The following is a 112320-nucleotide window of genomic DNA, read 5'->3' on the forward strand; positions in this document are numbered from 1 at the left end:
TCTTCACTTCTCTACCGAACACATCCAGAACCTCCAAACAATTCTTGTATGGCAAGGAACTCGGGCTTCTCGTCACTTTCATTGTTACTACCTACTAAAGTCTCGTTCTTTCCCCCAATACTACCACATTTCATTGAGAAAAAGGGCAAAAAGAATGGAGCAGCGGACTTCTTTTCCATGTTTGTACATGGCTCTTCCACTTGCTGTGAAACATCAATGTTCTGTGTCACCCCCTCCGAATGTAGTTAAGCTTTACAAGCCATACAACACTAGTGGCACATCAGTGATTACTATTTTTTAAATGCCCTTGAACTGAACACAGCACTCCAGATGTCGTCAGACAAGAATAGGGTCCAAGGCAATGGTCACTTCCCTTGTTCTGTACATGGCTACCTTTGTTGATGCAGTCAAAAAACTGCAGCAGACTTCTAGTCCAACAAAATCCAATCTACAGTTTAGCCATGTCCCCTATTCATCCATCAAGCACTCAGTCATTCAACAAGCATTTAGTAAAGAGACGGGAACAAGCATGTATTAATCACCTGTTATGTGACAGAGATTGTGCTAGGCACTTTATAAATATTCTCATTTTATCCTCACAAAAAACCTGGGAGGTAGGTGCCATTATTATTCTCATTTTAGAGATGAGGAAACTGCCACAAACAGGTTAAGTGACTTGTCCAAAATAACCAGGTGGTAGAGAAAGGTGTGCTTGGGTTCTTGATGACATTTATCTGGCCATGCCTCTTCATCCTCTCCAGTCTATAAACTCCAGATGCTCCTTAATTAAAAATCTTATGTTGGGCATTTAAATATTTTCATAAGCTATTCCCTTCCCACTGCTCTCTTCACTCTAGAGTTTTGTTGTTGAGTCATTTCAGTTGACTGTGACCCTATTTGGGGTTCTTCTAGGCTAAGATATTGAAATGATTTACTATTTCATTCTCCACCTTATTTTACAGGTGAGGAAATCGGCACACAGGGCCAAGTGATTTGCTCAGGGTCACAGTAAGTATCTGAGGCCAGATTTGAACTCATGAAGATGAATCTTCCTGGTTCTAAGGCCAGTACTCAATCCATGCACCTTGGATTACTCTGGGGCGGATTACAGGTATACGATCTGTTTAACATACCTGACTTTATGTCCTGTGAAGATTGGATTTATCCCTCCCCTGATTGTAACAATGAAGATACTTAGCTCTTCCTTTCTAGTGAAGCTAGAACTGTAAGCTACAATCTATTTTTCGATTTTAACTACAAAAAAGGTGTTAAGTAACTACAAAAGGTGAATTTAACAAAAGAGGTGTTAAGTAACCCCAAAATATATAATCTAACCAGAGAAGATGAGAACTAAAAAGTGGGCAGTCCTGGAGAAAAGCATCTCCTGTGATTGGTAGATGTGAAATTTAGGGGAGGTGACACAAGAGAAAAAGATCTTTAAATAGAGGACCAAAAGGCAGAAGGGGAATCACTGACTTGGAGGAGCGACTGGAAGATAGACTCTTGAGGAGCTACTGGAAGGCAGACACCCAGACTTCTTTTAGACTGTCACCACTGGTGAGTGAAAATCTGACTTAGTGACCCCACCTTTCTGGAGGCATGAAGCCTCCAGGTAAGGCCCATCTTCTTGAGATTCTCTTCCCCTGGCTGGGGCTTAGAAACTAGTATCAAGAAGAAGCCAGAGTTTCTGTTTCTCTCTCTCTCTCTCTCTCTCTCTCTCTCTCTCTCTCTCTCTCTCTCTCTCTCTCTCTCTCTCTCTCTCTCTCTCTCTCTCTCTCCTTAATATCATCCTTCTATTGTAAATATTGTAAATAAACTACCATAAATTCGATTTACTTTAGTAATTCATTTTGGGATTTAGAAATTAAATCCCTGGTGACAGCTATATAAATAATATATTTGAGTTGCACCACAATTAACTTAAATTTTTTTTTTTACAATTTTATCTTCATAATAAAGAAAGAGCTAAGTATCTTCATTGTTACAATCAGGGGAGAGCTAAATCCAATCTTCACAGTCCATATGGAGACTATTGAAAGAATTTAAATTTAGGTTTTATGCTAAATATGAGAATTCTAAAGTGATATTGTGGTCCTGATTTTAAAATATTATAGCTTAAGTCAAAATGACTTTTAGCAGTTTTATTTACAAAAAGGTGGAAAGAGTGAAAGTGGAAAAATGTAGATAAAGAGACAGAAAGTACTGCCTAGTGGAGTTTAATCCAGACCACAAATGTGAATCCAAAAGCAAATCTCACCAGAATCCAAAGCCCTAATTAGGAAGCTGAAATTCAGAGTCAGGAGATGCTGAAGAATCCACTGAAAGCCTTCAGTGCACACGAGGCTAAGACCTCCAAGAATATCACCAGAACTCATGCTGAAGGGAGTGTTCCACCGAAAGGCTGATGAGCAGAGAGGGTCTCCTCACCAAAGAACAAGGAAGGAATCACTCTACTCACCACTGCAAGCCAACACAGGATCCAGGGAAAGAGTCTCCTCCTCCAGTCCAGCTCACCAACACAGAGAGAAATCCTTGAATCCTCGAACTGGCCTTTTTAAAGCCGTTTTCTCCACATCACTTCTGTTGCTCCCCCACTTTACAGGAACCAATTGAAGTCTTTCTTCTAACATGGCCCAAGGGGGGAGCAGGGGCCTCTGGAATTGTCACCCATTCTAGCAAGTGATGTGAACTCTCATACTTAGTGACTGGACTGGTAAGGTACTAAGTAGGGGTACTTAAGTTTTTTTATTGATTAACTTAAAAGTTGCTGATTGATAAACAAAGAAAGCTTGATTTACTCTACTGAATCCATGTTACAATAGTACAAGGATGAGGATTCTAGTTTGCCAGCAGAATAATGTTCCTGCCAAACAGAACCCAGATGAGGTAGGAGGTCACTTTCTCTGAGAGCACATTTTGCTTCCATGAGCAAAATCCCCTCCCAAGAGGGCAGATATGTCATGTTCTAGGGTCAGTGAACATCTATATGGGGGGTGGGAGTGGAAAATGAACCCAAGATGAGATTGTATGGCCTTTGAAAAAGAGACCGGTCCCGTTAATTGGGGAATGGTGGACGAGTTGTGGAACATGACTTTAATGGAATATGATTGTGCTAAAAGAAGTGAAAAGAATGATTTAACAAAGAGCTGGAAAGACCTACATGAACTGATGCAAAGTGAAGTGAGCAGAACCAGAACGTTGTACACAGTAGTAGTAGTAGTCTCTCGGTAACCGAGGATGATGATTGTCTTTGTGCATTTTTGTGTACAAAGACACCTGTGCATGAAGATTTAAGTGGGAAAGTCAATGCGCAGAGACCGTCCCCCTCTCTCGGCGTTGGAAGCCTGGGTCCAGTGGCACGAAAAGTCGTTACACCTGGAGACTTCCTCAGCTGCATTGGATGGCCGTGTTGTCCTTTGTGCTCCAACATGCCCTGAGCACTCCCCAGTGCCTTGCTGCGTTGCCCTCTCAGCCGTTGAACCTTATTGGTTTCTTCCGTCTGTTCAGCCGAAGCAGTCTTCACATGCTGGGTGAGCAAAGCCCTGGTTCACCAGGGGTCGACGACCCGATGGCTACTCTCACAAGGTTTAGCCGGCCTGTCGAAGCCGTTGCCCGGGGTGTGGCCGCTGCTGCATGCTAGCAGCTACTGGGCGCCACACGTGAGAGCTGGGTGTCAGGGGGGGTCAGAGGCTGGAGAGCTGCCCTAGAAGGGCACGACAAGCCCTCCATACCAGAGATACTACCCCTCCCTGAGCACCCCATACACCCCTGTACACAGTAAGAGCTACATTATATGCTGTCTAGCAATACAGCCATCCCAGAAAATCCTCAAGGACTCATGATAAATGCCGTCTACCTCCAAAGAAATGGAGTCGAAATGCAGACCAAGACACACTGCATTTCGCCTTATTTCTTCACTTGTTTGTTCAAGTCCTCTTTCACGAAAGGACTGATGTAGAGAAGTTTTGCACTGCTACACAAGATTGCTATCTCAGGGAGAGATGAGAGGGAGTGGGAAAATGTGGTTCAAACTTTAAAAAATGGTGAAAAAATGTTTTGTTATGCAATCGAGAAGAAAATATTTGTTAAAAAAGAAATTGTTCATTGTGTGAATGATAGGAAGTTGGCGTGGGACACTGGGCAATCTCTACCAGAGAAGGGCAGTTTCCCTCATAAAGTTTTTCAAAACAATTAAAAAATATTTTGTTTTGACATTACCTACATTTCCCACTGAGCTTCTTGGCATATTCCCTCCCAGAGAACACATAATAAAGGGAGGGGGGAAAAGTTCAAACTAATCAACATATTGCAAAACAAAAAAAAAAAAGAAAGAAAAAACCCAACAAACCCATGTATATGCAATGTCCCACATGAATGATCTCTACTTCTGGAAAAAATAAAAGCAACATGAACAACAGGCACACAACTTAAATGACTGGACAACAAAACCTCAGGGTAGTTTTATTTGCATCTTTATTATTAGTGATTTGGAACATTCTTTCCTATGACTGCTAATAGCTAGCGATGCCTTTTTTTTAAAAAGAATTATTTCTAGTCTTTGACAACTATTGGAAATGGCTTTTGGTCTATGTATTTGTTACTGATATCTTGAATATCAAACATTTGTCAAGCAAGAGATACGTGGTACAAAGATTTCCAATCAGTTGACAGGTCTCTTATCCTTAAGATGTTAACTTTATTTATGCAAAAGCTTTTCAAATTCATGTAAGCAAAATGATCTAATGTAAATAATTGTCTGTGCTTTTTTTGGTTAGGAATCCAATTTTGGGTCATTGCTACGAAAGGCATATGAATTGCTCCTCCTTCTATGATCCTAAATATTCAGCTCATGAATATATTTCGAAATGATGAAATACAGTACAAAATGTTGGTCTAATTCCTGCCAGAATACTTCCTAATGTCCCCAGCAGTTAGGGAGGTCTTTCCTAGGTAATAGATTTCTGGATTTATTTATAGCCCAAGTTCTATTATTTGTTTCTTCCTTGTCTAGTCTGTTCCACTGATCTATTTATCTGCTTTGTTTCCATTTTTTAAAAAGATCTCCCTTATTCTAGTTATTTAAATTGTTTAAAAATTTTTACACCACTTAAACTTTCACCTGTACCTTCCTCACCACCCAACTCAATCACCCTTTCTAATAAAGAATTTTTTGAAGAAAAAGGCTTATATTCTTGGCTTCTTTCTTGAGTTTTATGTATTTCTATGAAAAATTACATTTTTCTGGCTCAACACCATTTCCAGTTCAGATGAAACTTGGGTCTGACCCTCCCTCTACCCTGTTTCTATCTTCTTCTGTAATCTCATTTAAACAACTAGTTTCCCCTTCTTCCTTATTTCTCTCCTAGTATATTTCTTTCCTTCATCTCTTAAAACTGTCAAAACAACAAAATAGAACAATACAAATCCCAAAGGGACCTTTATCTGTAGCCCTAGAAGGCTTCAAGATCCTGAAAGGTCCTTCTCTCTATCTGATTGTAAGCATTTCATCACCGTTTTGGAACTTCAGTTTTCAAGCACATTTATCTTACTTGGCTTATCTTGATTTCAGATACCTTCTATTCTATTAATGTTTGATGTCTTCTCTTATAGAACAATGTGAGTTTTTCAGGATAGTTACCATGATTGTAAATGTGTATCCTTAGGAACATCATAGCTCGTTATTTAATGGCAGTTTAGTTTAATCTGATGCTTCCCTCTGATACACAGATCTGGGCAGTTTTCTTGAAATAGTTTTCAGGATTTTTGTTTGGTCTTCAGAATATTGGATGATTCTTAAAGTCTTTCTTCTTAACCTATTTTCCAAGTCAGTTATCTCTGATAGTAGATACTCAACACGTTTATTTTCCCTCCCAGTCTTGAAACGTTGTTCTAATATATCTTGCCATCTTGTGAATTAAGATCTACTTCCTCCATTACGCTTTGTAGAGAACCTACAACTTGTTTTTTTGTTGTTGTTCTAAGCTAAACTCATTTCAAAGCACTTGTCTGAATTGTTCTTATCTTTCACTTCCAGTGCTTTGAGGGACAGCAAGGCAAGCCAGTTTTCCAGTGTAGTAATATCTGGTATCTGTTTCTCTCCAGTGATTCTGTTTTGATATGTAGGGCTGATTACTGCTGGCTTGAGACCTTTTAGAACTAGAAGTTCTTAAACTGACTTTTCCTCTGATGGGTCCATGTAGAGTATCCATAGGCTTCAGGCACTGGTATATAAGATCATGTTGGCTTCCTGGTGAATTTCTCTCATCACTCCTAGTCTTTTGGCCACATTTTAGTACAGGCTGAGCCAAGGAGGATGTTGCTGCTATTTCTCTTTGATTTTATCAATCATTGCATCTGGTGCCATTTTAAAATCACTGCTGCAGCATATGTGGGAGAACTGGGCTCCTCTATCTTTCAAATGGTCATCTTAATCTTAGGTCTTGTGGAAATATTTGCAAAAAAACAAACAAACAAAAAAAAAAACACCCTACAGAACAGAATTAAGAATCAAATGGAAAGAGAAAACAAGCCAAAGATATATGCAGAGATCACAACAGTATTATATAGCTTCAAGGACTTCCAGAGTGAAATAGATATTTGGAATCACAAAAATTCAAACAGTAGTTTTAAGAGAACAGGATGAATGTTGTCAAGTCATAAAAGTTTCAGTATTTTCTAATGCTTTATTAGTTTACTACCATTTGCATGTAGGATATTTTGTTTCAATCAATAAGTTTTGAAATGCAAAGGCCTATTAAATTTGAATTAAATCATTTGTAGTACATAATTTGAATACTGATAAATTCGAGAATAATATTTTACTTTTGAAGTTGGCATTGCTAAATTTTCAATGAGCAGATTTGATGAATGAAATGTCTCATCAAATCTTTAAGTTAAAGAAAGCAAGGAGGGAGACCCAAGACATGGGAACAGCAATGCCAAGATTCAAAAATGTCTTGTAAGCGTAGAAAACTGGGCAAAATCTACTAATGTGGAATTAAACTGACATAAATGTAAAGGCTTTGCTTAAATTAAAAGATTTTTTTCTCAAAAGCAAAATGGAGATGGCATGGCTGAATAGCAGTTTATGAAAAAAAAAAGGTCTGGGAATAGGAACAGACTATAAGCTCAAAATGAGTCAGTAGTGCGATTTAGAAGTTGCAAAATCATATTTTGTACCATATTAAGAGTAATATTTCAGAGAAATAAAAAATTAATAGTTCTGTTCTCAAGTCCTAGTTGAACCATACGTGGAAGACAGTTTGGATCTCAGTGCCATAGCTTCAGAAGGATAAGAGTCTCTAGAGGAGATAAAATTATAAGAGTAAAGAGCCTTTAACCAATGTTATATAAAGAAAGATAAAAAAACCTTAGGGCATTTATCCTGGAGAAGGTTCTGGGCTAATCTGCCACTTCAGTTAAAGTATTTGAAGGATATAATGTAGATAGTTGATTACTTGTTCCGGTCTGCAAGGACTGATTAAGAAGCAATGGGCTAATTTTATAAAGATGAGAATTTAACCTTAATGCCAGTAAAGGGACATCTTACAAAGAAATCTGTCCAAAAGTAGAATGGTAAACCACAAGTCATGAATTCCCCCCGGTAATTCGAAGTTATCAAAACACTATACAATATCAATATACAACCACTCTTCAGGTACGTTATAGTTATAGTGGTGAATCCTTTCAGATATAGGCCAGATGAGATGGCTGCTGAGATCCCCTCCAACTCTAAAATTTTCTAATCTGACTTCTGACATCATCTTCTTAAGCCATAACTTAGCAAGTTCCTTCTCCAGTATGAATTCTCTGATGTAAAAGAACTCAAACTCTCTTGTTCATTACATTTCTAATGTTTTCCTCCAGTAATGTTGATTAAAGATTATTCTCTGGTCAAAAGCCTTGCCATATTCATTTGCATGCATATTATTGCATCGATAAGGTTTTTTTCTTGACAACATTTCTCTGATATTCAGACTTAAGAACTTCCCATGTTTATTAAATTCGTAAGATTTTTCTCTCTAATATGAATTTTTTTATGTTGATTAAGCCCTGATTTCTGACAAAAGGTCTTGCCACATTCACTGCATTCATAAGGTTTTTCTCTAGTATGAACTCTTTGATGCTGAGTAAGTAGTCTTTTGCAACGGAAGGCTTTAGGACATTCACTGCATTCAAAAGGTCTTTCTCCAGTATGAATTCTCTGATGTTCAGTGAGGTATGTGCTCCGGCTGAAGTCTCTTCCACATTCATTGCATTCAAATGGTCTTTCTCCAGTATGAATTTTCTGATGTTCAGTGAGGTATGTGCTCCGGCTGAAGTCTCTTCCACATTCATTGCATTCAAATGGTTTTTCTCCAGTATGAATTCTTTGATGTTGAGAAAGTTGTATCCTATGGCAAAAGGCCTTTCCACATTCATTACATTCAAAAGGTTTCTCTCCAGTATGAATTGCCAGATGTCGAGTAAGTTGTTCTCCCCTGCGAAAGGCCTTTCCACATTCATTACATTCATAAGGTTTCTCTCCTGTATGAATTCTTTGATGCAGAATGAGGTGTATTTTCTGGTTGAACTTCTTCCCACATTCATTACATTCATAAGGTTTTTCTCCAGTATGAATTTTCTGATGTTGAGTAAGGTGTATTCTCTGGTTGAAGGCCTTTCCACATTCACCGCATTCATGAGGTTTTTCTCCCGTATGAATTCGTCGATGTAAAGCAAGTCTTGAATTCCAAGCAAAGACCTTCCCACATTCAATACATTCATAAAATGTCCCTTCAGAATGAACTCTCTGGCTTGGTGTATGTTCTGTTTCCTGATGGAAGGCTTTCCCATATTCGTTATATTGATAGGTTTTCTTTTCATCATCAATTGCTCGTTCATCAAATTCTGAAATACAGGGGAAGTTCTTATAGTCATTATGTTTGTGAATCTCTGTCGTATGAATCGTCTGAGGCACAGCAAGGGATGAACTCTGGTTTAAAGCTCCTTCACATTCCTTGTATTCATAAAGTTTCTCACCAGCATGTATTCTATCATACTCATTAAGGCCAGAATTGTGAGTGACAAACTTCTCACAATTATTAGGTTTCCAAAGTGTCTTCTTTGAGTCAATTTTATTACACATATTTGGGTCTGAACACACTCTGAAGATGTTTCTTTGAGTATCACATTGATTGGAACACTCTCCCAGAGAAACTCTTTGTTGAAAAAGGATGGATGATGGACTTAAGCTTCTGTCATGTTCGTAACATTCATGACTTCTCACGTTACTGGAAATTTTGCTCCTAGAGATTTTTATTGGCTTAACATATTCCTCCTTATTGTTGCGCTGTTTCCCTAAACTGGAAGAACATTGCCAAACTCTTCCAAACTTGGTGACACAGGAATAATGCTTTGTGATTCCTTCTGAGGATGATTCGTTTAAAGAAATATCCAGCTTTATAGCTGACACCTTTGTTTCAATCTCAGTCTCACAATCTGAAAGAGATAAAAAAGTGTCAGTATCCCTCAGTCATGCTGTTCCACACTTCATTTTACCATGTCTCTTCCATTAAGAAAAAAGGCAAATAAAGAAGAAACAATAGCCCTCTAAGACGATTATGTTTTATTTGGGGAAACAACATAATCACGTAAATATGGAGAATATTTTTTCAAAATTTAAGGGAATTTTCGTGTTGGGGAATTATCATTATGCGAGAGTCACTGGTTTGGCTAGAATTCATAAATGGGAAAGATAATCTTGGAATGGTATGTGGGAGCTAAGTTCACCCATACTTTGCTCTTTAGTTGTAGGTGTCCTTGGGAATGCTATCCTGGGCCTTCCTCTCTTCTCCCTCTAAAGTATTTCATTTGCCAATCCTCATCAGCTCCCATGGATTTAACTGTCATCTCTGTTGATGACTCTCAAATCTACCTATTTTATCCTAACTTCTCTACTGATCTTCAATCTTGCATCTCCATCTTCCTTTCAGACATCTTGACCTGAATGTTCACCAGACATCTTAAACTCAACATATCCAAAAGAGAACTTATTATCTTTCCCCCCAATTCTTTCTTCCATCTAACTTCCTTATTACTAGAGAGGGCACCACCATGCTCCCAGTACCTCAGGCTTGCAACAATGGTGTCATCTCTGACTCCTCACATCCAACATGTTGATATGCCTACTTAATTCACCTTTGCAACATCACCTGAACCCACCCCCTTCTCTCCTCTGACACTGCCACCACTTGGGACCCTCATCATCTCAAACCTGGACTATTACAATAGTCTGCCTTATTTAAAGTCTTTTCCCAGGCCAATTCCTCTTCCGTTCAGCTACCAAATTGAGCTTCTGAAACTGCAGGTCTAATATAATTAAATAAGATCTAGCAGCTTCCTATTATTACCTCTAGGATCAAAGGCATTCAGAGCCCTTCACAACCTCGCCCTTTTCCAGCTCTCTAGGCTTCTTACACCTGACTCTGCCACAGAGGCTTCTATCTAATCACACTGGCGTCCTGCCTGTTCTATGAGCAAGATATGCTTTCTTCTGGCTCCAGGAATTTTCTCTGGCTATTTCCCATCCCTGGAATACACTCTCTCCTCATTTCTGCTTACTGGCTTCCTTGAAGTTCCAACTAACATTCCATCTTTTAGAGGAAGTCTTTTGTTTCCGTATTGTGAAAAGTGTTGATGGCCATGTGAGAGGGGAAAAATCTGATGGAAATAAGAAATGTTGTGGAGGCAGAACAGACAAGACTCAGCAACTAACTGGTATGTGGACAGGAAAAAACACGAATTTTTAAGTCCCTACTATGTGCCAAGTACTGTGCTAAGAGCTTTACAAATAGTTTTTTATTTGATTATCTCAACAACCCTGTGAAATGGGCCCCATTATTATACCCATTTTACAGCAGAGGGAACTGAGACAACAGAGGTGACTTGCCCAGAGCTAAAAAAATATCTGAAGTAGGATTTGAACTCAGTTCTTCCTGACTTTATTCATTGCTAGGGACCTGCCTGCTAGGGACAAAGCTAAATGGAGTAAGGATAATTCTGCGGCTATGAATGTGGAAGATTACAAGGACAGTGACAGGTTCAAAAGAAAGCAAAAGGTTCAGAAGAATGGAGTTTGGGGGAAATACCACTAGGCCTCTCACTTAAATTTGAAAACACCTTTCACCCTGATATTCAAACACGATGTGCATAAATACTTCAATTTTCAAATGAGGAAACTGAGACTCCACAGTGATGCAGTGACTTGATGGAGACGAGGTGTCTGCTGAGACGAACAGCCACGGTCACTGGATGAAGAGTGTGTGTGTGCTTGGAGGGCAGGAGGGGGGCTTTGAAGGCCAAAAGGACCAAGGGAGCAGACTGGGGTGCTGAGACCTGCCCTTTAGGACAATCGCTCTGGCACTGGAAAGGGGGACAGACAGGCCTGCGAGACTCGGGAGAAGCAGAACTGTGGCAGGACACCTCGACTGGAGATACCAAAAGGAAGGTGCCAGCATTAGGGGGTACTGGAAAGGTTTCTACGAGAAAGTGGGCTTTTAGCTGGGACTTGAAAGAAGCCAGGAGGTAGGGATGAGGAGGGGAGAAATTCCAGATTAGAGAAAGTGCCTGGAACTGAGACATGGAGGATCTTGTGTGAGTCAGAAAGGAGGCCAGTGACACTGGATCGGAGAAAGGGTGGAACAGGGGATAAGAGCCTGGAAAGGCAGGATGGGGCCCGGAGAGCCAACCAGAACCTCCTGGAGGATAGTGACCACTCAAGTCAAAATACTGTGTAAAAGCTCAACTGAGCACTGGACTAGGCCATGATCCAGATCCTCCTACTGCCCAAGACGCCCTAAATGCAGCCCTGATCTAGAAACACAGAAGAGCACTGTTTGGAGCAGATTCTGTCCCACCAGACTCACCGCCCCCAAGCTGAGAAGACTAGAGTTGGTCCGGGGGCACTTTCTTATTGATCCTATGCACAAGTAGTTGATTTTGTCCTGTAACTGCTTAAGTCACGGTTATTTGTCTGAACATGGTTCACAATTCAGCCTTTCTGTGATAGCTTCAGCCTAGAAATCCAGCTCTCCTGCTAACTGCCGATCTCAATTTTCGGCCTCAGAATTTTTGCCGATCTTGGAGAATACACAGGAGTTGGGGCCAAGTATTTTTACCCAACTGTCCTTGAAGGATTTAGGATTATGGGCTGCCATCCTGCACTTAGACTCCCACAAGGAATACTTCTTGGTCTCATGCTCCCCATGTCTCAGCTCTGTGACCAGTCATTTTGTACCCAGTCCCGTTCGTTGTTCTGGTCTCTCCCAAAACCTGTCCTTTTTCCTTGGGTCTTTGGCATGAATCGAGCGAAGTCACTGGCCCATTCATTGCCAGGTAGCTTGCCCCTAAGTGTGATCTTGCTCGGAGCTCTGCTTCAGTTTATTCTTCTGTTCAAATTAAATTAAAACAAAGCCAGATGGAACGAAATGTGTTCCAAATCTACAGGCCCAGCAGAGGGGAACAAGAGGGTGGGAAATGGGGTGAGGTCCTTAGCATCCCTGTCTGGCATACAGAGGACCTATTCAATGAACCTACAAAGGGTGACCCTGTTTCTTAATTCTCACATTCAATTCCCAAAAGCCAGTATTTTATGTACTTTTAAGTCTGTAGAACATCAAATCTAAAAGGACAAAGTCAGCCCAAGATCATCTCCTCCTTGAACACCAAAGAAGCCAAAGATGAGCTAACCCCCCCCACCCCCCCCAAAAGAGAATGAAACGTGGTAACATAATGCCCGAGGATCCCAGGGCTGTAAAGGAGAACATGTGAGAATTACTGAGCACACCGACCACAATCCTGTGAGGGGCGCTAATCAATAAAGTTCTCACAGCTCTTTACAAAGATGGTGGGGAGAGCCTGGTGAACTTGTAGGTAAAATCTGTCGGTTAAATGAAGTCCCAATACAAGCCTTTGGTACCACGATACGATAGAACAAAATGGAGGAAGAAGCAGGGGCAAAGTGTTCCTAGAACGATGACTAAGAATAGCCAATAATTACACAGCAAATTAAGGTTTAAAAAGCACTTTACAAATAGCTTCCCAACGACCTTTCAAAGTGGATGCTAAAATTATCCCTAATTTGCTAATGAGGAAACTGAGTCTGAGAGGGTGTGAATTTTAATTTCCTCCATTTTTTATATAGTCTAGCACCCAGGAATGTATACACCCACACTTAAGGATTAAGTGTTGGGGAGGAAGGCCTATGACTGGCATGTGCTAGCAAGTGACAAATCAGAAAAAATTGACTGACCCCTGAGCTGTCCTAAGCCAAGCTGAAGCCACCATTGGCACCTGTGAGACAGAGGAAGTGATGTAAAGAACTGCCTTTGCATTTCACATCACTTCCTGTGGGGAGGGAGCCTTGGCGGAGTTGACCCTGGAAGAGCTCCTCAGACTGCTTCCTTGAGATGGTCATGTGGTGAGTGATGAGACTGACTCCCCTTTTCCCTTGGCTTTCTGGGGAGACCCCCTTGGCCAAGGCCTCTGAACGCCTGCCTGGCTCAGCCTGGGCTGGAGCAATTTAGATTCTTTTCTTCTCTCTCTCATTCTTAATTTCTTTCTTCTATTGTAAATAAACACCATAAAATTCCATTCTGACCTGAGTGTTTCATTGGGATTTAGAAATTAAATCCCTGGCGATCAACTCAATTTATATTTAGTCTCAACCCTAAATTTACTCCTAACAAGGGTCAGTGACTTTCCCCCAGGCCACAAAACTTCCCAGGAAGCGTCTGCCTCAGGGGTAGGGCATGACTGACTCTCCCACTACAGAACAAAGAACAGAACAAGACAGACTGCATGACAGGATTGGGTGTGTAGGTGTTTGAAAGTTTTGAGGGAGATGTGGCTAGCAATAGCCCCTCCCCATTCTCTCATGAGACTAAGTGCTCCTTGTTAGTTTAGGTCAGTGATGGTGAATCTAGGGCACAGGTGCCAAAACTGGCACACAAAGAGCTCTCTGTGGGTACACAGCTGCCCCCCTCCCTGACTTTATGTACAACTGAAAATCTGTTACCCTAAAAACTACATATCCCATGAGCCCAATGACTTCCTATCATTAAGTACTTCCTGTAGACAGAGGATAAAGGGAGTGGGCTTGAGGCTCTTCCTCCTCTTTGGGCATGATGCAGAAATCAGCAGTGATTGTGGTAAGGTGGGAATTTTGAAGATGGCTAACCAGCCAAGGGTTCATGGTTTTTATTTTGTATCCTCTTTATTCCTTGATTTCTAAGTGATCATTTAACAAACCTCCTTAAAATATATTTTTATTATTTGAGATTTAATTTAAAATTTTACAGTTATTAGAAAGTGTTAGAAGGAATTTATTTACTTATAACAAAGGGCAGACAAACTTGGGCAGAACTGTTCCCCTCCCCCTCTCCATTGTACCTCCAGCAATTCAATGGGGATGCACATGGGAAAGGTGAACAGCTCACAGGCAGCAGAGCTGGAGGGGAGCAGAGCACTGGGGGATGGGGTTAGGGCCTTGCACTTCATTTCTAAAAGGTTTGCCATCACTGGTCTAGGTACAAGACAGCAGCCCAGACATCCTCAAAGGACAGCTTGGTGGTGTAAAGATACTAGACCCAAAGTCCCTCACAAGTATGAGGTGAGACTGGACCACAAGGACAAAGGAGAGAACTTCTCTGAAGGATTTGAAAACAGGATTCGGCCTTTGTGTCCCAGGGATGAGAGAGGCCTTGGAGGGAATGAGAGCGTGGCATTTAAAGGTTTTCCAAAGAGGAGAATGGCTTAAGACAGGGTGATGACAAGCAGGCCACTGCAACAATCCAGGCGAGATGTAAAGAGGGCCTGCATAAGGTGGTGGGTCTCTGAGTACAGAGATGGGATCCAATGGACAAATGTAGATAGAGGCATGTCAAAATCTGGCCACTTACTGGACAGCAGTTGTGAGGGAGAGTGAGGAGGCTAGAATAATTCAGAAGCTGTGAACCTAGGAGGCTAGATGTAGGGTGTGAGAAGTCTGGAAGAGGGGCAGGTGTGAAGGGAAAGATATGAGCTCTGTTTAGGACACGTTGAGTTTGGAACATCCAATGGGTCCTCTGTCATAGAGGACCAAAACTCAGGAGAGAGCCACGGTCTTCATGTCTGAGTTGTTAGCCATCACTATGGCAGTCAGATGGCAAATATCCTGAATTCAAGTTTCCTTTCTAAGAGCTCCCAAATAGAACACCACCAGGAAGACATGCTTGAGTGCCCATTCTTACAAGTTTTTATGAAATTCAGTGTCTAGGGAATAAGGCCTAAATAGGGTAGGAGGAGAAATAGGACTTGACACGTCTTTGGCTTGTTTTTTTATCAAAGAATGCTGAAGATCTCCTTAGCCCTGACTACTCCTGAACTGGGAACCCCGAGGCCTGGGAAGCCCAGTTAGATGATGTCTCTTGACCTTGTGCAGCCCCACCTAGAGGATAACCATGAGTCATCACTGTGCACCTACAGACAGGATACAGACTTGCCCAAACAACATTGTAAAGCCATACCAGTCAAAGCCAACCTGTATACGTTCAGAACAAATGGATAGCAGTGCTCTCTTTTCTCAATAAATTCTGTGCCTCAGTGGGCCAATTACAAGAAATGCCACCATGTTTTCCACTATTATGCTAGAATTTCTCTATCAGCCTTTTGGTTTTCATTATCATTAGAAAATGAGGCTAGAGGCTATTTTTATCTGATTCCGTGAGGTTTTCTAAGATCCATTCATAGGTGCAAATAAAAATAGTCCATTCTTCATCCATGATTATTCCCCCAGTTAATTTCTTAATCCTGGGGCAGACCATATTGGGGAGACAGCACTGACTTAGCTCTAAAGTTAGAGAAAGATTTCAACGTCCTTTGGAAAATAGTCTAGATTTGGACAGACAAGAGGGCATGCATGGGCTCAACCCCCAGCTTGGCCATTTACTCCTTACATGATGCTGAGTAATTTCTTCACGAGGATCTGGCCTAGTCCAACCACATACTAGAAAGGAGACCCTTTAATAAAAGGGCCAAGAAGCTACCGTCCAGACTCTGTCCTGCAGCCAGGCCAGGCCACTGCATTCTGGACAGCTCTACTATTTAGGCACCCGGCCTCAGTTGGTCTCTTTGCAGCTTCTCTCTCATTGCTCCAGGTGAGGTTCCAAACAGGGGCCAAGGAGAACAATGTGCTTCGATGCCCCAAAGTGAAGAGCTAACTAACCTTCCTGGTCTGTTCCAGATCTGATCTGTGATGCGGATACTGTAAATACCACCAGCTTGCATGGAAATTTGGGATCAATTAGAGAAGGGCCTTGTTGTGTTCATGCCTTGAAGAGGTCACCACTACCTGCATTTAGGGTGAATACTGTCTAGCTGCCCTATTGGGACAAGGCCACCGAGACCAGGGAGCTTACGCAAATGAATGCAGACTATTTAGGCATATACCTGAAATGCTACCATGTGGACTATATATTTAGAAATGTATGAAATACTGGGACTAGTGGCAAGGAGAGGAGGGAGCAGCTAACCCCAAAAAACTGGGCAAGACTTCTTCAGGATGAAAGATGGGGAGGGTCCAGGGGACCCAAGAGATAGCAGTATCAGAGGCGAATAGTCCAGGCATGGGGGACAGACTGTACAAAAGCTTGGAGGCGGAGGGCCAGCACACAGGTCAGTTTTGCGTAATTAGAATCTGTTCCCAGGACTCCAGATCCCAGCATCCCACTTTCGCCCTTATGCTTTGGAGATAAAGTTTTGTGTGGCCCCGCCCCTCTCTCTCTTCCTGTGAATGTGGCAGGGAAAACTTTTTGTACTCAGGCTTTTGTTTTTTTATTTCTTCTACCTCAAGTGCTTATCAACAAGTCGTATAAAATAGAATACTTGGGAGTTCCTGGATACTAATTTTTAATCTTACAGTTTGGAAGGCAAAGAGAGTTCCTGAGGAGGAAGACAGTCAATAGCCTAGACAGACAGAAAACAGGTTAAAGGACCCCAATCCTGGGCTGGTAGAGGCCAGGCAAGTCTAATCCACTGGCTCATTCTGCTAAGAAAGAAACTGATTCCAGGTGGCGTGCCCAACGCCACTGAGAAGGAAAGGCCCGGCATACCAAAGGGAGCCCCTGAAGCTTCTTGCTCAGGGAAAGAATGAGGCTCGAGGGCTGGAGGTCAGACGATGAATCTAGCAAGGTCTGGCCTTGCCCATCAGGCAGACATAACTGCAGCATCTTCCTGCTGTCCTGCCTCCCCTCCTCCCTGCCACATCACCATTTCTACCTGTGGTTCAGGAATGCTAATCCTGCCCCATTTGAAAGGATCCTGGCCACTGATAAAATCATCGGGGGAACAGATTTCGGTAGCCTCTGAGGCGCTGGGCCAATATTCACCCACAACACCAATCTGCTTTCTTTCTGGTTTCCTCCTTTCAGGGCTGCTGGTCCCTTCCTATTTTTCTTAAGAAAGAGGGAAGGTAGAGCTTCCTCTCTACTACGGAGGACACATTTTCTGACAGAGGTGGGGATTGTTAAGCGTTTGTCTTCTCTTTCCCACACGGGCAGCCCCTTACAGCTGGCCTAATGCATCCTACGCTCTTCTTCAGGGCCTCTTCCTGCTCGGTGCAGGTGGGCATTTCATTTAAACTTCTGTGCCCAGGCAGCACTTCCTCTGGCTGTGTACAGCCTATCATTTCACTTTTTCCTGGCTATTTCATGACGTTAAATGTTCGAAATCGAGTACCAAGTGAACCATTCCCAGCAGAGAGTCGATAACACTGCCTTGGGGCAACTCTAGAGTCTGCAGACTGTGTAATACTTCTCCTAGGCTGGCTATGATTAAGTGAGCCCCTGAGTTCTGGACTGTTTCTGTAGGACACTTGAAATCATAGCTGCCCCGTGCCTGGGGAATGCCTGCGCAAACACAGAGGAACGCAGTGGAAAATTACTGTGCCAGAAGAAGTCGTAAACAGGAAGACATCAAAGAAATATGGAAAGATATGGATGAACAGGTGAAAAAGCAGACCTGGTCTGCAATGGCCTCAAAACTGGGCCTTGGTTTCAGGCTTTTCTCTCCTCCAAACTAGCCTCTACGAGACGACGGAGGGACTCACCGAAATCGCTGCCGCAGCCAACTCCAAACCCCCTTCCCATTTGGGATCCAGTGAACTCCTGTCTTAGCTCTCCCAAGCGAGGCTCTAAGCTGACTCTCCAGGTTCTCTATTATGCCCCTTTCTACCCTCTCTGGCCTGTCCACACTGACCTTGCTCCATCTCCTGCCTCTGGGCCTTGTGGCCAGCCCAGCCCTGATACCCTCAACGTACTTGGTCCTCCCCTCCACCCTTCCGAGCTCAGATCAAGGAGCGTCTTCACCAGGAAACGTCCCTGGTCCCCTCGGCACCGGGGCCTCTTTTCCCACTCCATCTCTGCTTCTACCCGCCCGTGCTCCATGAGAGAGCCTAAAGCTCCCTGGGCCATGGGCCGTCAACGTCCTGCTTCGGAGGCCCACGGCAGCCCCTCGCTCACAGATGAACAGAGCTGGCGACAAGGGGGTCCCCAAGACGGAAGGGAATGCTTCCCCTCTTTTGAGCCCTCTGAGTCCACAAGACGAGCGAGGGGAGGCCAAGATAAGGTCCACAAGCGGCTTAAAGCCAGAGCCCAGATGCCCGGGGTCAGAGGGAGTTGGGGAATGATCCCCGTCTCCCATCCTACTGGCGTTTTCTCCCGCTGCAGATGCCCCCCCAGGCGGCCTTTCCCGTCCGCCCTCACTCACCTGGCCACAGGCCCGCCTGGAGGTGCTTCTTGGCTGCCCAGGGTGCTTTCCCTTGCTTCAGACGGGAGATCAGGGCTGGTCTGGAGGCTGCGAGTCCTGGTCATTGGAAATGGGAAAAGGAAAGCGACAAAGAGCCACCTCAGAATCCATTCGTCCTCGGCCCTGGGCAGTCGAGCTGAGCCCCACAAGGTGGTCCAGAGGGTGCCTGACAGACGCTCTGTGCCGTGTGGGGGACAAAAGGGAATTGGGGATAAAAGGGAAGCAGCCCCCGTGGCACCGTCCCACCCAAGAGGGCCTTCCAGACCTTCAGGGATCGGCAGAGATTCTAGCGGACAGTCTCAGACCCGGGGGGTGGGTGGGGGTTCTAATGAGGCAGCTGTACAGGGCGAACCCCTTCTTCCGGAAATGACGGGCTGAAAACGAGAACCCAAAGCTCCGGTGACTTCCGTCCCCCCGAGGATGGGGGTCGCCGGCCTTTCTGGGCCAGGCAGTAACTACACCCCGAGAGTCCTGGAGGAAGCTGACCTTACCCAGGCACACCAGGTTGCTGTAGTTCTCGAGCATCACCTCTCGGTACAGCTCCTTCTGGGAGGCGTCCAGGCGTCTCCACTCTTCCGGGGTGAAGTCGATGGCCACGTCCTTGAAGGTCACGGACGCCTGAAACACCAAAGACCCGTGAGCTGGCCCGGGGACGGGCGGCCTCGCAGGGGGCTCCGGGGTGCTCTGCAGGCCGTGGGGGCCCTGCGGCACTAGAGCTGGGCCCCACGACAGGAAGGGCGGCTCATGGGCGCACACACAGCGCACCCACGCGTTGGTCTGCAGGTCGGAGTAGAGCCCGAAGGAAGGCCGAGACGCCCCGACGGTTCAGCCAGAACTCACAGGAGACCCTCTGAACGTCGGGCCGAAGCTCCCTCCACACCGAGCTCCGGAGCTCAAGCACGCCCTCCTGCAGCACAGCCAACGGAGTCGAAGGGCTCCAAGCACGGCTGGGCGCGATGGAGGTTGGCCACAGAACTCCACACGGCTCTCCGCCATTTCATGGGGCCAACAAGAGCACAAGCCAGCCTGCCGTTAGCGCCATGTTATGGGCGGGAGCCGAGCCCCCTTTCCTAGAGTCGGCAGCCTTCCCTGCAGCCCCCCATTTAGAGCTGCTGCAGGGCAGGTGACAGACAGGAAAGAACGTGTGACAAGAAGCCCCGAGAGGCGGTGGAGAGTCGGGGGACTCGCTGGCAGCGACATGGCAGCAGGCCGTCTTCTCAGGGGAGCCGGGGGCTCCCGACAGACCCTCTGCCCCCCCCCCCCAGGCTAATGGATACAAACTAGGGAAGACGTGGGGAAGGCCCGAGAAGGAGCCGTTACAGGGGAGGAAGAACTCCAGGAGCGAGCCGGGATCCAGCCCCATCCAGCACACGCTGTAGGCTGCCGCCTCCTCTCGTGTCTAGCTGAGAAGAGGAAAGGAATGAAGACCGGACGTGGGCCAGGGAGGAGGTTAAAGGATGGGGTGACACCGAAGCTTCTAGGGGAGGCGGGAGGAGACGAGACGGGGGGGGGGGGGGGGGGGGCGGCTCCTGGGCTGGAGAAGAGGAGGGGCCTGGGGCCACCCGAGCAGGAGGGCGTCTGGGGAGGGTTGGAGGAGGAAGAGGGGAAAAGAGTAGACGGGAGGCTCTTGTTGGCTGTGTGTGAAGCTGGGGGAGCCCGGAGGGAGGGTTGGAATGGAGGGATTCTGGGGCTGCAGCGAGGGCTGAGCTGGGATCATTTCAAACACCCGTAGAGGGTCCAGTCCGCGTGGTCTGGTGAGCGTTGGGGAGCCCGTGGTAGGAATGAAGGAGCCGCCCCAACGCGAGGACAGAAGCCGGGAGAGCAGGTGAGGACGGTCACAGCCATCCCCAGTGCGGGAGGCAGGAACAGAGGGCGGGAACGCGTGGGAACAGGGGAGGATGGAGAGCAAAGACGCTGTGGCTGGACGACGTGGGCCGGGGAAGGCTTGGGGTGACCCGAAATCAAAGGCCCAACAAGTGTCTCTGTCGAGCGGAGGCGATGGTGGGAGCAAGTGCAGACCGAGATGGCGGGAGCAGAACGGAAGGAGCAAGTGTAGACCGAGATGGCGAGAGCAGCCGAGAGGCAGGCAAAGTGCCTTCGGAAGGGCCCCAGCTCAGCGGCCCCTCCGAACCAGCCCGCTTGACCGAGAAGGAAGCAGCTCTGAACGCGGCCTTCCGGGCTCCCCGCCCAGCTCTAGTTCCTCCTCCCGTGGGAGGGCAGAAGGAGGGAATCAGCCCTCATTGGGCACCTGCTGTGTGCCGGGCTCATTGGATCCACCCGACAAGCCCGTCACTGCCCCTCCCCCGCTACAGCTGGGGAAAGCGAGGCAGGCAGAGCGGAAGTGAGGGGCCTCCGGCCTGTCCAGGGCAGCCCCGCGGCTCGGTTCACTCAGTGAAAGGGGGGTCCCCGGGCCCTGCCCCAGCTCACACAGCCACAGGACAGACACGTGGGGGGGGGGCAGCGCGCTCACCTGGCAGGTTCCGGCGGCCGGGACCCCGGGGCCCATGCTGAGCTCCGCCAGTCTCCTCCCGGGGGAAGAGCCAAGCCTTCGGGAGGCGGAGCTGGAGAGAGAAAAGAGCCCCTTCAGGCCAGACGCCGCGGGGGCTCCGGAGCCACTTCCCGCGGGCCTGGGACCGGAACGCAGGATTCGCAGTCTGGTGCCGGCTGCGGAAGGCGAAACGGAGCCCAGACGGCCCAAGACTGGAGCAAGAGGCGCCTACGGGACGCGAGAGACGCGCACAAGTGACGCATGACCCGATGGACAGGAAGTGACCGCGAATCCAGTAACCGGAAATGGCGTTTCTAAGGCTGGCCGTGACTGCCTGTCACGTGGCCTGCGGAGGCGCCGGGGGGCGGGCTTCTTTCCCTCCTCCGGGCCGCTTAAAGGTCTTAAGACCCGAGCTTTTGCGGCTAGGAGAGGAGGTCCCAGAAGGAGCCCGTCGTAGGGAAGGCGAGCTTTGCTCTGGAAATGAATGACTCCCGGAGACGAACGCCCGAGGCCGGGAGTGCGCCCCCTGCCGCCCGGAGGAATGCCAGGCCTCCTGAAATCCCATCTCCGGGGAGTGGAAGGGCGAGCTCTTGGGATGAGGCAAAATGGAGCGACCGAGACAGACGGACAGAAAAAGAGCAGATTCTGCCTACTGCGAGCCCCCGAGTTGGGCATCGATTCCGGGAAGAATTCCAGATAGATCCCGAAAGGAGTGGTTTTCTACACAAATTTTCATTGGTAAAGAGGGGGCCGCTGGGTGGCTCAGTGGATGGAGAGCCAGGCCTAGAGATGGGAGGTCCTGGGTTCAAATATGGCCTCAGACCCTTCCCAGCTGTGTGACCCTGGGCAAGTCATTTAACCCCCATTGCCTAGCCCTTACCACTCTTCTGCCTTGGAGCAGCATTGACTCCAAAAGGTCAAGAAATGATTGTAAAGAACTACCAGGACTTCAGGAAAACGGAGGCATGTGAGGAGAGAGCCTGCTGGCCTCAAAGCACCCATGTGACCTTTCCAAGAACAGTCAGTGTTGTGTGAAAGTTAAATCTGTGGAAGTTTCAGAATCTGTGATAGAAAATGGAGAGACGATGATGTTCTCAGAAAAGCCAAGAACACGAAGACCCCAGTAAGCAGAACCAGGAAGTGGCTCTAGCAGATGGAGAACCTGAAAAATCAATAGAGGAGGGACAAGAAATATCTAATCTCTCCTATCACTGCTAGTTATTCCTAATAAAGAACACGTTGATGGAGAATTCATTGGGCAGTAGATTGTGAAAGGTACGTTATTGAAAGAAAATGATTGTATTTGACCAAAACAATTGAGTAAAACTACAGCGAAAGAGAGAAATTTTGTATGTGTCATAGCATTAGGGATAGATCCAGAAGACAAAAGCAAAACAATACAAGTGGACCTGCCTTCTTGGAAACAGAAAAGAAGTACTTCACCATTCTAGGTGCTAACTAATGGGGACAAGAGTTTTGTCCCTTATATGTTTGGTGGTGCTTCTCAAGTTATTCTGACTGTGCTAGTGGTCTGATGAGAAAGAAGAGTTTAAAAATGGGTTTGAAAAAGGGCAGACAAAAGAATATGAGAAGACCAGCAGATGTAAAGTGCTTAATAGTGCTTATTAATTATGCATAACCCCAAAATAAATTGGAATAACAGAACATATGAAGAATGTTTTTTAAGTTGTTTTCACTCCCCAAAAAGACATTCATCTCATAGCCAACTCAGGATGGACTAGTATAAACCTCAAAGAGAAACCAAGTTTTTGTGTTTAACATTTATTTACATTTTTTTTTTTTACAGATATTCCATATCTGGAGAATTTGCAAAAGTTCAACAGATTAATTGATGGACCAATCAGTGTGCCAAATGTGGATGAATGCAAGGAATGCACTGGGGTCCTGGGAAAGCTGAAATTACTTTCAGGCTTAAACTTACACTTAGCTAAACAAAAGACTTTAGAAGGACACAATTCACCAGATATAATCTGATCAAGGCTGTGTACAGAAAGACTATCTTCTTATTTCTGGTGTGTAAAGTGTGTCTTTTTACTCCTTCAAATATTTGTTATATTAAAGTTACCAAGTATTTCCCTTCCTTCCCCTCCCTGAATTAGAGAGCATAATTTGACTATTTGTATGTGAATGTATATTGTGAAGATTGGATTTAGCTATCTCCTGATTGTAACAATGAAGATGTTTAATCTAACAAAATGAGGAATGTCTTGTGATCTTTACATTACTGCACCGTACTTAGTCTAATAAAATCAGGACTGTCTACACCCATACTTAAGGAGTAAGTATTTAGGAGGATGGCCTTTGATAGACATGTGCTAGCTTGACAAATCAGAAACAGTTGACAGACCCCTGGGCTGTCCCAAGTCAAGCTTAAGCTACCATTGGTAATGATGAGACGCAGGAAAGTGATGTAAAACCATCTATATATTTTGCGTCACTTCCTCTCTTCATCTCTTTCCCCAGAGAGGTGGCCCTGGCTGGCAGCGTGCTAAGCGTTCCAACACCTTGGCATGGTGGCAGCTATTGTCTGGATTGGCAGTGATTCTATTCTGGGAGAAGCTGAGTAGCTAGTTCAGGTTCAGGCATCTTAGCTGAGCCCTCTTGGAGTTTAGGCTGATTCCTTTCTCCTTTACCTTCTAACACTATCCTCTTAAAAGCCACTAATTTGAACTCCCCCGGCACAGGCCAGGCGGGAAAAATCCTACACCTTTTCCCTCTCCCTTCTCCTTAATTTCTTTTTCCTCTAATTAAAATCATCATAAATTTCAATCTGACTTGGGTATTTTTATTTGGGATATCCCCCGATGACCAAAATTAATTTAATTTAGGTCACAACCCTAAAATTATCCTTTCAATATATGTGTACAAACATACAGAAACTCTTGCTTGTTTCTATTTCTCAGTTCTCTGTAGGTAGACACACAAATTGTTCTTCAAACACTATTTCTGTTGTGTATAAAGTTCTCTTGGTTCTACTCATCTCACTCTTCATAAGTCTTAAATAGGTCTTTCTTTCTAGTTAAAAAAAATTAACTTGCTTATCATTTCTTGTTGTCCAGTAGTGTTCCATCACAACCATGCTGCAACTTGTTTTGCCATTCCTCAACTGATGGGCATCCCCTTCATTTCCAGTTTTTTGAAAGCTGCTTTAAACATTTTAGGATATATAGATTCTTTTCCTTTTTCCTTGATCACCTTAGGAAACAAACTTAATAATAATGATTTTGCAGTCAAGTGGTATAAACAGTTTTATGAGTCTTTGAGCACAATTCCAGATTGCTCTCCAAAATGGATGGATCAGTTCACAGTTCCACCAACAGTGTATTAGTGTCCCCCATTTTTCCACATCCTCTCCAATATTTGTCATTTCCTCCTTTTATCATTTTAGTCTTGATGTAGCTCTAGAGAGTATCTTTTCTGGCTGCCACATCACACTGCTGATTCCTACTTATTTTGCAATCCACTAAAACCTCCAGATCTTTTAGAGATACACTGTTGATTAACCATGCTTGGATAAGCTAAATAGCAAAGTGGATGGAATGCCTGGTCCAGAGTGAGGAAGATTCATCTTCTTGAATTCAAATCTGGCCTCAGAAATGAGCTGTGTGACCCTGAAGAAGTCACTTAGCTCTGGTTACCTCAGTTTCCTTACATTTACAATGAGTTAGAGAAAGAAAGAAACCACCATTATTTCTTCCAAGAAAACCCCAAATGGGGGTACAAAGAGTCAGACACAACAGAAAGATTACTGAAAAACAAACTATGCCCTCCTTGTCCTATTCTTCTAAAGACTTTTAACTTAGGTAAAAAAAAAACAAACAACTATATGTATTCCTTTTATATTTCATTTTGAGTCACTTTTATCTTCTAGACAGTCGATATCTTTTTAGATCATGGCTGTGTTTTCCATTGTCTTGACTCTCCTTCCCAACCAACATTGTGCCATTTGTAAATTTGATAAGCCTGCCATTTTTGCATTTATGACTATTTTTGAGTCCAACCATGTAATTCATTCCAATTCTTTCTAACTGAATCATTGTCTAGGAAATTGGAGCATTTTCTTCATCTTTTCAGTGGAAATAGTATGAGATGCCTCTTCAAATATGTTTCTGAAACCCAGATAAACTATGCTCAGCATCTCCCTGACCTCAGTTTAGTAACCTTCTCAAAAGGGGAAACAGTTCAGCTGTCCTGACCTTTTGTTGATTTGGCACTACAGAGGCTCTTTGGAACCAATGTTTCTGTTTCTGGATGACCACTTACCGTCTCTCTGATGCTCAGCCTTGGATTTCGCCAGCTTTAACTTGATCTTGCTGGTATCTAGTGTTCAGCCTCCTTTCTTTTTTGAAATTGGGACAGTATTATTCCGTCTCCAGTGCTGTGGTGCATTTTTCACTCATTTCCTACATCTCTGGTCACTCAGGAATCACATCTACCAGGTGTTTTCAGGACATGATTCAGAAACTAATCTCAGCTAAGTGACTTAACTTCATCAAGGGTAACTGGCTGAATGAAGCATTGCAAATATATTTATGAAGGAGTTATTATATATCAAATATTCTGTTAGATAGACATGAAACAGCAGTCCTTCTAAAGACCTTGTATTCTAATAACGCAGAGGGGTTTTTAAGTTCACAGATATCTTTTCTTTAAATTAAATGAAATCTTTTTTTCAAATTTTAATTATATGCTTAGTAACCACCACCACCAAAAAAGAAAATTGTATTGGCAGATGCAAAAAAAGATGTACAAAACAATTTGTTTAAAATATGTAAGTTATACATGTATAGTAATATATATATATATGTGTGTGTGTCCTCTGCTTTTGAGTTCTCTTTGCATTTGTTTTACTTTGATGCTTTCATCTCTTGATTTTTGTGGCTATTCTTTTTTAATGTAATCCTAGCATGTATTATTCTTTTTTGTCTCTTCATATAGTTCTCATTTTCCTTTATATTTCCAACATTTGTCATTTCCAATAATAATACGATCCATTACATTCACATATTATCTATTCAGCCATTTCTCCAATCACTGCAATCATATTCCTTCCAGTTATTTTGTCATTAAAAATAAAGCTTTCAAGAATATATTCATGCACACACAGCTTTTTATCCTCTCAGTCATGCCCTTAGTGTCTAATCCTGGTAAAGGGGTCCCCGGTTAATAAGTGTGAACAACTTTACAACTCTTAATGTCTATTTCCTTCTTAGTTTATAAAAAAATATGCTGCTCTAGCAACGTATTATTAGGTCCATTTCTTCATATTCTTTTCAGCATTTAATCTGACCAACTTACCCTATGTGGTTCTTAGCTAACATACATTACCAGGACCACATTTAACTAGATTGGTTCTTGGGCAGCAGATGCAATCGGTTGTCAGGGCCATACTGCTTCCAAAACCACGGTCATACCCAGTGGAATTTTTGTTCCAATTCTACAAGCCCTCAGGAAAGCAATACCTCCGCTGTGTGATGAGTGTTCAAGTAAGACTTTTACAACATTGCCTGACTAGAAATTATGTTTGGATTATGTGTGCGATCAGGCTCCGAGCTATTGTTAGTCTCATGTAAGTCTGTGGGGCTCTATGTCGCATTTAACATATCTAATATTCAATTTATCCCTTTTAACTTCTTTCTCATTTTTCAGTTAGATTTATTTAGTTCTGAGAAGGGAAAATTGAAGGCCCCCCCATTATCATTTTGTTATCTATTTCTGTCTCTATGTCCTTTCGTTTTTCTTTTAGAATTCTGGATGCTATAACACTTGGTGCATACAGATCCAATATCGATAATGCTTCATTATCCATAGTACGCCCAACATTCCCTCCTATAACTAAGAAGTGTGCTTAATCTGCAGGTTAGAAGATAGTGGGACAGATTGATTTGGACAGCAAACTAGACATTCTTGAAGGATTGCTTTAGGCCAGACTGTAATTTCTTCATGCACCCTCAAGGAGAGCAGAATTCCTTGAGGCAAGAAGAGGACAGTGATCATCAGAAGAATTGGATTTTACTCATTGCATTCTGAATTTACGTGCGAAGTTTAGAGAAAAAGAACCATGAGAAGCGACCTCAGCAAGACAGTATACGATAAACCCAAAGATCCCAGCTTTTGGGACAAAAATCCACTATTCGATAAAAACTGCTGGGAAAATTGGAAGACAGTGTGGGAGAGACTAGGAATAGATCAACACCTCACACCCTACACCAAGATAAATTCAAAATGGGTGAGTGACTTAAACATAAAGAAGGAAACCATAAGTAAATTGGGTAAACACAGAATAGTATACATGTCAGACCTTTGGGAGGGGAAAGGCTTTAAAACCAAGCAAGATATAGAAAGAATCACAAAATGTAAAATAAATAATTTTGACTACATCAAACTAAAAAGCTTTTGTACAAACAAAACCAATATAACTAAAATCAGAAGGGAAACAACAAATTGGGAAAAAATCTTCATAGAAACCTCTGACAAAGGTTTAATTACTCATATTTATAAAGAGCTAAATCAATTGTACACAAAATCAAGCCATTCTCCAATTGATAAATGGGCAAGGGAAATGGATAGGCAGTTCTCAGATAAAGAAATCAAAACTATTAACAAGCACATGAAGAAGTGTTCTACATCTCTTATAATCAGAGAGATGCAAATCAAAACAACTCTGAGGTATCACCTCACACCTAGCAGATTGGCTAACATAACAGCAAAGGAAAGTAATGAATGCTGGAGGGGATGTGGCAAAATAGGGACATTAATTCATTGCTGGTGGAGCTGTGAATTGATCCAACCATTCTGGAGGACAATTTGGAACTATGCCCAAAGGGCGACAAAAGAATGTCTACCCTTTGACCCAGCCATAGCACTGCTGGGTCTGTACCCCAAAGAGATAATGGACACAAAGACATGTACAAGAATATTCATAGCTGTGCTCTATGTGGTGGCCCAAAACTGGAAAATGAGGGGATGCCCTTCGATTGGGGAATGGCTGAACAAACTGTGGTATATGTTGGTGATGGAATACTATTGTGCTCAAAGGAATAATAAAGTGGAGGAATTCCATGGAGTCTGGAACAACCTCCAGGAAGTGATGCAGAGCGAGAGGAGCAGAACCAGGAGAACATTGTACACAGAGACTAATACACTGTGGTATCATCGAACGTAATGGACTTCTCCATTAGGGGCGGTGTAATGTCCCTGAACAACTTGCAGGGACCCAGGAGAAAAAAACACCATTCATAAGCAAAGGATAAACTATGGAAGTGGAAACACCGAGAAAAAGCAACTGCCTGAATACAGAGGTTGAGGGGACATGACAGAGGATAGACTCTAAATGAACACTCTAATGCAAATACTATCAACAAAGCAATGGGTTCAAATCAAGAAAACATCTAATGCCCAGTGGACTTACGCGTCGGCTATGGGGGGTGGGGGGGAGGAAAAGAAAATGATCTATGTCTTTAACGAATAATGCTTGGAAATGATCAAATAAAATATATTAAAAAAAATTAAAAAAAAATACAAAAAAAAAAGAAAACCACAAATTAAAAAAAAAAAAAGAACCATGAGAAGCAGATATGGATCCACTCCACTCACTGTAAATAGGATGAATAAAAAACAATGCAAAATCAATCATGATCATTTCTCAACCAAGATGTCAGTCCCTCGTGCTCACAATGTGGGTTTCCTTCTCTATTCCTATCACCCCCAGATGAATTAGGTGATGGGGGCACATGGCAGAAGGTGTAGCCAGTAAGTACTGCAAAGTGTGATAAAGAAGTTTGTTTGTTTGTTTTCTGGAGAGATGCAGGTCTCAAGGTGTGAATGAGCATGAAAGGAGTGAGAAGAGATAAAGATGAAAGGAAGTTCAGTAATTATGCACCAGGTACTCAAAAAAACAGTGGAAGGGGAGCATCAAATATTTAATTGTAGGACACTGACAGGAGTTTTCAACTGGATGGAAATGAGGAAGGGGGGACCTTCTATTGGTACTGGTAAGGGAAATCTGTTTGAGAGCTAGGAGTTCAGTATAACATTGTGAGAAGAGTTTGGAGACGTCCAAAACAGTTTATTGTTAGTCAAGGCAGCACATTTGTGAAGGTCAAGATGTCTGCTGAAGGACTTAGGTGATTAAAAAGGGCAACGTTATTCTTCAATCCTGACTTTGTGGTAATGTGTGTTTCCTTGTCTTAGGGAGGCTCAAGAAATTCATTTTGTGGTAGGCAAAAACAGAAGGAAGTATGGTGTGGAATTCTGTGGTCCTAGACAGGAGGCAAGAAGTTGAATGTCCCAGAGTCCCTTCCATATTGATCTACATGTCCTTAAATTTTATTATTGTAACAGTTAAAATTAGTTTCTCTCTTAGAAGTATTGTATTTTTAGAGTTTTATTTAAGATTAAGAACTTAAGAAAATACAAGTAAGAAAAGCACGTGTCTAGGTGGGCCGAGAGGCCCATTCAACCTCACCTACATCATGAAAGACCCGTCTGCTTGTAAGCGGAAACAGGAAAAAAAGTCAGTAGGCTTTTACAACCAGTTAAATAGAACTTTTGATCCTTCCTGGGGGGGAGGATCTCAGTGAGATTACAAAGCATTCTGGGAGCCAGAGCAGGGACTTCTGGGGTTTGGAGTCCAGGGTTCAAGTCTCCAATTTTACATTTCCCCGTGTGATCATTTGGGAAGAAGGGCTTCCCCAAAGGATCATAAAAACATAATCAATTTAAAGATTATATAATAATATATAATAATAAAGATTAGCCTTGGAAGCTGAAGTGGAGGTCAGGAATCAGAGGAAGCTACTGGGTCTCTCTGAACACTAGAGTTTTGCTTGGGACAATCTTGTGGTGAGTGATTAAAGACTGACTTAGTTTTCTCTCTTAAAAGAAAGGCCTAAGCCATTGGCCTAGGCCCTAGCCCTTTTCCTATGATTTCCTCTTACTCTGTTTCTCTCCATTTATTTAATTCCTTCATTTATATTAATTAAAATCTCCATAAATCGCAGCTGACTTGGGTATTTCATATTTTGGAAATTTTTCCCATGGCAACCACTTATTTTTTATATAAAATCAAGACGCTAAAAATTATCTTTACAGTTTGGGCAATTCAAAGTCTTGAAACGCATATTTTCGCGGTCACAGTTTATGGCAACCACTCTTTTGTCAATAACATTATAACTCTAATAGGAATTATCAGTAAATGATCCTTCATGATTCCTGCCTCTGGAATTTGCGTTATTCTTTATCCTTTGCTGGGGGCTTCTCTCTGGCTTCAACAAGATCAAGGAACATTTGGGAATAAAGGATGCCAGGATGAAGAAGATCACCACCACCATGGCCTTCCCCTTGGCACTCTGATATGTTGGGAGGAAGGTGACCCACACACTGCAGAACACCAGCATGCTGAAGGGGATGAGCTTCGCCTCATTGAAGGTGTCAGGGAGGTTCCTGGCCAGGAAAGCCACCGTGAAGCTGCCCAAGGCCAGGAAGCCCATGTAGCCTGGAACAGAGTAGAAGGCAACGACAGAACCCTCATTGCATCCAATGATGATCTGACCTGGTTCAGAGTGTGTGTCTGTATCAGGGAAAGGGGGAGCGATTCCCAACCAGAAGCCACAGAGAGTCACTTGAATCCCAGAACAGATGACGACAGAGGTGGACACTCTGGATTGGACCCACATTCTGCCCCTGCTCCCTGGTATTGTGAGCCTGAAAGCCAGGACGACCATGATGGTTTTGGCCAAAATGGAGGCCACAGCTACAGTGAACACAATCCCAAACATTGTTTGTCGGAGGAGGCAAGTGGCGGCAGTGGGGCGGCCAATGAAGAGCAGGGAGCAGAGGAAACAGAAGCTGAGGGAGATGAGGAGAGTGTAGCTGAGAGCCCGGTTATTGGCCTTGACTATGGGGGTGTCTTGAAACTTCACAAACACCCAGAGAATCAGGGCTGTCAGGAGAGGAGGAAATAGCCATGCAGGTCAGAGTTACCCCTAAAGGTTCTGAAACATTCAGGAAAGTCACAACCTTAGCGAGGCATTGATTTCTTTCCTTATTTGGATACTCATCTTCTGGGCACGTCACACAATATTTCATATCTGCAAGGCACAAATACGTTCTTAGGATTTTAGTTTCAAAACTTCCCTATCCCCTTTCACAGAGAATAGGTACAATTGTTCAAGGTACCATTACTGACTGCATAAGACATAAGTATCTCCTCCTGTTTTGGGAGATAGTCTTCGATGGATAACACCATGCCTAGTCCAAGCTCATGTTACCTCTCCTTGTTATTTTATAATTTTCGTTTTTTTCAATATTCAGCTTTCCGAACTGAAAACACTTTCTATTACTCTATTGTCATAGTAAAAGGAATGCAGAAAGTAGAGCCCTTTCAGACTGTTCTCTCAATCCTTTCTGATTCCATCCTATGGCAGCAATAACTGCTGATTTATGATAGTTTCAGAAGATGCTAGATATTAAACAAGAAATCTGCAAACAATTATCTAAGTAAGATCCTTGAGTGGCAAACCCCAAGAATGAAGCGATACGGGTGTTCTACTAGGACACAGTTCACGTTAAGGTTGTCTTTTTGTAATGGTCTTTGGTAATGTCTAATAAATTTAGAGACTTTCATATTCTTTGTATAAATTTTGGGGTCAAATTTCCAGCCTTAAGAAATTAAGTGCTAATGGGTTGTGCCTTGATTCCTTCGTGTGGTGATAACACAAGTCCTCTGTGCATTAGGTATAAGCTGTGGGTGACCATATCTCTTAATGTGACAGAAAACTGGATTAGAATAGATCAGAGTTTGGCCCCATTTTCAGGAGCCTATAGAATTATGCCTTCCTGGGGCCGAGTTAAAATGTAGAAAAGAAATTGTGAGTATTTTTACCATTCCACGAACCATCTACCTCCTCCGTGGAAAACTCCAAGTCAAGCAAAACAGATGGGAAGAAAACTGCCATTGTTTGATCTCAGTTGAAGGGAGCTGGCAACTCAGCCAATATATTTAACCTGATGAACTGTAGTAGGGCTCAAGGCCAATCATAAGATTCATGCTGAGAGAATACGGAATCGCTCAAATTTTCCTTAGTACAATCTTCTCAAGGACTTACAAATTTCCCTATTTATCCATTAACCATCTCCAGAAGATTCACTTCCATCCATGGTGGAGGATCCTCCCAACTCTCAAAACCTTTCACTACATTAGGAGTTTATAGTGCAAAGTCATTTGTGTTCAGAGGCAAAGAAGGATTCCAATAGAAATCTACCACTCAGATGTTGTTGACATCATTCTAAGTCAGATATTTGTACTCTGGGAATGAGACTCTTGCCTAGTCTATAAGTATAATAGGATGTCACTTTAGTGAGGTTGCATAGTCAGTGATCTGAACTTGCAGAGCTGGATGTGTCCTGAGGGCAAAACCTTGGGAAGGGTGGGACAATATGGAGTGTCTCTGCTGCTGCAACTAGGCTCCAGGTATGGAGTAGCACCCTTGGAGCTGACAGAATAGCAGCTCTGGAACTAATGGAATAGCCTGGAAACTGGTAGAGTAGAAAGGGAACTACCTGGTAGAGCAGCTCCCTGCTAATGGTGTAGCTGAGGACCTGGTGGAGCAGCTTCACTGTGTAATTCAGGGTTTGCACATTTGTTGAGGGTCCTAAACTGTCAGACCATTTGTTGGGCATTTCTCATGTTTCCTCCCTATCATCCTCCAGCCATTCTTACCACCCTTCTGGAATGCTTTTGTAGTGGTGAATCCTTAACTCTCCCCTTTAGGGATCTCCTTGTACTCTAAGGTCTGGCTTTGCAAGGCTGACACACCCAGAAGCTTACTACAAATAGGATGACCACTACCCAACCTCCCCTTCCCCTTCCCCTGTAGCTGTTGGAACGTCAGAACAAAGCAAGTGGTTCTATGTCACAGGGCACTTACTTCCCATGCTGTGACCTGACAAATCCATGATGGAATGCTGCAACAGGAGGCAGGGTTGCTCCCCTTTTTCCTTCAGTCATGTAACCTCCCATATTTTTATGTGTCCAATCACATGTGTTGAATCATGTAACCTGAGTGTATAAAATAACAAGAATATCTTTTCTTGGGGCCCAGACCTGAGGAATGATCCTGTCTAGGTTTGCATGTAATAAATCTCCTTCCTTCCTTACTCTGAAATGACACTGTGGTTTCCTCCTGCTTGGCTAAACCAAAAATCCCACATCACCTTCATCAAAGGTAGGAACAAAACTAGGGCAAATATAGAACAATATGGACAGTTATTATAGTAGCCTAATAATCCAGAACTAAGGCCAATATAGACATGAAGCTGTGGCACAGAGCAGCCTGACAGTTCTGAATGATAGTACAGGACAGTATAAAACCATTATGAATGATTAACAATACAATATGGTTTGACTGATTGATAATATAAATTTTGCTTAGCTGGTGCTAACTGGCAAGAGGGAAAATTTGAGATTCCCTTATCTCGTATGATTTTACTAACTATTTTGTCTAACTTTTCCTTTAAGAATCTGGATGCCATGTTATTGGTCACATGTGTATTTTGTATTGATATTACTTTATTGCCTATGGTACATTTTAGCAAAAGTTTCCTGTTTATCTCTTTGAATTATACCTATTTTTTGCTTTTGCTTTGATATCATGATTGCTGCCTCCCCCTTTCTTTTCACTTCAGTTTGAGCATTTGTAGATTCTTCTCACTACAGCCCTCTCTGTTTCAAGTGTGCTTTTTGTAAACAACATATTGTTGGATCCTGGTTTTTAATCGATTCTGCTATCTGATTCTATTTTATGGGTGAGTTCATCCCATTCATATTCAGTTATTATTATTAACTGTGTAGTGTCCATTGTCCCATTTTCCTGTTTGTCCTTTTCTCTCTTTTTACCTTTTCCCTCTTCAAGTCTCTTGGTTCTGACCTCCGTTAACCCATACTTCTAGGAGCCCCTCTGCCATCCTCTTATCCTCTCTCCTTTTTACTTCCCTGTAGGGTCATACAGGTTCCTATACTTTCCTGAATGTATATGTAATTCTGACGAAAGTAGGTTTGAGGTGTTGCCTACCATCCCCAGCCCTCCGTCTTTCCTTCCGGTGGGCCTGGGGAAACAGAAGAAGAAATAGGCTCTGACATCCAGTGGAGGCCAGTGAAATGGGAAGAGGCTGGAGGGAGCTTTGAGGGTGGCCCCTGGTGAACCTGTAAGGGAGGAGCCAGAAGAACAAAAGGAGAAAAGATGCCAGTGATCCCCATTCTGCGGAGGCCAGAACTCCGTGAAAGGCCTTGAACACGCGGGTAGACCAGCATGCTGCTCGAAGAAGTGAATGTGACCTCCAGGTCAATGACGCAGGGTACTTAGGGACCGTTACTGCAATCTGACAAGGAAGCTGAATGAGCTCGTGGCGAGGCAGGAGAGGAGAGCAAGCCGGCCAGGAAGGGCAGAGGCCGCTCCTCAGTGGATTTCAGGCCTTTTCCGAGCACGAGGAATTGGGCTGCCCTGGGTTTGGCCCGACTCCGGCTTTCAGTTTGGAAGCAAACGAGGCATTCCGGCGTCTCTCCACACTGACATCCGGAGATTTACTTCCCAAACCCCAAAGAGAGCAGCAGGGGCCCTCTTGAGCCAATCAAAGATGACAAACATTCCCCACGGCTTCTGCTAGTCTCTCCTAGGCGCAGCTTGCTTCCACTCCCTCGGAGACTCCTTTGAGCTGCCTGGGTGGTGGAGGCGGGGAAAAAAAGGCACCAAGGGCGGCCGGATCTTCACCGGTGCCAGCCCCAGCCCCCAGCCCCGAGGCTCCCCACCAGTCAGCCAGCCTCAACAGATAGTCGTTGGCATCGATCGCATGCCGCTCGCCTTTTCATGGCGGCTCCTGTTGAAGTCTCTCTGGGCTTATTCTTGGCCAGTTTTTCGCCGCCCTGCAAAGCGTCCACTTCTAGAACGATGAGGACGACGGAGGATCCTTCTGCAGGTTCTTTACGAGCTTCAAGAACCTCGGCAGCTCAGTCTTTCCTCCATCACAGCCTCCGGCCACAACCTGCTGGGAAAAGTGGACAACCTGTCAAGGCAGCTCCCTGCAGCTCCCCTCACGGCCTGGACTACATTTCCCAGACGGCCCCGCGCCGCCCGCCGCCCAGCGAGAGGGAGGAAGGACGAGACCCGGATACGCGTCACTTCTGCTGACTGCCGCCTCCTGGGCTCGGCTGTAGCCGTCAGGCTGAGCCCCGCGTTTCAGGCCGGGGTGAGTGGAGAAGGCGAGGGGCCGCTGGGTGCTGGCTCTGGAGCCTCGGGGCAGGGAAGGCAGCGTCGGCGCAGGTAGGATGGCGCGTGCGTAATCGGCCCGGGCCCGCCCTTGGGGCGTGGCTCGGCAGCCAATCGGTGGCGCCCTCTTGGGGGCGGGTCAGCCCGGCCTTCCCGAGTCCCCGCCTCCCAGGGTCAGCTCCCCAGTGGCCCAGGCTTCCAAGCGGGACGCGGCATCTCCGCCCCCACCTGCACCCGTCCTCTCCGGGCCAAAGCCTACCTTTGTAGGGGCCCAGCGCGGGCCCCTTCGCCCTCCACCTGCGGGGACTCGGGCAGCTTCGGCTCTGACGGGGGCAGGGCCGCGGGGGATGAAGTGCTCCCTCTTCCCGCCCTCCTCCACCGGGCAGCCCCCCGGGTCTTTTGTGTGTCTCCAGGCGCGAGCTGCCGAAGGAGTGGGGGAGTGCTGCCTGGGGTCTGGGGCAGCCCGGAGAGAATGGCGCCCGGGGCCCGGTCTGGGGCCCTTCCGGGAGGCCCCGAGCCCAGCCCCGTCCCTGACGGGGGGGGGCGCTGGGCGAAGATGGTGGTTCTGGAGGGCCCGGAGGACCCTGATTACGAGGAGAATTCCGACTAATAGTCGTTGGATTCTTCCGTCCCCCGTCGGGCCCGCGGAGCCTCCCCGCCCGATGAGTCCTGGAGCGGCCCTGAGCGGGCGCCCAGGGGCCCCAATGAACTAACCAATGGGCTGCTTCCTGCCCAGGGCCCGGGACGCCGGGTCTGCAGACAGAACTGCGCGCTGTTGTTGGAAGGGCGTCCGAGGGCCGGAAGACTCGGCCCTCTGCCGGTCCGATCTGCCTGGGACTTGGGCCTTTAGGGTCCAGCTTGCTTGCTTATCTCGGGGCTGGCTTAGTTCGGACTGCTGACAGCCGGGGGGCCCGGAGGAGGAGGCAGCTGCAGCTGAGGGGGCGGAGCGTCGGCTTGGGCCCCGGCCAGGAGGAGGCCGGCCCTCCCCCTCCCTTCAGGCCCCGCCTTTCTTTGCCTTGCGACCCGCGCTGGCGGCCCCCTCGGACATTGCGGGACGTGGCGTCCCCTTTACTGCGCAGGAGTGGGGCGGCTGGCCCCTGCCCAGAAGGGATTATGCGAGGACGGGATGCTGGAGCCCTACCGGAACCTGGTGTGCCTGGGTAAGGCCGCCTCTGGGCGAGCACTGCGGGCAGCCCATGGCCTCTCCCCGCCAGCAGGCCAGCAGGCCAGCCGCTTCTCCTTCAGACGCCCCTGGCTCGGCCCCAAAGGGCAAAGGGCTGGGCCTGACCGCGGGGCCAGCTCAGGGCCTCAGCAGGGCCCATTTCCACCAAGCGGGGCTTGCTACATCCAGCCCGCATGTGATTGGCCAGCTGGAGCGAGGAGAAGGGCCTGCGAGAGTCAGCTGAAGCAGACCTTGGGGGCAGCCAGGAGGCAGAGGTGTCCGTCCGTCCGTCCTTCCTTCCTCCCTTCCTTCCTTCCTTCCTCCCTTCCTACCCTCCTTCCTACCCTCCTCCCTCCCTCCCTTCCTCCCTCCCTCCCTCCCTTCCTCCCTTCCTTCCTTCCTTCCTCCCTCCCTTCCTCCCTCCCTCCCTCCCTTCCTCCCTTCCTTCCTTCCTTCCTTCCTTCCTTCCTTCCTTCCTTCCTTCCTTCCTTCCTTCCTTCCTTCCTTCCTTCCTTCCTTCCTTCCTTCCTTCCTTCCTTCCTTCTCTCCCTCTATCTCTCCATTCTTTCTTCTCTTCCTCCCTCCATCTGGCTGTCCATCCTTCCTTTCCTCCCTCCCCCTCCCCTTCATCTCTTTTTTGCCTCTTCTGAGAATTTGAAGAAAACAGGCATGAGGATGTCCCTGGGGCTTCTAGATCTTCTTTTGTTCTTTGCTGACTTTTACCAATCTTCCCAGCCCCCTCCTCTCCTCTGCCCTGCCCTTGCCACCTCCAATGTGGTAGTGACTGCTGGGGGTCTGCCTGCCCTCATCCCCCTTCTCTGGTCTGTTTTCCATTCAGGTGCCAAGTGTCCCACTTCCTCTGTAGACTCCAGGGGCTCCCTGCCCCCCAGGGCACTCCCCACTCCCCAAATTATCTTCTCTTTGTTCTGTCCAGAGCCTGCCTCTGTACATCATCTCTCATGGCAGTGTGAGCACTCCTGGAGGGCAGAGCCTCGGCTTTTTGCTGTTTTTTTTTTGCTTTTTTTTAAGAATTTAAATTTAGGTTTTTTGCTAAATAGGAGAGTTCTAAAGTGATATTGTGGATCCGATTTTAAAACATTATAGCTTAAGTCAAAATGACTTGTAGTAGCTTCATTTACAAAGAGGTGGAAAGAGTGGAAGTGGAAATGCAGATCAAGAGACAGAAAGTGCTGCCTAGCTACAAATACCCTAAGTTTAATCCTAATGTCTTCAGACTGCAAATGCAAATGTGAAAGCGAATCTCACCAGAATCCAAAGTTCTAATTAGCAAGACTGAAGAGCCAGGAGATGCTGAAGAATCCACTGAGAACCTTCAGTACACAGGAGGCTAAGACAGCCAAGAATCCAACCAGAACTCACGCTGAAGGGAGTGGCCCACTCACCGCAGCACCATCACGCAGAGAAGGTCTCCTCACTGAAGAACCAAGGAAGGAACCACTACAATCACCACCTCGAGGCAATGCAGGATTCAGGGAAAGAGTCTCCTCCTTCAGGCTGGCTCAACAATGCAGAGAGTGACTGAATCCTTGAGTTGGCCTTTTAAAGCAGTTTTCTTGAGGTCACTTCCTGTCACTCCCCCACTTTACAGGAAGTAATCACAGTCTTTCAATTTGCCCAGCACTGTCCAAGGGGGATTGCAGTAGCCTTACTTTGTGTCAAGTAGGGGTACTTTAAGTTCTTGCTTTGTTTAGCTAAAAATAGACAAGAGGAGAGTTAATCCTATATTCATATCCTGTCACTCACTACCCAACCCAAGGTAGACCCTAGTGGTGCTTGTTGATTGGCCTTTAAGGAAAACTAGCAGAGCCAAGGGCCTTGTCTGGGGGAGGTTCCTCCATCCTGGCGGGTCATCGTTGCCCTTTAGCATCACCCTTGTGAGGCTTTCCACTTCTGTGCTTGGTATTCTGGGTGCTCTGACTCATCAGTGTCTTCCCATTTTTCTGACACCTCATCCCTTTCTGAGCACTCATGCAGAGGAGACACTCCATCCCATTCTCAGCCCTGCAGAGGTTCTGGAATCTCCCCGATTTGCTGTTGCCTGAGGTGGGGGAACCCATGGCTACCAACCCTGCCCACCCCAGAGGAGGCCCCACTTCAGGGCTGTCCCACTTCCGTCAGACTCTGAGAGGAGGCTGGGGGCCAGTTAGGGCCCGTCCTGCCGTCCTGCCTTCTGGGGATGAACTGCTTGTCCTCATGTTTGCTTGTGTTTCCCTCACGATAATCCCAGCTCTCTGAAGTCCTGTTTTGTCATCGGCCAATGCCTGCCAGCTCTTCTGCTGCTGGGTCCCCTTCCTCCATCATGGCTCAGTGTGGTGCCCCCTCACTGGATACTCGCTTAGTTTTGAGAGAGAGCATTTGCTAGCAAGGGGCTCTTCCTCTTTAGCCTCTGGGGGGGGGGGCGTGGACCATTGAGTAACTTCCCTCTTATAGTCCTATGTTTTTTCAGAACTGTTGAGTCATTTTATGGCTTTGGCCCCCCCCTCGGCTGGGGCCATCTTCCCTCGGGACCCCAGCACCCACCACATCCATCTTAGAAGTGTTGCAGGTCACTGGCACCGTGAAACGCTGGCCTCAGCACTGCTCTGATGGGGGGCAGCTTTGCTTAGGCTGATGATTCTTTCAGAAAACATTCATGTCCTTTGAATACTATGGTGGAATGGCACTTGGCCTTGTCAGGGGGTGTCTTTTACTTATGTATCTTGGGAAATAGACGCCACTTATCAGGGGCTCAGAAAGAAAGTATTTTTCCCCTTTGCCTTGTTTCCAGCAACATTGACTTGCTGCAAAAGCCTTTACATTGAGGTGATCATTCTATCATTTATGATCCTTGTTTGTCCCTTATTTGGTGACAACTAACCAAAGTTGTGGGTGCCATTTTTCTCTTGTTGGCCTGTTGGGTTTTGATTGGGTCACTTTCTGGCTTATTATGTTGCAATCATAATACCCATTATGGTTTTCAGGTGTTCTACAAATATTATTAGATCCTAACCACAAACCTAGTAGATAGAGGCTGTTAGTACATATGGGGAAACTAAGGTAGACAGCAGTGAAGTGACTTGCCTAAAGTCACACAGCTAGGAAATGTCTGAGGCAGGTTTTGAACCTAGTACTTCCTGATGCTAACAGGCTTGCTAGGTCCTCAAGCAGCCTTTAAGTTATATGGTATAGTAAGCTGGTTTAAACCCATTTTTCACCAAATTGCCTCTCAGTTCCCCAGAAGTTCTTTTGAGCCCTTTGTTCAGTCAACAAGCACTTATTAAGACCAAGCACCATGGTAAGATCTGGGGATACCAAGAAAGACACAATGGTGCTGCCTGCTCTCAGGGAGCTGCCAGTCTAACAGGAGATTATGAGAATGCATATCTTGCAGATACATTGGGAGATAGACAACATTCTAGTGGGGTCACTCATAAAGTCCTTACAAAGAAAGTGGGATTTCAGCTGGATCTTGAAGCCCAAGGGCAGAGGACAAGAGGGAGAGCACTCCAGGCATGAGGGCCAGGCAGGGCAAAGGCAGGAGAGGGGGAAGATACAGACTTTTTAGAGGCCTGGATACGGAAGGAGGCAGAAATGGCCAGCTTGCAAAGAGGTTTAAGTGCCAAGCAGGGAATCTTAGATTTGATCCAGAGTTTTTGTGAAGTAGTGACATGGCCAGACCTACACCGTAGGGGGTAGGACCAAGATGGTGGAGTGGTAGAAAGATGTACACCCAGCTCCTTCAAGATGATTTCTCCACAGAGACATATAAAATGTACCAGATTAAGTCCCATTGAGGCAATCCAAGGGGAATAGTCCCTGGGAGGTGTTTTCTAGGTCATCTCGGTATAAAGAGTGAAATTATGGCTGAGACTGAATGTATAATTTAGGTCACCAAGGGTTTTATTTATAAAAATCCTAATGAAAAACCCAAATAATAAAATATCCAAGTCAGTTGCCAAATTTTATGGTGATTTAATTGATATAGTGGAGAAGATTAAGAAGAAAGGAGAAGGAAAGGGTGAAGGATTTCTCCCTCCCCCTGACTGATACTGGACGGGAAGATTAGAAGATCTGGAAAGTAAGGGTTTGGAGTGTGAAAGAGGAAGGAATCAACCTGAACTCCAAAAGGAGCTCAGCTGAGATGCCTGAATCAGGTCAAGGATAAAACTCACTGCCAAAACCCAGACAAATAACTGCCACCACTCCCAAGATGTTGGAACGCCTAGCACACTGCCAACCAGAGTTGCCTCTCCAGAGAAAGAGAAAGAGAAAGAGGCAGGAAGTGATGTGCCTCATATGGACGTTTTTACATTACTTTTCTGTGTCTCATCTGTACCAATGAGGACTTAGCTTGACTTGGGACAGCCCAGAGGTCTGTCCTTTTTTTGCACATATCTGTTGAAGGCCATCTCCTCAGATAATTAAATCTTGAGTTTGATGCAGACCTTCAAAATCTTATTAAACTGAGTGGGGTGGAGAATGTAGAGTATCCAAGACCTGATTCTGTTATTCCAAGTATCTCCATTGTTATTGATCAGGAAATAGCTAAATCAGATCTTCTAAAGAATGATCTGATTAGGGTGGAATAGTTTTAAAATTCACACTGGAGAGACAGGAGATGTCTAGGGACATAAAGTGTAGAGTCTGGACCAGAGCCTACCAATGAGGTGTTCCAGTAGTCAGAGCTAGAGAGGAGACAAGGCTTTACCCAAGGGCAAGCTGTCCCAGGTGGGTTGTGATCCAACTTTGCCCCCAATCACATCATTTTGGGAGCCCCAAAAGCTCAAGGATTCCTGAGATCATGGACTCTACAGCACTCAGTACCCCCAAGGCGGTAGCAGAAGAACCTGATGGGACAAGATTTTAGCCTGGACACCCCCCCCCCAGGAAGTGTGCAGAGCCCAGCCCTAACCCAATTCTAAAGTTGAAGTAGGCTGGAAAAATGAAAATACACTACAAAAAAAGAATCTCGTAGGGATCTATTACAGTGAGAAAGAGACTCCAGACAAGCCCAGAAGAGAATGGCTCTAAAGACATGTAGAGGCATAGCCTCAAGCAAAGAAAAAATAAAACTGCCTGTGCACAAGTTCAATCAAAATTCCCAGAAGAGATGAAGTGGATTAAAGTAAGAGTTAATGTTTAAGTTAAAAACCAAATGAGAGTGCTAGAGGGAAAACTGGAAAAAGAAATGAAAGCTGTGGGAGAAAGATTTGAAAAGAAAAATGATCAGCTTGGAATAAAAGGAATAAAATATTGCTTAAGAAAAAACCCCCATGAAAAAATCTTCATAAAAACCTCTGACAAAGGTTTAATTACTCAAATTTACAAAGAACTAAATCAATTGTACAAAAAAACCAAGCCATTCTCCAATTGATAAATGGGCAAGGGACATGGACAGGCAGTTCTCAGCCAAAGAAATCAAAACTATTAATAAGCACATGAAGAAGTGTTCTAAATCTCTTATAATCAGAGAGATGCAAATCAAAACAACTCTGAGGTATCACCTCACACCTAGCAGATTGGCTAACATGACAGCAAAGGAAAGTAATGAATGCTGGAGGGGATGTGGAAAAAAGGACACTAATTCATTGCTGGTGGAGTTGTGAATTGATCCAACCATTCTGGAGGGCAATTTGGAACTATGCCCAAAGGGTGATAAAAGACTATCTGCCCTTTGATCCAGCCATAGCACTGCTGGGCTTGTACCCCAAAGATATAATAAGGGAAAAGACTTGTACAAGAATATTCATAGCTGCGCTCTTTGTGGTGGCAAAAAATTGGAAAATGAGGGGATGCCCTTCAATTGGGGAATGGCTGAACACATTGTGGTATATGTTGGTGATGGAATACTATTGTGCTAAAAGGAATAATAAAGTGGAGGAGTTCCATGGAGACTGGAACAACCTCCAGGAAGTGATGCAGAGCGAGAGGAGCAGAACCAGGAAAACATTGTACACAGAGACTGACACACTGTGGTATAATCGAACGTAATGGACTTCTCCATTAGTGGCAATGCAGTGATGCTGAACAATGTGCAGACTTCTAGGAGAAAAACACTATCCACAAGCAGAGGACAAATGGTGGGAATAAAAACATGGAGGAAAAGCAACTGCTTGACTACAGGGGTTGAGGGGATATGACTGAGGAGAGATGCTAAATGAACACTCTAGTGCAAATACCAACAACATGGAAATGGGTTTGGATTGAGGACACATGTGATACCCAGTGGAATCACGCATCGCCAATGGGAGGGGTGGGGGGAGGGGGGAGGAAAAGAAAATGATCTTTGTCTCTAATGAATAATGTTTGGAAATGATCAAATAAAATATTGTTAGAAAAAAAAGAACCCCCCCCAATAATGAGAAATGAACAAATTGGGGACTTGGAAGAGTTGCAGAGGGACTGGACCCACTGCTAGGCTCTCTCCCCGGACAGAGGTCTCAGTTCTGATGTAGCTGTTCCACATGGCCTCCAAAGAATTTTGGGGATTCAGGCTGGTGCCCCACACATTATGGGCACTTCTTAAATGCTCTTGCTAGCCATACATGGTAAATTGTCTATCTTTGGCATCTATACTTACTCTGAGTTGGGGCCTCTTTAAAAGATATGAAAAAGGGGACAGCTCAGTAGCTCTGTGGATTGAGAGCCAGGCCTAGAGACAGGAGGTCCTAGGTTCAAATCTGGCCTCAGACACTTCCCAGCTGTATGACCCTGGACAAGTCACTTAACCCCCATTGCCTAGCCCTTACCACTCTTTTGCCTTGGAAGTGATACACAGAATTGATTCCAAGGTAAGGTTTTTTTTTGTTTTTTAAAAGACCTGAAAAAATTCTGATCTCCTGTGGTAAGCCCACAGGTGGGGGGCACAAGCCAATAGTGAGTGATTAGTCCTCTGGTGTAATATTCGAGGCTATTCCAGATACCCTTCCTTTTGTTCTTTCTAGCCTGAAAACTGATGATTCTAGGCAATCTCATTGATTTTCTAAGACTTAATATCCTGGGAAATAGTTTATGGTTTCTTCCCATTTCCTTTTCTTCTTAGTTTTATTTTTATTAACCATCCTCATTGCTCTGTTCTCTAGATATTTCACTTCTTTTTTTTTTAAAATAAACCCTTACCTTCCATTTTGGAGTCAATACTGTGTATTGGCTTCAAAGCAGAAGAGTGGTAAGGGCTAGGCAATGGGGGTCAAGTGACTTGCCCAGGGTCACACAGCTAGGAAGTGGCTGAGGCCAGATTTGAACCTAGGACCTCCCCTCTCTAGGCCTGGCTCTCAATCCACGGAGCTACCCAGCTGCCCCCTAGATATTTCATTTCTTTGTACATTTCTTCAAAGTCTTTCTCCAGGGAAATAATTTCTTGCCTTGTTACCTTGGGCTATTCTGTACTGTAGTACTTCTTCTGGAATTCATCTTTGTCAGGTGTATAGTTTCCATAATCTTGTCCTGATTGCTTTGGGCTAATTTCCCTCGAATTCTCTTCTACTCTTGACTGCCTCTCCCCAACTTATCCATTCAATTGCCAGATGTTGGGGTCCTGCTTTTTGTTTTAACCTTTACATCATTGTTTGTCTATGTCCCATTCTCAGCAGTGGGCACATCACGCCTGGACTATTACAATAACTGCTGATGGTTCCCCTGCCTCCAGGCTCCTTCCACACCCACTAATCTGGCAAAGTAGTTTCCTGAATGCACAGCCCTTACGATGGGAGTACTTTTCTTAATAAACTTCAGTCAGGCCAGGATAAAATATAAGCTCCAATCAGCTTTTAAAGGCCTCTACAACCTGCCCCCCAATTCATTTTTAACCTCATTTTGTCATTTTCCTTCCCATACTCTTTGGTTCAGCCAAACCAGCCTCCTTGCTGTTATTTAACATGCGACATTCCTTCTGTTTCCATGCATTTGTACAGTCTGTCCCTTCTGCCTAAAATGTCCATCCTTCTTCCCTCTGCCTCATAATCTCTTGTTTCCTTCCAAGCTCTGGTCAAGGGATATCTTCATGAAGCCTTCCCTGATCTCTCCCTTCCCTCCCCCCCCAACTACTATTGCCTCCTTCCTTGGGCCAATGTCCTGGGTTCAAATCTGACCTCAGACACTCCTAGTTTGTGACCCTAGGCAAGTTACTTAATCCTAATTGCCTACTCTTTATGGATTTTCTGCCTTGGAACTAATACTTAATATTGAGTCTAAGACAAAAGGAAAGGTCTTTTTTGGCCTTTGTTTTCCCTTACAGGGATATGGGAACTGGCTTTAGGAGTCTAAAAGGCTGTTATAAAGAGAAGGAATTAACTTATTCCGCTTGAACTCAGAAGGCACAATCAGGAGCAGTTGGGGATCGGGAGGGCAAAAGAGGCAAATTTAGGTTTGACCTCAGCAAAAGATTCTTTATAGTTAGATTCCAAAGTGGAATAAGCTGCCTGTGGAGGTAATATAATAAGTTCGATCTTATTGGAAGTCATAAAGCAATACCTGGATGACCAATTGTAAAGAGTCCTTTTGAGGGGATTCTTTTTTCAGGTATAGGTTGGACCAGATGGCAGCTAAAGTCCCATTTTTGAAAAGTTTATAATGCATTCTTTGATCCTCTTCTTTTACCTAATAAAGCAGAAAACCATAACATCATTTTTAGCTTTCTTCACCAGCTTCAGCTCTTTCTTAGAATGTTTTTGTATTTTATCTACACCTAGGAAGCACAGTAGATGGGGGAACCTAGATCATGAAGTTGATAGCATTTCAGCCTTGGAGTCAGGAAGATTCATTTTCCTAAATTCAGATCTGTCCTCAGACCCTTGCTAACTGGGTGGTCCTGGGCAAATCACTTAACCTTGTTTGTATTAGTTCCTCGTCTGTAGAAAATGATCTGAAGGAAATGGCAATCTATCTAGCCACTTCAATTTTTCTACTACATATACAACTTTGGGAGCATGGGAATTTATATATTTTTAATTTTTTTTCAGATCATGAAAGCAGTGAAAGCCAGGAGTCAACATTAAAGCAAGGCCTTTCCATAAAAGAGTCATCCCAAGAAAGACTCCAAAGGGATACTTCCTATGGATCCAAGTTGAGAGAAACTTGGAAATGTTATATCATATTAGAGGGAGAGCAGGAAAAGGAGAAATATTCTGGACAAGAAAAAACCACCCAAAGGAAAACTCTCAGCAAAGTGAGAGGCCAACAATATAATAAATGTGGAAGAAGCTTCAGTTTAGATCCATTCCTTTTCCAACAACAGAGAGTATTCATAAAGAAGAGTCTTCATATACATAATATACATATAAAAAGCTTTAGGATGTATTCAGACTTAAGGAAATATAATAGAATTTACTCAAAGAAGATATTTTCTAAGTATAAAAATGAATGTCAGAAACCATTCAGTTATAGTTCAGATCTGTTTGAATTTCAAAAAATTCATGCTACAGAGAAACCTTATGATTGTAATGAATGTGGGAAGGCCTTCCGCCAGAGCACACAACTTAGAATACATCAGAGAATTCATACTGGGGAGAAGCCTTATGAATGTAATGAATGCAGGAAAGCTTTCAGCCAGAGCTCACAGCTTTTACAACATCAGAGAATTCATAGTGGAGAGAAGCCTTATGAATGTAATTACTGTGGGAAGGCCTTCCGCTGGAAGTCACAACTTATTCAGCATCAGAGAATTCATACTGGAGAGAAACCTTATAAATGTAATGAATGTGGGAAGGCCTTCCACCAAAGCACAGTACTTATTCAACATCAGAGAATCCATACAGGAGAGAAAGCTTATGAATGTAATGAATGTGGAAAGTCCTTTCACTGGAGCACACAGCTTATTGTACATGTGAGAATTCATACTGGAGAGAAACCTTATAAATGTAATGAATGTGGGAAAGCCTTCCGACGAAGCTCACAGCTTACTGAACATCAGAGAATTCATACTGGTGAGAAACCTTATCAATGTAATGAATGTGGGAAAACCTTCCGCCAGAGCTCACAGTTGAACCGACATCAGACAGTTCATACTGGAGAGAAACCTTATATGTGTAATGAATGTGGGAAAGCCTTCCATCAGAGTACAGGGCTTACTCAACATCAGACAATTCATACTGGAGAGAAACCTTACGAATGTAACGACTGTGGGAAAGCATTTAGCCTGAGCACAAGACTTACAGTACACCAGAGAATTCATACTGGAGAGAAGCCATATAAATGTAATGAATGTGGGAAAACCTTTCGTCAGAGTGCAGGACTTACTCAGCATCAGACAATACATACTGGAAAGAGAGCTTATGAGTGTAATGAATGTGGGAAAGCTTTCCGACAAAACTCACAGCTTACTCGACATCAGGTAATCCATACTGGCGAGAAACCCTATGAATGTAACAAATGTGGAAAGACCTTCTGTCAAAGCTCACAGCTTACACAACATCAAATAATTCATACTGGTGAGAAACCTTATGGATGTAACGAATGTGGAAAAACCTTTCGCCAGAGCTCACAGCTTACTCGGCATCAAATAATACATACAGGAGAGAAGCCCTATGAATGTAATGAATGTGGGAAAGCTTTTCGGCGGAGCACAGAGCTTATTCGACATCAGATAATTCATACTGGAGAGAAGCCTTATGAATGTAGTGAATGTGGGAAGGCTTTCCGCCGAAGCACAGGACTAGCTGAACATCAAAGAATTCATACTGGAGAGAAACCCTATGAATGTAATGAATGTGGGAAGGCCTTCCGTCTGAGCATTGGACTTACTGAACATCAGAGAAATCATACTGGTGAGAAACCCTATGAATGCATTGAATGTGGGAAGGCTTTCACCCTAAGCACACAACTTAATCGACACCAGAGAATTCACACTGGAGAGAAACCTTATGAATGCAATGAATGTGGGAAAACCTTTCGACAGAGAGCTCACCTTACTCAACATCAAACAGTTCACACTGGGGAAAAACCTTATGAATGTAATGAATGTGGAAAGACCTTTAGCAGAAGTACAGGACTTACTGAACATCTGAGAATTCATACTGGAGAGAAACCATATCAATGTATTGATTGTGGAAAGACTTTCAGATTGAGCACAGGACTGGCTGAGCATCAGAGAATACATAGTGGAGAAAAACCATACGCTTGTAATGAATGTGGGAAAGCCTTTAGCCTAAGCAAGCACCTTACTCAGCATTACAGGATTCACACTGGAATGAAACCTTATGAAGGTAAAGCTTTAGGAATATAATAAAGTATGAAACATTTCAGCTAGATTATACATGGAATATTAGAGGATTCCAGGGAAAGGAAAACCTTATGGATGAATTAAATCTTTCCTATCTTGAGTCCTCAGCTACTTCCCTTTTCTAATCCTCATACTTATAATGGATGATTTATGCTTTTAATTTACTGAGAATATTGTGATAATCTTATTGGAATTTGCTCCTTTAATTCCATTCTTAATTGGGCTTAAACTCTTTCTTCCTTACTAGTGTCACAGAAGAGATCTCCCTTTTTTATTAAAGCCAGTTCCTACGCCTGTGCTTTTGACTCCATCACCTCCTGTTTACTCCGGGGACTTTTTCCAGGAACCTTATCTTCTCTGACATGTGTCTCAAACCTGTCCTGTACACTGGCTCTTTCCCAGCTGACTACAAGACAAAGCCAGGTCTTCCCAGTTTACTGGGGACCTAATCAAGCTACTATCTTACCTTTTTTCCTCCCTTTCACTGCCAAATTCATTTAAAAAGGTGTCAAAAGTCAATAGTAATAATTGACATTGTAGTGTTTTAAAGATTATAGAGTGCTTGATAGATGTAATCCACACCAATATGGTGAAATAAGCCGACTGTTATTAGCCCTATTTTTGAGATGAAGTTGTGGAAGCTTAAATAGGTTCAGTGAATTGCCCACTTTCACACAGCTGTTATACCTCATCCTTCATCACTCACCATCTTAACATCATACAATCTGGACCAACTCTACTGGAATAGCTTTGACTAACTCTCCAAGGATCATAAGATAAACAAACACACTGGTCTTTTTTATTCAATGTGAATCCTCCGTAACTATTTGACATAGTTGTTTGCCTTTTCCTTCTAGATAATCTCTGTATCCTTTCCATTGAGATATATGTCTTTGGTTAACAGTAATGACTCCCATCCACATTGTGTGTTTGAGGTTTAAGTTGGCGGTGCAAGTATTATTACTCCCATTTTGCAAATGAGGAAACTGGCGCTGAGAAGCTAAGTCATTTCCCCTTGGTCTAACAGCTTGGAGTGCCTGATTGCGAGGCGGGGGTTTTAGTGGACTTGCAAATTCAATATAAGTCAACTATAAGATGACAACTAAAAGAACTAATGTAATCTCAGGCTGTATTGAGAGAGATGAAATAGTCAGTACTTCAGAATGGAGAGGCCCCCAGTTCTCTGTCTTGACCCATCTACATATAGAGTATTGCATTTAATTCCGGGCACCTTAGTTAGGAAGGTTGTCGATTAACAGGAGTGCCCAGAAAAAAGTAACCGCACTGATGAATGACTTTGAGTCCTTGCCTTATGAGGATTGGTTCAAGGAACAGGCGATGTTTAGTTTGAAGAAAGTTGATGGAAGGACATGAGAGCTGTCTTCAAGAATTTGAAAGGCTGTCATGTAGACGAGGAATTTGATTTGTTCTGGTTGGTTCCAAAGGTTGGAATTAAGATATAGAGTCACATGTAGGGTTGATATAAGGAAGAACTTAAAATTGGAGTAATCTGCAGGTGGAAAGGACTGCTTTGGGAGTTAGTGGCTTCCTTTTCATTGGGGATCTCCAAGCAGAGGCTGGATGACTGTCACTTTTCAGGCACATAGTGGAAAGAATTGTTTTGGGGCTATAGAATGGACAGATATCTCTGAGGTTCCTTCCAGTTGTGAAGATCTATAATTGTGCAAAGGCTTCCCTCTTTAGAGGTTTCTGCCAAAGGTTACATGCCCACCTTTACAGCATAATAATAATAGACTTTATGTAGCACCCACTGTGTGCCAGACACTGTTCTAAGCACTTTACAAATATTAATTTATTTGGCCTTCATAATAGCCTTGGGAGGGAGGTGCCAGGTGCCAGGTAAACAAATGTTTCTTGAAAGAAAAGACCAGTTGTCGTAAATGACCACTTGAAAGATGGTTCATTCTTAATCAGAACCTTAGATTAAAGCTATCATGGACATACAGTATCATCTATCAAACTAACAAAATTTATTCAAAATGATAAATTCTAATAAGGGCAGTTAGGAAGCACAGTAGATATGGTGCTAGGTCCGGAGTCAGGAAAACCTAAGTTCAAGTCCAACCTCGGACTCTAGCTATGTGACCCTGGGTAAGTCACTTAACTTCGACTGCCTCAGTTTCCTCATCTGTAAAATGATCTGGAGAAGAAAATGGCAAACCACTCCAGTATCTTTGCCAAAAACAACTGAAAAACAAGAAATTCCAAAAATGCTATGGCCATAAAGTAATAGGCACACAGTTACATTGGCTGGGGAGCTGAAGATAGGGTCTGTCTTCTGAAAAGTTTGTTTAGCATGAGCCATAGAACCATCCAGTCCTCTTTGGCCCAGTAACTTGCCTATGAAGACCCATCAACTTTGAGGATGCTTGTGGTGGGTGGTGGTGAGGTGGGAGGACTCCTGCTCCTAGAAAATGATTCTTTGAAATGCAATTCATAAGAATAAAAGCCCTAGAAACAACCCTTATGTCCAAGGATTAGGGAAGCGTCAGGGCCAACCAGCACATGACTATGTGACCTACCGTGATGCTATGAGGAAATTAGGGGAAAAGAAAGAGAATCTAAATAGCAATGTACACCCTGACAGTTCTGTAAATAAGAGCAACACAATCCAGACAAATGTGCAGAAGCAAAGAGGCCATTTGTGATACTTGAGCAATATCAAGACTTTAAAAATAAATGATTTCGTGTATGAACAATCACTCTTGCATTGTGTTTTGTCAATAAGTGTAGAATAAAATTGGTTTTCCATTGTGGAAAAGTGAAATGAAGGAAGCCTGCAAACAGAGGCAAGGGGATTGCAAGTTTGCAGAGCTGTCAGTCAAGGTGCATTCTGGAAGAGAATGACACCGGGAAGAAGCAGTTGAAAAGAGATTCAAAATTGTCTGGAAAGACTTCTTCTGGCTCTCTTTCTCTTGGCTCTTGGCACTTAGAGATTGCTGAATCTTTCTCTCCTGACACCTGGAAGATGCTGACTTTTCCTTTGGCCCTTGATTGTTATTGACTTTTCCTTCTAGAAGAACTCAAAGATCTTCAACCCTGCCAGCCCTGTTTTTTCATCTAGGACTTTATAATTTTATTCTCTGGTTAAGAATACTAAGATCATGGTACTGATTCCAAAGCCAGGCAGGCCAAAAACAGAGAAAGAAAACTATAGACAAATCTCCCTAATGAATATAGATGCAAAAATCTTAAATAGGATACTAGCAAAAAGACTCCAGCAAGTGATCAGAAGGGTCATCCACCATGATCAAGTAGGATTTATACCAGGGATGCAGGGCTGCTTCAATATTAGGAAAACTATCCACATAATTGACCACATCAACAAGCAAACCAGCAAGAACCACATGATTATCTCAATAGATGCAGAAAAAGCCTCTGACAAAATACAACATCCATTCATGTTAAAAACACTAGAAAGCATAGGAATAGAAGGGTCATTCCTAAAAATAATAAACAGTATATATCTAAAACCAACAGCTAATATCATCTGCAATGGGGATAAACTAGATGCATTCCCAATAAGATCAGGAGTGAAACAAGGATGCCCATTATCACCTCTATTATTTGACATTGTATTAGAAACACTAGCAGTAGCAATTAGAGAAGAAAAAGAAATTGAAGGCATCAAAATAGGCAAGGAAGACACCAAGTTATCACTCTTTGCAGATGACATGATGGTCTACTTAAAGAATCCTAGAGATTCAACCAAAAAGCTAATCGAAATAATCAACAACTTTAGCAAAGTTGTAGGATACAAAATAAACCCACATAAGTCATCAGCATTCCTATATATCTCCAACACATCTCAGCAGCAAGAACTAGAAAGAGAAATCCCATTCAAAATCACCTTAGACAAAATAAAATACTTAGGAATCTATGTGCCGAGACAAACACAGGAACTATATGAACATAACTACAAAACACTCTCCACACAACTAAAACTAGACTTGAGCAATTGGAAAAACATTAACTGCTCATGGGTAGGATGAGCCAATATAATAAACATGACCATCCTACCCAAACTTATCTATTTAGTGCTATACCCATTGAACTTCCAAAAATTTTTTTTACTGAATTAGAAAAAACCATAACAAAGTTCATTTGGAAGAACAAAGGATCAAGGATATCCAGGGAAATCATGAAAAAAATACAAAGGAAGGGGGCCTTGCAGTCCCAGATCTCAAACTATATTATAAAGCAGCAGTCATCAAAACAATTTGGCACTGGCTAAGAGACAGAAAGGATCAGTGGAATGGACTTGGGGTAAGTGACCTCAGCAAGACAGTCTATGACAAACCCAAAGACCCCAGGTTTTGGGACAAAAATCCACTATTTGACAAAAACTGCTGGGAAAACTGGAAGACAGTGTGGGAGAGATTAGGTTTGGATCAACACCTCCCACCCTACACCAAGATAAACTCAGAATGGGTGAATGACTTAAACATAAAGAAGGAAACCATAAGTAAATTGGGTAAACACAGAATAGTATACATGTCAGACCTTTGGGAAGGGAAAGCTTTTAAAACCAAGCAAGACATAGAAAGAGTCACAAAATATAAAATCAATAATTTTGATTACATCAAATTAAAAAGGTTTTGTACAAACAAAATCAATGTAAATAAAATTAGAAGGGAGGCAACAAATTGGGAAACAATCTTCATAGAAACCTCTGACAAAGGTTTAATTACTCAAATTTACAAAGAGCTAAATCAATTGTACAAAAAAACCAAACCATTCTCCCATTGATAAATGGTCAAGGGACATGGATAGGCAGTTCTCAGATAAAGAAATCAAAACTATTAATAAGCACATGAAGAAGTGTTCTAAATCTCTTATAATCAGAGAGATGCAAATCAAAACAACTCTGATGTATCACCTCACAGCCAGCAGATTGGCTAACATGACAGCAAAGGAAAGTAATGAATGCTGGAGGGGATGTGGCAAAGTGGGGACATTAATTCATTGCTGGTGGAGTTGTGAACTGATCCAACCATTCTGGAGGGCAATTTGGAATTATGCCCAAAGGGCGATAAAAGACTGTCTGCCCTTTGATCCAGCCATAGCACTGCTGGGCTTGTACCCCAAAGATATAATAAGGGAAAAGACTTGTACAAGAATATTCATAGCTGCGCTCTTTGTGGTGGCAAAAAATTGGAAAATGAGGGGATGCCCTTCAATTGGGGAATGGCTGAACACATTGTGGTATATGTTGGTGATGGAATACTATTGTGCTAAAAGGAATAATAAAGTGGAGGAGTTCCATGTGAACTGGAACAACCTCCAGGAAGTGATGCAGAGCGAGAGGAGCAGAGCCAGGAGAACATTGTACACAGAGACTAATACACTGTGGTATAATCGAACGTAATGGACTTCTCCATTAGTGGCAATGCAATGTCCCTGAACAATCTGCAGGGATCTAAAAACACTATTCATAAGCAGAGGACAAACTGTGGGAGTAAAAACACTGATGAAAAGCAACTGCCTGAATACAGAGGTTGAGGGGACATGACAGAGGAGAGACTCTAAATGAACACTCTAATGCAAATTCCAACAACAGGGAAATGAGTTTGGATCGAGGACACATGTGATACCCAGTGGAATCACGCATTGCCAATGGGAGGGGTGGGGGGAGGGGGGGAGGAAAAGAAAATGATCTTTGTCTCTAATGAATAATGTTTGAAAATGACCAAATAAAATAATGTTTAAGAGAAAAAAAAAGAATACTGAGATCAGGGAAACCTTTAACCTTCTCTCCCATCCAAATACCCTTCCTTCCCGCCCTTAAATAAACCTCTATTCCAATAAGTAAAGAGTGAGTGAATTATATATCAAACAAAAATCAAACAACTTACTCATTACTGGACTTCAATTGGACTCCGTTTGAAACCTAACTGAAAGTGGGAGGGAGAGGCTGGAGGGAGGCAGAGTCTGAGTCCTCAACTTCCCATTGGTCTGTAGGGTTGCCCATCAATTTTACAGTGTCACAAAATATTTAAAGAAGTAGTCCCCTAATACACCATTAAAGATGGAATGTTTAATTGGAAAATTCAGGATGATGCCAGCTTTGAAGGACAAGGAGAGGAGAGGGCCCCATGCTGTTTTCACAATGCTGCTGGCTGGTTCTCTTATTGTTATCAATTCCATGTAATGAATATTATTAAGTACCTTTTATGTGAAAGGCCCAATCCTTAGTGATGTTGACCCTGAGGTTATTAGGAAATGCTAAAGGTGTGTGCTTTGGGGGTTGCCTGGTCCCTGGGTGAGGCCTTGATTCATCAGTGTCTGCTTTGTTCCTACCACCTTCAGTGCAGTTTACTGGACTTTCCTCAGCCTCTCTTCCATTAGTATAGATTCAAGCGAAGGAAAAGAGACATGGTGGGTGGGGTGCCAACAAAAGATGGGGCTTTCTTTAGGAAATGACTATTTGGGGAGTGTTTCCTTCCCTAGAAATATAGTCATGTCTCCCCCTCCCCTTGTTTAAAAAACCCTCACTTGATCTTGCCATTCCTTTTACAATCCCTAACCATCTTCCCCTACATTTCTGCCTTTGGGGGCAGAACGCCTTGGTCTATAATACATGCCTTCTCTCTTATTCACTTCTTAACTGTCTACAGTCTAGCTTTCAAACTCATCATGAAGTAGCCCCCAAAAGACCAAAGATGGAAAAATTACCCCGTCCACATTTTTAGGGGACAGACCTGGTTTTTCCTTCCCTCCAGAAGGACAAGATGTTTGGGCAGATAACAAAATGGTTTCTGCTCAGTTTGGGTGACAAGAGACAAAAGAGGAATTTCAGGAATATCAAAGGGCCAGTGAACTAACATTTGGCTAAGTAAAGATAAACGCTCCTTGGATAACAGCCCCCTCATAAATCTAAGAATTGTCCCCCCCACATTCCTGTGTTAAGGTTTGTTTGCTAGATAAGAGCTCTGTAATGTATATAATCTGGTCTTTAATGTCAAACCAACACAGTTTTCCATTAGGGAATTCTGCCCCAGCTGGTAGATTCTTTATTTCTCTCTTTTATTAATAAATTATGGTTCCAGTAATCAATATTCTAGGTGTTTGAACTCGTTTGTGAAGTGTCCCACTTCAGTTATTCCACTGAAACTACTCTGCAAACTTATGGATGCTCTTAGTTGCCTCATTCAATGGCCTTCTCTCAATCTTGATTCTCTTTCACCTCTCTGCAGCCCTTGACATTGTTGGTCACTCTCTCCCTGGATATTCTCTTGTCACCAGCTTTTCAGGACGCTGCTCTCTCCTGGTTCTTCTCCTCACCTGACTGCTCTTCAGTGTCCTTTTCTGGACGCCCTTTCAGATGGTGTCCTCTAACCATAGCTTTCTTGCCTCTCTTTTTCTCGGTCTTTGTTTAGTAATCTCCAAACCTCCCATGGATTTAATGACTATGCTGATACCTCTCTACCTATGCTGCCTCAAGCTCTGCTGAGCCCCCAACTGCATTTTGAACTGCTTGAAGTGGATGCTCAGTAGATATCTTAAAAGCCACATGTCCGAAACAGAACTCACTATATTTTCCCCTAAGGCCTATTACTTGACTTTAAGTGAATGTAAAACAATGGGACACCCTATATGGAAGGACATCTCTAATTTCTTACTATTCCTCTACCCTCAAATCTCTAGGGAGCGCTCTCTCTTACTCCCCATATTTTCAGTAGCTGATTTTTTGCCAGCGCATTCTCAATAAATTAAGGGTCTTTGTGACAGGGCCTTGACTCCCATCTCTCACAAGCTTTCGGACTCATTAGTACTTCCTTCCATTCACAGAAGAAACGATACTTATTCCTCGCCAAAGTAAATTCCGTTTCCTGCTCCCTTGATTCCCATCCCCCTCTGCCTATCTAGGACCTCATTCCTTTCTCATGCAAGCATCATCTCGCCTGCCCATTGGCTCTTTCCTACCTACTGAGGTATTGAGATTGTCTGTGTTGTGAAGAGGAGGCTGTGGTAAGATACTTTGTTGGCCCCTCAAAAGGAAAGCCAGGAGTGACTTCCCTTCACCAGGTCAGTATTTATTTTGCTCGAAGACTGTAAGTTCATACAAATCTATTTATTTATAATTAAAAGCTATAACTATAAGCATTAATAACAAGGAAAGCCTTAACACCTAGCCAACCGCCTTCTATGTTTGTCTCACGACAAAGCCTTCGGTTCTTCCAGCTACAATAAAGCTGCCTACACTTACTAAGAAATCCCCCAAATGCTGCTATCTGACTATAATCTAACTAAAATCCTCATTCAATTAACTTAATTTGATAAAGAGATCTCCAAGTACATATAGATTCAGTCAGCCAAGGTGGCAGCTGCTAACGGACAATAAGGTAACGCTGGGATGGCCCAGAGTCCAGGTAAACAACCTTCAGCCTTTCCTTCTCCAAACTGGTCTCCAGTAAAACAGATCTATCAGCTTCTTCTTAGAGATGACTTCTCTCGGCCAGGAAAGTGGAAAACCTCTTCAGGCGGTTCTCAGAGCTCTCTCTTCCCTCTCACCAGCACAGAGCAAGGTCTCAGATGTCTGCTTCCACCAGCAGCCAGAGAGAAAGCTGGTCAGTGAGAGGACCTCCCCAACTCAGAGCCTTTTCCCGAGTTCCTCCTTTTCAGTTCTGCTCTCACACCCAACACCCTGCCTTGCCTGCACCTGCAGAGATCTCTTTATCAAAGAACTTATTGTAATCAATACTTAATCAATATCCGCAGAGATCTCTTTATCAAAGATCTTATTGTAATCAATACTTAATCAATATCCGCAGAGATCTCTTTATCAAAGATCTTATTGTAATCAATACTTAATCAATATCCTACATTTTTGATCACTGACAAGAATGTTAAAGACATTCTTGTCAGCTGACCAACCCAACCATTCAATTTCCCAACTTATCCAATAGTATTAGCCTATTCTAGCAAAACGAAACCCAAACCAAACCAAACTCCTTGTCTCACTCTTAGCTCATCCTAGCCTCTCTGTGTTCCTATGAGGCTGCACTACTCTAGGGATGTTAGTAAGAGGAAAGAATACAATAAACCGAGCGAAGCAAACAAAACGTGCTGAAAATCTCTTGCAAACATGCAAGATAAAGATGACAAATATAGAAATACAAAATGCAAACTGCAGTTTCCCCAAACCAGTGACCAAGAACAAACTTGCCTTCTAACGCTAATACATAAGGCAATTCCATCTAAAACAGTAACCTTATAACAATTATAACAATCTGGCAAACTGAAAAATACTGTTACAAAGACCCAACATCTATCCAACTAGGCGAACACTTCTGACGCAAACTGCAACTTCAAAAGCTCTGTGGGAACAATTCAAAATGAGCTCTTCTCCTGTGCTGAGCCTTGTTGTATTCTAATACAGGAATCCCCAAACTGGCCACATGAAGCTGAAAACGGAATCTACTCTCCTAACAGCTTTCACTCTTGTGACCCTCTAACTCTTCCCAAATACATGCACAACTATGTACACATCTACACGTTATGTCCGCCAGTTTGGTACATATCCACAATCTCTGCACAACATTTATACCTTTTACACACTTTACTCATATGTACAAATCTGTACATAATTTAAACTATTGTATTAGAGGGGAATGTAGTGAGAGATGATAAAGGAAATCAAAAGCTGTCACATCAGGAAGCAGCTTTGAAGGAAGGGAGCTGATTTCAGAGCACACCCTCCCTTCCTGTTCTCCTCACTAAGCAACCTAATGAAGTTTCCCTCACAGGTGGCTGACATGGGCACTGTACCTCCAGAAACCCAGGAGGACTGTTGTCAGGGCAACTCCCTTGCCTTTGCATCCTGTGACTAAACCTAGAAACACCCAATGACCCCCCCGGGGTCCTGAGATGTTTGTCCTCCTTGACTGTCCTCTAGATTGAAGATGGACAAAGAGATGGATCTTTATGCCTCCAGGCAGACCCCAGTCAGATGAGCACCCCACCCCACCCAATGCCTGAGGGACTAATACTCTAGGTCACATCCACACCAGGACATAGCATCTAAAGAGCATATAAACCCCAGAACTGATGTTGTCTGGGGGAACATCCTCTCCATCCATGCTGTCCTCCCAAGTGTAAAGATTAAAATTTAGGGGAGACTGAGGCAGGTAGAAATTAGTTTCTCTCTGCAAGGAATATTATATTTTTTAGAGGTTTATTAAAGGTTAAAGATTAAAGAAAATACAGAATAAGAAAGCACATGCCTAGGCCAGAGGCCTAGACAAGATAACCTCACATCACGGAAGAGACGCGTCTGCTCCAAAACGGAAGTCCAAAAGAGGCCCAAAAACCTTTGCCACCAGGTTAAATACCTTCTCGATCTCAGCCCAGGTGAGATTGCAAAGCATTCTGGGGAAGTGGAGCAAGGAATTGTGGGGATTGAAGTCCTGTATTCGAGTCTACTTTTTACACAAGGAACTGCTCCCCATCTTGCTGTTCCACCTTGCTATCCTCCTGGCCATTCTCAACATTACTCCCCAAACTAATAAATTTCTCTTTTTGTTTTTAAGCTAAGTTTTGGAGTCTTGCATTCTTGCAAAAGGTATCCTTCCCAAACCCCAGGGATGCACATCTCAACCCCATAACAGTGGTGAGTCAGTTCCTCCCTCTAATTACAAAAATCTTCAGAAGACTTTCTTTAGTTGAAAAGAATCTACTTATTCTCTTGGGGGAAACTGGGAGAGAGGGAAAAGGGGTCTTTCCTAATTCTAGTTTATATCATTTCTTGAAGGCTTTGGTGTAAGTCTCTTCAAAGGGAATCAAATTTCTTCCCCTGAGGGAAACAGCAGTAATCTTGCTGGGGTCTTTCTGGGCAAGACTCTTTTCTTCAGTTCAAGTTATGTGGAGAAAAGTCATTGCCAGAGAGAAGATGAAGTGGTGTGTCTTTAGACCACGGCCAAGCAGAAGTGAATATGTCCAGGATTCAGCTTGGGGCTAACTGCCTCCTTCCTCAAGCTTCCATGGAATTCTCTCTTTCTCCTCCCCCATGGGTCTGGGTCTGGATTCCACACTTTTCTTGAGCTCTTCTCATTTGCATATCATTTCTTCTGCTGAGCCCACTTCTCTCAATTGCACTATGTACACACTCTTTTACACACTATGTATCTGATGTACATATATATTATGTACAAATTATATATAGCTATGTACATTATGCATGTAGCGGGGAGATGCCCTCCCCCCCTTGGGGACTAAATAAAAATCATGAAGAGTTTGCTTTTAAAATGCACTTTTTTATTCCCTAGTATTACCTTGGTGGAATTCAACAGATTCCAACTGAGATCAAATCTCATTGAATTATTATGTACATTTATAATACTTTCCTTCCAAGGTGATTCATGTGTATTGTAAATGTTAAAAACTGTAAAGGTTTTGGCCAAACCAGTAAAGACAATTTTTAGTGTTTTGACTTAAAATCTAAATAAGTGGTTGCCATGGGAAATTCCCAAATATGAAAAATTCCCAAGTCAGCTGGGATTTATGGAGATTTTAATTAATATAAATGAAGGAATTAAGGGAAGGAGAGAGAGAGAGACAGAGAGAGACAGAGAGAGAGAGAGAGAGAGACAGAGAGACAGAGAGAGACAGAAAGAGAGAGAGAGACAGAGAGAGACAGAGAGAGAGAGACAGAGAGAGACAGAGAGAGAGAGACAGAGAGAGACAGAGAGAGAGAGACAGAGAGAGAGAGACAGAGAGAGAGAGAGAGAGAGAGAGAAAGAAAAGCTAAGAAGTAGAAAAGGACCTAGGCCAAAATGGCCTAGGCCTGAGCCTAAGGGAGAGTGAGTCAGTCTTTATCACTCACCATAAGATCGTCTGCAAGCAAGCTCCAGTCCTCCACTGAATCTCCTGAACTGAGTTCAGAGTCTAACTCCACAGTGAATTCAATTGCAAACTCCATTCAAAATGGCCTCACTTCAACTCCGAACTCCAACTCCCAAATTACCTTTTACTCCTTCCTTTTAAAGAAAATTTCTCTTATGTCACCTCCCCTAAATTTTCACATCTACCAATCACAGTAGATGCTTTTTCCCAGGACTGCCCATTCTTAGTTCTCATCTTCTTTTGTTCTCACCTTCTCTGGTTAGACTAAAACTTCACACCTCTTTTGTTAAGCTTGCCTTTTGTAAGTTGCTTGGCCTTTTAGTGATTAATTTAACCTTTATAGGTACTTAGGGCATGCTGTGATGGATCTAGACCTCGGCGTCTACATCAAATACCGACTGGATGGCTCACTATTCGACCTTCGCCGCCTGACTGCAAAAACAAAGACAACAGAGAGACTCATCCTGGAAGCTCTCTTCGCAGATGACTGTGGTCTCATGGCCCACCAAGAAAATCATCTCCAAACCATTTTGGACAGGTTCTCCACCGCAACAAAACTGTTTGGCCTGACTATTAGCCTCAGCACAACAGAGGTGCTGTTCCAACCTGCACCAGGGAGGCCAACGAACCAGCCGTGCATTACAATCGACGGCACGCAGCTTTCTAACGTCAACACTTTCAAGTACCTGGGCAGCACCATCGCCAATGGCGGGTCCCTAGACCACGAGGTCAATGCCAGGATCCAAAAGGCCAGCCAGGCACTCGGGAGGCTGCGCTCCAAAGTCCTCCAACACAGAGGTGTAAGCACTGCGACAAAGCTCAAAGTGTACAACGCAGTGGTCCTCAGCTCGCTCCTGTACGGCTGTGAGACATGGACACTGTACCGGAAGCACATGAAGCAGCTGGAGCAATTCCACCAACGCTCCCTCCGGTCAATCATGAGGATCCGATGGCAGGACCGAATCACCCACCAGGAAGTCCTCGACAGAGCCAACTCCACCAGCATCGAAGTCCTGGTCCTCAAAGCCCAGCTATGATGGTCTGGACACATCATCTGCATGGACTCACAGCGAATACCAAGATAGGTATTCTATGGTGAACTGTCAGCTGGACTCAGGAAACAAGGCTGACCAAAGAAAAAATTCAAGGATCAGCTAAAGTCCAACTTGAAGTGGGCTGGCATGACACCAAAGCAACTAGAACTCGCTGCCTCTGACAGAAGCAGATGGCGAACCCACATTCACCATGCTGCCACCACCTTTGAAGAGGAGCGACGTCGACGTCTTGCCGCTGTGCGTGAACGCCGACACCAGGCCATAACTGCACCTCCCGTAACAACTGGCGTCCCAGGCCCCATGTGCCACAAACTGTGCGCCTCAGCCTTTGGACATCAAAGCCACATGAGGGTACATCAATAGAGGATAATGCTCAAAGACAATTGTCATTCTCGGTCACCGAGAGACTACCACTACATATAGGTACTTAGCACCTTTTTGTATTAGATCTAAAAATAGACCTAGCTTAAGGTTCTAGCTTTACTATAAGTATGAGTTGGGAACTTTTCATTGTTTAATCAGGAGTTTGCAACTTTATCTTCCCCTAAGGCACTGCCTGAGTAGGGTGGAGTAATTTTAAAAGTTCCCAATACATTCCTGATCAAGTACCTCCATTGTTAAAAATGGGGAATAGCTTAATCAAATCTTCTAAAGTAGAGTCTGAGTAGTTTTAAGATTCACAGGTCCCTAAACATCAGTTTGTGCTGTGCATGTGATCTGTTATGTAGTGATGCATGCACATACTTACTGAAGGTTGTTGTAGTCCTTTGTCTACGTGTTGACTGCTGAGATCAACTTCATTTTTACTGTTATGTGTATGTTGCATGTGTGTCTCTAAGTGTGATGTTCATTATGTTAATGGCATGACACCTTACATGACTTCCATCCTCTTCCTGCTTGCTTGTACATAAAGTAAGATTTAGCTGTTCATTGCATCTTACATAGTTCCTTGAATGAACAGGTCCTTTCCTTCTCCTTTTTTTTGGGTCCTCTTTGTCTCTTCCTCTGGTGTAGTCTTAACCATTTTGTCTGTCATCTAACATCTTGACTGATGGATGTTTTTTCTTGCTCCTCTCCTATACTGGAACCGGTGTGTGTGTGTGTGTGTGTGTGTGTGTGTGTGTGTGTGTGTGTGTGTGTAGATTGTGTGAAACAGTTTTTGTTTGGCATTTTTTGTGTTTGTGTAGCAGTTTTATGTTTCAGTCCTCTTCAAATTCTGTTTCATCATTATTTTTGCCTTGATCTTCTTCATTAATTTCTGGGTTTGGGTTTAATTCTGATTCTGTGTGTTCTCTGTTGGTCATGCCTTTCTGTGGCTTTACATTGGAAACACGAAACGAGGGCTCTTTCCCCAAGGTTTGTTATAGACATAGGGGTTGTTGCAATGACCTGAAATGGTCCGTTCCATTTTTTGTCTGTTATAATCTTTCTGTTAAAGTTCTTTATATAGACAGAGTCTCCAGGCACTATTTCATTTGGGAGTAAACTAACGATACTCTTTGATGGATCAGGCATAAGCTATGTAGTTCTTTTAGTCATTTTTGTAAAGTTTGTACGTATGTATGCAGCTCACATTCTCCACTTAGCATTGACACATATATGGGTTTGCATACTCTCTCTTGCCAAAGTGGTTGCCCATAAACCATTTCATAAGGAGAGATGTATAAGTCTCCATTTGGCTTTTGTAAACCTTAAAATCTCTCAGACTTGTGAATGTTAAAAATTTCCCCATTGGGGAATTCTTAATTGGAACAAATTCCCTACTGAGAAACATTCCCCATTTTGATGTGAGAACTTGCCAGGATCAGAAATGGGAGGACCTCTACTTCAACCGTACTTAAGACTGCTTTAGGAGAGAAAACTCCTTGCTAAACACTGAAAGTACCTGGACCCATGCTTATAATAAGGCAAGGAGTTCTTTGAGCCAGGCCTGTTTTTAGAATTGATACAATGGGATGCTAGGTACCTAAAAGGGTCGGGCAAGTTTTCTCTTGATGAGATTAGTTGACTCAGCTGTGTTTTCTCTCATTCAGACTTACTGAGGAGATTGGTCAACACAGAAGCATTTTTTCTGATTCAGACTTACTGAGGAGATTGGTCTACTTAACAGGAATTTAGATGGGCAGTCCTTTGGAAAGTGTCTACAGTGATTGGTAGATGTAGGGACTTAGGGGAGGTGACATGGGAGAAAAACCCCTATATAAGAAAAAGCAGAATCTCTTGAGGATGTATATCCTTTTGGAGAAATCCTTTTGGAGGATCTCTGATGAGGACCACTTGGGAAGAATCTCTTGAGAGAGGCTCTGGAGAAGGGAAGCTCTTGGAGGACAATCTCTAAGGAGGTCTTGCTGGAGCTCCTCTAAGGGGACTCTGTCCCTCTGGAGGCTCTGGAGAAAGGCCCTTTGGAACAGTCTCTGGCTGGAAGGCTCTCTGGTGAAGTCAGCTGAGATGGAGCTGGCCTGGTATCACTAGAATCCTTGCTTAGGCAGACCTTGTGGTGGGTGTTAAAAGACTGACTGACTGATCTCTCTCTCTTAAGACTCAGGTCTAGGCCATGTTGGCTTAAGGCCCTTCATACTTATTTCCTTTTTTCTCTCTTTCTCTCTTTTCTTTAATTCCACATTTGTATTAATTAAAATCTCTATAAAACCCAGTTTACTTGGGTATTTGAATGATTGGGAATATTTCCCTGGTGACCACCTTATATTTGATTTAAAACAAGACACTGTAGTGAAACATATTTCACTACACTACATATTTCACAAAGGTCCCAAGTTCCAATGGTCTGGGCACCTTTCTCCTGGAAGGACCTTGATTGGAAAGGCTTGGAAAACAGGTTTCTACTTCTTCTAATATCAACTGAAGAGAGAAATCTTTGGATCCGGCTGCTGACAGTATGAGTAAAGAAGATTGAGGACACACTTCACCTCTGGACCTGTTTGGACACTTATCAACTGAAGATCCTGGCACATTTGATTGAACTCCATTTGTGAGACTTGATTATTGGGGAAATTTACTGCTTAGCTTAATAAGATAGTTTTAGATAAATTTATAGAAATTGGTGTTTAAGATAACTTGTAATAATTCTCCTAACCCCTATTTCTTTCTCCCCTTCCCAACCAATAAATCTGAAATTTTTATATGTTTCCCTTTTGTTCATTCCTCACCAAATTCCTATCATAACAATTTGACCCTCCTTCCATGGGTATAACTGGAACTAACGTGGCAGGATTCAAAGATGAGAAATATTTCAAGGTGAGGTTCTCATTGCTCAGTGACACAATCTCATACTGAGACAATCTAGCTGATGTAAAGGTTTGGAGATTGCTCTTTTTCAGTGTGCTTTCTGTTTGGTGAGCTGAGCACATGTTCAGCTTGCATCCCAACACCAAGTCACTTAACTTTTGCACAATCAGGGTAACAGCTACTATAGCCCTGAGACAATGGATCATTCCCTTAGCTAATGGGTCAAGTTGGGAGCTATCGTTGACTATTGGTCTATAGTTTTGTCCTAGAGACTTCACTAAAACTCCTGAAGTAATCCCCATTGCTTCATGGACAAACAGATGGAATTCTTTACAATAGTCTGGGATTCCAAGTGCAGGAGCTGTTATTATAGCCAGCTTTAAGCGTGACTGCATTTAGACGTTCCTTTGTAAGCTTTAACTCATTCCTAGTCAAGTCTGTACGCACTTTGAAATCTGACTAAAACCAGAAATCCACTGTCTACAAAAGCCTGTGACACCCAGAAATGCTTTTAGCTGTTTCTTCGACTTTGGCACACTTAAGTTTGGGATGTCAGCTATTCCCTTTCTTGAAATTTTCCTTCTGCCATCTTCTAATATGAATTCCAGATATTCCACCGTAGGTATGACCCTCTAGCTTGCTTTATACTTTATGTCCCCTTTTCTATAGCTCTATTAGAAGAGTCTTAGAATCTTGAAAACAAATTCTGTGTTTAATGTAAAATGCTGTGTTTAAATTGGATGGTTTCAAGGTCCCTTTTTAGCAAATGACAGAATATTGATGCTGACTTGGAGAAACCTTGAGCAAGACAAGTCCAGTAAATCTTATTCCCTTCTCATGGGAAGGTGAATATTTTCTGGCTGTCTTTGTGGCCTGGCACAGTAAAATGTGTGTTACTTAGATCAATTACTGAGAATCATTTTGCTATACTTGGTATTTCTGATATGATGCAGCTCGGACTTGGAGTTACTGTGTGAGTTTTTCTTACAAAATTATTTACTGCCCTTAAGATCATCAGTAGGCTGTTAATTATTGGTGTAATCCCTTCCATGGCTTCCTTGCTCAGTTTGTATTGAGGGATTCTTGGTGGAGTACCCTCTTTGACCTTGGCAGGTGACACTGATTTTATTATCCCAACATTGTCAAAATGTTTTACCCAGACCCCTTCTGGAATATACTTGGGAATTTCAAAGATAGGTCTGTCCATTTGCCATTTTTCTGGCTTTTCATCTAATTGCCCAAGGAAAAGTAATGGGTAATGTTATAAAGATTTCTTGGGGAGATGTAGGTAGATCTTTCCTGTCTGGTCACACTGTATATATATTGCCCCTACTTTACATAAAAATTATCAGCCATCAGGTTAGATGGGCAATTTGGCATTAGAAGGAATGTGTGGTCAAGTGTCAAAGGTCCCAGTTTGACTATTTTAGATTTCAATTTGGAGACCCTTTGAATCTGACCCATTGCCCCTTTTATCTGAACAGACCCTTCTACAATACTGTTCTCTGGGGACAATTTGAGGACAGATCAGGTGGCACCAGTGTCAATTAGGGCTCTGTAATTCTGTTCCCCCACTTCGATCCACACATATTCTGAATTCTCTTTGCTTTGAAGTACAGGTATCATCGGGTTTAGTGTCTCTGTCTTTCCCAAGTCCCATTCTCTCTTGATACTGTGGATTGTCTGCTCTGAACCCTTGGTTTCTGCTTGTAAGTTTGTTTCCTTTTGCTTTAAGTGTCCATTATTTGAAATATTCTGTGAAGTTGCCATGACCATGTGTTGAATATCTTGTAACTCGATGTTGCCATAGATTGATGCAGTGTAATGTGATGTTGTGGACTGTGCAAGATTCTCTATGTTTTCTTCTGTGTTTGATGTTAAGTTTTGTATAAGCCATGTTATTTCTGCTTCTTTGTGCATGCTTTCTTCATTTGTTATAGCTGTAGAGCTATCTGCTGATGTTGCTACCGAGAACTGCTCTTGAGAAACTTGCATCATTGAGTTCCTTTCAATGCGAGGTGTAAAGGGAATGGATGGTGGATATTATGTCTCATCCCTTTCTGACATGGTTGTAAGATTTAAAAAAACTTGTGGTTCATGGGTAAACATGCAGCTGTCTTGTGTGTCGGTAGCTGGGTTTCCCAATTCCCCTTCCCTTTTCTTGCTCTTTCATATTGGTTTTTAAGATCTCTCATATTCTTCTGTGCTAAGCATTCAGGGCTTACTGCACTTTCAGGTGGCATTATAGTGCTGCAAGCCTGACTTTGTGATTTTACTGTCAGTCCCTGTTAATGCTTTAGGATGGAACTCTTCGACTTCTGGGGTTAGTTTTGATGTTCTGTCATTGCCATTTGAATTCCCCTTTATTGCAACATTTCCTAGCTTTTTTTGTTTTGGAGGTCTGCATGTTTGGATGGTGGAAACTGCTTTTTGCACCTCACAGAACCCTTCAGATAAGTTCTCATGATTGTCTTCTGCCTTCTGCACTTTAAGGCTTATGGAACGAACACTCCGGGAACCTTGTGTTTTTTTAATATGTTGTTGCTGTGTTCTAGTTGTGAATCATTTTTATTTTGCATTGAGGACCTCTGGAAGTTTCCCCTTGTAACAGCTACACATTGTCTTTGCAAGTCAGTAAATTCTTCATGTGTGTCATGATGTGATTTGTTATCTTTATTGTCTCGTACCCCTTTCTTTCTGTTTCCTGTGTTCAAAGATTTTGTTTTTTATTTCTATGACATCACTTTGTATTTCCTCTTCTTCTGCAATTTGCTCAGAGGTTTTGCTTTTTAATCTGTCATCCCCAAAGTTTATCTCTTCCACTAGACATTGTGCATCCAATTTCTTTGCCCTGTAACTTTCCTTGCACCTATTTCCTGTTCCCTTTGATGGTAATGCGCTTTCCTGGCTTCATAAAGTTAGATTCTTTTTCCCATTTGATATTATGGTGGAATACTTGGGACAAATCCCCTGGGAAATAATTTTTGGCTTTGTACCTGAGGGAGGCCAAAATGACCAGCCTTGAAAATACAGGAAAACCTTAACAAGCTGGCTAGCCTTGGAAGTTAGGAAGACCCCAATAAACATGCAGCTGCAGGAGGTACCAGATAAAGGTCAGGAAGACCCCAATGACATAAAATTGTCAAGGTCCCAAGAATAGTATGTAACCGATAAGAGCTGAGGGGAGCCAAACATGCCGGCAACATTCCAAGAATCGTATGTAGCAGATAAGGGGCTGGAAGGGGGGCCATACATGCTGGAGAGTACTTAAGGCCCAGCCTCTCAGAAGCAACTTGGAACTCTGATGGCAGAGGTTCCCACTGATGCGCGTATCAGTTCCATAGTAAATGGCCTTATTCCTTGCCTGATTGCATTGCCCACAGTCTTCCTTGGTGGTGAGTGAAATCCCAGACCTTAACATACCCAGGTCGGGAGATTCTGCCTTTAACTGGCAATGGTCACAGCACTGGGATCTGTTGTTGCCCACACTGGTGTTTCTATTGTATTTGTGCTGATTGTAGTTATAACCATTCTTTTGGTCTAGTTGAGCTTTTAGAGAACAAAATCTCACAATGGGGCCTTTCTTCCCACAAAAGAAGCACCACTTTGTGGTGGATTGCCTAGTTTGTTGGTATTGTACCCTGCATTGCCTATAAGTTTTTAGGGTAGCTAGGCTTTGAGAAAGGCTGCTCTCCCAACCAATGGCTTGAGGCTATTACATTTTTGTATTACTTCTCTTCCTCTGCTGTATTTAACCCCATGGAATAGAATACGCAGGAATATCTGTAATGTCTTATGCTCATTGGCTGCTAATGTACCTTAAAACCCTGGTGATTTCTGAAGGTACATTTTTTGTAATGGGGATTCAAGGACAAGTGCAGATGCACTTGCACTCAGTGGAAGAGCTATGCTTGTGCACTTCCCTAGGGGGAAATATTGGGTAGTAGAAGAGTATTAGCTCTGGAGTCAAAAGACCACGATTCACCTGCCCCTTGTGGCTGAGAGAGGCGCAGTCTGCACTGCAAGGACTTGGTTTGCAAGGAAACTTCGTGCAGGAAGAGAATGGAATTTTGCTGGCAATGGGGGATGGGGCCAGAACCTCTGGCCAAGAAATGCAGATAAACAGTTGGAGAGAGGTTCTTCTCTCTTTTGAACTGGAAGGGAGAGGAGCATCTTGCTGAGCTCAACCTGCTGTGATCCCTCATCTATCTGAAGAAATCAGATTAGCCATCCTTCCTCAGTAGTGGTGGATAGAGACTTTTCCCTTTGGGGAAGATAAGAGACTAACTAGTCAAGAAGATTTCAATTAATTTCTTCAATAATTCTACATCATCCTATATCAGGAAAATGCAACAGCCTGACTCCATAGTCTCCTCAAGAACTCAGGTCCCCAGACCTGAGCCCTCAACCCCTGAAAGGAATCTAGGTTAAAATCGAATTAGGGACTTCCTAATTTTCCCTCTTACCTAAATCTACCATTCCTAATTACCAAAAGAATAGAATAAATAGATCTTATTAATCCAGAAGAAATTGAGCATCTTATTCTTCTAATGTACTAAGGGGATCCGGATAATATCTATCAAGGGAGGAAAACAGAAACCAGAGAGTGAAGGGGTTTTCATCTTTGTCTTTCCAGCTCTGGACCTTGCTCAAATCCCTCACCTTCCATTGTGTAACTCTACCTAGGAGAGGAAGTAGTGGTTCTTTTTTCTGTCCCCTCTCTCTTACGCCTTTCAGACTTTAGTCCCTGACCCTGCTACTACACCTTCATGCTGTGAATGCAGGCTTTTCATTTCACTTTCCTCATCTATAAAGGGAAGTTGTTAAATCTTATTATCTTCAGGGTCTCTGACTGCTCAAAATTGTTTGCTCCCACCCTCTGTAGAGTAAAATGTGTATCCCCATAGCCTGTCACTCTAGTCTTACTCAGGCAGGGAATATGAGGCTCTGTGTATCTCTAATGCTAGTCATTGCATGGGAGGGAATTGTCACAAGCCTATTGGACTAGGTAAAGTGCAAGGCCCCTTTTATCTCTGAGACTGAGGTTCAGACCCTATCCAAGGAGGGAGAGATGAAGAATGAGAGGGGGTTTGTGAGCATTGCCCATCTTATAAGCTTTCACAGTGGATCACCCAAAGTCCTTTGACTTGGTGCTGGGAAATGGGGGAGCCATTAAGACTATCAGTGATACAGACTATCCGGCAAATGGCCATCACTGAAGGCTTTTTCTAATCTTGTCATCCATGAGGAAGTTTTTCATGAGATTTAGTATTCACAGGCCATTTGCTGAACCCAGGATACTTAGAAAGGCGCTCCTGTGCTGTAGCCTCTGCTGGGAACAAGACAGAGAAAGTCCAAAACATGTTTTTGCACGCCTGTTTATCTCCTGGCTGCAGAGACTCAGCTGGGCATAGCTCGGGCAGTTTGGTCCCCGTGGACCATGATTCTTCTGTGGAGACTGCAGCAGGAGGAGTGGGTACCGTCAGTCATCAACAGTAAGGCTGCTTGAGACCGAGTTCAGTCTATAGGCTAGGGAGACTATAAAAGATCCCTCCAGCTTGCATTGTCCTTATCTTGGCCTGACTGCTAGCCAGCCCATTGTGTGCCTCTGCAGAAGGCCAGGTGATTTCTGCTGCTGGACAGCTCCTCTTCGGTTCATGACTAAGGGGGCTGGTTTTTGCTTAGAGTGACTTCTTGGTTCTCCTATTTGGCTAGTTTTCAGGGAGATGCTGTTACCTCTTCTTCAGAGAAGTAGTTCTCAAATGCTTTCTTGCCTTCTGATAGCTTTGCTTCTGCTGCTTCCAGGCTCTAGGCACAGGACAGAGAAGGCCCCCTGCTTCCACCAGCTTAATCCCATTGTTTCCCATGATGGGGATCTGAAGATTGGGGTCTTTTTATCCTTATTCTCAGTTGAAGTGAACCAAGTAATAGGAGCAGAGCTGTTTACAAATCCTCCTAACAAAGCTTGTAAGCCTTATCAGTAAGTGTCTCTCTCTCTCTCAGGGCTCATTTTCATGGTGCTGATTACAAAACGATCCTTATAAATGGAGTAGAAGGGCAGAGAATGAGGGATGAGACCGTGGGTGCTCTCCCACTCTTCTTTTCTTGGACCATTTTACATTGTTGTCAGTTTCCTCTGTGTCTAATTGATCCAAGTTGAACACAGAAAATCTCTCCTCTGCTTCTCCTCCTTTCTCCCCTCCAAATGACGCATATTCAGGAAGCTGTCCGGAGCAGGATCAGCTTTTTATCATCCTGTCTTTTCTGTCCTGACTTCATGTGGATACTTAAGCCCTGGAAGTTGGCCCCAGGCCCCTTGGAATTCGGTTAATGCTATGAAGCAGCAGAAATGCTCAGGATTTGTACCCCTTTCTCTTCTTTGGGTAGATTTTTTTCTGTTTAGTTCACTGATATTGGGCAAAAAGTCTGTCCCATTCACAGAACGGAGAGTTCCCATATTTTCTCTCCATGTTTGCCTCTCAGGTAACAAGTGAGGATATCTATTTAAAGAGTCAGGAGACCTCCTTATTCAGTGCAGATGCTATATTCTCTCTGCCTCTCTACCAGTGGAAAATACTCTATCTGAGGGAAAATGTCCCTCTTCCGAGAGTGTGAATTTATCATTTTTCTATCATTCTTGGCACTATTTACATGTTCGTGATAGTCACAGTGCTACAGGCAAAGGAACTCAAAAATTGACTAGACCAACCTAGGAGAGAGCCTGGAATCGAGGGGATCCGTAGGTGTAAGTGTATTGGGGAGAGAGTTTCCCAAGGATGCAGTTGTACCAAATAATGAGTGAGACTTACAAATGTCTTTAGGAAATTCCTGCTGTGTCTCAGTGGTGTCTGGAATATTTTGGTTTTCCCCAGGTGATAAGTGAGGAGCTTACTTTGCTTTCTCGGGTTAGTTTGGCTAAACTGAAGGCATTCGAGACAAGTGGGACTGGCCTTCCTTTCTGGGACTTTGACAAGCTGTCTTTGACGATATTTGTGCTGATGGCCGGCTCTTCGTACTTTGCAGAAACTCTGGTTTCCCTTGGAGGAAGTCTGTGTGCATCAGTGTGAACCTACACCATATAAGCCTCTAAGGAAATGGCATTCAGACGGAAGTACCCCAATTCTTAGACAGCTTCCCCTTGTGAGTGCTAAGGAGCAATGGCTCTGTCTTCAGGTTGTGGGAAGCAGACCAGGAGATGGCGTTGGATGGTTCTTTGGCAGATGAACATTCTGACCTTTTTGGTATCTTCTGGTAGCCAGATGCTTCTGTACATCTATTTTACATGTCGCTTTGAAAATCCCTCTGGATTCCCTTATTTCCCTCCATGCCCTTTCCTTCCTCACAAATGGGAAATATTTACATTTCTCTTTTGGGCTAAGTAATAAAATCATTAAATCACTGGCTACTTTTAAAATGATTTAATATGCTTTTCATCCTCTTTTCTTTCGTTGTTATTCCCCAATAGGCAGAATTAGTGGTTTGTATTAGAGGGGAAAGAAAATGCCATCATCCCTTGGTGAAACATTCAGCAAAAATTGTGCTGTAGATCAAAGGCCCCTTTTTAAAGCTCCCTGCTTGCTAACATCTCTCCTTTGTGAATCCAGGGGCTTCCCTTATGTTCTTTCTGATTCCAATTCAATGGAAAATGGATGGGGAAGGAAAGACTAGAAACAGGGATTTCAATTCTCAGAAACCCAGCAAGTCACTTCTCAAGGCACAATTGAAAATATTGTGGATCTGTCATGCTAAGTGACCTGGGATTCTGTCCTTCTGCCTCTATTGAAACAGACTCGGATTATCTGAGAGATAGTAGCTGCTAGCAAAATGTTACCAGGTCAGATGTTTAAAAATTGCCAAGAATAAGAATAGAGGTATTTGTTCTTGGCTATTGACTTTCAGTTTAAAGGCCTGCTGCTGAGTCATACTCCTTGAAATGACTTACGCTCTACTCTTCTCAGTCCCTGTAAGGAAAAAGGAAGTCAGAGGCTATCAGGCCGACCCTTCGGAAGATCCTGGAGGCCCTATTCTCACAGCCATGTGAGCTTGCTTGTATTATTGCCTCCCTTTGGAATGACCTTTTCCACAAACATTCATATGTCAAAATCATCCTTGGCTGTCACGGGCCATGATGCTCTCCATGGAGCCTTCCCTTATTGTTTTCATGGAGACGGGGGCTCCCTCTGCTCAGCTTCCTTAGATCTCAGTGCCATTCACACTCCTCTCTCTTTAAAACCTTTGCCAATGCCAAGTTTTGATTCTAAGGCAGAAGAGTGGGAAGAGCTAGGAAGTGCTTGCGGCTAGATTTATACCCACGTCCTTCAGGGTGCAGGTCTGCCGCTCTATTCACTGTGCTATTTAACTAGCCCTGCCATTCATCTTTGACCTGTCCCCTACCCACCTTCTTCTTTTTTACAGTTGTCATTGTGTCTATTACCTCTCCCACTAGATGATGAGTCTTCTAGGGTCAACGACCATCCTGATCCTCTACAGGATCGAATACATACAGGATGCTCAATATCTATTTGTGGAGTGCCTCGTGCAGAACCTAAAGCCAATAGTCTTGAAAAGGATAGGAACGAGGCACATGGAGAAGGCTATTGTGCTTACAAATGTAATGAACCGAACAATTGTTGGATCTAGTTTTGATGCATGTGGCTGGGGAATTTCTTCCTTCTGAAAAGTGTTCTTTTCAGAGGCTTTGTTAATATTGTACGGCACTCACACCTACAGGTGGCTGCTCAAAAATTACCAGCAAGCCCTGGCTCTAACGTTTGCTGTTGAGGAGATCAACAGGAATCCCAACCTGTTGCCCAACCTCACGCTGGGCTTCCACCTCTACAACGCCTACCACAGCGACGCCAGGACCTTGGAGAGCTCCCTGCGGTGGCTGTCTGGGCAGGGCCAGCTCATCCCCAACTACAGCTGCTGGGGCCAGGACAAGACTGTGGCTGTCATTGGAGGAGGCACGTCGGCTCTGTCTGTCCAGATGGGCCCCCTGCTCGAGCTCTACAGGTATCCCCAGGTGTGTGATGCTGAACCTGCCCTACCCTATGCCTTATCAACCAAAATAACTAGAGTAGCAGTAATGGCAATAATATAACAGCAACAATAACCTCATTTATGACGGGGTTTAAGGCTTTAAAAGAGCTTTTTTGTGCATTTCTTTTGATGGTCACAATAAACCTATAAGGCAGGTGTTATTATTGTCCCCAGATCAAGCCTGAGAAAATGTACGTTGCTTATCCAAGATCCTATAGCTAGTAAGTCCCTGCGGTAAGATTTACTTAGTTCTTCTCGACACCACTTTAATGCTATAGTCACTGCACCATGTAGTCGCCTCAGGCGTCAGGGAATATGAACCTCTCCTGGAAAGTAACCCCGATAGTAGGCCAAGAATACGATTCAAATAGTTTATTTTTTCCAAACACATTCAATTAGCTTAACCTCAATTCACATATAAAAAAGTGTTGATTCATTAAAAAACACGACCATTTTAACCTTCCCAATCCGTTCTGCCTCTTTATATCATGGCTGTTATTGTGTGCAATGTTCTCCTGGGTCTGCGCACTTCAGTTTGCATCAGTTTACGTCTTCTCAAGTTTTTCTGGAACAATCCTGTCAGCATTTTTGTACCATTGCAGTATTTCACTGCAATAATTTTGCCACAACTTGTTCTTCCACTCCCCAATTGATGGATATTCTCTCAACTTCCAATTCTTTGTCACCACTAAATAAGCTACTCTATAGATTTTGTTTCATATGAACCCTTTTCTTTGAACTTCACTATCTTTACAGACCTAGTGATAATATTGTTGGGTGTGCACAGTTTTAGAGCCCTTGTGATACATTTGCAAATAGTTCTTCAGAATGGTTGGGTCTCGTTCACAATCCTACCCACAGTGTTTTAGCACATCAATTTTCTGTTTTCTCTCCAGGATTTGTTGGTTTCTTTTTCTGTCATGTTAGCCAGTCTAATAGACATAAAGTGGTATTTCAGAACTGCTTTAATTTCTAGTATTTTAATCAATAATTCTGTAGAGCATTTTCCCACATGACCATATATAGGTAGATTTGGCTTCTTTTTCTGAAAACTGTCTGCCTTTATTGGGGAATGGCTTTTATTTCTATAAAATTTTAATACATAGTATTTATCAGAGACACTTGCTGTGAAAGTTTCCTCCAGTTGCACTGTTTTCTATTATCAACCCTCTGTTTTATTATCCCCTTGCCCCCTACTTCCATTTTTGGTAAGATATATTTGTATCCACAGTTTCATGTGTATATATTCTTCCATATTTAAACCCAATTCTGATGAGAGCAAGCTTCAAGCATTGCTGCCTCCCCTGATCATTGTACCTTCCACTATAAAAGCTATTCCCACTATTCCTCTTTTATGTATAATTTCCTCTATTCTTGCTTTTCTTTTCTCCTTCTCCCAGGGCATCTCTCCATTTTCATCATCCCAACACATTTGACTTATTCCCATGCCCTCTGTCTGTGTAGAATCCTTCTAACTGCCCTAATAATGACAAAACGACTTTATTTATTTATTTTCAATTAATTTAGAATATTTTTCCATGGTTACAAGATTTATGTTCTTCCCTCCCTTTCCCTCCCTCCAACCCCCTCCCATAGCTGACACACACAATTCCACTAGGTTTTACATGTGTCCTTGATCAAGACCTATTTCCATATTATTGATATTTGCACTAGGGTGATCTTTTAGAGTCTCCATCCCCAGTCACATCCCCATTGACCCCCGTGATCAAGCAGTTGTTTTCCTTCTGTGTTTTTATTCCCACAGTTCTTTCTCTGGATGTGGATAACATCTTTCTCATAAGTCCCTCAGAAATGTTTTGGATCACTGCATTGTCACTAATGGAGAAGTCCATTATGTTCGATTATACCACAGTGTATCAGTCTCTGTGTACAATGTTCTCCTGGTTCTGCTCCTCTCGCTCTGCATCACTTCCTGGAGCTTGTTTCAGTCTCCATGGAATTCCTCCACTTTATTATTCCTTTTAGCACAATAGAATTCCATCACCAACATATACCACAGTTTGTTCAGCCATTCCCCAATTGATGGGCATCCCCTCATTTTCCAATTTTTGGCCACCACAAAGTGTGCAGCTATGAATATTCTTGTACGAGTCTTTTTCCTTATTATCTCTTTGGGGTACAGACCCAGCAGTGCTATGGCTGGATCAAAGGGCAGACAGTCTTTTATCGCCCTTTGGGCATAGTTCCAAATTGCCCTCCAGAATGGTTGGATCAGTTCACAACTCCACCAGCAATGCATGAATGAATGACAAAACTATTAGAAGTTACATGCATCCTCCTCCCATTTGGAAATGTAAACAATGTAGGAAATATAAATGTAAGAAATGTTGATCCCTTTATTACTTTTTCATTTTTGTCTTTTAATTATCTACTTGCATCTTGTATTGGAAAGTCAACTTTTCTATTCAATTCTGACTTTTTCCATGAAGAATGCTGTAAAGTCTTCTATTTCATTAAATACCCATTTTTAACTCAGTTTTGCTTTATAGATTATTTTGGGTTGCAATTCTAGCTCTTTTGCCCTCTGGAACGTCATATTCTAAGTCCTCCACTCCTTCATTGTGGTTGCTGCTAAATCTCGTGAGAGCCTGACTGTGACTGGCTCATTTCTAGCCATTTGAGGTATTTTCTCTTTGACATGGGAGTTCTAGAACTTGGCTACAATGTTTGCTGGGAGATTTCATTTTGAGATCTCTTTCTGCTGTTGATCAGTGGATTGCTTTTTTGAAGATGTTTTTTCTTCAGTATTATTTTGCGAATCTTTTATCAAACTTAATTATCTGTCATTGCTTTCTTCCTTCTCTTTCATTTCTTTACCAAATTTTTCCTATGTTATTTTGATTTGATCTTGAAAATAATTTTACCTCTCCTAGGAATTCTTTTTGAGGTTTTGTCCACCTATCAAGGCTTTTCCTTTGAAGTTTTGCTTGTAGCTGGCTTTTTCTTCATTGTCACTTTCTGAGTTGGTGTCTCAATCTTCCCCGTCAACCTAGTTGATTTTTATCATCAGGTTCTTTTTGTTTTGCTCAGATTTCAAGTCTTTTTCCTGACTGACTTTTACATTAGAGCTCAGCTTTGTTTGCAGCATAATTGTTGGGGAAGAATTCGGGGAACACGGACTCAATTATCAGGCTTTTTCATATTGCCATTGTAAGGTGTTAATCGATGTTTTGAACCAAGATGGCATGATCTGGAAAGAGATGTGATCATTAGTCTTTTGATCCTTTTTTGCTGGGACAAGTGATATGGCTCCTCAGGGTCTCTGCTCCCTTGGGACCAAAAGTACGCTTCACCCTTCAATTGGGACCCAGAAGTGGATAAGACAATGGAATTTTCAGACGTCTGGTCCCCTGCCAGTGCTAGCACATGGTCCCTTCCAATCTCCCTTTCACCTGTTACTTGATCCCTTTAGTGTCTCTAGCTTGAGAGCTCTCCAAGCTGCCACTGCTGCTGCACTTGCCACCACCCCATTCTGTCACTGGTATTGCATTGACATGAGCTACCGGTCAGCTTCACCCTATGCTACAGACCTCTCCTTTCATCCTGTGAGTCTGCTTTAGAATAGAATAATGCCTCACTCTGACCTTTGTTGGCTCTTGCGGTCCATGATTTTGTTTCAGACACTGTTTTAAAGTTGTTTAGAGGGAATCAGATATCTGCGATTCTACAAGCTCCCAAACTGCCTTTCCCCTACAGACTCAAGGTGACGTGGCCATAAGGATGTTCTTAAATGCACTTTCAATTTTCCCCCAAATGGACACATTTATCACACCAGCAGAAGTCTGAGACAAATTCCTTTAAAACATTCGTAGTCATTGTCACAGTTTCTGCTTTCAGTAAGGGAAGTCTTGAATCAATTCAAACACCAACAAAGACTGCCAAACACACACTTGAAAGGATAATACTTGGCCTCAGAAAGGGTAATGTGTATTTGCAAACGAGAACGAGATGCTTATTTTTGGCTTCCCGATTTATTTGAAATCACATCTCAAGTATATTGTGGGATCATTTCAAAACAACCAATATTTTCCACCTTTGCAACAGCTTCCTTTTAATCTTGGAAAAACTCGTGCCCTTTAGCACATTGTCTTCTACATCTAACTTCGTATATAATGATCAGAGCTATACTACTATTCATGAGAAGAACAGGGCAAGCGATGGCTCCACGTTTCTACTCACCATCCCACGGACTTCCCAGACCAGAGCATTTCTTCCTTCCCAGGCAACACTTTGCTGTATGTGTTGTTTCTCCAATATAAATATACATTATTGGAAGAAATGACTGTCCTGATTTCTGCATTAGTATTTGCACCTTTCTCACAATGTCTGGGCCAGTGTAAACACGATACTTTTTTTCATATGTGCACTCATTCTTCCATTCGATATGTGTTAGCCTACCTAATGTGATCTTGAGCTTCATTGAGAGACAGTAGCACCAGAAATAAGAAGGCCATTCCTCTGTATTCTGCCTCAGACCTCAACTGGAGTCTTGTATTTGGCTCGGAGAGCCACATTTTAAGAAGGTCTTTGATCAACGAGGGTGCCCAGGAGACAACTTAAATGGCGAAGGTTCTCAAGGATTGTTTGAAGGAACTGGAGAAGGAACTATGAACCATGGAGGCAAAAGCTCAAAGGGACAATGATGCCTAATTTCCAGTATTTTAGTCTGTCATGTGACAAGGGAATCACTTTAAAAGACTGATATATATCAATTTAAGGTCGCCAAGGAATTCAGCTATGTAATTCCTAAATGAAAACTCATGAGGAAGAACTATTTGATTTGTTCTGTGTGGTCTGCAAAGGTAGAACCATTAATACTTGTGGGAACCTAGTTGATGGAGAGTCAAGAGATGTGAATGGGCAGTTTTTGGTTGAGGAAATCAAAACCAGATATAGATACTTGAAAGATGCTCTACATCCCTACTAATTGGAGGAGTGTAAACTGACACAGTTCTGAGATCTCACACTATCATATTGTTTAAACATGACAAAAGGGCAAAGTAACAAATGCTGGAGGAAAAATAGGGACTCTAGTACACCGTTGGTGGAACTAACATAAACTGATCCAACCATTTGGGAGAGCAGTTGGAACAATTTGAAATGATGGCCAGACAGTTGAAAACCCGTGACCCTAGACTCAGCAGTTATGTTTCCCAAAGAGAACAGGAAAGAAGGAAACAACCCCCATGCTCCAAGATATTTACAGCAGCTTTCTTTGTGGTCAGGGAACTGGAAATTGAGGGGATGGCCATCAATTGGGGACTGGTGGATAAAGCCTTAGTATATGGTCGCAATGAAATGCTGCTGCAACCTGGGAAATGATGAGCAGGTTAATAAAAAACCCTTGGCGAAACCTACATGAAATGAAGAAGAGTGAAATGAGTAGAACCAAGAAAACATTACATACAGCTCCAGAATATTTGAAGAATGATCTGTGAATGTCACCTCCAGAGAAAGAACCGATCAATAAAAACGTGAAAGACATAATTTATTTGTATAGATCTTTTTCTCAGATGATGCTTTCTGTGTTGTTGGGTTGGGGAAGGGGGAGGGAATAACGCCTATTAAAAAACCATTTAGGAGAAGTTACAAAGAAGGAAATTGAAGTTAGGTGAAAAGATCATTTCCCCTTAACAATTAAAACTCCATCAATTATACGTGAAGTAGAATGGGCTGTCTTTACAGATAATAAGGTCATGTTCTTTGGAGGCCTTTAACTCTGGATTGTATGCCTATGACGGAGCTACATTGCAGTGGGAATTCCTTTTGAGTTGGGTTTGGTTTAGACTCTACTAAGCCAATTTCCCATTCGGAGTCGTGTTTTCAAACAACCAGAAATCCCTATTCCTGTTTCAATGAGAAAACAATTAGATGGTTTTATTTAAGATCTTTACGACATTTAAACTCAGTAAAAACATATGTAGATGAGTTATATTTCGTCTAAAGCCCCCAAACACACAGAATGCCATTGATGTGTTTTCTTTTACTGAAAAAGAGTACCATGACCCCACCTTCAACAATATATAACAGATGAAACCCGGAAACCTACTGAGCGAGAGCAATAAAATCATGATGTCGGATTATAGTCTAATTCCTCTCAAAAGCACAGGGAAGACACACTGGCTGTACTAGAGATAACAATAGAATCTCAAGCCTCTGTCTTCACGAAATCATTGTACTTTGGGTAGTTCAAAGAGATGGAGAGTATATAGAGATTATAGAGAGTATCAGAGATTAAAATGTCACCTATGATAAACTGCAAAAAAAAAATCCTCTTAAATTTTTTTCCTATCAACAAAAAATGTCTATTTTGGGTAAATATTCCCATCATTGTTATTCAGTCTTTTTTCAGCTGTGTCTGACCTGTGACCACATTGGGGAGTTTTATGACAAATATATCGGATAGGTTTGCCATTTCATTCTCAATCTCAATTTAGAGCTGAGGAAACTGAGGCAAACAAGGTTAAGTGTCTTGCACAGGGACACATTATAATTAAGTGTCTGAGGCTCGATTCTGATGTAAAGCCCAGCATGCTATCTACTGTGGCACTTAAGTGCCCTGCTCCCATCATGAATAGGTGCCTAACTAATTCATATTTCTTTCTGATCAGATCAGCTATGGTCCATTTGATTTTAGTCTTCGTGACAAGGTCCAATTTCCTTCCCTCTACCAGCTGGCCCCCAAAGACTCTTCTCTTCACAAAGGTGTCGTCCTACTAATTGTATATTTTGAGTGGAACTGGATAGGCCTGATTGCCACAGATGATATGAGAGGTGAGGAGTTCCTCTGGGAAATGAGAGAGGAAATGGGGAAGAATAGAGTTTGTGTGTCCTTCACAGAGAAGATACCCGTCAGTGAGAGACGACACACAGAATCACAGGAGACTTTCATGCCCAGGATCCTGATATCGTCAACTATGGTGATTGTCATCCACGGTGACACAGATTCATTAATGATTCTGAGGTACTCCGATGCTCCTATATTCCTAACACAGAAGGTATGGATTGCCACGTCTCAATGGGACATTACCATGAGGCCTCTTTATCGTTTTGGCCAAAATTTCCATGGAGCTCTCACGTTTTCATACTTGGTGAGTGAAATTCCTGGGTTCAAAGCTTTTCTCAAGACAGTAACACCTTCAAAATATCTAGATGACATTTTACTTAAGGGATTCTGGGTCTCAGCGTTTAGATGTCCAGATCAAGCAGAAAACCCAGAGCAAGACATATGTTTCCCAAACGCTTCCTTGGAGACTTTGCCTCTGTGCTCCTTTGATATGAACATGTCTGGCTTGAGTTACACCATCTACAACGCCATCTATGCTGTGGCTTGGGCTCTGCATGAAATGCTTAGGAAAAAATTGGAGAAAAGTTCAGTGGGCGATGAAAAATATTTGATACTTCATTCTTGGCAGGTAATATTGGATAGTACCCTTTTTAGACTTTTGGTGTAATGAGGCTGAAATTTAGATTTGAGCAGGACAAAATGGCTAACAAAGTGACAAATTCTGTGATTCTATGTTTGTATTGTTCATGCTGTTCTTATGGGTCTTCTATTGATCACACAAATTATTTAGTGTAACAAATCAGACAACGAACTATTTCAATAACATATCTGTGATGACAGAGATTGTGGATAAAAATCACCTCTAGCCATTAATGGAAGTTGTTTATTTTTTTCACAGTTATGGAAACCAGTCAAAGTCTCTCCAAAATTGCCCTCAGGATATCTTTTTTTTCTTTAAAAAAGTATTTTTTTATTAATGACATGTAATAAATTTCCACACAAATTTCCCAAAGTTATATGATCTAAATTGCTTCCCTTCTTTCTTCCCTCCCCATTCCTGGAGCTGGCAAGCAATTTAATCTGGGTTATACATGTGTTATTACACAAAACATGTTTGTATATTTGAATATGTCTTTTTTAATGTCTTACCTGATGAGGGTAAGTCCACAAAATACTAGTCACTCTATTTTTTTGGAGGTTGCCAAATTAATTATTTCTTTTTTTTAAACATTTTTTTATTCGGTCAATTTCAAACATTATTCCTTGGTTATAAAAATTATTTTCTATTTCTCCCTCCCCTCCCCCAACCCCTCCCATAGCTGACATGCAATTTCATTGGGTATTCCTTGTGTCCTTGATCAGAACCTATTTCCATGTTGTTGGTGTTTGCATTAGGATGTTCATTTAGAGTCTCCATCCCCAATCATATCCCCATTGACCCATGTATTCAAGCAGTTGTTTTTCTTCTGTGTTTCTATTCCCACAGTTCTTCCTCTGAATGTGGATAGTGTTCTTTCTCATAAGTCCCTGCTGCCTGATTCTGGCCTTTAAAGCCTGGTTTTCCTTTTCAGTTTCATCATACCGGTTTTGTAGATGCGTGAATTTCTTTTGCATTATTTCCAACTTTTCCTCCCAGAAGGCTTCCATCTTTTTGGTCATTTCTGATTCAAATTCTTCATAGGTTTGTGGAGAGTTTCCATTTCCTTTGGAAGGTTTTGGAGCATTTTCTTTTATATTATCTTCTATCTGCTCTGTATTTTGTATTTTGGCTCCATAGAATGTGTCCAAAGTCGCCCCTTTCTTCTTATTTTTCTTGGTATTTTGGGGCTTCTGTGCTTCTGTGGAGTTTTCCATCTCTGAATGTGGAGGATTGGCTTTTCTTGTCTCTGTCTGGTGTTCAGAGGCTTTAGTCCTGGGCAGATGGTTCTATGAGCTTTCCCTGGGTTAAACTGAATATGCCTCACTGGAACTGGAATGGAAGGGTTGGACCACGTTGCTTTCCGGAAGTTGCCTTCAGAATCGCTGGCCGTGAGGCTGTTTCGTCGGCCTGCGGGGGGATGGGCTGCAGCTAACCCAAGCTCCGAGGGCAAGGACTTTCACTGAGACTTGGATAGCAGGATCCAGCCCGTGAGGCTGTCTTGCTCCAGGCAGTGACTTTCACTGGGACTCGGAGAGAGGGCCCTGAGGGTTGTTGTTCCGAGGACCCTGCTCTCTGAGCCAGGCCGGGCTGCGGCTTCCGGGAGCCTTGGACTCTGCGCTCCTACCCCTGAGGTCCGAGGGATCTCGGGTTCTGGCTTTTAAGGGGAGCCGTACCTTTTGATCCGGGTCCAGGTCCAGGAGGAGGGTTCCCAGGGTCTGTGCTGTTGATCGTTTTGAATTTCGGCGCCTTAGGAGCTTATAGTTTGAGATCGGTTGGGAAGGGTTTTCCGGAGATCTGAACTTGAGCTTTCTCTAAGCCGCCATCTTAACCGGAAGTCCCCATCTTGCTGTTTTCTGCAAATCATGCTTGATAAAACAGATGGCATAAACCATATATATTGCTTCACCAAATACAGATGAATGAAATTAATTAGCATCTCCCAATTCAGGGAAAGAAAGACCTGCAAACCCACTCACCAACTTGACTGAATTAATTTCCCAACTCCGACTTGGAAAATCCAGCGTCCTTCCTCTAATTAGAAATCAGAGCACCTAACTTTGTACTTTGCTCCAGAGCCTGTTAACTCTTTTCTTTTCATGCATAAAAATTGGTCTCCCCCTGTGTTCAGGGTCCAGTGCCAAGATGACACGGTCTAGCCCTGATTTGTTATGCAATTGACATTCATTTTTTAATTCGTCACCGTGCACAAGGCTCCAACCTGTTTTTCCTTTGAGTTGTCTCAGATTTAATCTGTTACAGTGGCAGTGTTAGAGAAGAAAAGGGACCGTGTTGAAAAGGAATCAATAGGCCTTGACAAAATATGGGATATTAGGGTAAGAAAGAGTTGGGATGGAGGGTAACTCCTGGGTGGTGAGCCCCAGGGACTGAGAGGATGGCGTTGCCCTCTAAGTAAAAGGGAATGTAGGAAAGGGGAGTCCTGAGGGAGAAAGACGATACATTCGTTTTGGACATGTTGACTTCAATATATGTACTGGACATCCTGGTTAAGATGTCTCAAAAGCAGTAATAGATCTGAGACTGGAGGACAGCAGCTCTCCAAAAGTTCTGGGGGTTTGCAGGTAAGCTGAGAAGTCAATATAATACAGAAATATGATGCGATAGTCAGGAAAGCTTCCTGGACAATGGACACCATTCACTAAGGCACAGAGCCTGTGAATAAGAAAGAGATATTCCCCTCTCTGGAGGCTTGTGTTTGATTTTGGCAGCCTCCGTTTCAGAAGGATGTTGGTAGCTAGTATTGGGGATTTAAGCCGGAGAGTGCCTATTGGAAGACTGCCAGATGAAGGCACTTCTTCTTTCCCTGTATCATATGATGATCAATTGAAAGAGCTGGGAAACTGTAATCTGGTGAAGGGAGCGTGTGAAGGAGTGTGTCATGGGTGTTTTATTCAAGACTTTGTGACTTTCATATGGAAGAGAGATGAAGCTTGTTCTGTTTTCCCCAAGAGGAGAGACTTGGGAGCAGAGAGTGGCAGATGCAAAATAGTATATATGTAGATGATGGCGGTACAGAGGATACATAGGAAATACTTAGCAGAAGGAAGGCACTAGAATTAATATGGATTGGGAAGGGCTTTGTTTAGATTTACAATGGAATTTGGGCTTCAGGGGAGCCATAAAATGGAGATGAGAAGGAAGAGAATTCCAGGAATGGAGGAGAGCCAGAGAAAATGCCTCCTGGAGCCGAGAGATGGAGTTTCTTATTCATGGGAGAACAAGGAGGCTAGTGTCACTGGATTAAAGAGAAGGTGGGGAGGGGTGGTACAAAATACAAGAACACGGGAAAGGTGAGAGGGGGCTTAGAACAGGAAGTGCTTTGAAAGTCCTACAGATGATTTCCTATTTTATCCTGAAGGTAATAGAGTTCTTCAAGTATTGGAGCGATATGGTCAGAGTTATATGTCAGAAAAATGACTTTATTAGCTGAATGGAAGATTATAATGAGGAAAGCCTCATGGCAGACAGACCCCACCAGGGGGCTACAAGTATTGAACAGAGCAGGTGTGAGGTCATGAGGTTGTGGTAGCATTAGAAGAGAGGAGGGGAGCGTGGCTGAGAAGGTGAAATCAATAGACCTTAGGTTAGATTAGATGAAGGGAGTGAGAGAGAGAGAAATGTCATGACTGAAACTGAGATTATGAACTTGGGGGCTAGGAGCGACATCGTGGGCTTCAGAAATTCATTTCTAGGTGTCCCAGGAGAAAGGCACGTTTTATGAAACCTCCAAATAAGAACCCAGAACTCAGCTAGACAACAAAAGTGGCCCCGGACCTGTGGTATAACGCAGGCTGGACTGCCAGGGGAGCCCTTCCCTCAAGAACCATTTAGTAATGAAGTTTTCTCTTCCCTTTCAGCTTCACTCCTCCCTGAAGAACACGAAATTTAACAATAGTGCTGGCGACCCAGTGTTCGTGAATGAGAATAGAAGCTCGGAGGCTCAATATACCATTATGAACTATGTGTGGTTTCCTAATGAGACAGAAGCTCTGGTGAAAGTGGGCCAGTTTGTCCCTCAGTCTCCACATGGCCAAGATTTCACCATCTGTAAGGATGCCATAGTGTGGGGCTGGGGACATTCCAAGGTCAGAGACACTTTAAATGTTAACATCTTGCAATTCTAATCACAGGGACAATTCTAGCCCCCTTTCATTTACCCAACATTATCTATATTTAGGACTAGAAGACATCTAATACTACTTTAAAGATAAGATTATAAATCTGGGTCATGAACAGACTTCACAGCCCTCCTAATCTTTGTCTTCCATTTTACACATGATGAAATTGATTCTCAGGGAGATTCAGTGTTTTAGTTTTTCAAGCAATGATTATCTTGGGTGATATTTGTTGGTATTGTTTTTCAGTAGTTCAGTTGTGTCCTTCTCTATGTGACCTTGTGGATGTCCATAGGGATTTTCCTGGCAAAGATTCTAGCAAGGTTTGCCATTTTCTCTTCCAGTGGTTTTTTTTCTTTTTTTCTTAATTTTTAAAAAATTTTTATTTTAATAAGAAATTCTCACCCAAGTTTTCCAAAGTTATATGATTCAGGTTGTCTCCCCCCCTTTTTACCTTACCCTTCCTGGAGCTGACAAACAATTCATTCTGGGTTATACATATATTATCATGAAAAACATTTCTATATTATTCATTTTTATAAGTGAACAAAACCAATGTTCTTTGTCATAAGTTCCTCAGAATTGTTCTGGACCATTGTATTGTTGATAGTAGCTAAGTCTATCATTGTTGATCATTCCACAATGTTGCTGTTGTTGTGTACAATGATCTCCTGGTTCTGCTTATTTTACTCTGTATCAATTCATGTAGGTATATCCAGGTCTTTCTGAAATCATTCTGTTCATCTTTTCTTACGGTACAATAGTATTCCATCACTATCATATACCTCAATTTGTTCAGTCATTCCTCAATTGAGGGACATCTCTTTAGTTTCCAATTCTTTGCCACTGCAAAAAGAGCAACTAGAAATATTTCTGTACAAACATATCCTTTCCTATTTTTAAAAATCTCTTTGGGATACAGACCTAATAGTGGTATTATTGGATCAAAAGGTATGCGTTGTTTTATAGCCCTTTAGGCATAATTCCAAATTGCCCTCCAGAATGGTTGGATCAGTTCACAACTCCACCAGAGATGCATTAGTGTCCCGATTTTGCCACATTTCCTTCAATATTTATCATTTTCCTTTACTGTCCTCACATTCAAAATAACTTGTCAACCCCCTTCAATTCAATTAACTGCACTTCAAAGTTCATTCTGGATCTTCTTGATGCAGTGTAGGTTTTGCAGGCATCTTTCTGCAAACATTTCATTCTCTGGATTTAAGGGAGTTAGCAAGCTTCATTCCCTGAAATTTTTTTCTTGAACAACATTTTAAATCTTGGATTTTTATAAAAATACACCCCCCCTGAAGAGAGTGTTGACCAACACCCAGATCAGCTCAGGATACATGGTTGAGTTATGGGGTGTATAAGTCAATTACCAAAAGAAAAACAAAAACACAAAAAGAAAAACAAATAGAAGAAAAATTAAACCTTGGGAGAAAGAAACATTTAAAATCAGAATTAAAATATAAAAAATCTATGTATATAAAAATTTCTGAGTAAACAAGAATTTGGGGTTAGGGTTATTCATAATAGGTCCCTGTATTAGGGTCCAATTTAATAAATTCATACCAGGCCATTGTAATAGGGTTCAATTAAAGTAATTTCTGTCCCACAAATCTGTAGGACAAAATGCAGTAATATTGTACTTACCCACTGTCAGCCAAGACTATAAGAAGTTGCCATACTATAAGAGAGGAAAAAGGACTAGATTTTTGCGTGAAAGGGAAGTGTCATTCCCTGGTCTGATTTTACCTTCATTGTCAGGGATAGGGGGAGCCAGGATGATAGTCAACGTTTGGTACTTGTCTGAGAGTATTTCACAAGGAGTGTAATAAAAGGAGTCCTGAGTCTTAACATATATCAAGGGCCTCAACCTCACAGTGCCACACAGTGGCAAATTCTGTGATTACAGCAGCTCCAGTGTAGCATATTCCATCCCTCATTAAAGAAGAACCATCAGTAAATAAGACTAGATCTGGGTTGTCTAAGGGAGTGTTCAAGAGATTATCTTGAGGCTTTTCTGCCATGGACACTAGTGTTTCACAATAGTGTAATGGTTCTTCTGAAGTTGGTAAATCTGGAAGCAAGGTGGCAGGGTTAAGAGTTGTACTGCATTTTAACGTGATATTTTAATTGTTTAACAAGGTTATTTCATACCTTGTAATTCACTGATCAGAAAATGCCTGTGTTCTTATGCCCAAAGGGCATTAAAAGGCTGTCTTCCCTTTGATCTAGCCATACCACTGCTGGGTTTATATTCCAAAGAGATAATAAGGAAAAAGGCTTGTACAAGAATATTCATAATCATGCTCTTTGTGGTGGCAAAAAATTAGAAAATGAGGGGATGCTCTTCGATTGGGGAATGGCTGAACAAATTATGGTATATGTTGGTGATGGAATACTATTGTGCTCAAAGGAATAATGACCTGGAGGAATTCCATGTGAACTGTAATGACCTCCAGGAATTGATGCAGGGTGAGAGGAGCAGAACCAGGAGAACATTGTATGCATAGACTGATACAATGTGGTACAATAGAATGTAATGGACTTCTCCATTAGTGGCAATGCAGTGATCCTGAACAACTTGGAGGAATTTATGAGAAAGAACACTATCCACATTCAGAGGAAAAACTGTGGGAGTAAAAACACAGAAGAAAAACAACTGCTTGATTACATGGGTCAAGGGGGATATGATTGGGCATGTGACTCTAAATGATCGCCCTAGAGCAAACATCAACAACATAGAAATAGGTTCTGTTCAAGGACACATGTAAAACCCAGTGGAATTGCATGTCGGCTATGGGAAGGGGTAGGGGTAGAGCAGGGAAAGAATATGATTCTTGTAAGCAAGGAATAATGTTCTAAATTGACTAATTAAATAAAAATTTCAAAAGAAAATGCCTGTGTTCTATGTCTTAGCAACAATGCTTCTACTTCATGTGAGCATATAATTGTTAATGGGCATCCCAATACTTGATCAACAGTTTTTGATACTAATAAAACTGTGACAGTTACGCCTCTAAGGCATGGTGGTGTTCCTGAAGCTACTGGGTCCAGCTGGGACAAATAATAAGCCACTAAGTGCTGAAAAGGTCCCAAAGTTTGAGTTAAAATATCTGAAGCTACCCCTCTCTGCTCATGTACATACAAAGTAAATGGCTTGTTGTAATCTGGGATGCCTAGAGCAGGGGCAGGCAAGATAGCCTGTTTTAGAGTTGACAGAGCTGACAAGTGTTCTGACTAATTTAAGTGTTTCAGGGACTAAATCTCTTGTTAGTGCGATAAAGGGCTTAGTGATTTCCCCATATAAAGGGATCCATTGTCTACAAAACCCTGTTGCTCCTAAAATTGCTCTTAACTTTTTCTTAGTGGTAGGAGGGTTCAATTTTTGAATATTTTAAATGTACTTAGGAGAGATAGAATGGGCACCAGCAGTTAAAAAGAACCCTAAATATTCCCCTTTGGGGAGACACCACTGAAACTTTTCCTTTGAGATCTTGTGCCCTCTTTTATGTAATCCTAAAAGAAGACATTGACCGTCTTCTTGGCATGCTGTGGTATTTGGTGAGGCCAAGAGCAAAGCACCCACATATTTAGTTAAAATAAATAAAATAAAATACATAAATAAAAAAATAAAAGAAAATAAAAAAGAAAAGAATGTTCTACAGTTGGGGGATACACACATACCAGAAGAAAGTTGTGGGACCTTTTGAGGTGTTCCTGATACACCTACTACATTTAGAGAGTCAATAGAGTTACAGTTTGCATCTGGTTTGCTCACCAGGACTGGTCTAGATGCTCCAGTGTCTAAAAGACAATCATAGTATGAATTCCCCATTTTTAGGGATTACATGAGGTTTATTACTATGTTGAGGAGGATCCATAGCGATAATTCACATTAAAATATCAGGGACTGGAAAATCAAAGGTATTAGTTTTTGATTCCAAGGCCCTTACACCCCTCCCTCATCACACCTTCATAAAGATGCTTAGGCATTTTTCTGGGATCCCCCATGCTGAGGGGGATTTTCACCCTGGGTATGGCATGGATGAGCTCCACCTTTTATATATGGTTGTTGGGCATTTTGTTGTTTATTATCATTTGTTTCATTTGGAGTATTATTTCCATTATTGCTTTTATTATAATTTTGATTATTGTTATATCTGTTATTTTCCCTAAAATTCAAGTTATTGAACACCTGGTTCCAGTTTCTGCAACTTTACATTAAATGTCCATGTTTTCTACATAAATAACATTTTGGTGGCTTATTTGTGAATCCCTGATTTTTCAGATTTTTCTTTTACCATTTTCTTTTCTTTCTTTAAGGTCTCCATTAATACACGTTGTTTTTGTGCATAGTCCTTAAAAATGTAGACTGCTACCCTCCTCTGTTCCTCAAGGTCCATAGAGTCCCAATCTGGGCAGCTAGTTTTAAAGTAGTCTTTGACCACTGTACAACAATTCTTAATGAATTGTCTATGTATTTGTCTAATATCCCATTCTCTGGACAAATCAAGGTCCATATATGTGTTTCCCACCTCAGTAAGTCTGTCCATAAACTGGGAGGGAATTTCATCAATTTCTTGTTTGGTCCTTTTGAATTTTGAGCATGAATCAGGCTTATCAGAGCAATCCCTCATGGCTTTCAATAATGCTTCTCTGGCCTGACGTAGTTTTATGTAATCTGCCTTAACATTGGAGTTCCAATTTTCAGTTGGCCAATGAGTTATTCCCCTACCTTAGCAAGAGAGAGGATTCTATTTTTCTCTCTGTTTGTCAGAAACATTTATAATAGATTTTCAACATCCATCCAATTGGGGTCAAAAGTTTTGAATATGTTCTCCAATTTTTTTATGATCAAGTTTGGTTTTTCCTTGAAAGAAGGGATATCTTCTTTGAATCTTTTTAAATATTAGGAGTTGAAGGATAAATGGTGTCTTATAGACACCAAATCTCCATTTTTATTGAAGGTGGGTACTTCCCTTAAGGGGAATAAAATTTGTGTTCCTGCCTTTAGGCTCCATGTTTGGTTTTCAATGGAGTAGATAAGGGGAGGGGGAGGAGTAGGTAAGCTGATGAGGAGGGGTTGTGGGCAAGAAAGGTCAGAATCCTGAGAGGTAGGAGCAGGATGGGAAATTAAATGGGCAGGGGGAAGGGGCTGGGGCAAAGGAGGAAGGGTTAGGGGCTGAGGGAGAGGTGTAAGGATAGGAGGTAGCAGGGGCAGGGGGAGGAGTGGGTTGGGTAGGGGAAAAAGGGGCTGGGGTAGAGGAGGGAGGATAGGAGGCAGCATGGGCAGGGAAGGAGTGGGTAGGGCAGGGGAGGGGATGGGTTGAGTAGGAGGAGGAGAATTGTGTAGGGCAGGGTGGGACAGAGACAGAATCGGCTCTGACAATGAGAAAGTATGGAGAGATAAACCTCTCTTACTCTGGGGTTTTTTTAAAGTCCTTTTCAATGCTTTTTCATAAAAGCCTTGATCTCCCCTAACTCCTCCATATTTTCCAGTCTACTATAAATGTCACTCTAGTTATACTCAAGCTGAGCTTTTAGTTCTGAAATTTGTTGAGTAGTAGAAGGGGCAATTGGTGGGGTTGAACAGGTAATATGTGGTACAGGGAGAGACTGTGATTAATCTCTTATTTGTATCTCTAGCATACTTAGGATATTTGTCAAGTCTCTTCAAGAGAGGAAGAGATAAAACACTCCACAACTTACTATTACAATCATACTCAGGAACAGTGCTAAGTATATCCATTGTAATAAGTTCTTTGTGATTATGAGCCAATTTAAATAGAAAAATTAGGTTATGTTGTTGAAAACCCAGTTGTTTGGTATGCTGTTTAATGACTAACCACATTTTAAAGTTTTTAAAATATTAAATTGCTTGTAATTTTACTTTTTTTCAGTAGATGGTGCTATTGACTAGGATTTTTTTTCTTGGCTAGGGGTTAGAGTGTGGTCCTTTTGTTGGTCAGACCTTAATCCAATTAACTTCTGAGTGTAGGTCAGGCAGGAAAAACAAAGCCTTTAGCTCAAGGCTGAGTTTTGGAGAGGGTAAGTTTGGGAGGAGCAACAGGAGATAACTGAAGCTTTTTGTAGCTTACAGTTTAATTAAGAGGTTTGAGAGAGTTTTCTCTCCTTCCCCTCAGGCTAAAAACCTGAACCATGTGCTTCCTTCTTTCTGCAAAAACTTCACTTTTCCTAACTGGTCTCACCAGGTTTTTACTTCTCACTTAAATTTAAAAACTAGAGACACATGGGGCTTGTAAAAAGTAAAGTAGACTTCCAGGAGCAGCACAAGGCTAAAACTTTATTACAATCTCTTTTTAATGAAAACCTTGCTGAGCTGACTCACTATCTTTACTCCAGTGGTCCAGCAGTATTTTTTTGCTTTGAGATGGAGTTCCCCCCACCCCAAGTGAAAACGCTAATAGGGTCATTTAATTGGGTTGTTTGTTTCCTGAGGTGAGGGGGAGCTTGGAAACAGCTTCCCTAGGTGAGGCCTCAGGGCCCTGCTGCTAAGATTAAATATGGCTGTGTTCTATTTATTTTAAGGAGAGAAAAGAAAAACAATGCTTGAACTCACCTCATTTAGCATCTTTGAATTGAAGACTGAGCTTATTTAAAAGGCTGACTTGAGGAGGTAGTAAAGAGAAAAAGAAGGGTCAAGAAAGTTGAGGGAGATTAAAGGTACTCATCACAACCTTTGTGGATTAACCATACTGTAAAGGGTAAAATTATGGTTGGACTGAATATTTAAGAGTATGGTCTCCAGGAATTAACTATTTAATTGCAAATGAATTACTCAAGTCAGATGACTTTTATGAGAGAGAGAGACAGAGACAGAGACAGAGACAGAGACAGAGAGACAGAGACAGAGAGACAGAGACAGAGAGAGAGAGAGAGAGAGACAGAGAGACAGAGAGAGAGACAGAGAGACAGAGAGAGAGACAGAGAGACAGAGAGACAGAGAGAGAGAGAGAGAGAGAGAGAGAGAGAGAGAGAGAGAGAGAGAGAGAATGAATTATTCCAGCCTGGTCTAAACCAGGCAAGTCTTCAGAGGCCCCAGCAAAGGGAAACAATCTGAGGTCTCAAGCCTGAGCTCCTCCAAGGTCAAGTTCAAAGGAGAAAAAAATCCTGGTCACAGGAAATTACCACCATTTTTAAAAGACAGTTCTTTGCCTCACTTCCTGTTTCTTCCTTTCACTTTCACGTGGACCAATGGCAGCTTTAACTTTGCTTCAGGTGTTTTTGATTTGTCACTCTCTAGCACCCAATAGTCATAGACCTCCCCCACCACCACCACTTAAGAATTAAGTGGTTAAAATCTAAAGAATAAATAGGTGAGAGTTAATCCCATCTTCATACTATGTATATGTATACACACACACATAGGTATAATTCCATCAGCCAAAACTAATCTTCTCTCTACCCCACTCCAATTCTTCCCTCTTCCCAATTTAGAAGGAAAAAAGAACAAAACCCCAAGTATCCTGAAGCAAAACAAATTTCCGCATTGGCCATGTCCAAAATCATATATATCTTAATTGTATTATTGGCCCTTCACCTCTCTATCGGACAGTGAGTGGAATGTCTTATCAGTTATACCCTGGCTTTGTGGTTGGTTAGGACACTGATCAGAGCTGTTAAATCCTCCACATTTGTTTAGTTTTAACCATTTCATTTTTTGGAGGATTTGTTCCCTTGTCTCTGCTCTTGGCATCATTTATACAAATCTCCCATGTTTCCTCTGAAGCAATCCCTTTTATCTTTTCTCACAACATAATATTGAATATTAAATATACAGCCCACTTCTGTGCTTACACACACACACACACATATGAGTATATTTATATAGCGATACATTACAACGTGTTCAGTCATTCTCCAATTTATGGGATTCATCTCAGGTTCCCATTTTTTGCCACTTCAAAAGGAGTTGGAAATATTTTTGAATATCCTTAGTTACAGCTAGTTTTGCTCAGGCCGTATCCCTCTTCTAATCTCTGCTCTCTTGAGTTCCCCTTTCTCCTTTTGGTCATGTTCTTTCTTTTTCTGAGCAGTTCTCTAAGAGTGAAGTGGAAGTGCCAGCCTTTCCCCACCTCTCTTCCTTGTTTGTCCAGATCCATTCTTGGGCACCCTGATTATGGGAGATAATTCCCCCTAACTTCCCATTCCCTTCCCCACAAATGTAGTCCTCTTCTCATCTTGGCCATCATAGACTCACTCCCAGGTGCTGTCTGTGACCCTCTAATGATAAGGTTCGGAGATGACACTGAAATGATCTCACACCAGGATGGGAGCTGCTTTCGTTTCATCAGTCTTTTCATTGTTCATTTGGATTTACAGTTTGATGATTCTTTAGACTCGTGCTTGAATGTCAAAGCTTGAATCTTTTCAAGAGAAATGCTTTGCAATTCTCTATTTCATTTTTAAACCTTTACCTTTTGTCTTAGAATTAATAGTAAGAATCAGTTCCAAGCCTGGAGAGTGGTAAGGGCTAGCCAATTAGGTTAAGTGCACACTGCCAGGAAGTATCTGAGGTCATATTTGAACCCAGGACCTTCCATCTTCAGGTCTGGCTCTCTATCACTGAGCCACCTAGCTGCCCCTCCTCTATTTCATGAAGGTCTCTTTTTCTTTTTAGAGTTGTGCTTGGCTTAGGTTTACTAGGCAAGTTATTCCACACTGTAGACCTCTATCCTTTGCCTTCTGGAATATGGTACTCAAAGCTCCCGGATCCATTTGAATGGGAGCTGCTAATTTGTGTGTGGTTTTGTTGTGATTACTCAGGACTTGAATTCTTTCTTTTTGACTGCTTGCAGGGTTTTAATTTTAGTCCGGAGCCTCTGGATTTGGGCTAGAGTTTTCTGAGGGTTTTCATTTGGGTGATTCTTTTAGAAAACAACCAGTGGATTTGTTCTATTTCCACACTGCCCTCTAGCCCTAAGGGACATAGATTTCTTTTAAGATTTCTTGAAACTTGGTATCCAGGCTCTGTTTTTGGTATTTGGATGGTTCAATTAATCTCAATTTTTTCTTCATCAATTGGTTTTCCTGATCATTTATTTCTATGTTAAAATAGCTTCAGTTTTCTTCTTTTTGGTCTTTCATCTTTCATTTTCCTTGCCTTATGAATCCAGTCAGTAGCTTCTATTTGGTCCATAGTTCTGACCATAGCCTTTTTTTGAATAGTCTGTATTACTCTGCGTCAATCTGCCCTGGAGAAATAGGCTGACTTTTTCTTGAATTTATCCACAAGAGTTTGTTCTGGTGCGTTTCTAGGTCTCTTTGAGGAGCTGAGCTGTACTTCTGTATGGTGCTGTTTCTCTTATTCCACCATCTTGGTTCTAACTAGCAGTGTACATTTTTTTAGTATATATATTTAATATATCCAAGCGACATTCACCCCTTTACATGTTCTATTTTTTAAAAATAAGGCATACTCATCTGGCACTTCTTATAACTCTTTTGCCAACTTGGCCCCACCTCTCCGAAGTCCCATTGTGGTTAATCTCCCTCCAGACATGAAAGTAGAGAGCTTCTCCAAATAACACTACTAACATTTTCCACAAGAATTTCTTCCCTTTTAAAGATAATAAAAGGAAGAGAGAAGGGAAGAGGCATTCATTAAGCACCTAATGTGTGCCAAGTGATTTCTAAATATTACCTCATTTTAGCCTCCCAACAATCCTGTGACATAAATAAAGTTATTAATCCCTTTGGAAAATCCAGTAAACTAAAACAAAGATTAAATGACTTGCCCCAAACCACATACCTAATATGCTATGCTGGATTTGAATTCAGCTCTTCCTGATTCCAAGATCAGCATTGTGTCTACACTACTACTTAGCTATCTGTAGGAATGGGGGTCAAAGCAGCAGTTATATAGAACATAAGCTTCCTTTTGCTACCCCAAACCTGAGTAGCTCCCATTTAAAGATATGTATTCCACTCTATTATTATTACTTAGGTTCCCTGTGGAGTATGCAGTGACAGCTGTGGTCCTGGATTCAGGAAGACCCCTTTGGAAGGGAAGGCTGCCTGCTGCTTTGACTGTACCCCATGTCCGGAACAGGAGATCTCCAGTCAAATGAGTAAGTTTCTGCAGGAAAATCTTTTCTCATGTACATTGATATCTATATAATAACCAACAGGTTGTTCTTGTAGAGTTATCTCCAATCCCAGGAATGTCAGGAGGACCTCATATGAGACCAAGGAACAGCAGAGGAATATCCTGCAAAAACGTACCCATGTCATGGTGCCTTTGATCCCAAGCCATGATGGGAAGCACGATGTATTGAAGAAAGTTCTCATTTTATATCTTTGAGGAACTGAATCCCTTAGTGTTTTCCTGGTTATTGTGTTTGGGGTTTAGTTATTGAGTGTGTGTGAGTACGTATGTGTGCACGTGTGCATGTACGTGTGTGTGTGTGTGTGTGTGCGTGTGTGTGTGTGTGTGTGTGCATGCTGTATTGGGTGGAACCACAGTTGTTGAATTCAGAACTCCAAAGACTGAGAGAATTCCCTCACAGGAAGTTGTAACTCTTTTTAAAGACGCTTCTCTGCATCACTTCCTGTGTCTTCCTCTACTTTTTACATGGGCAAACTATAGTCTATAGTTTTGCCAAGGACTGCCCAGGGGACAATCAGTCGATTCTGATTCGTCACCCACTATCGCACATGTGGGTCACAGACCTGCCCCACTTAAAGATTAAGTGGGATGTGTACACTTTTGGTGATTAAATCTAAAAATGGGCAGGGGAGTTGATTTAATCTTCACACTATTCTACTTTCCTGATTATGTGTCGACTGCCTGCCTGAGGCAAGCTGTGCCTACTCCCTAAAGTGCTCACTAACCTGATCAGGGGACCAGCCCCTCCGCTGAATCTCAGACGTATTCCTTGGAAAGTCCTCCCAGAGCACCTGTTTCGAGGCCACAGTGTTCTGTTCGCATTCTGCTCTGGAACATTGCAGAGCTTTTTAGTTACAATTGATCAAATGGTTTGGCTTGACTGTCCACACAATGCAGACAAAGTTGGGATGGACTGTGGATTTCCCAGAATTTGCCATTCATTTAGAAAGATGCCCTGCACAGATTGCTCATCAGTAGGCATGCCCGAGATAGACAGTGCTGTGGATGGGTTGGACCCAGAGCTGAGAAGGAAAAGAAGAGGAGCCTATGGTGTATATGGGAAAGTTCTAGTTCTTCTTTGTGACTCTAAGTTTATTCCAGAAACCAAGGCTGCTCTTTACGAAACCAGCCTTCAAACGGTGTCGTTTTCTATCTGTAAGTTAGGGAGTACAAAGTTTTTCAGTGTTTTGTATTAGGAGAATAGATTAAAAGGAACCAACATCATCAGTTAAGTAAAAGGAACCCTATGTGTCAATGTGCTCTATGCCCAACCAATAATCCAGGCTATAAACAAAATGGGCCAACCTTGGGCGCCATGTTGCTTACCAGTAACATTCTCCCAGCACAGAGGGAAAGGAATTGTGCATCCTATGGAGGCAGAAGGTATTGTTTCAGCTCTCGTGGCTCTAGCCTCTAACTGGGAATGGGGAGAATTCTTTGAGTCTAAGCTTTGAGCCCTTGTTTCTCTCCTGCAGATGCAGAGAGGTGTACAAAGTGTTCAGAGGTTGAGTATCCGAACAAGCAGAGAGACCACTGCCTTTCCAAGGTTGTGACCTTCCTGAATATGAAAGAACCTTTGGGCAAGATGTTGGCCTTGATGGCTGTTTCCTTCTCCTTACTGACTGCTCTGGTTCTGGGGGTCTTTGTGAAGTTCCGAGACACCCCCATAGTCAAAGCCAATAACCGGACTCTCAGCTATACTCTCCTCGTCTCCCTCATCTTCTGCTTCCTCTGCTCCCTTCTCTTCATAGGCCAGCCTACCACCGCCACTTGTCTCCTCCAACAAACAGTGTTTGCAGTTGTCTTCACGGTGGCTGTTTCTTCCATTTTGGCCAAAACCATGATAGTGGTTCTGGCTTTTAGGGGTGTTAGACCAGGGAGCAGGATTCGCACATTCCTACGTCCTAGAGTGTCCAACTATGTTGTCCTCCTCTGCTCAGGGATTCAGGTGATTTTCTGTGGCACCTGGCTGGGCACCTCTCCCCCCTTCCCAGAGGCTGACACTCACTCTGAATATGGTTACATCATCATCAGATGTAATGAGGGCTCTGTCCTTGCCTTCTACTGTGTCCTGGGCTACATGGCCCTTCTGGCCCTGGGAAGCTTCACGGTGGCTTTTCTGGCCAGGAACCTGCCTGACACCTTCAATGAGACGAAGCTCATCACCCTCAGCATGCTGGTGTTCTGCAGTGTCTGGACCACTTTTCTGCTCACCTATCAGAGCACCAAAGGGAAGGCCATGGTGACTGTGGAGATCTTCTCCATCTTGGTCTCCAGTGTGGGGTTGCTGGGATGCATTTTTATTCCCAAATGTTATGTGATCCTCCTGAAGGCAGAGAGGAACACCCTGGAACAGGTCAAGAATAAAGGAGATTCTGGAGGCAAGATTTTATGTGAAGCAAGACCTTATACATCCAGTTTTGGAAATAATAGGCTTAAATAATAGCCCACACAAATCTAGCAAAATAATTAGTAGATTGTGGCATTCTCTCTGGGTGCCATGTCAAATTCTGTTCATGTGGGTGGATGGATTCCCAGCAGGGTACAACTGACTACTACTGTTTTAAGGGTTTGCTATTAAATTCTCTAGATTCTGCTACCAATGAAGCAGGTAAATTTGGGAACTTCTGGTTCTTCGTTTCATCCTTTGAACAGTGAGGGAGTGGGGGACCAAGAGTATTGATGAAACTCTCTCATCTCCCATAACCAGTGTGAATTCTCCACAAGGATTGCTTCTTTCCAGGATTCCACAACTGAAGCACATCTTAAATGGTTGAAGTCCTGGAACTTTGGTTTGTAATCCATTGTTCCACAAGGCATGACTAATTTTATTCAACCAATTGCAACCTATGTTCTTTTTGGGTCATCTGCTTCCATCCTCTGACCTGAGGGAATTGAGTAGAACACACTGACTCCATCTTGTGACTCAATTCTGGATCTCGCTCAGTTCCCTTTCTATTCAACTATGAGTCTAGTCCAATTTCTGTCTTGTGAGAAAAATTTTAAAACATTATGGAACTTTTGCATTGGTTTTAACCTCTCCCTTCATGACTGGGAAGCTGGACCACCTCTACCAGCATCTTAGAGACTTTTAACTAAGGACTTGGCTTATGCTGACCAGAGACTGGGTGAGATCCAAAGATTGTTTCAAGGAGTTTTCTCATAATTCTACACCTCATACAACCTATATGTGTTACCTGAAAACTGGGCCCATACTATTAAGTCAGATATTATTTTCATGTTCTTTTCATTGAATACAGATTTTGGGAGATAAATCAGATGCTTCACGTCTGTGTATTATTAATACTGTAGCATACCAGGTACGTTAGCATCTGGGAAGTATGACTGATGTATTATATGTATTCATTTACCAGACACATGGTCAGATTACGTGATGGTCATTGTAGGGAAAGGGACAGTCCGAAGTTCTAGCATAGGACGGGCAAATTCCTGGGCTGGGCCTTGACAGCCACCTGCCTACATTCATCTGCAAAGCACGGGCTGGATTAATCTCCACCTCTTTGATCTCGTCATTGTCAATTCAACCAATGTTAAGACCTTTGCCATGTTACGCATTGGTCAATCTCCTCCCAATCCACATTCCTAAAACCTCCAATAAATACTGGGGAACCAGCTCTAATCTCTCTCTTGCTTCCCTGGATCTTCGGAGTCTCTCTGCCTTCACCTTTTCCTGCTGATCTTTAGCTTTCCTCGCGATGCTCTCGCCCCATGCCTCCTATTAATGCTCAGACTCTCTTGTCTATAGGAGACATCAAGGAGTTCTTACTCCCCACGTGTTTTCTTATTTATCCCGTTTCCCTTTAATTAATAATACAAGGGAAAACATTAAGGAGATAGCGCCTCTCCCCATTCTTTTTAACCTTTTGTCTTGGAGTCATTATTATTCACCTATTTCCTTCAGTCTCCCTTCTCTTTCTCAAGTTATAACACACAGGTAAAATTATAAAACACCCACAGGCAGGTTGTTATAGATACTATTTTCAGGATCAGAATCAGAGGAAGAATGAAAAGCACCAGAAGAAATGAAATGGATGATTATTTTATAGAGAAGATATAATTGATCATTGATGTCAGTGAGATAAACTATTTAGACCAAAGACAAAGGTCAGAATTGTATGAAAAGAAAGGACAAAATTGAAACAACTCAACTCGCTGTTGTTCTCGTCAGTCTTACAAAGAGAATGATCCTTGGCCTGAAAAGATTTTGTAGTATAAGAAGAAAACAGCCCTTTGGAATTTAATATTTAATATGTACTCAAAGGATTCCATAAGTCATGTAACAAAAAGCTGGAGGATGAGCCCTTTTCTCAGGTTTTCACAGCCTCTCAGACATCTCCAGAATAAGAATAATGGTCAAGAGGCAGAGCAATGTCAGCTGCCCTCAGGACTAAGACTAGGAAAAATATAATGAGGCACAAAGCAGAAAAAAGATCAAGAAATAGGGCTGATCCTGCCTCCCTAACATGTTTACTCAGCACCCTCTCCTTACCATTTCACATGTGGATATTGTAGGATCCAAATGAGCTTGGCCAGAGTCTGGAGAAAAAGAGGGAAATGGGGCAGGACAGGTGGCTGTGCTTTCAACAGAACTTAACTCCACATTGCAACCCTTTCTTTTTCTAGTTATTTCTGAGATCCAAATTCCATAAACTAGTGTAGGAAGTACGTTAGGGATAGAGTACCAAAAAGTTGCTGAGGTTTGGACAGCAATTTGGGGGCACATTGTTCTGTTAGATCAGAGACCTGAGGAACCTAGAAAATAGGAAATGAGAATATGGATGGGTTTGTGGCTATGCCAAACCTGAGGGAAAGTGACCACTTTTACCTGAGGCCAGTTCTGACTTCCTGAGCCTCAGCCAGGGGGAGAGAGTCTCAAGAAGATGTGCCTTACCTTACCTGGAGGCTTCATGCCTTCTGAAAGGCAGGGCCACTAAGTCAGCTTTTCACTCACCAATGATGACAGTCTAAAAGAAGTCTGGGTGTCTGTATTCTGGTCTCTTCTCTGAGTCTGCCTGAATGTCCGAACGAATCTTTGAATCTCCAAATGTCCATCTTCTCTTCAGCTCCAAGTGACTGATCCTTCACTCCAAGCCTGGGTGACTGACTGTCCTCTTCTGGCCTTTACAATCCTCTTTTTAAAGATCTTTTTCTCTTGTCACCTCCGTTAAATTTTCACATCTACCAATCACAGTAGATGCTTTTCTCTAGGACTGCCCTTTTTTAGTTCTTATCTTCTTTGGTTAGATTTTCTCCAGGACTGTCCATCCTTTAGTTCTCATCTTCTCTGGTTAGATTGTATCTTTTGGGGTTACTTAACACCTCTTTTGTTAAATTCACCTTTTGTAGTTACTTAAGATTTTTTGTAGTTAAAATCTAAAAACAGATTGTAGCTTACAATTCTAGCTTCACTATAAAGGAAGAGCTAAGTATCTTCCTTGTTACGATCAGGAGATTAGCTAAATCCAATCTTCACAATTCCCCCTGATGATCATTAGGAGACTAGTCTCCCCATTGATCATTTAACATAATTGTCTTGTAGTCCTAAAAACATTTCTAACTACAGATGTATACAAGATTTCAATTTCTAAGAGGAAATTACAATAGTTAGAGATAAATAGAAAAGAGAGAAAGCAAAACCAATGTTTTACTAGACTCATTGACAAAAAGCCAAAATTAGGGGGAAGTCCCCTTTGGCATAAAAGTGTACATTTACAATAAATGTTCAAAAATCCCCTTCTGTTCAGTCGATTGCACCCAAAAGTTCATTCTGGGTCTTCTTGATGCAGTGTAGGTTTCTGCAAGCATCTTTTTTCAAAGAGTTCATTCTTTGGATTCAAGGAGTTAGCAAACTCGTTTCCCTGAAATTCTTCTCAAACAAAATTTTAAATATTGGATTTTTAATAAAAATATAATACAATCCCCCCTGAAGAGGGTGTTCATTAACACCTAATTAACTCAAAATGGTTGAATTATGGGTGTATGCATCAATTTTTAAAAGAAAAAATCAAGGACAGAGACCAAGGAATTGGAAATGCAAATAAAAAAAACTTGAGAATGAACAAATTAAAAACCCCCAGAAGAAAACCATACTAGAGATCCTAAAAATTAAGGGAGAAATTAATAAAATAGAAAGTGACAGAACTATTGAGCTAATAAACAAGACTAGAAGCTGGTACTTTGAAAAAACAGACAAAATAGACAAAGTACTGGTTAATTTAATTAAAAAAAGGAAAGAAGAAAGGCAAATTAATAGCATCAAGGATGAAAAGGGGGATCTCACCTCAAATGAAGAGGAAATTAAGGCAATCATTAAAAACTACTTTGCCCAACTATATGGCAATAAATATACCAACCTAGGTGATATGGATGAATATTTACAAAAATATAAATTGCCTAGACTAACAGAAGAAGAAATAGTTTTCTTAAATAATCCCATATCAGAAATTGAAATCCATCAAGCCATCAAAGAACTGCCTAAGAAAAAATCCCCAGGGCCTGATGGATTCACCAGTGAATTCTATCAAACATTCAGAGAACAGTTAACCCCAATATTATACAAACTATTTGACATAATAAGCAAAGAGGGAGTCCTACCAAACTCCTTTTATGACACAAGCATGGTACTAATTCCAAAGCCAGGCAGGCCAAAAACAGAGAAAGAAAACTATAGGCCAATCTCCCTAATGAATATAGATGCAAAAATCTTAAATAGGATACTAGCAAAAAGACTCCAGCAAGTGATTAGAAGGGTCATCCACCATGATCAAGTAGGATTCATACCAGGGATGCAGGGCTGGTTCAACATTAGGAAAACTATCCACATAATTGACCACATCAACAAGCAAACCAACAAGAATCACATGATTATCTCAATAGATGCAGAAAAAGCCTTTGATAAAATACAACACCCATTCCTACTAAAAACACTAGAAAGCATAGGAATAGAAGGGTCATTCCTAAAAATAATAAACAGTATATATCTAAAACCATCAGCTAATATCATCTGCAATGGGGATAAACTAAATCCATTCCCATTAAGATCAGGAGTGAAACAAGGATGCCCATTATCACCTCTATTATTTGACATTGTATTAGAAACACTAGCAGTAGCAATTAGAGAAGAAAAAGAAATTGAAGGCATCAAAATAGGCAAGGAGGAGACCAAATTATCACTCTTTGCAGATGACATGATGGTCTACTTAAAGAATCCTAGAGACTCAACCAAAAAGCTAATTGAAATAATCAACAACTTTAGCAAAGTTGCAGGATACAAAATAAACCCACATAAGTCATCAGCATTTCTATATAATTCCAACACAGCTCAGCAGCAAGAACTAGAAAGAGAAATCCCATTCAAAATTACCCAAGACAAAATAAAATACTTAGGAATCTATCTCCCGAGACAAACACAGGATCTATATGAACACAACTACAAAACACTTTCCACACAACTAAAACTAGACTTGAACAATTGGAAGAACATTAACTGCTCATGGGTAGGACGAGCCAATATAATAAAAATGACCTTCCTACCCAAACTCATCTATCTATTTAGCGCCATACCCATGGAACTTCCAAAAAATTTTTTTACTGACTTAGAAAAAAACATAACAAAGTTCATTTGGAAGAACAAAAGATCAAGGATATCCAGGGAATTTATGAAAAAAAAATACAAAGGAAGGGGGTCTTGCAGTCCCAGATCTCAGACTATATTATAAAGCAGCGGTCATCAAAACAATTTGGTACTGGCTAAGAGACAGAAAGGAGGATCAGTGGAATAGACTGGGGGCAAGCAACCTCAGCAAGACAGTATATGACAAACCCAAAGATCCCAGCTTTTGGGACAAAAATCCACTATTTCATAAAAACTGTTGGGAAAATTGGAGGACAGTGTGGGAAAGATTAGGCTTAGATCAACACCTCACACCCTACACCAAGATAAATTCAAAATGGATGAATGACTTGAACATAAAGAAGGAAACTATAAGAAAATTAGGTGAACACAGAATAGTATACATGTCAGACCTTTGGGAAGGGAAATACTTCAAAACCAAGCAAGAATTAGAAAGAATTACAAAATGCAAAATAAATAATCTGGATTACATCAAATTAAAAAGTTTTTGTACAAACAAAACCAATGTAACCAAAATCAGAAGGGTAGCAACAAATTGGGAAACAATCTTCATAAAAACCTCTGACAAGGGTTTAATTACTAAAATTTATAAAGAACTAAATCAATTGTACAAAAATTTAAGCCATTCTCCAATTGACAAATGGGCAAGGGACATGAACAGGCAATTCTCAGCCAAAGAAATCAAAACTATTAATAAGCACATGAAAAAGTGCTCTACATCTCTTATAATCAGAGAGATGCAAATCAAAACAACTCTGAGGTATCATCTCACACCTAGCAGATTGGCTAACATGACAGCTATGCAAAGTAATGAATGCTGGAGGGGATGTGGCAAAGTGGGGACATTAATTCATTGCTGGTGGAGTTGTGAATTGATCCAACCATTCTGGAGGGCAATTTGGAACTATGTCCAAAGGGCGATAAAAGACTGTCTGCCCTTTGATCCAGCCATAGCACTGCTGGGCTTGTACCCCAAAGAGATAATGGACAAAAAGACTTGTACAAAAATATTCATAGCTGCGCTCTTTGTGGTGGCCAAAAATTGGAAAATGAGGGGATGCCCCTCAATTGGGGAATGGCTGAACAAATTGTGGTATATGTTGGTGATGGAATACTATTGTGCTAAAAGGAATAATAAAGTGGAGAAGTTCCATGGAGACTGGAACAACCTCCAGGAATTGATGCAGAGCGAGAGGAGCAGAACCAGGAAAACATTGTACACAGAGACTGATACATTGTGGTACAATCGAAGGTGATGGACTTCTCCATTAGTATCAATGCAATCCCTGAACAATCTGCAGGGATCTAAAAAAAAATACTACCCACAAGCAGAGGATAAACTGTGGGAGTAAAAACACCACTGAAAAGCAACTGCTTGACTACAGGGTTGGAGGAGATAAGACTGAGGAGAGACTCTAAATGAACACTATAATGCAAACTCCAACAACAGGGAAATGGGTTCGAGTCAAGAACACATGTGATAACCAGTGGAATCATGCGTCGGCTATGGGAGAGGGAAAGGCGGGGGGGGGGGGGGGGAGGGGAGGAAAAGAAAACGATCTTTGTTTCCAGTGAATAATGTATGAAAACGACCAAATAAAATAATATTAAAATTTAAAAAAAAAGAAAAAATCAAAAACATAAAAGAAAAATAAATAAATGGAAGAAAAAATTAAAATTTGAGAGAAAAAAATTTAAAATTTGGAATAAAAATATAAGAGAGAAAAAAACAAACTAGATTTTTGTGTAAAAAAGGAAAGTGTCATTTCCTGGTCTGATATTTCATCATTTCTCAGGCATAGGGGAGCCAGAATAGCCAATTGTTAGGTACTTTCATAGAGAGTATTTTACAAGGAGTGTGGTTCAAGGAGTCCAACATCTTAACATATGTCAAGCACCACAACCTCAAGTCTCTCAGCCTCCTACAGAAAGTCACTATTCTCTAGAAATTGTCACTTCCAAACTGTTCCTCCTCTGGCTTTTGCCTGCTAAAAGCCTTTCCCTTGAGTTACTAGACTGTGCCTTAAAGAGAATCCTCCACTTCTCTTCAGTCTTATCCTATTTCTATTCTTTTCCCACTTGGTCAACTCTCCTTTTTATGAAATTCTTCTCTTGATTGGATTGCTATGCTTTTTTGCCACTTGACCAATTTGGCTTCTTCAGGTATTATTTTCTTTCTGCATTACTTTCATTTCTTATCCCCATTTTTCTTCCATTTCTCCCATTTCATTTTTAAATTCTTTTTTGAACTCTTCCAGAACCCAAGACCAATTCCCATTATTATTTGAAATTTTGCATGTGGAAGCTTTTGTGTTCCAATCCCTACCTGAGCTTGTGTCTTGCTCTTCTTTGCTTCCTTAGACATTTGCTATGTTTAGATGTTTCTTTTCCTATTTGTTCATTTTCTGAGTTTTTTTTCCACTTTGACATCTATCTCTGTTCTCAGGGTACAGGGGGAATTCTCTTAAACTTCAAATTTTCCTTGCTGCTCCCCTCAGTTGTAGTTCTGGTTTTCTGCAACTTTCATTTCTTCTAAGGTGGTACCATGGCCTGTGGGCTGGGGGCTCTGAAAGCTGCTGATTTAGTCTTCAGGGACTGTTGATGGCTTGCAGGAATCAGAGAACTTGGAGCTAATTTGCTCCAGGGTTAGGGGCTTCATTACAGCCTTGAACTGGCCAAGTCAATTTTGTGCCTCGTCTAAGAATAGTTGAGAAGAAGAGAGAAGTTTTGCAAAAGTCAGAGGCTTGGCTTTGCCATCTAGAGTGGTTCATGCATGGAACACAAGGGAAAAGTTCCAAGGAGTGTCAGGAACATAAATAAAGGGAAACAGAAAGCTGCAGGAAACTTTTTGGTTCCTGTCTCTTGGGGAGCTTGGAGAGATCACTTCCTGCCAGGGGAAAATAATAGATTTTCAGTTGGAAGCCATTTGACCCTAGACCTGAGATTTCTCTCATCAGCTATTTGGTCGCTGAATAGAGATTTATCCACCAGTTATATCTGTTCCCACTGCCCGTGTTCCTGAGTTCCACTTTCTTATTTCTTACCTGATTTATTGAGAAAAAGCCAACCTAAGAAAAGAATATCTGTCTGTCATCAAGGAAAGCTGCAGCCATTTGGCTGGACCCTTGAGGGTGACCCTGCCATTCACCTTCCCCCTATCAAAGCAACCTGAACTATATTTTGTCTAACTATAATATTTGGAGAGGTGAATAGTCAAGAAAGACAGATAGGAATTTTGGGGTTATTAGACAGTCAGTGTAGCAGTAAGCAGCCTGAAGAACAGAAAATAGATCCACAAGGGTCTTTTAGGCTCGGTAGAAGGAGACTAGAGAATTAGAGATTAGGGAATCTTCCCTTCGCCCTCCTTCCTTTCCCTGTGTGAAAACACTCAAATAAACCATTTTATTTATAAAGATAGTAGTCAGACTGCATTATATCACTGAATCAGGTCTGAGGCATCTAATAAAACCAGAGAACATGTAGCATACCAGGCATGTTAGCATCTGGGAAGTATGATTGATGTATTGATATTGTATTACCAGACACATGGTCAGACCTCTTGATGGTCATTGTGTAATAGGGACAGTCCAGGGGACTAGCAAGGGACAGGCAAATTCTTGGGCTGGGCGTGGACAGCCACCCTGCCTCAGGACCGGCTGCCTCAGCTCCGAGTACTGGTCATTAACATATGTGGTTCTATTAGAGCCCTCAGCATGGACTACATTCATTTGCAAAGTGTGGGATGGATTAAACTCCACCTCTTTGATCTTGTCATTGTCAATTCAACCAATGTTAAAACCGATGTCATGTTATGTATGCGTTCCTAAAACCCTCAATAAATACTGGGAACAAGCACAAAACTTTTTTTCTTTTTTTAACCCCTCTCTTACAAATCTCTCTTTCTAACTCTCTCTGACTAACGTTCTCTTACCAGCTCTCTTGAACTAACTCTCTCGCCCATCACTTTCTCTCTCTCTCCCTTACCCTCCTCTCCACTTAAGCTTGTTTCACTGTATCTCTTTCATAGTGATGCGGTTGCCCCAGTGCCTTCTATTGCTACACAGGCACCAGGAGTAGAGACTCCCACCTTTTCCAGCGACCCTGTCACCCCAGTGCCTCAGCACCAGGGAGTGGTGACTCCCCCCACCTTTCCTAGCAACGTTGTTGCCCCCAAAGCAGACTCTCTTGTATCAAGGGGTTGATACCCCCCCCCCCACCTATTCTCTTAATCCTCTTATTTCCTTGGAGTTCATGTTACTCCCCATGTGTTTCTACTTCTGTCTTTGAGTCATTATTATTCTCCCATCTCCTTAGCCCCCTCTTTCCACCTCAGGTTATTCCCACAGATTAATGTTATAGGACTTCCGTGGGGGGTCGCTATAGAACAGCCCTTGATCAACTAACATGTATATAGGTGAAGTAATTTACTTAGTTCACTCACTACAGCCTTGTGCCAAGCCATTGCATTCCATAAGGTAGGCATGACATGCATTAGTAATGTAGGATTAAGAAGGGTCTTGGGTCCAGAAGTTGGACTTTGCCCAGGTTCCCATCCAGTTCCCCCCTCATCCCTTTCTGCCTCTTAGACTTTCTCCCTAACTTTCAAGTTGTTTTCCTCAGGAGAGCCATCTCACTCTTACATGTTTGTTTTGTGACTCTAGTCATTTCAAAGCACACTTTAAGTTTTTTTTTGAGATCTCAGGGTGGTTCCAGCATTGCCTTCTGCTATGCTGCCTTCTTGGCTTCACCTCCCCCATTAATACTTAAGCACAAGAAATCCTTTCAAAAGACCAGCCCCAGCCCCAACAGGGAAGTGGCTGCCTTGGCAGGTACAGGGTTTCCTTCCATGCCCATCTTCAAGGAAAAGCTACCAGGGTATAAACAGAGCATTTACACACACATTCCAGGTTTAATTAGAGGCTGCCTAGATGACTCCTGAGATTAGCTTCAGGAATGACAGTCTATAAAAGTGGTTTAAATTTTTACCCTAAGTTATATTAAACAGAAGAGAAATTATTTCAAGAGCAAGAAAAGAAAGTTCCAGGTTCCCATCACATAATTCAAAGAATTTTTTAGGAAAACCATAAAGGAGGGGAAGTCTGGGCAGAGCTCCACACTTTTGCTTTTTTAATCATTAATAAAGACTCAAAATCGCATACATTTGATTAGAATAAAGATGTTTCCTTAATGGCAGATTCAGAGTTCACACAGGAAATGTCCTTACCCACAGAAAGTACATTCTGCACATTCTCCAGCATCACCTCCAGGTACAGCTCCTTCTGAGAATGGTCCAAGAGGCGCCACTCCTCCTGGATGAAGTCCACAGCCACATTCTTGAATGTTATTAACCCCTAAAACAGCAAAAGTCACAAGATTTAGAGCTGAACCTTCAGATTTTATCTAGTTCACCCTTCATCCACTGACTAGAGGAAACTGAAAGGATTTACACCAAACTCCTAACTCTGAAGGGTGTCAGAGCCAGCACTGGAGTCCAGTCATTCAGAGCCCAATGGAATATGAACAAAGGCATTTTGTGTCTGAGATGAGAATCTTTTTGTGAAGAGTCAAACTGGAAGAAGTGTCTTAGTCTGAAGTGCTTTTCCCTGTGGCATCAGGCAATTGGGAAGTGCTCTCTGAGTGAAGTATATGATTCTGGGGAGGAGTAAGAGACAAGGTGATCTGAAATTCCTCCTCATCACTCGAGTCAGAGTTGATCTGGTAAGAACACTTCCTGAAGTTTCTGAGAAGGCAGCATGGACTGTGTATTCTAAGGGGAAAGTATTCCCACTGATCAATGAGGAGAAAACACAGAAAAATGAATTCTCTACTTAATTTCCAAAAGGTTGAAATACTCTTATTTAGATGAAAGGATTCTTGATTCTAGCTCAGTGAAGTACATTCTTGTGTTAAATTGAGATTTGGGGGAACCACTGTCATAGCCCAAACATTCGGTCTTTGACTCATGATGAATGCTATTTGTTACTGGAATACATTTCACCATTTTATATTCAGTTACAGAGAAAGAAAAAGATAATGAGGGAAAGAGGGTTTGTTCATCATTTTACAATATATTTTGGCGACTAAGCTTTTTCAAAAGAAAGCCACTGACAGTGTAATGACTGGGATTCTCAAGAGGCAGATTTTCTTCATTTTAAATAATTTATTAATTGACTGGTCAGTTGACATTCTTATTAGGTGGTGTTCTTTCAGGATTATGGCAATGATGAATCAGATCTGGCACCCTCCTCCCTTTGTCTCCCTCCCACTTCAGTTAGTCTCTTCAGTTGGTGACAAACTGGAATTCAGTTTTGAGTAAGTTATTGATATGTCTAATACATAACTCACTCTTTGAATGGTTGGAACAAGTGGTTTATTTAAGGAAGGGGGAGGGAAAGGGAATTGTATAGGAGAGAGGGTTTAGGGTTTCCCTAAACTTAAATAATCCTAAATTGAGAATAGTATTGTATAGTCTTAAATGAGGGATGTGGCTAACAGGGTTGAGGATCTTTTAGTCACTTCCTGATATAATAGTGAGAAAATCAGTAAGAGAAGGATCTTCTCAGCCCTTACTCCTTCCTGTCTCAGGAGAAAGAGACCCCCCAAAGTTTGGATGTTTCCTTTTTAACAGTCTCTCCCAGTCACATTTTCCTCTGGAATGCTCCTTGATTAACAGCTTCTGCAAACCTGCATCCATTGCCTCTGTTTGCAGGTTTTCTTCAATTTACTCATCCACACATTCTTCAAATCTGAAAGATAGAAAACCAGGTAGGACAAACTAGTATAATAAAAATGAGAATCCTACCCAAATTCACCTACTTATTCAGTGCCACACCTATCAAAAAACTTTCTCATAGAATTAAAACAATTATAACAAAGTTCATCTGGAAGAACAAAAGATCAAGAATATCAAGGGAACTAATGAAAAATAATGTCAAGGATGGTGGCCTAGCAGTACCCGATCTGAAATTGCATAATAAAGCAGTCATAATCCAAATAGTATGGTTTTGGCTAGGAGATATGTAAGGACTAAAAATGGTTTGACTAAATTTATGACTTAAAAGAAGAATTATTGTTCTTGCCATTTATAAAACGAACTCTTAAGTCACAAGGCTGTTTGCAGCTTTAGTAGCTTTATTACAACAGGGTAGAGACTGTAAAGAGGGAAATGTAGGAAAGTGATAGGGGAATTGTCTAGGCTCCCACTCTAAGTCTGCTCCAAAGAAATCAAGCTAGCTCCCTGACATACACAGAGAGATAAAATACATAAATATACACCTTAATACACTTTTCTAATGTAATGAAACCCTCTCCTTCCCTCCAAATGGGAACAGTGTCCCACGTCCCATGGGAAATGTCTTCAAACTTACAAGTTATAAGCTTGTCTATATGTCCTAAATGTTTCAGGCTTAAGACCTTGGACATTTCTAAATTCTGACTCAACTTAGAAATTGGAAACTTAAGGAATTCTCCTGTCAGTCTGAAAGCTCTGGGAAAAACTTAAGGAGGAGAGAAGAAAAAGTAATATAATACACACAAACATTGTTACATACAGGTGGTGGGTGACTAGAAGAGAAGAACTGTGTTAAATCCCTATAAATTCTGAATTCATGTGAACATCTTTGGGCACTGCCGCCAAGAGATCACTCAAGGCTGTGCTCCTGACCTCTCCCCTTTCCTAAATAAAGACTGCATTTTCTCTGCTAGAATCTATCTAAGTCTCCCGTTTGCTCGTTAGAGTGATTTCAGGGGATGCAAGCTCCCCCCCACCCCAAATTCTACTCTGCACACATTGAGAGCGGAGCCCGCAGTCTCTCAGAAGGGAGGGTTCTTCTGTCTAGGTGTAGCATTCTAACTGAATAAGAATTATAGATACTGAATGCTCAATCCATATTCAGGCATCACCCAGTGTTCTGTCATGCATGAGGTTTGGTTTATTATATAGGTTCAGTGAGTACATGCTCTTCTGGCACACAATCATTTTTCTACGTACATGATTCCATAGAACCTAACAACAGATGCAAAGGCTAAGGAGAGTCAATGAAACATCATTACTACAACAGATAAAGATGAATGACATAGATAGGGTGAGATGGACATTAGTTCTCCCTGACCTGTGGGGTGACCAGCTAGGAGAATCATTGTTGCTTTTGACCAGCTTTCACAATCAATCACAATTACTTGGGAGTTGGGTAACAAAACATTTTGTTGCTAGGTGCAAGGTTAAGGGGTGAATGTGAGATAAACCAGAATTAGGAATTCCCTCAACTTCCAACCTCCATATTTCTATGTTTCACTCGGGTACTTGGAGATGTTGCTCTGGCTATTGTAACATAAACCAGTGAAGTGTGTCCTGTAATCCTGGGCTTGAAGGTGATTGATGTTCTTGCTTGCCTGGTTGGTAGTAATGGGAGTGAATGTAACTCTGGGGAGAGGGAAAGGAGGGGGGTAATGGGTAATGATCTTTAGGTTTTAATTCTGTGAATGCAATCTTTTGGGGTAATAATATGGGGGGATTAAAGTGGAATATATGTGTGTTAACCCTATAAGTATTTGTTCTCATATTCTCTCTCCTGTATTTGGGAAAGAACAATAACCATGACAAATACATTAGAGATGTCACACAGAGCTGGGGGGGGGGATTGGTTCAGTGGGTGCCCTATTTCCTGGGGGCTGCTTTGTGGTCTCCAATTTCTCAGACTGTGGCTTTGTCAGGCAGCAGGAGTATGACAGCTCCCCACATTCACATGCTTAACTACTTCTTCTTTCTATAAAGATGACAATAAATTTCTATTATTAGATTGTTGCTCCCTCCCAGACTTGATAACAGGGCTGGATTGTTTTCTAAATTAATAAACCTACCACATCTCTGATCAGCAGGCTGGGTATTTTACTAAGGGATGATTCCGTGTAGAAGATTATTTTCAGTTAAAAACAGTAGTCAAGTCTTATTTCAGTTTACCAGGATAGAGACCAATCATGGCATGTTTAACAGTTTAAAACCCCTTTAAAGGCTGGGATTAACACTATGAGTCTTTGAAGATTAAGTCGAAGGATTTCTGTCTTTTAATTCATTCAAATATTTTATTCAATTAAATGTCAATCATAAAGGCATCCTTTACAATACTAGACAAGAGACTTCTGTGGGTAGGTATAACACACTGCATCAAAAAAGGTAAAATCATTATATGGGGAGAAGCTTCAAAGACTTTACCTTTAACCTACCTTTTTCTATTCATTTCCTCAAAGATACAGACTTAATCTCTCTAACAGGTGTTTCATTCACATTACAAATTCTATCATATGAAGGAACTATCATTTCAATCTCTGTTTAAATCAGACTCACAGATATTTATTTCTACTGTTGCCATGGTCAGATAGATGTTAAAAATGAAAGAAGAGTAAACAGGAGCATGATTGAAGGAATGGACTTCACACAAAGAAGCCATGAAAACAAGAGAACAGGGACAAAAGACAAAGGTCATTAAAATCCTGAGGCAGAGACAATTGGGGGGAACCCTAACAGCTGTGAGGGAACACTGGTGGCCACAGGGGTCCCTTTAGCTTCTTAAGGGTTCCCGAGTGCCCACCTCAAGGCTCACCCTCCAACACCCCCCCCCCCGAAAAGAGAACTTCTTGTATGTACTGGAAGGTTAACAGGTATCAAAAATTTGTTTCCTGTGGAGCTAAGTGATTTTAATCACTCTGGGGTTTGCCTACTGATCGCTACTGATGGATGATGGATCAATCTATTTCCTAATCTTCCTCCC

General features: G+C 42.4%; 3 protein-coding genes, 1 long non-coding RNA gene and 1 pseudogene across 7 annotated transcripts; 3 read left to right on the forward strand and 2 right to left on the reverse strand.

Annotated features, from left to right (window-relative positions):
* Nucleotides 1-4456: 4456 nt before the first annotated feature.
* Nucleotides 4457-21426, reverse strand: LOC130458147 (zinc finger protein 383-like). Of its 2 annotated transcripts, none has more exons than XM_056821192.1 (4): nucleotides 21293-21426; nucleotides 19314-19440; nucleotides 18784-19000; nucleotides 4457-9480 (listed from the first exon to the last, which is right to left on the reverse strand). In XM_056821192.1, exons 1-4 carry the CDS (start codon nucleotides 21326-21328, stop codon nucleotides 9474-9476), a joined length of 387 nt encoding a protein of 128 aa, XP_056677170.1. In that variant the 5' UTR covers nucleotides 21329-21426; the 3' UTR covers nucleotides 4457-9473. The 2 variants fall into 2 exon arrangements, with proteins under 2 accessions (XP_056677170.1, XP_056677169.1); XM_056821191.1 differs by lacking the exon at nucleotides 21293-21426 and adding an exon at nucleotides 19663-20080 and having other exon boundaries at nucleotides 18784-18879.
* A 326-nt stretch (nucleotides 21427-21752) lies between these two features.
* On the forward strand, nucleotides 21753-23527 carry LOC103103566 (uncharacterized). Its single transcript, XR_466042.2, has 2 exons — nucleotides 21753-22585; nucleotides 23118-23527. It is a non-coding gene; the product is annotated as an uncharacterized LOC103103566 (long non-coding RNA).
* VN2R509P (vomeronasal 2 receptor 509 pseudogene) lies at nucleotides 30535-31426 on the reverse strand (annotated as a pseudogene).
* On the forward strand, nucleotides 35447-50695 carry LOC103103920 (zinc finger protein 850-like). Of its 2 annotated transcripts, none has more exons than XM_056821186.1 (2): nucleotides 35447-35575; nucleotides 45718-50695. In XM_056821186.1, exon 2 carries the CDS (start codon nucleotides 46050-46052, stop codon nucleotides 47976-47978), a length of 1929 nt encoding a protein of 642 aa, XP_056677164.1. In that variant the 5' UTR covers nucleotides 35447-35575; nucleotides 45718-46049; the 3' UTR covers nucleotides 47979-50695. The 2 variants fall into 2 exon arrangements, with proteins under 2 accessions (XP_056677164.1, XP_056677163.1); XM_056821185.1 differs by having other exon boundaries at nucleotides 35480-35649.
* Nucleotides 50696-69903: 19208 nt separating this feature from the next.
* Nucleotides 69904-101234, forward strand: VN2R510 (vomeronasal 2 receptor 510). 2 transcript variants are annotated; one of them, NM_001099531.1, is given in 7 exon segments: nucleotides 69904-70121; nucleotides 72872-73163; nucleotides 79813-80616; nucleotides 84504-84610; nucleotides 85334-85454; nucleotides 94738-94861; nucleotides 96375-97342. In NM_001099531.1, coding segments are annotated over 7 exon segments (2634 nt in total).
* Nucleotides 101235-112320: the final 11086 nt, after the last annotated feature.

Source organism: Monodelphis domestica, chromosome 3 (genome assembly GCF_027887165.1).
Source record: "Monodelphis domestica isolate mMonDom1 chromosome 3, mMonDom1.pri, whole genome shotgun sequence".
NCBI lineage: Eukaryota > Metazoa > Chordata > Mammalia > Didelphimorphia > Didelphidae > Monodelphis > Monodelphis domestica.

Bases quoted from the DNA above. Each gene is read 5' to 3' on its own strand.
- LOC130458147 (XM_056821191.1), bottom strand. From the start codon at position 19,818: ATGGCGGAGAGCCGTGTGGAGTTCTGTGGCCAACCTCCATCGCGCCCA. The intron at 19,441-19,662 runs GTGAGTTCTGGC...TTGGTGTTTCAG, and splicing joins CGACGTTCAGAGGGTCTCCT to GCGTCCGTGACCTTCAAGGA. The intron at 9,481-18,783 runs GTGAGTGAGGGC...TATCTCTTTCAG, and splicing joins CCAGGCGGGCCTGTGGCCAG to ATTGTGAGACTGAGATTGAA.
- LOC103103920 (XM_056821186.1), top strand. From the start codon at position 46,050: ATGTATTCAGACTTAAGGAAATATAATAGAATTTACTCAAAGAAGATA.
- VN2R510 (XM_056820209.1), top strand. From the start codon at position 73,128: ATGGGCCCCCTGCTCGAGCTCTACAGGTATCCCCAG. The intron at 73,164-79,812 runs GTGTGTGATGCT...CTTTCTGATCAG, and splicing joins AGCTCTACAGGTATCCCCAG to ATCAGCTATGGTCCATTTGA. The intron at 80,617-84,503 runs GTAATATTGGAT...CTTCCCTTTCAG, and splicing joins TGATACTTCATTCTTGGCAG to CTTCACTCCTCCCTGAAGAA.